This window comes from Gambusia affinis, linkage group LG24 (genome assembly GCF_019740435.1).
Source record: "Gambusia affinis linkage group LG24, SWU_Gaff_1.0, whole genome shotgun sequence".
NCBI lineage: Eukaryota > Metazoa > Chordata > Actinopteri > Cyprinodontiformes > Poeciliidae > Gambusia > Gambusia affinis.
Window position 1 is genome coordinate 6,271,085 of NC_057891.1, and position 144,179 is coordinate 6,415,263.

At 37.7% G+C, this 144,179-nt stretch overlaps 1 protein-coding gene and 1 long non-coding RNA gene across 3 annotated transcripts; one reads left to right on the top strand and one right to left on the bottom strand.

Annotated features, from left to right (window-relative positions):
* The first annotated feature begins 1,661 nt into the window (after nucleotides 1–1,661).
* On the top strand, nucleotides 1,662–119,928 carry LOC122827025. 2 transcript variants are annotated; one of them, XR_006369920.1, is made up of 4 exons: nucleotides 1,662–1,819; nucleotides 3,018–3,126; nucleotides 3,238–3,342; nucleotides 119,645–119,928. It is a non-coding gene; the product is annotated as an uncharacterized LOC122827025 (long non-coding RNA). The 2 variants fall into 2 exon arrangements; XR_006369921.1 differs by lacking the exon at nucleotides 119,645–119,928 and adding an exon at nucleotides 79,350–79,414.
* On the bottom strand, nucleotides 56,483–70,151 carry slitrk6 (SLIT and NTRK-like family, member 6). Its single transcript, XM_044109503.1, has 2 exons — nucleotides 69,678–70,151; nucleotides 56,483–60,373 (listed from the first exon to the last, which is right to left on the bottom strand). Exons 1-2 carry the CDS (start codon nucleotides 69,762–69,764, stop codon nucleotides 57,896–57,898), a joined length of 2,565 nt encoding a protein of 854 aa, XP_043965438.1. The 5' UTR covers nucleotides 69,765–70,151; the 3' UTR covers nucleotides 56,483–57,895.
* Nucleotides 119,929–144,179: the final 24,251 nt, after the last annotated feature.

Genomic DNA, 144,179 nt, shown 5'->3' on the forward strand with positions numbered 1-144,179 from the left:
ATGTGTGGCAAAGTGCCGTAGTATTCAGGCGGGAGCACGTAATGGTGCCAGACTATGCGGAGAAGAGAAACGTAATCAGGAATTATTCTGCATCTGTCTGAATCTGGCTCCTTCAGTTCTTTGAAGCTGTGTGCCAAGACAACCCCTCGTGGCAGCTGGAGTTGTTGGGCTGCAGCTGAGAGCGGCCCACACAGGAAGACGACTTGGCCGGGATAGATTAAGATCAGGGGGACAAATGAGCCGCGGCAAGGGGAGCTTATTTTGTGCCGGTGTCCAGATTATCTCGTTAAAAATGATGGAAATATGTGCTCAGTGCTGACCGTAACAAAGAGCTTTGGAGTCTTCAGGGGGCGGAATGAAGATATCACGCAGCTATGAGACACAGAAATGATTAGCTAACTGACTAAATTTTGTTTACTTATTTGCCTGAATGCGGAAAACAGTGCAGCTGATGCGCATTGTCACATTACTGTGTGATGTTCTCAGAAACCATCTGGCACTTTCTTAAAGGCTGTGGCGACAGACTTTTCTTCCCCTTCGGGCTTGTTGGCATGATGGAGCAGAATTAGGGACAACAGGCAGCTTGAGTTTATATAATTAGTACTTCCTGTAGTAGCGCTCCTTCTGATGAGCTTTTAAGAGCAAACAACAAATTGGGGAAATACACTAAAGTGGCATATGTTCTGATACATATTCTGCAGAATAAGGACATTGTGTAGAAACAAACACTGAAATTTTAATCCCTTGAAAGAGGTAGAAATATCTGGTTGTTGCCCATAAAATTGAAGGTTCTCTTTTCTCTTGACTGAAAATTTCCTGCAGATGATATTCTATATATTTTTTGAATTTACTCCTAAGTATTTTTTATTTTTTTTTACATATAATTTGCATCACTTTTTACTTCCGAATTTGTAATTTCCCTCCGTAGTTCCTCTTTTTCTCATAAATCGGAGGATTAGCCTGTAGCTGGATTCAGAATCGGCTCCAACGGTCAAGTTTGTGGGCACAAGCTGGGAATTTGACTTTGGTTTCACATGCTCACTTTGTGCAAACATTAGATTTAAATGGATACATTTCAAAGAAAAAAAACAACAACACATGCACATGTATTCCACGTTTTTCTATTTTTTCTAAGCAGATCATAATAGTGCAAATTTGCACAGCCATTACTTCTTTGGGGCAAATATGATATAAACAGGGGTCAAAATGCAGAGGAAAATTTGAAAACAAAATGAAATTAATTTCTGTTTACAAAGCAAAAACATTAAGTTTACCAATAAAAAACTATCTTAAGTCCATAATATTCAATTTTTAATATGTGTAACTTTAAGGAATTTGTATGTTCTTGAGTTCTATAAAAACTGGAAAATATTTTTACAGCATTTTCCAGTTTGCTATATTCACATTATATATCTATTTTTTTCACATTGAAATCATAGCATCTACCTTCCACCTACAGAGGGCTCCACCCTTGTGATTTACTAACAACTGTACCCTAACCAGACAGAGCAAGATGATGTGGAGCATAACTTTTTGCTCATATTTTCATAAGAAAATATTTTTTAATTGATTTACAGCTGGTGGAAACTTAAAAAAAATCAAAAGTTGTGGCCATTCAAACGGAGGGAATCAGTTGGAAAGTATTGTTGCGTGTGTTTCCCTGCTGCCACACACCTGGCTTAATTAAGCACGTAATCAAGACGCAGGTAACGCGGTCATTTGAGCCAGGTGTGTTATTGTAGAGACGCGTCTAAAACATGAAAAACTGCTGTGAGAGAGAAAACGACGCGTTAATTTTCAAAAGCAGGGATTTTGCGAGGTGAGGTTAGACTTTAAGAGTAAAAATGAATGAAAATAGCTTTTCTTTTTACATAAAATTGTCACCGTAAACGTTTTAAGACATGCAAGCTGTCCACTGCGGAGCAGAAAGTGGTCAGCCGTGTGCTGTTTGTGATATGACGCTTTAAACCGGAGCTGCTTGGTGTGCTATCAGCGAATGTTTTAAATGGAACAAAATGCGAATATTGGACTTTTTTTTTTATTAGTTTTAATTTGTAAAGAGATGACTACATGCGTTGCTGTTTTTTTAATCTCTCCCTGTTGGGTTTTAGTGCTTTTGTGCTAACAGCAGCAGAAAAGTCCCTGTTCTGTTTACCGACTTCATTTTAAGTCCACAATTATAGAAAGTATCACAAACACATTCAATAGTAGACATCCTACGCAGATATTCAGACCATTCATATGCGTTGAATATTACTGTGGCATATTACCACCTTAGTTCTGTAGTTAAATCAGCAAATTAAAAATACAATCAACTTTTAAATAAGTTTAGTATGAATATAGATTCTTCTTCTTTTATAATATTTCCATAATTTCTCTACTTTGAAATATAAGGTGGTGACACCATCCTAGCAAATGCCTATTAAATATGCTACTGTTAGTGGTTATGATGACGGTACTTGTGCATATGTTTGACAGCTGATTACTTACATTCTACTTGTCCAAAAATGTTGAGGCTCTTTATATGCCTGACAAACATTTTCAGAAATATGTTGTCGAATGAAGTTAAGAAATAATTCTGGAAGTGAGCACAAGAAACTCGTCTGACTGGCTTTTATTTCATGTGTTTATTGGTCAACTTAACATGGTGGAACAAACAGTGTAAACATTTATAAACATGTTTAAAAGTTTTTAAGTATGTTTACAGTTACATACAAACATTAGGGATACAAGTCTTACACTTTGAAAATGCTTTCTAATGTAAAAATAAAAGCTTAAAAATGTTGTTATAAACTCAAATATATACTTTAAATACAATTTTTAAAAATAGATTAAAAATGCCTTTCAGAAATCTTGTCATTGACCCATTTGGGTTGCAGAAAAGGTTTTTTTCTTTTAAAGGTAAAGCGAGGAATAGCTAACTTGTCTGTTAGCAACATAGTTCATTGCAGATTTTTCCAGTGGATGAAGAAATTCTCAACATTTAATACTAGTTCTTTTTTTTTTTTTTTTTCCAGTGCTGAAGATAATGCCCAGATGCTGTCACATCGTCCTGCCAACCTTATCCTGATGGCCTTTACAAACTTCTGATGAGAAAATGACGTTTCCCCACAGAAGTTCAAACAGGTTCTGTATCTGTCAAGATAAGTTTCTTTTGAAGAAACAACCTCAGATAATCTTCTTCATTCTTTCTGCATTATGTTTGATGTTTTGCTTGTTTTTTTTTACTTTTTGCAGGGAAACATTTGCCGACACACCACCTGGATCCCTGACTGGCAGGTACATACACGCTGTTCTATCTGAAAAATTCGACAAATGGCTGTCCATCTCCAGTGGTGAAAGGTATTTGTCAGCAGATTAGATATTTATCAAAAAATATTTAAGATTTTTATTTAATTGAAGGATGTTTTTAAACTTTAACATAAAGATCTGACATATAAAGTTTTGAAAGTGAAACATTTTTACCAATAGTTTCTGCTGCTTTACATCAATATAAAAGAACAACACTTAAAACCTTTCTAAAAAATGAAATCCCATAGCATATGGAAGGAATTATGAATTTGGAGTGAAAAATTTGCTATGAACAGAACAGACTATAGAACTTATTATAGGGTTAGAATCGATAATAATTTTCCACTTTTTCACAAACTTAAATCTGCTCCTCTTATTTCTATATTCCAGATTACTTTCAGTCGTATATTAATTCACTTTTATTTAATAAGAAAGGGCTGAATATTGTACCAGGGACTTAAACATCCCCTCAAAAGTGAACCACACCAACTCTAAAGCTGCGGTTGCTACGGTCAATTTGCTGAATTTACCACAGGTGGGCTTCATTTAACATGTATTACCTGGTGAGTTTTGAGCTTCTTGGTAAATGCTGTGAATACTTATTTAAAATGTATTTTCTTGTTTTCTCCAATTTTGATCAATTTTCAGAAAAAACTCATTTCCATGCCGTAATAGATTATTTGTGTGTCAAATTTTGTGGAACGATATTGATTTAATACAATTTTGGAATAAGGTTGTAACACAAAATGTGGAAAAAATGAAGTGCTAGAACTGTAATGTGCTTCAAACATTTCCAGTTTTGCTTTGTATTGGTGGATATTTTGATAGAAACTTTGCTTTCTTGACTGGCTGCTTAAATCTAGAAAATATGCAAGTTTCCAAATGTTTCTGTGACTAAAAAGAAAATCTCCATCTTAGACTCTGAAAGTACACTTTTCATAGTTAGATTTTGTGGCCCTGGGTTGAAACGCGGTGTTCGGTGGGAGCACAATGAGCAATGAGAGCGATGATGTCCTAACCATGAATAATGCATATTCATGGCCTGGATACAAAAAAGTATGAGTGGAAGCCCAATATGTTTTAATGAGCCTGGTTCCCAGGGTGAGCAACTAAATTTCTCATTTGAGTTCCAGACGTAGAAGGTTAAAGGAGCCGTGGTGTGCCAAACACGGATAGAAAGAGAGGAGAAAGGAAAATGTGGTTTCAGCTGAGAAAAATGCATTTTTATTTTATTTGGAGCTCATGTGTAGATCATGCTTCTTACACTATAAGCATCCAATATGCTTGCGTATACACTTTTTTGTTGTCATTGTTGCATAATTCATAAAGTATTCCTCCGTGTGTGGAAAATGAATTTTGCTGCATTCTTTTAATCTATCCAGGTTATTTGCTAAGTTAATTGATCAATGGGAAACTCTCAGAGGGCGATGAGTTCCATCTAGTCCCATCTTATTATTTCTAACCCCAAAGTCTGCGTTAATTACCCTAGCAACTCGGTTTTCAGTCCAACATATCAATTTAAAACAGATATTTCATCCTTTAAAGAAAAATGACAATTTTGTAGTTATGATTAAAACTGTTTAGTGTTTAAAATCCATTAGTTGTAAAAAATCAACTCCATTTCTCTCGTTTTTAGTGTGGGATAAAGCAAACTTCTTCCTGATGCGGACTTGTTTGTGGCGTATCCAAGCAATATCAGATCTGTTCGAGTAAGATTCATTTTGTGCATAGCATAACAGCCCATCTACATACAAACTGAATTTTGTGCATGCTGTTGTGCTCTTTTGTCTTTTTATTGGGTTTCTTATACAGATGTTTCCAGATTCCCCCCACTTCTTATTTTTTTAAGCTCTTCTCTTTGTACGCATCTGTCACTTCTTACAGTCATCTGTTTCCATGTTGTTCACTGAAAGTCTGTATGCTTTATTAGGCCATATGGGCGTATGCATTTCTTTGCAGTGAGGTTGTTGCTTTTCATAGAATCCTCTTGACTTGCATGAATCTGCATTCCCAACAATTAGAGGACTTGTCATAGAACCGAGTCCCCATTCAGTGTTTTAACAAAGTATTTTGTTGAATGAACTCATGTCTGTATGTATTATAGATCTGGTCAGAAGTTTACATACACCTGACAGAGATGTTCAAGTTCTCCATGTTTAGATCTGGGGATGCAGAGTAGACTAGAACTGGTCTGGAAGGTTGGCATGACAACAGATCTTTCATGTATTTTGGTGCTAAGCCGTTCAGAAGTATTTCAGAGCCTTAAAGTATTTTAAAATTTAAAGTCACTCTGACTCAAAGCTGAGAAAGTATTTACACCTTTACAGTTTTTTGCTTGTTGCACCTGAATGTTTCAGATAGAAAAACAAGTGTAGAGGTCAGAGATGACCCAATTAAACATAAAAGACGATTTTCAAATTGATTTCCTTTATCAAGGAAAAGCTCTATTCAGCCCAATTTGCCCCAATGTGTAATCACGGACTTATCAAATCATGAATTGATTATGATTTTACTTCATTTTCTTTATTAAAACCAATGCCTGATTACTGCCACATTTCTACAATCAAGAAATTACTTAAATAGAACATCTTTGGCAAGATTTCTTTTTAAAACACCAATCAAAAATTAAGAAAAACACACACAGATTGAAGTAATTGACATGTGTCAGTTTGAAAATGGTGATAAATTGCCATAAATTTCTATGGCCCAAAAAACAGATGATCAAACTGAATGCAAAGCTATCATGTTTTTGTTATATGTCAAGGTTCTTTTTGACCGTATTCCGACAAACTCCTTGAAAGGTTTTCCATTTGGAGTAAAAACCTATACTAGGAAAAGGATGTTGTATTTAAATTCAAACGCGGTAGTGGGAGTGCAATGGTCTGAGGCTACTTTTCTCTTAGAATTTATATGAAATGAAACTCCAGCGGTAACTCTCGAGAGCTACAATCCTGCAAACTCTGGATCCACACCTCCTGCAGCCCACATGAATCAAATGGCTGAATTCCCTCATCAGCTCTGCAAAGGTCTGGCAACAAATTATTCATTTTATTGAGGCGTGTTGGAGAAGGGCTGTATCTAAAAGTTGACGGATGGTAGCTCTCGAGGACTGAACGTGGGAATCCAGATTTAATACACTTCAGTTTGACCAATAAGAAAACGATAAGGATGCAAGCCAAGGTCTTGAAGATTTAAACTGCCCCGCCTCATATGAAAGGTGAAAAAAAAAAAGGTTCAGGAACATGGAGGATAGAATAACGAAAGACCTGGATTATCTCCAAAATCCTTCACTTGCCATTAAATCAGCAGCTACATGGTGAATTAGGTGTTCCAACAGGATAAAACCATGACGTGATAAATCAGCCTGTATGTAGATAACAATGTTACATAACATTGCATTTATCATTATTTCACTCTAGGAAAAAAAAAAACAACCCAAAAAACATGGGTCTAATAATAATTAATAGTCCAAAGAATATTATGCAGATGCAACATCTGATCATAGCTATATCATGCTGTATATGGAGATGGCAAACTCTTTCTAAATTATATGCAGCATATTCCACAGAAGTGATAAGTTTGGAAGACAGACTGCTGAGCTGGGCTTGCAATTCCATTCTGATTATGTATGTTTTTTCTCTACTTCAAAGCAAAAGAAAGTGGCAGGAAGCGTTGGCATTTGGAACTGTGATGTTGTTGTTTTTTTTTTTTTTTCCCCCTCCCCTTTCCGTTTTTGGGTGCCTAATAAAACAGCGGCTGCAGACGCAAGCCACCTCTTGAAAAGCACCAACACATTTTGTGCTTATGAATGAATTATTGAAAGCTCCTTCTCACTGGTGCTGGAGAATTGTGTGATCAAGGAGTGCCAGAAAAACTTAAGTTTGAAAACTTGCAGCGTACAGCAAGACCCTTTTTTTTTTCCATTTTCCCCCCACCCTCCACAACTCCTTTGTGCTTCCGACTTCCAAAGATGTTGCAGTGCATCTCAAAAGCAGATGCATTAAATAATAACCCTTCTCTGAGCTGTGCATCAGAAAGCATCGGCTGCATCTGGCTGACTGCTCAGTTATTCTCACAAAAGGGTCTTTTTCTGCCATACAATGGGGCTTATCTGAAAAAAAAAAAAAAAAAAAAATTATAAAAAAAATAAGGCCACTCACGCTCTGAAGTCCTGAATAGCGACACAGGAGTGGGATTTGATAAGAAAAGCGACCAAAAGTTAAAAATCCAGATTTACACTTGTGGCAGTTGTTTTAATCATGCAACAACAGTCCACACATTACATTCCTTTGAGACGGTGCACTTCCTCTAATATATTTATTCTGCTTTTGCTGCTAATCACTCTTGTGTGCTTTAGATCATCAAAGTACATTCAAAAAGCAGTTTTTAAATCTTACTAAAAAGGAACAAAAAAATCTATCTAAGCCAATCTGGCCTGGTGCAAAAAAATAAATTTTAAAGCTCAGGCAATAATCAGCCCTGGGTTGTGGCTTTTGTTCATAATTTTTATTTTACATTTTTTACAGAGAAGGGTTAACATTACCTTACACTACATGAACTTTTAACCTTAAAAAATGAAATCATGAGGATACCTTTTGTTAAAATTTTTATCCGCCAAGATTATATCTGCTCAGTATTAACATATGCCCCTTCTGAAGCTTGTAAGTGCGACAAACACAAGAAAGAAGAAATCTTTAAAGGTGCAAATAGTTTTTCACAGCCCTCTGTCTGCCCACGCTGATCTGGATCACACGTTAAAAAGTTAAAGGAAAAAGGGGAAGTGGACTAAAACTGCTAAAAAGGACCATTTTTTTCTTGTATCGAGCTCATCAGGAAATCATAAAACATTTTCCTCTAGCTCTGGATATTTCAGTATTTTTCATAATCGCTTCTCTTTTTTTCTCGCTTGCGTCAAATAATTGGGTGTTTGCTTGAGTCTGACTGAAATGTCAGGTGGGGACGGTTTGCAGGTGGTTCCATTGATTACTGTCCTCTTCCCACGCAGACACCGGACGCAAGGCGATCGATACGCAAGGCGCTCTTGACGCATTTCTCAAACTGCTTTCAGTCTGGGATCGAGAAACATTCAGACGTTCTGTCATGCATATGCTTGAAGCTCCCACCGATTGACTGCACATCTAACCTTTAAAACTGTAGCCAACGCTCTTTTTTTTTTAGTTCTCATTATACAACTGTAATGTGTGGTGGAGAGCAGGCGCTTGGAGAGGTCAGGCGCTGAGGCAGCTGAGCCTGATGGCTCTGCATGTTGAATTCAGGCAGAGGTATATGTTATTTGAAGGGCACTTGTCCTGACTGAGCACCAGCGGTTGACTGTGTCATATTAGAGAAAGTAATACAAGAAGGCCCCTCCCTTGTGAGATCGTCCCACTCTACAACTTTCTCTCAATTTGCTGGCAAAGAACAGAGTTGGTGAAACACTAATTTAGCTTCTACATCTGTTCAATTCAGCTCCGGTTAGAGAATGAAAGTTTAATAATTTCATTATCGCAGAGACGCAGCAGATGTTTGTGATTTATTATCTAACCCTGAGTATTGGTGTGCAAGACAAATCATCTAAAATTGCAGATTATCACAAATATTATAAAAAACATTTATTGAATTTACTGCATTGAATTGAAAATGTCTTTCTTTATAATGTCATTTATGTGTAAATGAAACTATCCACAATGGCTAGTTAGAGCTTGGCCTCAAAGATCTGCCTATTTTCAGAAGGATCTACTTTCCAGGAGCTTTTGATACTTTTTCATGTTGCAACTACAAACCTCGATGTATTTTTTAAAAATTCATTATATATGACAAATAGGACAAAACTGGAGTAGATGGAAAATGAAGACAAAATTGTGCTTTTTGGACTAGTCTGACTATATCATCCTTTATGGGGATGCCTTTATTCAGCAGGGACAGAGTTGAGGGTCAGAGGCTGGAAACACATATAAAGAAGACTCAGTCTGATGTTCATAGAAGTTCAATATTCAATCTGATTTCTATGTTTTCATTTTTTTTTTTACACAACTAAAATCATTTTTATACTTTGTTGACCTGTGACAAAATTCAGCTAACTTGCATTAGACTTTCTTCCTGTAAGGTGACAAAATGTGGAAAAACAAATGAACAAAACAAATTTAACACAACAGTGTGTTAAAATTAAGCTTTGACCTAGATTTTACTAATGACTAGTTTGGGAGAGCAGCTCTTTTTGGAAATCAGTTAAGATTACATCTGATTATTTATACAAATACATTCTTAATAATATAGATGTATGGGAAATTTTGAATTTTGCAAAGGTGGAATCACACACACACACACACACACACACACACCTTTCTGATTGGGTGACGACTCTTCCACTGATCCACAGCTATCCTCTGGTTTTAAAATCGGTTGCTGTCAAGAGACTTCACATAATGTTTTATATTTCAACAATGAATGTAGATTTAGAGACCTTATCTTCTGCTTTGATTTATTTATTAATTAGCCCAAAGCTGTTACAGTCAAACCACATTTAACACAAGTAAATAGAAAGCACTCTGGAGACACACTTGATCATAACTTAGCTGTAGATCTTCCTCTTTGGCTTGTTTGAGTAAGGCAGAAGTGTCACAGCCTCAAACGTAATTTCTTTTACAAGTGCATGGGAGGTCAAAGTCATGATTTTTCCGAGGAAGCGCTTGTAGTAAAAGTTGCCTTAGACTGTAAAGCTGTCCAAATGGGCATGGATTTCTGTAGCTTCTATTTTTTTCCCAAACTACACACATACATTACATTTTAAGGTGACATAAATGCCTCATGTAGCGATTTCCTGCTCTGGCATCTTTCTCCTTGGGCAGGGCGCTCATAACGGAGATGCCCGAGAGATGCATCAGTCTGGAGATGGAGTGACGCGGACAGATGCGCCTGACATTGATATTCATGGCAATCTCGTGGGTCATTTGGGTCCATAGTGGAGGGAATTATGCAGAAGGTGTGGAATGAGGCAGATTTTCAGACGAGGGACCACAATATGACCTTGAATTTTTTTATATTATAATTTTTTTTTTAAATACTCTGAATAGTGAGAAAGTAGTGAATCTCTGCATTCCGGCACCTCTACCAATTTGTCATCATCTCAATATGCCTTTATGCTGATGGAGGTCTTTTAGATCAAAATATCAGTAACTCTTCATGAATATGTAAACAGCGAGATGAGGAGTACCGCTTAAAAAGTTTGAAGAAAGTGCCCTTGTGGGAATATCTTTGCACTCCAATCATAAAGTGCTCCCCATCTGACGATACACACTCCCGCACACACTTGCGAAGAAGTCTTGCAAAAATATCTAGCTGCATCTCTCCTCTACTTCCTAAACTTTTCCTCCCAGCTGAAGTGCATCCTTTAAATCTGATGCAAAATGTCAGATGTTCTTCCTAATAAAAAATACAGAAATTTGCATATTGTGTTTGACAGAGTGGTCCCATCTCTCGGCAGAAATGTATGAGCTGCGCTGCAGTGTAGAGCAAATGGGAAGCAATTCCATTCACCACCGCCTGCTCATGTCACTCTCTATCTAGGTCACAAAAACCGGGAGGCTCCAATTCCTAACCGCCGTCATTACTCTACTAAGTGCTCGCCTGCTTTTCGCTTCTTTTCCGTCCCAATCGACTATTTATTATTTTTTCTGATTATTTTCTTTTTAAGGATGACATTTCTCTGAGTTCTAAAATAAAACCGACAGACGAAGTCTGGGGGTTGTGTGCCAATCTCAAAGCTCGTGGTGCTGAGGGGGAGCAAGAAGGGTTTGCCATCATTATCAGAGGATCAAACATGGAGTTCTTTGATCTGGGCTGATTTGGGGGAACTCTCAAGTGAGGTCATTGAGACTACAGAGGACGTCTGGTATCAAAGTGATTGGGAGATGAATAGGAGGCACAGTGGGCAGGAAATGCCAAACCGGAGAAGCTTTCTGTCTTTGAGTGATTTACAAAATATCTGGTGATGCCAAAATACAACTGATGTCACTGTGCTATGTTGGACTATTAGTCATCAAAATACATTGCTAATGCACTATGTCATTAGTAGTGACTGAGAGGAGACAAAAGAGCATTATTAGCTTCAGGTTAGTCACTGCAACTTATCTACAATTAGAGGTTGTCTTCTAAAAAAAAATAAATATAAAATGCAATAATTAGCAAAACTTGAATTTTAATCTCCTCAGACATCACATCATCTTTATTTCTAGCCAATTAAATGGTTGTCATCATATATAGTGCCTTGAAGAAGTAGACATAAACTATTTTTGTACTGATATTACCAGCAAAAACCTGTATCTTACAAGTACATTGATTAACCATGAGTGTTTGTGTTGCTTTAGTTCTTAAACCTGTTTTTATTGCTCCTGTTTTCTAAGAAGCCATTGATGAAGCAAACATGGATGTGATTGAATAATTTATTCTATTGGATATTGGAGCTTATTAATATGGAGCAGTGTTAGTGACAAAATATCAAAACTATTGCATATGCAGATACAATTTGGATTCCAAGCTACTGATCTAAAGATGCCAGCGGTTCTGAAAAATTAGGTGGAATCACCTGAAATCTGAAGCTAACTTCAGCTTCATATTACAGAACACCTACCCAAGGCTAATGCTTGCATATCTGTGCTAATGTACAGTAGAGGAAGTTAGCAATGTACTGGGTGACAAGCTGGGGCATGCTCGTTTTTAGTCAAAGCTAAAGCTAGCCTAGTTGTTCTAATGTGGGTGCACATAAGTCTTAATTTTGGCACTAATACAGTGCCACATATAAATTAACCTTGTGAATAATTGGTCAGTGTTACTTGTACCATAGTTAAAGAACCAGAGGTCTAAAATTCTAAAACGATGCGTTGGATTTTGTGGTTGTTTTTCTAGTAAAATACAAAAAGCTTCAATTGCTGCTGTTTGCATTAGTCTAGTCAAAGAAGTAGAGCTGAACAGAAGCTGAACTTCCCCTTTAAATTCACAGCTATGGCTATTCTGTGCTCTAAGCATCTCTATGTCATTTAGCTCTGTGACTCGCCAGCCCCCATCTGGTTAGTGTCGACCCCTCAAGCAGTCCTGAAAAACTTCACATGTTTACAGTGTGGGGTTGTGTTCTTTGTTTGGCCATATGGACGTTTTTCGGGTCTGCTTTCAGTCAGACTCTCTCAAGTTGTATCTGCTTTCACTTTTCCCCTGGAAGGTGACGGATGATCTCTCCTTTGGCAGCAGTTGGAGATCAAGGAAGTTCAGTGGTATCACGAGGGAAGAGAGTTAAACAACCTCCCACATGGTGTCCATTTACTCGCAGTACTTTGCGGCTGCATGGAGAATGAGACTCAGGTGGCGTAGGTGGTGTCTAACAGCTACTGACTTGCATTTCAATTGCTGCAAAAATATGACAGTGTAAACTCGTTTAACAAAGTTTTTGTTTAGCCCAACTCAAATTTCAACATTTCCGATTAGTGATTGTTAATATATTAAGAAAAATGAATTACGAAAAAGGTGAAATGCCTGATGAAAGGGTAATGAGCTACAAAACAAATGGGCTATTTATCAAGGACTGTATACAGGAGCATTAATCAAGTGATTTGCACTTCGCTGGCTTATTTCCATCAGCAGACCTAAACACAGATTAAAGATAAAGATGTTTCTAGTATAAATACACCATAAGGTCACAAAATGAATGGTTAGCTTTATACTAAACCGCTCTGTTAAAACATACAGATGTCTTTAAAATAACTACAGAGTTTAACCATTAATTCTGTTGAAGAAATGAAAACATCAAGTGTCAAACGTATGACACTCACCTAAGAGCAAAGGCAGCAAATATTGATCATGTTGGTCTGAGTAAAATGGGTCGTTTCAGAAATTGTTCAGAAAAACGCTGAGCTTTTATTGAAAAATTGATTGGAGAGGGAAAACGCCACAAGAAGTGCTCAAAATAATCACTGCATAGTTGAAAGAAAATCCAAAATGACAGATCAAATGCAGTCTACACTTGCCTGTGAGTAATGTTTTTAACAGTTTGAAAACCTCTATTTCAACTCGAGCTATTGACAATAAGCTTGCTTTAGCTTTATTTTTGGATCTAAGGGTCACAGTAAGTTGGTCAATACCCAGACATTTTATATAACACACACTGGAGAATGGTGACTAAAGCTTTATGACTCCAAGCCATCAAACCAATGAGATTGATGGACAGTTAAATTTTCCCTTTTTTCCCTCTACTGTATTGCTAAAGAGAGCAAGTATTTATTTTTTTTATTAGGAATATCTTGCATTCATAATATTCCAAATTTTTATCTTATTATAAAGATAATGAGGCTTCATTTTATTTCAATCACAAGTAGAAAAATAGATTATACAGTTAGTCAGACTAATTTAAATACTCAATTTGTAATGTAACTGTACATCCATTTCGAAATGCATAACAGAAAATGTAATCTATTTTTATCTAATATTTGCCAATGTTGCCTGCTACTAACCAATTTATTTGGCTTCAAGAGAGAAAGCTTTCCCGAGTTTTCTAACTATTTAGAACCATGTTCCACTCCTTGAAGGACTCAAGGATCTCATCTGTTCTACACACAGGTTGCTGAATGCTTTCAATGCTGGATAGTGAAAACATGCACGACAGATGAATTTACAATTATGCTGTTAACATTTTATTTTATATTTAAGAGGATTATTATGAAGAAAGTTTTGACTTCTGATCAAATCCTAACAAGACTTGAGTATAAAGTGATCTAATATAGTAGTCGTGACTTGAGACACTATAATTAAGTTTAGGGACACAAACTGTTACCTGTGAGTGCACTATATGTTTGAAAGATGCTTTATTTTACAACAAATTAATTTCTTGAACCGTTTTAGATTGTTGACTTGAAACACAAACATCTGGTTAAATCAGTGCACTGTATTTTCTTGTAAATACATGTTGAAATGTTTTTATTAGTAGCACATCTGCAACGTGATTGACATTCCCGTCTATATATGTCAGTGTGTCATTTGCAGAAACTGCAATTCTAACATTCTCACACCTGTAGGAGGTCTTTACAACCTGAATAGCAGTGGGACGAATATTTGTCCTTGTGGCACTCTGATGAGGATATGTGAGGAACTTTGAGACAAATGAGTGAGTCTAAAACATTTGCAGAAATATCTAAAACCCACCTGGGACTTTGAGTTAGGAAACTTGTTGTACACAGCAGTATATCACGTCTAAACATATTTAGACATATTGGTTTCTATACTGTCTTTGGTAACCCAAATATTCTTAGCCCAACACATCTTCCCAAAGGAGGCAGCCCCTCCTCACCTCAGGGTGTCTTTTAGCTGTTGTTGTAGTTTTACTTTTTGCAGCATTTAAGCAGTGATGAGGAAGGACAGGGACACTTTCTAGCTTTGCGTCACCGGAGACCCTCTTGTCACTTCTGAGACACTGAACAAGATGAACAACGGTTAAAATGTTGCTCATTTGAACTGGCAACATGGCTCATCTACACTCTTAATGTATTAATATGAGTAATCTAGTCACCTCTGTCAGCATATATTCCTCTGCTACAACCAAGTACTCCAATTATTAAACGCTTGATGTATTAACTTCCCTCTATATAAAGCATCAGAAAGCTAGAAACTAAAGAGTACTATGAGAAAATTTTCATATCCTGTGAAAATATAAATTTGTATTTCTTCATTTGGAGTGTTGATATGTTTATTCATCACAGAGCTGGATATGCACAGAAATGAAAAGCAACCCAGACGATCTTGGAATAATCACCTCATTTCCCTCTGTTTATTAATGTTTATTCATGTCAGCCTACACTAGACTGGAAGGCAGCGACAGGAATATTAGAGCAGCCAAAGGAAAAGTGACCATGAAGTAAATAGCTGCATGAAAGCCCACCAGTGTGCAGCAGTCACAGGATATTTAAAGTGGATTGAAATACCTCTAAAACAATTATTTCTTTCATTATTATCTTTGTAGCAATGAGCTAAGAAGACATACAATTTTACATAATCGTGTCCGTTATTTTAATATATATACTTCTTTAATTACAGTAAATCATAAATTGGAATATTATTGAAAAGTCTTTTGCTGATTTTGATTATTTTGGCTTACAGTTAATGAAAAGCAATTTTTCAGTTTGCTTTTTAAGTAAAGCAATTTTGTGATTTTTAAGTAAAATCACCAAAAAAATAAGTTTCTAGGAAGATAATTTACCTGCATGTTGAAAGTTCTACAATCCAGAATTTAAATGGAAAGTTGACTGGAAGGAAGAACTGTAGGAAAAAGTAGATAACTCCAAAAAAGAAAAAAAAGATAATAGCAGTCTTTCAAGATATAGCAATTCTCATGAAATTTCACTCTGAAACATATTTCCATTGTGGTTGTATTTTTAAATAAGATGATTATGCTTAGGATATCCCTTTTTGTGTTGTATAAACCAAATAATGAGTTTTTATTAACTATAAGGTATACTGTCAACTGGTAATCCAATTGATAATTTATCTCTGGGGAGAAAAATTAAAATGCATTGCTGTTATTCAAAACTGTATATTATTCATGTCCTCCGAATGGTTAAATGCTGTTTGTAATGTATTTATCTTTCTGTTCCACATGTTTTGAATGTGAGATGCTTCTTTTGATTTTTGTCTAAATCACATATTTTTTGCATAGCTTCAATTTATTTACTGGCGGTTCAAACTTTAAGTTTCCTGCTCTTGAGGGGAAAGTAAACCCATTTGGCTGAGTATAAACTCACATAGCCACAGTAAATGACATCATTTCCCAGTTAAGTAAAACAGTCTAGAGATTAAACGGAGACAAAGTAAAGCATCTTTTCCTCTGTTTTTGACTTCTTCTACAAACTAATGCATCATTTTGGGCATGGGTCAGTTACTGCAATTTTTTTTGTACAGTTTTGTGGTAAAGGCTTGTTTTTTGTGTTTCCACTGAGTGGTAAAGGAAGGTCGGTGAGGTTTGGTGCACTATTTTAGGGTGCATTCACACCAGCTTGTTTAATAGAACTCCAGTTAATTTGCTCAGAAAGTCCGCTTTGTTTGGAAAGCTGTGAATATGTAATTAAAGGTTGGTTTTGATGAGGTTAAATTGAACAACTACCCATCAAAATGACATAAAATATTTTTTTATAATTTTTCCCAGTCACTTTGTTATTGTTGCATGACACTTTAAAGGTTTTATGTTCTGTCATGAGCTGCTAGATAACTTGTCAATGTACTTTTGGAATAAATTTGGCAGTTTGGTTTTCCACACCATTTTCTTCACTGAGGACAATGGCTGTCACTTGCAAAGACTCATGTTTTGGTGGATTTCATAAGATTAGATTGCAGCAAAAATGTGTTGCTTGTATGGGTCAGTTAGTCTACTCTCACTATTTGTTGTATTTATTTATTTCTTGTTGCACTTAAGTCTATTATGTTTTGCGATTTTGTTATTGACAAGAGTTTTGTCCATCAATGAATGTTTCTTTCTCATACAGTTGTCAATCTATGTTTTCCTTACTTGTGTAGCTTTGAGTAGTCAAACTCCACTGTATAAATATTCCTTGGTTTAGTGTTTCCATCATCACATCAGGCAACTTGGTTTACCTTGGCATATTTTCTTTTAAAATCCATCAATTTAATTCATTATTTAGATAGCCATTTTCCCTTTATAAGATGATTTATTGATAAAATGATCATGTTTTTACTCAGGCTATTGCTCCATTTAGAGGTTTTCAATACTTTAAAAAACTGTGATACTGTGAAGTTGTATAATTAGGTAATCATATTAAAAGAAATTTAAATATTTTCAACAAATATCGCTTTCAAAATGTTGTGTTGCACGTTTTGCGTTCATTACTACAAAGCGTAGCAATGTAGTGAACTGAAGAACATCTCGTAAATCACATACCATGTCATCGCTGCATTATTCATTAAAACTGCAGAGGCATTAAAATCTAACGGCACCAACCAGTTTCCTGGCATCCAAACTCTGTCAGCATTCAAATTTGTTAACCGGAACAGGGTTAAGCCTGATTTTTGCTTCGCTCACCCACCAGGCGAGTCATTTTTATGCAGAGTTGGCTGTATTGGATTCTCATGGCGAAAAAAAAGAAGGAAAATGGTCTGCATTTACAGTGAATGATGGAAATTTATTCTTCAAAGCGGACAGTGATAAAACCATCCAAAGGAATTCAAGGAGGGTTTTTGTGAACAGACTAAAAGTGGGTCATAGGATTATAGCACAGAATTTGACAAACAATTGTCTCCTTAATGCCTCCAATCTTGACTGCCTTGGAGGATTTCATAATGCAAGGAAGCACATTTTACAGGCGCATTCGAAGTCGGTGTGGAAAGTGAAGGGGAGTAGAGCCAAACGGTTGAGTCGGTGACACTTTTAAAGGACACCCAGCTCCAAACTCTGTTTAGTTAAATGCTTAGTGACACATCATCCCTTCCTTCTTTTTTGAACAGCATTCAAAGCTGTTGGTGAGACACTTTACCTTTCCACACCCCCCATTCCATTGAACTTCCAAGGCCAAAGGTCATTAGCTCATATGTCACACCTTGACAGCCTCACTCTCCCGTTTCAGCAATGAGACACCTGGGCCATGTCCCTGTGGTCATCCTTGAATATGTGCTCTCATCAGCCCCCGCGGTCTCCAGTCAAAGACAATCAGCTCGCCAAGAGACGAGACATGGAGTTCATCGCTATGGCAGCTCGCCAACGACAAAACCTTCAGCGTGACCAACTGCGTTCGATCAAATGTAAAGGGTGCCACTTCAGGATCAGTAATGCTTGTTTAAATATTCATAGGAAAAGAGCAACAGGAATACAGTATGTGGGTGTTATTCACTGCTGCAATATACTGGCATCACTTCAATTTTCGCTAAAGAGGTTGTGTGCTTACAACAGTTTTTCTCTAAGTGATACAAAAAGATATAAAATATCTGACTTGATATTTCAACAAATATTAACATGGCTTAATTTGTACATGGTTTCAGTCTTTGATTCGGGTTTTAATCTAGGAATTTGGACATTGAATACTGGCATGAGTGAATGTTTCAGTCTTGAATTATGATTATTAGAAATCAGAAGTGACTACATATTTGTGTCAAAGAAAACCACCATACTTGAACATTAGGACTGTTAAGTGATAAGATAATCACAAGGTGTTCATGAATCATTTTGGTCTTGAAGCCTGTTGTGCTGCTGTGGATTAGGTTTATGTTAGAAGCAGTTATAATGTCTGTGGTTAAACCCAATCAGCTCTTTTAAACCGTTCCAGAAAATCCTCCAGGATTTCCCTTTTCCTCTAAGTCACCGCTTTACTTTTGCTAGTGCTTACAGGTGTTGCCAAGGAAAGACCTGTTCCTGACCTTGAAAAACTTGCACTTAACCAGACCTTAGTACCGATACTTGGCAAATTAGATGTGAATATATAAAACCTAACTAATTCTGTGATCCCTAAACATAACAAAATAGGTCTTTAAAGTTGTAGTCTACCATAGCAGGTTTTGATTGCGTGCACTAAAGTTTCTTTAATGCCTAAATGTAATCAAACAATAAGTCAAAGTAATTATCAAATCTCTGCAGGCATTGTCAAACTGTGATCAAGTAAAACATTAACTTGGAGGTTAAAACTGACCCACTCCTGTTGAACTCTGTGCTGCCTTACAAACAACTCTGCACATCTAGTAGTGAGATTAACTTTACTTAAGCACATATTGTTGTTACTGCTAGCCAAGGCTTTTTAAAGGGAAACTATTTTCAGGCGTTTTCCCACTAATGATGTTTCATACTTTGGTTGGGGTGGTTCTATTTTACTATAAGGAACCAAGTTAGAACTCCTTCAATTTAAACGCCTCATTCAGTCAATGTTTGATCGCTCTCCTGTTTTATTTTGGTGTTTTTGTTAAGAATTAGATGCATGGAGGCAATTACATCCCATGAGCATTTATCCAACATCTCTGCAAATAGATGCCCTAACATGTTAGTTTACTAACACTGTTTAAGACAACCAACTGTGCTTGTTAACACTTTACAGGACTCTCCCATTGAGCTAATGATTTCTCCACACCAGCAGCTGGAAAACAGCCGTTACGTAACATTTAGAGCAAGGTTTGTTAACGCCACCAAGAGCTGTTGAAATACGACCGCGTCAACAAAGTTGGAGGTGGCGTTTTACGGATTCAGTAGAAAATAATCAGCTATGAGCACAGCTGGAAGCAGCATGTTGACCTACATAATATCTGTGACAGGTGATTTCATAATAATCTGCAGGAACACAATAGTCAGCTTGTTATTCTGACTGCAACTGAACATTTGATTCTAAGCGAAATGTTGTGCTTTTGCTACTTTGTTTTTTGAAATGGGAGAGTTTAAATCATGGCTCTTACAATGTTCTGAGTAATTGTTGCTCCCAGAGATACTGCCTTTAGTTCCTGATGAAATAGGATGCTGATGTTCGGCATAGGACCTAACTAGTGGTTAGGTTTTATAGGTGGTAAAGGGTCAGTCATTAGGACATCTATGTTTGAGTAGGTTTATTTAAATCAGGGGTCTCAAACTTCAGTCCTCAAGGGACGCTGTCCTGCAGTTTTTAAATGTGCCACAGGTACAAAACACTGGAATGAAATGGCTTAATGACCTCCTCCTTGTGTAGATCAGTTCTCCAGAGCTTTGCTAGTGACCTAATTATTCTATTCAGCTGTGGTGCAGCAGAGGCACATCTAAAAGTTGCAGGACTGCTGCCCTCAAGGACTGGAGTTTGAGACCCCTGATGTAAATTGAAAATTTGTTCAGGTTTAGGTAATAAATGGATATTGTTTAATGTACGCATGGAAGACATGTTTGGGTTGTATATTAAAAATTGCACAATTTAGACAGCAAAATGTTAGTTTACAGACACATAAAAACAGTAGTTTCCTTAGCTAAGTCCTGTTTTTTTAAGGTATTAAAACATATTTGAGTAGATTTATTGATATTGCTGATATGTTTGGGTAAATCAAGCCATTGGAAACGTGTTTGGTAACCTTCTGTTATCCATGTCCTAGCCCATCTGTAAAAAAGAACTTAAAAAAACAAATAAAAAAGCAAGGTGTAGTCAAAGGAAAAATTTCAGCAGTGTTTTGGTCAAATAAAAACATGAGTTTGACATGTAGTTCGAATAACTTTTCTCTCATCTCTATAAATATTCAGACAGAATAAGCCTAGATGTCCAGCAGACAAAAAGACTTTTATTTTCCTTTGCTTTCCAGGTTCTAATAAGACTAATCTTTTTTGTACCCTTCCTGATCAACAATCCCATATTAGTGTCCTTGCAAGAACATTTGGGACAAGAAGACCCACTGAGGCAATCTGCATGTGCGGAGTACTTCACTCAAGTTGCTTTAGAAGGTCAGCAGTCTCACCTGAAACTGCCGATGACAGGGACAAGTAGTTCAAGGACTCTCAGAGGCGTCTGAGAATAAATGAAAAGCCTCGTCCCATATTTAGAAAGCCATCAGGGACAGACGAGGTCAATAATATTGAGTGGGTGTGCAGTTGGACACCATGAGACCTTTATGTTTTACTGAAAAAAAGACGTGTCATTGACTTATGCCAATGTCTTTGACGTTTGTCGAGGTTGTGTTATGACTACGTTTGTCTTTTTGCTGGGCTTTGATGGTTTTTCCAGCTTAATGTGATGCACTGTAAGTGAACCATGAACATGAATGGAAAGGAGGAACACATGGGGTAGCTATATTCATAAATTCAAAATAAACTGCCCTATAGATAGGCAAAAGCTTCCAGTTAGTGATGGAAACTAATGTTTTGTACCTGTTAACAGCCTAAGATTGAGGGTTATAATTAGATTGGACATAAAATTTGAAGCTTACATCACCTAAGTGACTCCTTAAACAAGAGTAATTCGCATTTAACAGTGGAATAATTGGCTCACTCCGACTTCGAGAGTCTAATTCCACCCAATACTTCAGGGGATGAATTGCTGCTGTATCCACATGCAGCCACCCACCGTCACTCCTCCTTAAATCAACCTCCTGTGCACCACTGTTTATCCTCTGGACAAAAACAGTTCCCTCGCACCGACTTTTTCCTCTGCGGCCATATTTAGATTGCCGTGACAGGCTACCTGAGCTATCTGGGGCATGGTAAACTTTCATGGGCCTCGTTTACTCCTCTGGCTTCAATAATCATCACAAGATGCTGTAAACTCCTGCTAGGGAGAAATTATTTATCCTGCTCTGAGCTGCGGCGCAAACGGGACATACTCGCTTAGAGGCTCACTCTGTCTGAGGCGTTACAAATAAAGCCCATTTGGATATGCACAGCCACAGCCATGCTTGTTTTCATCTTATTATACTGTTTTGGTGCATGACAGCAAAATAATTTTTGGTTTAACAAAATTATGATATGCATTTGGAATAGGATTTCCTGGTAAATGAGTCTCCTGAGGCTAAGACTGAATTCTGTTTAGGTGTAATTTTTTACAGATTGGACACATTTTTTTTTATTGTTCTTGTTTTAGAGTACCATATTGACTCATATAAAAACAGCCATTGCTGAATGCCACGATGGAGAGATTGGGCGTAAAGAATAATATATTTAACAGAGAATAGCTTTTTACAAATTGAATTTCTGCAGTTTGTCATTAATTAGGAAAGTCAGAGGTTTCTCGAAGCACTTTGTTTTGCAAAATTCTACTTTATACTATCTTTTAAAAATCCATATTTCTCATTAATGTTCACAGACAAAATAGCTTGGATTTTCTTCTTTTATTGACATTAGCAATATTAGAAAAGCCACAAAATTAACAAATGCAAAATACAGATTTGTTTTGTAAATAAAAAGCTTCAATGTCATAGAGGGAGATTTTCAAACGGTGGACACTTTTGTGTCCATGTATTTGAATTCTGTCTCACATTTAAGGGTTAAATATAAGATAAACACTAATCATACCCTCCTCACCTTTAGATGGGAGGATTGTTTTAGTTAGTTTTACAAAATAAAAATAAGAAATAACATTACAGGAAGTGAGTGGAAGAGTTATTAACTTTCGACATGAGGAACCTCGGAGTGACTTATATCTATAAAAGTATTTTGTAACTATTCTAGATATTGATATAGTGACTTAAGCTGGAATTTATATAAAAATGTAAAAACTTGAAAACTTTTTTAGTTTTCAATGGCTGAATACACAGGTTGTTTTTTGTGTTGTGCACTTTGCATATTCACCTATTTAGCACAGCATCTCCAAATTAGCTTGCTAGCTGGGCTATCTGTTCTGTTAATCAGAATTCAGTCAGCTCATTTCATATATTGTGTTTATAGTTAACCGATTCCATGACTAGAATCATATCACATCAGTAACAAGGAAGTTTGGGGTTCTTTCAGTAGCCACACAGTGAATGACAGTTAATTTTTTAACAAGAATGATTTCCAAACTGTTACGTTCACAGACAGTGCAGTCTTGTTCTATGCAGCCATTCTTTTGGCTTCTTTGCCAGTTTTATCAGTTTTATCACTAAGCATGTTATTAGATATAATCAGAAATGAATAGTCACTACTGTTATAAAGAAGTACTTGGACTTGTCAGTCTTGCAAAAGTAAAGTCTGATGAAGACTTTTTGTAAGTTCAGTTAAAACCAAAACCAGACTTAAGAGAACTAAACTAAGAAAAAAAAAATATGTATATATATATATATATATATATATATTTATTTAAAAAAAATACCCTGAAAAGGGTTGTAGATAACTACGGTGTTTCAACTAGCCACAGCCAATAGATACTTTCCTTACTGAGGCATTCATAGCTGTCTCTCTCTCTCATCTCATTAAATTAACTTTAAATTGAAAGAGAAAAATCTTTTCGCTTCAGAAAAAAAGTGTTTGAAAAACTAACAAGATGCTGGTTTACTGTTTTATCTGCGCGTGTTTGCATTCAGCTCCGCCTTCGACTTTGAAGTCGAGAATCGGCGGTCTCTTATTTGTTTGTCTCCCGTTCTCTTTGTACATTTAATAAGCAACAACAAACTCATACAGAAAAGGAATATGTCTGCTTTCGGATGAAGCTCATATGTGCCTCATTTTGTGCTGACCCAGCAAAGTGAGCTCCCAGTCGGTACTGCATTCTGCTGCTGCACAAAACCCTTTCAAAACTTGATCTCTGAAGATGTTGGCAGGGATTTGTAAACATTGTCAGAATCCACAATGAAACCAATTTTTACACCTGGATACACGAAGAAAGGGAGTTTTGTTGTTGTGGAAAGAAAATGGGGACCTATGACTTTTTAGTGAAATAGAACTGCAGACTCAGGGACTTTGTCCGGTAGATAATTTCTGAGCTCACTCCATCACAAATGTTCCCCATCCTCCCATTTCACAGATTGTCACTTGCAAATTATATATAATTTAGAGTTTTATGTTCTTTTTTCCCTGCTTATGGATGTCACAACAGGGGTGTCAAAGTAATTTAAGAAATTAGCGACTACCTCATCGCGCACATCCTCGACTTAGTCCCGCTTGCCTTATCTCCCGTTACACGTATAAACAGACGGTGACACTTTTAAAAAGAAAAATTTAAAATCCGCTGCGTGTCAGGCAAAATAATTTGCATGATGGTCTCTTGTATAACTTTGCAATACGTACGTTCGTCGATTTGAATAGCAAATTCGCTCTGCTGCTGCTGGCGCTCAGGGAGGACGTGACGTTTTGTCAAAGAGTCCAAGAGAGTGACAAGTGAAAGCAGCGCAGTACGAAGGTGACAACTGTTTGAGGAGGAGGGGGGACAAGAAACTGAGTTAGCCACCAGCTGGGTATGAAGAAAAAATAGGTGAAATTTTAGGTGAAGGGGTGGAAGAAGAGGCAGGCGGTTAAAAAAAAAATGGATGTGCTCAGGGGTTGGAGCTGTACAGGAAGGAATTGCTAAAAAAGTATGCATGCAGGAGGCAATGGAAAACAGCAAAGTAAAAAGTAAAGTTATATACAGACATTGAGATGGAGGAAGAGGAAGAAAAAGCCTTAAGACGGAGAACAAAGATGAAGAGACAACTGGAGACCAAAGAAAAAAAAAAAAACAACAGGCTGAAGCCGCCTTGCTGTGTTTATAGGTCCCAGATGTCCGGAGGTAATTGTGCAGTGGGATTGCTCTGCAGACATCTGGCTGCCGAGGGCTCCGGTATTCTTTGGCGCAGACACACAAACTCACAAATCCATCTGAAGAGCCCCACATAATCCTGTTGGATTCATTACTTAAAGCATGTAACTTGGGTTCATTTAAAACATTCAGGTTTCTCCCTCTGACTGAATCCAAAGGTGATTCTTCTGAGGTTAAATTGACTTTAAATCCTCCAGGGTCTTGGAAGGTTCTTTTATAGGTTTAACTTTGATACGAACTGAATTCAGAGAGGATAACTATTACACCGGGTCATAATGTAGCAGTAGATAGGTATGGAAAAACCACATCTGACAGCTTAATTGTGATTTGCGTTTGGTTTGTGATTGGACGTCCGCTCCGGTCAACGTCAGCTATGGAAATTTAAAAAAAGCTGGAGAATCAAGTTAGGTCATTTTACACTGTTTTGATGCTTTTGCAATGTTGTCCTTCACCAATGAGCATGGAAAAATCACACATAGGCAAGGCATTGTCATGCTTTGCACAGACGGGCTCTTTTAGAAGGTCTGTTACCTGTCATTAAAATTTTAATCAAAGCCGGTAGAGTTAGCACGGAGCTGGGGTCACACTGAGATCAGATGAAAAAGCCGTGGCATCTGTGATTACATCCTTCTCAGAGAAAATTGTGGGTGGTGTATCTGTTTGTTGATCAGGGTAGATTGCATTTCATCATCCAACCCACCAACATCAGTTCTTGTATCAACCTCAGGCCTTTCCATAATAAACATAATGTTTTAGAAAATAATACTGCCATTATTTTCTAGCCCTCACACAATATTACTCATTTTGCACAATGTTTTCAAATAAGCTGCTTTTGAAATCTTGAAGCATAGATGTATTCTTTCTCAGTCTGGTATTAGGATTAGCATTTAAACATCCTGAGAACATGAATAATTTGCAGTTTTGCATCTGACCTTTCCTTTGGTTTAAACTCCTTTTTTATCGGAGAATATGCCAGTGTCTGAAATGTTTTCTGTGATAAGAAAGCAAACTGTAACACACAAAAACTATGCATGTTACTAAGTCTAATATTTTGCCCAATGGGCACCTAAAAACCATTAGCAAATTTACTGGGTCGCTACTCTCTGTTTTTGCAGTTTATGTTTTGTATAAGTACTATCATACAGATAAACTTCTGTATTTTTACTCAATCTAATAGTTTGCACGTATAACTGTAAAGCACCAGTCACTAATAGTTTCAACATGTAGAACCAACTTGTTTGTCAACATGTGAGCAGTAACTTCAGCACCCCAATGCCATTGAATGCTTTGCTAGAGCCAAGTCGAAATAGCTGCTAAGTGATGTCAAGTGCCTGATGGGAAGTACAGCCAGGGGCAAGACTGTCCATCAGCTGGTTTAAACTCACCTCCCAGGAGATCAGACAAGCCTTATAGCCTTTCAAGTCTCTTTCACCAGACAGAGACAAAACTACAGTGGCCACTGCAGATTGAGTTAGCTAGTACTTATGGACTTACTTTGATGAGTGGTCAGTGCCATAGTGGTACCATTTACTGTGACCTGTGGCTTCCATTATTATTGCTGTCATTGGAATTTATATATATATATAAAGGCCCAGTTAAGATTTCTGCTGTTTTCTAAACTTCTTTAAGCATCAACAGGAAAAAAGATTGATTTCTGAAATGGAAACTTACACCATTTTGTAAAATGTAACAGTGAGAAAGAGAAGAAAGTTGCTACAATAACTTGGTTGTAATCCCCTCTTTGGCTTTTTAGGAGACACCTGTCATTTTTACAAAAAAATGGCTGGTGCTTAGTCTTCACAGAAACTTCGACTTTACCTAAATTAATATAACATCAGAGCACAAAGCTGCTGCCAGCATATTTCGCATTAGATTTGATGTACATTTGGTGATTTGCGGAGGTGTTTTAAAAATAATAACAAAATGTTAAAAAGGTAATACTTTACTAAACAAAAGTAAAATACTTAAATTTTAGTAATTTCATACCTGTGCTTAATTTCAAGAAACAAAACACGTATTGATACATTTATTTTAGCAGTATCAGTAATAATTGCATTTCTTTTAGCATAAAAGCAATCCTGTCAAATTATATTTAATCATTTATCTTACCGTGATAATTTTCTACACATGGTCTCATACTGCATTTTACATAAAATAATGGCTCTATGAACAGGCAGCCAGAGCACAGTGGGATTTAAGGTTTTGTACTTCCTATTGCTTTGTTGTTCCATCAATGCCTGAATAAGGTCAAGAGTAAGAGAAGTGAAAAATGGTGTACACTAGCTGGAAGTAGCTGCTTTGGCACTCAGAGCAGGGTGGCTTGTTGCTGAGGAAAAAAAAAAAAGTGTAACCTGCAAACTCATCCTGTGCATATAAACCAAAACCAGAGTCAAAGTTTGAAAAGATTAAAATGTCTTTGTCTTTAGTGTTTTCTTCCCCACATTAAGATGTCAGGATAGCATCATGCAGCTTCCTAGTAATGCAGAGTTTTTAAAGCTTGTTTTTCAGATTAGACTCATCTGGAAATATTCAAAGCACTACAACTCAAGAGGGAATGAAACAATTTGAAAAACAACACATCCAAGTTGTTTGCTTTCATTTCAGACATTAATAATTCAGACAACATATTCTTGTTAGACACTTGGGACCCATGTGGGTATACTGTTATATCGGTGCCACTAACACACCATCTCAAACCTGAGGTAAGCAGGCAAAAGAAAGAGTTTCGCATGATATAGATTGTATAAACCATTTTACAACTTATCCGTTTGTAGCTGTGGTTAGGAGTTGTTTCTCACAGTAGTGGAACTCAGTTGACGCAGGATTTTCTTGTTTCTTGCATTTTTCTGAAATGCTGTTTTACATTTAAGACTTACAGAAAATCTTTCTTTATTTCTTGTGGATTATGAAAGCATTTCTTTTGGCAAATCTGTGACTCGCCTTTTGTGTTTTTTGATTAGCCATTCTTTTGGTTTTGGTTTTCTGTGAAACATGCCATTTTTCGCCAATATCTTCCCCATTATTGATTCGGGAACATTGGCTTTACTGAAGCAATTGAGGTCTGCAGTACTTTAGGTCATCTGCTTTCTTTTGTTACCTCTTATTCTAACAGTTATTGTTGTACACTGGATTTACAAAGACTTATAAATTAGTTGCCCTTTGCAGACTGGTAGGTTTCTTTGCTTTTCATCTGTTGTTAGTTAAATTTTGAGGCTTTTTGGTTTTCTTTATATTGTCAGTCAAGCTTTGTTAAACTGATTTCTTGATTTTTCAGACATTCTGCACTCCTCAATCAAGGTTTGGGAAGTTTACTTTAACTTTCCCCATAATTTGTTTGATTACAGTGGATGCATAAGTTATCAACCTGGACAATAATTTAGACATTTGCACTCAAATTATACCTAATTTGGTTTGAAACATACAAACATCTGAAGTTGGGCAAATAATGTACTTTAAGATTACACTGTAAAAGCCAAATGTTGAGTTGTGTGAAAAGACAAGTGTCAAAGTAAAAAAAAAAGAAAAAAAAAAAAAAAAGACCGAAGTAGATTTTTTTTGGAACTCCTTAACTTCCTGTTCAGCTGAAAGGTATGCAGGCGGAATAGGTTTTGAAATGGATGTAGCACCTTGGACCTTGCAGCAGTTAAAACCTCAATTAAAGAAAAAAAAAAATATTTTCTTTGATGTGAGGCATGTTGGGGGCAAAATATAATTTTTCACCACAAATGTAAATTTAAATTGCAGCAGGTTGCAGCTCGCATTTATGATCAAGCAACCACATCAAAGGAAATATAGATTTATTTTTTTTTTTGCTTCTCATGACCCAGACCTTTAAAACTTGATGCTAATATTAAATGCTGGACTTTAAAAAGCATATTTTATCTTTCAAACATAATGATGTCTTTAGTTTTTCGGTAAATTTGTACTCCACTCCTTTACATTCCTCTTGATCACTGGAGCGGGAAATAGATCCCACAGAAGCATTGATGTAATAGAGTTATCTAAGAGTCAATTGAAAACGGTCCAATTTACATCAGGCACTACTTGATGTAAACGACCTTCATGTATGGAACGAACAACATCATAAAACATCCTGCTGGCGAGTGTTACACCATCGCAAATGGCTTTCCACTTTGCAGTGTCACATCGATAGGAGATGGCATATCTGAGAAGATGACCATCTCACACAAACACTCGCACACTTTGAAAAAGACAAACAGATCACCCAGATAGGGGGTTGTGACAAGGTGTTGAAGCGGCACTGTTAGGCCAGTGGCCCTCCGGACCTTGGGGCATGACCGTGGAAAAACACCACCAACCCTGTGTGTGTGCAAGTGTGTCCTAAATTTGTGTCACGTTTCGGCAACAACGAGAGGAAACAATGGCTTGAGGGCCATTACCGATATAACCCTTGACAGCCATGTAACAACACAAGGTCATTATATCCAAAATGCTAGCCTAATGATAGCTGGATGTACAGTAGACGGAGTGAAGATAACCACATAGTAATGAGGTCTTTTAGGCTGTTATTTCTGCACAAGAGCTTTTCTTTTTCGACGGCAAGAAATCCTGAGTCATTAGCGCCTTACCCTCCGACAATTCAATGCAGCAAAGGCAGATAATTCTGATTCAGATGAAAGCGGTGAGTGGACAGAGGCCTCCAATTTCCCCAAGCCTTGTGTGTGCTCAAAGAGAAAGCAAAATAAATGACTTTCAGGTACCTCCAATGTCCCATTTATTTTTTCACTTGACAAATTAAACAAGACCTTTTGTTTAAAAAGAAAAAAAAAAGCGGAAAGTAAGACAGTGTAACAGGTTTCCATGTAAATACTTGCTTGCTTTTGCCAAGAGAAGTAGTTTGGAGAAGCAGTTTGGATTTGGAGACATTTGAAAAAGGAGGATATATTTAAGAAAAACTTGAAAGTAAATAGCTAACATTAGCAGCAACTTGAAAACTTTTTTTTTTTTTTTTCAAAAGATAAAAATTAAAAAAATAAAAATAAAAACAATTTTTACACAGACTAATCTCCGAAAGTGTGTAAAATATGTACCCTGTACACATTAGGACATCAGTTGTTAGCCCAAGGCAATAGAGATAAAAACGGTCGTGCCAACATATGTATGTCAAAGTTGAAACAGACACACATCAGATCAAGCGATATTTTTCCAACCTGTTATAGATGTTGACCCTAGCTAAAAGGAGCGGCAACTCATGTGAACCTCAACTGCTGCAGCCCATCTGCTTCACAGTTGGACATGTTTTGTGTTTGAGTTGACGTCCTTTAAACCTTTCTGCTATTTGAGCTCCATTTGCCTTCCTATCATCTCCAATCAGTCTGCCCTCTGACTTCTGACATACACTCCACACAACTGCCCATCACTGGATATTTCTCAGTAAATCCAATAGATTGCTGTGTGGGGGGAAATTCCAATAGTTCCTGCCTTGTTGGTGAATTGTGCCACACAAAATATATTTTGTTCAGCGGTTCCAGAAATAAAGCCTGTCTGGTACAAACTAGCACATTCAAAATCAATTAACTAGTCTATTTTTCACATTCAGATGGTATAAAATGCATAAACAGAGTAGAGGACCTCTGTGTCACTAGATCTTAATGAGTACTTTCAAATGTTTGCTAGTTAACACTGCACAGTCTCTCTGCAGCCATACAGAATACAAGTAAACATCATAAAGGAACAAATGATGATAATAAAACGGAGAAAAACATAATAAGTTGCTATACTTGGCTTTCCTCCATTATGCCAATTTATGCCTCCTTAGTGTGGCATGGAAAAGGCTAAAGTTTGTTGGAAAGTTATCTTTTCAGTTGAGTTATGAATTTGAAAAACTGAAGAGTGAACAGTTAACTCGTAATAAAAGAATATTATTTGGTTTTTGTCGTCATGATAATACTTCTTGGTAATAAAAATATTTTTTTTCCTCTTTAGTAATGCCACATTTGTAAAGGAAGTACATTTTCTGGGTTTAGCAGTTTAATTAGTTGTATGGGACTTGGGGAGCTGTAATATTCCACTGTTTAAGGTACATCAGGCAGGCTTCTTGTTGGCACTAAAACAGCAATGAAATAAATAAAAGCAATCCGTTGTACCAGTGTCAAGTCAATTATCCCACAATTGACTCTTGTCTGCTTCCATTTGTAAGATGTTATGTTTCAAGAAAACAGACATATTTGTAATTTTAGTTTATTCAATGCACAAGTGGATCATAGAATGGCTTTTCTATCCTCTCTGTTAGCAAATTCTGGATGTAGTGTGATAAACACTGCTCTGCGGGGCGAGTATTAACAACCTGGTGGACAAAATTTGGTTCCCAAAATTGGAGATATGGGATTGCCTCTGGTTGCACAATCCTATCTCAGCATCTCTCTGCCTTGAGATCTCCAATGATGACAAGCCTTGTTTATTTTTTTGCTCTTTTTTTCCCAGAAAGGGAGTTGCTGCCCCACACAGTCACACTGCCTCCAGAAAAGCTGTTTGGCGTTGACAGGAATGAACTTTTTCATTGAAGAAACTCACATGAGTATTAATAGTTTGCTTGATTTTTATAGGAAGCAATTTTAGAAGTAAAATGGTAATCAAGTGACAAGCTAGTAATAAGTTATGACGTTCGTGGTACTAATCACATTTCTCCATCATCTGTTTTTAATCTGTCGCATTAAAAATCTTTTTTACTCAATAGCCGCTTTGTTAGACCAGAATGAAAAAAAAAAAAAAAAACACTCCAAGATCATTGGAGTGGCATTAATGTGTTTTTGCTGCAGAATAGAATTAACTTTTAAACTGTGAGCACGCCAAACGCTGGAAAGCCGCATTTCAACAACTGCGTGGCTGCCCTGCTCGCCCACATGCCTTTCCCTTCCTCTTCCCCCTGAGGGTGTATTACTCTCTGCTCCTCACTGAGCAGCAGATTGTGTGAATAACTTGCTAGCGGTCTGCGGCCTGGGTCTGCACAATTCACACTTTATTTCTCTCAGTGATGATAAGCATGTTTAAAACTCTCTGAAGAGAAGTGGCACGGGACTCCTTTGCCTCTGCGTGGAGGTAAAAAACGACTCTGCTTGACACATTTCAGTCCTGCGCCTGTCAATACTGAGGTCACATGTAGCTTTTTTAAAATTTAATTACAAAATTTCTGTTGTAATGTAAAAATCTCAACTTATTTGTATCGGTTTGCTGGAAAATTTACATAAGTGAAGAATTCCTTGCTGCAAGCACAATATGCATTAAAATACAGCCTGTTGCCATGGAAAGCAAAAGACTCCTCCATTGGCTGGGTGCAAAGATGCATGTTGTCACCTACATTGTGTCAATCTGAATGTGTTAGTTTGGTTGCTAGGGTGGCAAGTTTTTCCCAAGCTTGTGGGGAAAATTCTCTAAAACTGTCAGGATTTATTTTCAGATAAGATGAAAAATGTATCTGTTTTCTAGCCTACTTAAACGTTGATTTGTTAATCCAATAAAAAAAATATTTTTCCTAGAATCTAATGAGAATCCAATGATGTCAATCTTAATTTTAGGTTACAAAATTATTCAATTTACCATTATAAAATAAATTTTGTATAAACACACTTAAGAAGACAAGTCTAGTTTATATCATATGGAATTTTATAGACTCCATTTTGAATGCAATCTACCTTTACAACCCAATTTACTAATATTTATATTTCAAGTTCACTTGAAAACTTAATGTCATTGGCTCACAGCATTGTGGTAAGCAGTAGTTCTGTTATGGCACACAGTTTAAAGAAACGATGAACAAGGACTGCTTTCTATGGGCAGAAAACATATGGAGCTCCCAAATAAACTAAGTAGAATTACACTCAACCTGGCTGTCAAAAATGGAGCTGGGTGAGATTTTTAGGGCTTGTCGGATTTCTCTTGCATCTTCAGGAAAAACCATGAGACATTTCTCCTGTTATTGATAGACACGCATGTTTGTTTTAGTTCTCTTTACCCAGAATGCCCTATGCTGTAATCTACTTTCTGTTTTTGGATCAGTCTCTTGTGCTATTGGCATTCACTTATGCATTTGAAGTGGACCAGAGTTCAACTAAGATTTGTAGATGGACCGCACTTTGCTTTTTCAGTCGACATTAGAGTTTGATTGATAACCTTCACCTACCTGAATTAAATGGACTTTCTAAGGAAACAAAATGGAGTTTGATTAAAGCAGAAAAAGAAAAACTGGTGGGATTGCACCCTGAAATTCTAAAAATAAAATTATAACTCTATCAGGATACGTTGCATAAATGACTCATCCCCTCCACCCCCATTCCCAAGATGATGTTCAAGAGCCTGACAGTATAGATGGTGTTTAAAAGTGAAAAGGTGACTGTGCCAAAAACAAACGCGTAACCCTTTCAAATTTAATAAATGTCACATAATGTTTTCATTGGAAATAAAACACTAATTAGACTTGATTTTCTTCTCCAATTGTCAATGTTCTCTTTAATGAACAGACTTTATTTTTCACCGACTCTTGTGTCTGACAATCTGTTTTTTACTGGCAAGGGAAGTGAAGCAATTACTCTAGATTAGAACTCACAAAGTACTGTTGTCTGCAAACACTCATCAATACCAACACTTTCAGCTGTTTTTTTTTGTTGTTGTTGGTTTTTTTTGTGGACCCTTAGACTTTAAACCTTAGCATCTTATTCTGTTCTTTTGACCAAACTGAAAGATGCAGATGTTTCGTTTTTTACTTCATCTAGTCAATTCAATTATACAAGCAATTGAAAACCGGAGAGTGATTTTTAGAAACAAGCAAGATAACACATAAGCACACAATATTATACCGCTTGACTTGGCAAATTACATCAACGTAAAAAAGAAAATGAAGGATTCGTTCTGCAATATCACAAATGAGAGCCATGTGAACAAAATACTTCTGATTAAGAGAAATGACGAAGAGCGGATATTAAAAGTAAATTACTCAAATTCAAATCACAGGCAGACAGAAAAGCTTTTATAAGAACCTGCCTGCACGGAAAGGGGTGTCTAAAAGGGATCTGATCAGAGCGTGACGAGATGACATGCAGATGGTGCGTAAAGTCAGTCCATTAACAGATAAATTGGTACAAATTGTCAAACATTGCGTATTGATGTGCGGAAATTAAAAAGAAAAGGTTTGAAATATCCAGCAGAACTTTCTAAGAACCATTAAAATTACAGATTTGCAATACTTGTGTAACAACCACAAACTCCAATATTCTTTATTTAGATTTGATCTGCTTTGTCTTCTGAAGTAATGTATGAATACAGCTGTTCTGTGAATGGTTTGGGTTTAGTTTGAAAAGAACTCCGTGAATGCCAAAGAACACAAGATAAAGTTTAAACCAGAGTTGGGTCATGAAACATTATCTGATACTTATTAAGGCATGGACAAACAACTAAACAGATAGTTGTGGCAAGAAGACCAATAATCAAAGAAGTAGGCAAACGAATGACAATAACTCCACATTGGGTTTAGGGTTAGAATGGACTAAAGGTTCTGTCTCTAGACATGCAAAGGTGGTACAGACACACAATATGAAAAAACCTAGACTATACAAACCCCTTCAATAAATTAGAATATTGCTGGAAAGTTGAATTATTAATTGAATTATTAATATTAATTGCACAGTTGGATGTTTGAATGCCTTCATTTCTGTTAATTGTAATTTTCCACTTGCAGGTAATGAAAACAAGGCAGTTAAAATTACAATATTGCATAACACTATTAAAAACTATATATTCATGCAGAAATGTGGGCTTAATGAAAAGTATGTTCAATACCTACTTAGAAGTTGTTAAAAGGTACTTTTAATCTGACAAACGAGCCTCATCTGAAAGCATATTCGAATTTACTGAATGACTATAAATAAGTTGCAGCACATTTTTTCATTATATGTGTATATGTATTAGTAACTATTAATCATTTGCCTTTCTCTTTACCATTATGCAATTCCCTTCAAATTTCTGCAAAACATTATTTTGTGGTTTTATAATGACAGATTGCAAAAGTTCGTGTAGATTGAGAACTTCTGGAAGTTTTTGTAAAAAGCAAAACTTTTACTTTGCATTGGATTGACTTTTTCTGCAGTGGAGACCTGCTGTGCCTGTTTAAAAAGTTTGTGGTACTGGCTTTGCTCTTAGTTTCTTTGCTAGTTTGAACTTTGAAAATGTTACATTATCAAAGTTCATGTTGCAAATAGAAACCAGAAACACAATTTATGTATACAGCAAAGTTTTAAGACATGCTGGGAGACAAATTGGACAAACTGATAGGTTTTACAACCGATGGCTGGCTGGGAAAAATGGTGGACATTTGAATCAGATACAAGACAGTGACTGAAATTAACTCTGAACGCAAACTGATATTTTTGTATTGTATCTTTGTAGATGTTGTGAGAATTAATGCTGAAAACTTTGCCAAGCTCTAACTAAAGAATCAGTTTCATCAGGGCAAAATCACAGTTTGTTTCAGTGAACATAGTGGCAGAAAACTGTGAGTCGGCTCAACCTGGACAAGGTTCTTGAGAGTCTGGGACTTAAAACCAGTGATTGAGGAGTTTTAATTTATTTATTTTAGAAAGAAAACAGTATCTCAGAGCTTCCAGCTGCACACTTGATGGCAGTTCTCACCTTTGTTGTTACTGACTTTATTATGAAAAAAGTGAATTCATGTTCTCACTGGCCACAAAGACGACTGAGGTAAACCAAATAAATACAGGGTGTCTGAGGGGAGTTATTTCTTTAGGGGGGGGTCATTGTTTGATTAAATTTCTTTTATAAATGTGAAACTGCAATAATTGTGTACCACTTCTCTTGACTGATTAAACATTGATATTTTGAAGTGCTTTTGTATATACTAGCTTGTAGAATGGAACTTGTAGGCAAAGGTATCAATCAAATTTCTCATGCAGTTCATTTTTAAATTTGGATTGCCCACCGCTGACCTACGTTGAGGCTAGTTCTGCTGGATGCTTTGTGAACAAATACCACATGCTTTCTGTACATGAGTAACAGTGTCAAAATCAACAGCTCACACTTGGTTGGATAACCGTAGGGTGTATTCACACCTCAAATTTGCTCTGCTTTAAACGGACCAAAATTTGTTTCCCAAGTTGGTGCACGAATGCAGACCAGCCTCGATTGGATCCAACTACTGGAAATGTACATCTTTTTGGACTTGAATTGTGGGCATTGTGATGAAAATTACACCCCTAGTGTTGCTAACATTACTGTTGCATGTAGTGCTAGAAATTCAGTTTGCTGTTTTCTGCTTAGCAATGCTGCTGCCAGCAACATGTGGGACAAAACATGCAGATCATCTCGCTTCATTCAAATTGCAGAACGCTTTTGCTGGCGTTGTTCCAAAATGAGAAATATCACATCGCAAAACTGGATTACAGTTATAATAGCAGCACAATTGCGCACAACAGAAATGCAGCTAGAAGGAGTTTCAATGTTTGTTTTTTCTGGGTCTGTGCTCTGTCACATCCTCTACCTTTTCTGGCCAATGGGAGCAGTGATCGTCAGTGATCATCGCCTCACCTGTGAGACTTTGTTTTCAAATCATAGTATGCTATTGAAAATGACCGATGTGGAAGCAAACCTGACCAAACACAAAAAGTAAAGTCTACTTTTGGTATCAACTAAAAAAGCGAACCAAAGCACTTCGCTGGTGTAAAAACGCTCTTTACCAGATAGTCTTAAGTGTGGACCTGACTTTGAATACAGCTTTAGTTTAGAATTGTTTCTTTGGAGACACTGGACTTGATAAGGATGCAGTGGACTGATTGACTGAACTGCATTTTATATGACTGGCTGTGATTTGGACATGTTTGCCTTGTAAAATGCCCTTGAGATTAGTTTGACAACATGATTACAATGAGAACAGTTATCTCTTGGATGATTACGATAGGCTTGTGTTATTCTGGTTTGGCCTCTGCCACGAAACTCTCGGACTTCTCAGAAATCTGTGTGGTGATAGGGCGAGGAAGCAGTGGGGCCAATTATGTGCTCGAAAAACCCTTGCTGAATTCTTCAGAGCTTGACAAGACAAATCGGTAGAACAAGTCTAATCCTGTTTTAAGGCAGAAGGAAGAGTAAACGATGTCCGCAAACAGCAATTGTCAAACTCTTGATTTGACGAGTGATATTCTGGCTACAAAATCTCTTGTCACCTCGGTTTATCCTACAGAGGGCCAAACTTTGACGGTGTTATTGATGTCTAAACGGTCCCTTTAAATCTGTTGGCCTTTACATTTATAAACCGTTGGTTTTGTTTGACGAAATCATTCAACCGTGCTACGAGGCTTCTCTGACGTATTAACTGGTGTGGAATTACAAAAAAAAGAAAATCAATCAAGGCTTAAAGGCTTGTTCTCCAAGTACAGATGCAATTTTTTTTTTTCCTTTCCTCGTTCTGAATAAGCCATTTATCGCAGCTCAACTTTGTACTTGAAACAACTTGAAAACTGCCAAAGCTCCTGCGAGGTAATCCATCACGGTAAAGACGGAGGCCTTAATTTGCGTTTTGTCAGAGTTTGTTTAATCGCAATTTTGTTGTGCCACAGTTGAGCGTTTCCATATCAACACTGTTTTACATTATACCCCGCTCACCATCACCCACCTGTCACCTTCAGCATTGAATAAATGGAAGCCTTTTGCATAGAATAATCCCTCAAAAAAAGACAACAGATTTTATATTCAGGGTTGCTTTAGAAGTTTAGTTTTTGTAAAAATTCCCCACCTTTTTTTTTCTTTTTCAAAAATCTTGTTTATTTTGCTGTAAATTGCAAAAAAAATTTAAAACAAGTCACCTTAAAAGTGTGCACTCCCGCTGTGATAATGGTACTGCATCAGGTTTTCGACTGGCGGTTTGTTAAAAGAAAAGGAAAAAGGAAGTTTCTTAGTATTCAGTTTTCAAACATCTTAACAAACAGCAAGTATATTTCAGAAAAGATGCATAAAAACAAAGAGCAATGTTGAATTTTCGTTCATCATGTGTTAAGGATAGATTACATCAGCTAACAATATATAATATATAACTGAGTAATTGAATTAATATTTTATTAATTGTGAAGCTGTGTGAATTAGAGAAAATCCACCATAACCTTGCACATCTAATTTAAAATAGATTCAAATTTGCTTTACATTCGTTAAGGGGGAAATATCACAGTTCAGATCTATCATTATATTGTAATTCATAGCATCCTGATGTATTTGGGACCCATTACTATCAATTTAAGCTATTCTCTCACATTTAAGATGTTGGAAGAGAATCATGAGGTATGCAGTTTGCTGCAAATGGAGAAGGCACCCACTAAGTCACATTGATTAAGCTGATGTGATGCCATTTCAGTCTTTTATTCTCAAATATTAAAGAAGAGAAATATCCAGAAAATTCTTTCAATCACAGAGCAGTGAAACAATAAAATCTTACAGCCGCTGCACACAGGAGCATGACTCAATCACATTAAATCTTTCATTTCATATTTTGGCACAGGAGACAGACTTTCCTAATTGTATATTACTTTACAATTGCCATGCCTTCCTCCTTATCTTGCTGCCTAACTGTGTGTTTAGCATGTCCGCCATCGCTAATACTTCATAAATTTGACCGTAATTGACAGCTGACATTTTCATGCACAAACTCCAAATTTTGTTGAAAGATAAATCAGAGTCACCTCAAGGCAGCAACATATGGAAACCCAAGCTTTCTGTGCAGAGCTCCAATAATGTGAAAATGCTTGCGGTATTGAAGTAATCCCACGCATAACCTTCCAGCGCCTCATTATCATGACACAAAAGGGAATGGGGCTTGTCATTGTATTCCATATTTTATCCATGATTTAGCACAAAGCTACCCTCAAGTCACGGTGACTGCTTCTTACCTGTAGCTCAAATTATGTGTAATAAACTTAAAATTTATGTAATCCCTCCCAAGCCATTGTGCTGAGCTGAAAAGTCCTTGAGGGACAAGAAACGGGGAAATAAGTTTTTAAGTTTTGTGTTTTTAACTCTGAATTTCTAAGATTTCTTTTATTGAAAGGTTTTCATGGAAATGTTACCTTTGTCACCAAAAGCCAGTAAGTAAAATTAAATAGTTCCTCATTAGGTTTAAAATGTGGAGAACAAAACATGTCCAAAAGTCTCTAAGCTAATGTAGGTTAAGCCAAGCTATTTCAGATAACATTGTAGAGGCAAAGCTTAGAAAAAATAATAGTGGGCTAAAGAATTGAAAAATAACTTGAAGATAAACAATTAGAAGGCTTTCAGTAAACTTATGAAAACAAATACATTTTACAACTTGTGGTGGAGTTCTACATAGTTTCTTTTTGGCTGGAGGAGTACAACTTTCCGCTGTCAGAGGACGGATGGATGGACAAACTGATGAACTTAAGGAGCTGTCAAATAGATCGGTAACCTCATTAGTGGATGAAAGCATTGGCATAAATGGAATCATTGAGGGATGGAACAAACACATTGGTGGTTGGATGAATGTACAGGCTGGTGATTTGACATCGTCGTCACTGGTTGGCAGATGGAGTGATGAAAGAATGAATAGTTGAATAGATTCAAGTCAACTAACCTTGAACAGAAGCCTCTGGTAATGGAGCGAGGAAATGCAGGCTCCGATATAAAGGAAGGAGTGATTAGAGAGTGGAAATAGTTCCCAAATTAAGAATAGAGGACATGTGTGACTAAGGAAGCTTCTAACCTGAGGACATCTAGAGGCAAAGACTGTAGCAAGACCTGAATAACAAAGACTTCAATGGAAAATAAAAGTTTCTTTCTTGTTTTGGAGGCAGAAACATAAATATCGTGTATAAAAATAGAAGTTTAAAGGAGTGTTTTTCCTGTTGACTCTTGCTACAATCCACATGTCAACAATCTAGATATTTAGTCTTGTCGATGTGGCATTAAGACATGACATCAAGCAGTGACGGCACAATTTCTGAGGTGCAGAGGCAAAAATGAGGCGCATAGAAAGGAGAGAAAGAAACTACTGGTACGTAGGTGAATGCCAACAGTATAAGTCAATTACTGTCTTGCAGACTGGATCATGTGGATGATCTGTAATTAACTCGACAAAGTGTCAGCAATTATTTGTGCAGTGTAAAAAGTCTTATTCAGAGTGACAATGCCTAAACCATAAACAGTGATTTTCTCTGCCAAAGTCACACTATTATATCATATTCAATTTAATGCTGTCAATAAATTCATAATTTCCTCGTTCTCCTCTGCAGCAGGATTTTCTGTGGTTGATTGAACTATAAGTGAGAGGAAGGAATGCAATTAGTCCTTTGCATAGTAATTTATGGAAGAGGTAAGGACAGGGTATGTGGCTTTTCCAGGTGCTCTAATGTCCGTCAAGCGTCATAAAGTCAAGTAAGGATTTTATTTAGATGGATTTTGCTGTATAACTTTTATTAGGGTGTCTATTGTAGCAATGTAACCTGTGCCAGTTTACAGCAGCAGCTGAGTTGCATTGATCTATAATAATAAACATTAGTCTCTAATGTCAGTCATAATCAAAACTTAATATATCAAATTTTTAATCAGAATTTTTCCTTCTTATTGGATAAAATTGAACACAAATTAAACATAATACAATTACACAAGTGTAAAGTCTACATTACTAACTTACTCTTTGACTACAAGAAAACAAAAGGAGAAGGTTTCTTGAGGAGGAGGGCCTTTTCTTTCTAACAGGTTCAGATTCCAGACATTGTTCTTAGCAAAATTGATAGAAGAGTGCATTATATTTGGCCTGTGAATTGTCACTTATGTCTTAGTTGTTCTGATTTGGCCCAGCTTCTCGTATGTCTCGTGTTTTTTTGCCGTTCCTCAGAAAGTCACAATTCCGCAAAAGCTGGATTCCATTCTCTACCTCAGGTGTGAAATCAAAACAAGACTTCCTGGAGCTGTAAATGAAGATGCTAATCAACAAAACTTATTTTCACAGCTGATTCTTATTCAAGATAATGGCTTGTCCTTATTCTGATTCTCAATCCTCCTGGACTCGCCCAAAATGGGATGTCATCAAATGCCAACCATGGAGTTTGGGAAACATGTCCAGGTGACATATTAAACAAAAGAGCTGGAGAAAAAAAAAAAAAAACAGACTGTATTTGGGTGCTGACTGTACAAGTATTTAAAGGAAGAAAGCTCCTAAACAAAAGAAGATCTGCCTGCAGCCTGTGTTTTCAAGGTCTACTGACATGCAATCCTTATGAAGCGTACAGGAATTCAGTTCAAAGCAAGCAAAAAGGGAAGAACATTAATGTCATAGGAAAAACGTTGTTTGACATTATTAGAAGAATTAGTCGCATCAAGCCAATATGGCACTTGCTAAGGCAAACTTCACTTTGAGAAAATGTATCACTCCATTTTGGATAATGTACAGATTCAATTATCCCCTACTTCTACATCATTTTTTTTTTACTTTTTTACCCTCTGTTCTGCTTTAGAACATCTCTCCGTGCATCCTGTTTGATTTTCTTGAGGATAGCTGCTGGCATTGCCATTTCAGCCACACCCAACACCTGCAACGTTCTTCCTTAAGCGGTCATCAAACACGTTTCAGCTACAAATAAAACCCCTTGCGTGTTTTTATGTTTCTTGTGTTTGATCAACTATTGAATAACTGTTATCAGATATCTTTTTGTTTACTTTTGTTTGGGTTTTCGTGCAGTCTGGTGTGATAACACGTCAGTGGAGTCCTTCATGGTTGACCGCCGGTGAAATCTGTCTGTGCAAATGAAAACAAGCGTCTTTCATTGTTTAAATACTTTGCTGGTATTTTAAAATACCAGCAAGAGGAACATGAGTCAATCTGAAAATGTGTAACACTGAAGAACTTCAGTGACTTTAAATAAAAGATTGTTTACTTACTTACCCAGTGCTTTCTGTTGAAACTGTTGCTAGGGAGCATGGATAGAAAAAAAAAAAAAAGAAGTGATTGACAGTAAATGGCATAGAGCATATAGTTTGAATGCTTGAGTAATTTGCTACACCTTAAAGCAAATGCCAAAACAAGCTTTAGTCGAACTCCCCGACTTTCAGGCAAGAACTACAGCCGCATCTGTTTTACCTTTTTGGATTTGGGGACCTGCTCGGCTACATAAGCTCCCCGTATCAAAGAGATTTGATCTTTAGAGATTTACTCTCCCTGTCCAACTTCTCCGCAAGTGGTGCATGCCGCATAATGAGATTTCTGTTAAGTTGGAGGGAGGCTCTGGCTCATTGGTGTGGGTGCAGCAAGGCAGCTAAAAATAACCCAGGGGGTGATGGAGCAAAAGAGGGATGCATGTGCTCGTAATGCAGACCGATAGCAGCATGTTGATGCTTTTTTTTTGTCAGGATGGAAGGCAAGGGATTGTAGGGGAGTGGGAAGAAGAGATATAGGTAGAGAGGCGAGGTGAAAAGAGAGGGAGAGAGAAGTGAGGAGAATCAGGAGAGAATCCGGCAGAATGGAGAGGGAGGAAGAGGCCAAACTCCGAGCTCTGAGACTCTCTTTCTCCAAACTGACAGCCGGCTCGAGCTCCTGCAGTGTAGTGCTGTGTAGATCCAGTTACACAAATCCCCGTGTGCACCTTTTGGAAGTGTGAGCGTGCAGAGGGGAGCTGATGAGATGGTGGGGGGGCTTCCTGCTGAAGCGTGTGACCTAGCTTATAGCAGATAGTGTCAGAGTGGATAGCACTGCAGAGTCCGTCCCCTTCACGTTTTCTTACTTGGAAAAAAAAACATGCTGAAAGGGATTTTGTGTGATTTATCATGTTTGTTAAACCTTTATAAAGCATAGTTTTCGTGCTGCTTTCATAGTCCTGCATGCTATATCCAAGTGCAGTGCATTGGTAGGTGGCCGTGATGTTGGTGTATTCCAGGTAGAGAAGAAAATTCTCCAAACTAATCTAGCTTCACGTGAAAATATAGTGAAACTTCCTCCGCACTAGCTGCTTTTTCATTACAAATGTGCATAAAACTTCATTACTCCACTAATGTTGAGAAAACATAATTTCACAATTGCAGTGCTATTTCTTGCTATAATTCAGTTCAATGTTTATGACTCAACATTGAGGAACTAGAGAAAAATAGCAACCACTGCAGAGATCCAACACTGCAGAGATCCACAACTGACCAAAATGAATTCTTAGATTGTTGTCTTATTTCTAGTTAAGTTATTAGTACTATAAAGGACTTTTAAGATTTTGTGTTTCTGCAGGGAGTTAATAATCTTTGCAGTTTGTTTGTGACATTAAGGTTTCACAGTAGGACAATGATCCAACACCTACCCAGGAAGTCCAACTCTGAATGTTTCAGAAAGTTATGGTCTTGAATAGGTCTAGTAAAACTTTAAACTTAAATATTAAAGGAGGTGCAATTTCCTGACTTTAAACAGGCTGTTCATGGTTGACAAATCCTCCATTGTGGCTGAATTACAGCAATTTTTGCAAAGAATTGTGGCCCACAATACCTTTGTAATGATGTAAATTACTCCGTTGTGATACAAGAGGTGGCAGAGCCAGGCGATAGTTTTCAGGAGTAGTTACTTTTATATATAAAGAAATTTTCTTTTTAATAAATCATTTGAAAATCATCATGTTTCTACTGAATTATCAATGTCAGATGGTGCGACAAAGAAGAAAACCAAAATGGACTTTCCACAGTGCATTAACAATACAAAGAATGCTCGCCACACTTTTAATCTTTTTTTTTGTTTTGTTAGTTTTTCAAATTAGTAATGTTTTATTAGACAAGCAGAAGTTCTGAATTCAGTCTGATCTGTACCAGTTTAGTTAGCTACATTTTTGGTGACACACCTGACTCACAGCCCCACTAATGTCTCTTTTCTTTCCAGCGTGGCGTGGGCACGTGAGAGTGTGTGATAGTGTCATGGGGACCAAATTAGCACAGGTTGTGAGATTTTTTTCCAACTGGGTGGCATCGTAAAGCACATGCTAGCTTTCGAAACTGAGAACTGCGAGAGGGCTTTGTGTATATGACACACTCAGTCCTGCACACCCAGCCGTGTTCACCGGGTCATGAAGCAGCAAGTCGTCACCATCATTCCAGAGCAAGCTGGGGCTCGCCCGTCTGCGTTTATTGTGTGGTGTGTGCGTCGGTCGGAGTTTCAGCTGAATCGCGAATGCTGACCTCCCTCAGGCTCCAGACGTTTGTTTTGCAGTCCGTGTCAATGGCGTAAACGCCATTCTCCTGGAAACGCTGGCGTTTACTGCAACAATCACGGAGCTATTTATGACAAATCGTACATAATTACAATCTGTATGTGTATTCAAAGCATCAGGAGAGAACAATTTGATGCATATTGCCACTTCAAGCTGCTGCTGAATAGAATTATTTTACAGCCACATACTGAAGAAATAATGAATAAATTTGAGATATTGGACAGAAAATTGATGTCGAAAACAGTCATAAAGTGGAATTTTAATGACTAATTTCTTTATGATATATTTCTTACGTGGAATCCATGCTAACAATAAAGTAAAGGTTATCTAGATGACATTACCACTTTGAGTTCTGAAAGTTTGGGCCCTCAGGCCCATGAGTTTAAATAGTGTTTTCTAAAAATGCTGGTTATTCAGAGTGCTGTATCCAAGCATATCCATAGAAAGTTGAGTGGAAGGAAAAAGTGTGGTAGGAGAAGGTGCAACTGGGATAACGACATCCTTTAGAGTATTGCCAAGCAAAATAAATGAATAAAAAAATCAATTTGGGAACGTTTCGCCTCACATCAGTCACCAAAATTTGGATAATCAAAACCGACATAACCGTAATCCAAACCTTATTGAAAAATAATGGATTAGGGTTTAACAGTGGCTCCATATCACAAAACGTTTCAAGAGCCAAATGAACTTGTCATATATGCCTGTGTTCTAGTATGTAAACGCCTGACTGAAACTGTAGCCCATGTGGTTTCCTGTAGACTGAGGCCTATGGGCGAAGAGTGACTTAATTGCTTTGACTTCTATCGTCAAGAATACAACATCAGGAACATGTTAGGCCCGGAGCAAATGGCGCGTGTTTTCCTTCATGGATTTAAACCTCGCAGAAGTGAAAAAGGAGAAAAGAAAGGAGGTCAAACTCTGCAGTGCGGGTTAAAAATGCATGCTTGATTTGGCAGTTGTTGAAGGATGAAAGTTGTCGAAGTTCAAAGCTGGTTGGTGGAAATTGAGGCGCTTTTTAACAGAATATTGCTGAAATATTATAGAGCTATAAGCTTGGGAGTGTTTTTTTCTTTTTTTTTTAAACATTACGTCAATTACTTTTTGCAAATTAAGGAATATTTTTGATCTTAAGTACAACATTTTCCTTTCTTCCAGAGCAATCCTCTTCTGCTAAATCCAGGAGATTAAGGACTTGTTATAATTCCAAATAAGAAGCTTTGAAAATCCACATAAGAGACTTGAGGGACTTAGCGATTTCACAAGGAGGGACGTTCCCTAAGCCCCCAGCAGACAGTGGAACCATGTCACGAAGTTCTGAGGATCCTCCAGGCCGCTGGAAGGGGTAGAGGGGAACATGACCTGCGAGTCATGTGTCTGTGGAATTTGGAGATGGGTTTAATGATCTGTGGCAGAAAACTGGAAAAACAGCATGGAGCAACTTAAGAAGCAGGAATGTTTAAAGAGGAAGATTAAAAAGCAACACATCTGCTTATTGGCAGATTTAAGAGATAACCGTGACACGGAGCAGCTTTGTTTATTCATCAGATAAGCATCTTTTATGTTTCATGTGGTGCATTTCTGTGATTTGCACCATCTACAGTGCTTTTTATGCCACTTTTAAAAGTAAAGCAATGAGTTTCATCTGGAATTGTAGCAATCACAAGTCTTTTTATGTATAAAATTGCCACAAAGAATCAATAGTCCCCTCATTAGTCTTGCAGTCAAACCAGCAATGCAATTTATTGGAATCAGGGTAAAAATGGATTAACTGCCATGAATTTTTCTGCAGAAATCATAAAATATGTGTAAAAGATGAACGTAGCCGGTAGGTCGGGTTGACGTTCCAGTTTGTAAGATTTAATAGGATCATTTTGCAAAGAGTGCATGCAACATTGATAACCACTTTCCTCCTCAACAATATGGTTGTTATGGTGCTCTAAAGTAATTGTTTTCCAATCGATAGCCATGTTGAACTGGAATGTTTTTGAGATGATGAAGAGGACCGTTCGGGTTCTCAGTCTTTGGTGGTCTGCTTATGATTTTTCAATTGGACGAGGAAAGCAATGCTAGGATATTATATTGAAATGTCCTTTGAAATGTTTATTTTCTCCACCTAAAGTGCTGCCTTGCAACTACTTAACCAGAATAAGATCAAGTTGATTTATAAATGTGTACAGTGGACTGCCGCTTAATTGCAGTTTAGTATTTTCAGATTCAGTTTTTTTTTTCTCTTTTTCTGTGAAATAACTCCAAATCATTTGTGGAAAATTTTGCTTATTTGCAGATTATTCTGAAGAGGATGTCTGAAATATTGGATAGAAATTGCAGCTAGGGAGGATGGGATACAGGAGTGTCATTCACTTACTTTGGCACTGATTGGCTACAGCAGAACAGGGATAACGTAGATATTTATTCCTGTGGTAGTGTTATGAATCTATGTGCTTTTGTGTCCGAAGTCTTTTTACAGCTGTTCACAGGCAGCAGTGGTCCTGGTACAACCAGTTTTGGGATATCATGTCCATTAGGTAAAACTTCAACATATGTCCATTATTATACTGTGCATTTAAAAGAAAACAAAGAAAAAAAGGTTTGATTCTACATTGTTGCTCCACTAGGACTGAGTGAACTTATTCAAATCTGTTTCGTGTCAACTCTGTCTATAAAAAAACATACTTTTAATGGTTTCTTGACTTATTAAACCACCTTTACTTGCTAGGTTTACTGTGGGCTTCATTTTCAACATGTTGTATATTCTGTGAAAAGTCAACTCCAAGCTGCTGTAAAAATATGTTGCATTAATTTGCGGTTTTGAGCTTGTAAGATCTTGTAAATGGGAGGCGCTGTACTTCATTCCAAGATGGAATATTATTGAACATCATAAAGTGCCAAGAAGCAATTCATGGTAATTTTCAACATATGGGCCAGAATTTATATTCACAAACACTACAGGGTAGAAACGTCAACAACTCAGGCTGCATGTTGTAGCAGGAACACACATAACCCAACACCTATTCTTTTAATTCAGTTTTTATACTTATTTTTGTTTTTTTATGTTAATTACAGCACACATTTTACCCATTGTCCCCAGGTTAGTTGCTGAATTTTCCGGCCATCTTTGGTTAATGTTCTATAGTTACTGTGTTTTCTTGAAGCTAGGTATCATCTACATTTTTGAAATACATAAATAAAGACAAAAAAAAGCTCTTTACACTCAAGATTGAGCTATGCAGTAAAATAAATAAAAACAACCTTTTAAACTTAAGGATATACAACATTTCTAGTCATGAATTAGCCAGGATGAAAATCAGATGCCCTTCTGAACAGACAGGTATATGATTGACAAAAACATACAAGTCAATGGCTAGTTAGTGAGTCAGGTCAGTAGGTTAAAATCCAGCCAGTGATCTCTGCTAGATTAGATTTATGTTTGCTGGACATCTAGGATAGCAGCTGTTAAAGACCTAACAAGCATATAAAACATCAGTGTTGTTCCTTTGCTGGCTGTAAACTCTTTCAGCTGAGTCAGACATCGAGCCACTGGTGGAAATGCATCCCCATTTAGAGTATTACTTCAGCTTAAGTGTTCAGTTTTATGCGGACCCTGACAAAAGTTCAGATTTTATGGGTCTCAGAAGGTGGGAAGTAAGAAAGTTGAATGAAATTAAACCTGCTGGATAAAACTGCTCTTCTCTCTGCAAAGAATTATGAAATTTAGTGATTCCCTATACAGGATTTGGTTACAGTTGCTCTGTGTACTACATACATACCATGCGACTTCCTAATTAAACCCAAATTCAACCCATAATAAACCGTCAGAGGCTAAAAACTCTTGATTAAATGTATTTCTAGACTCATAATCCACCAAATATTTGGTCTATAGGTGCAAGTTAATTTATTTCAGTTATTAAATTCAAGTGAAATTTTATTTCTGAAAACTACTGTCTTCCAGCTAACGGAAATTTAAAATTCAGTTTCTGAAAAAAATAACGAGACCATTACAAATAGAGTTAATATGCCATATTATAATCATTTTATGGTGATAGGAGAGACTAATTTAATAGTTGGAAAAAGGTTTTTCTAAAGAAGGTGTTCAGATTGTGCACAATCCAGAAATAGCTGCAGTCTTGACATAATTGTGTAGCAAGGACAGGTAGAGAGTTGTAGAGAGAATCAAAGAAGTATAAAATGTTACATCAGTGCATAAAGCACCAGGAAACAAGATGCTGCTGTTTTTAAAATTATTTTGAGCCAATTCTGAACCACATTCAATGTAGATTCCACCTTGAATAAAGAGAAAAAAATACCTGCTGCTGTTTTTTTCAGGTGAAAGTCAATTGAAAAGTTTATGCCAGAGTGTGAAGGAAGAGTAAATGTCATAACTGAATTAATTTGTTTGTAGGCTTCCGCAAGTGAAGTTAATCATTAAAATGGTGAAAAAGGTTTTGAGTGTAATTAGAAGAAACCCTGAAGTGAAGGTAAAACCTGAGGGTTTTTTTCAATATTGACGGACAATACCTGCAAAACAAAACAAAAAGTTTCCTGTAGAGACATAAATGTGCGTGGAAGTGGAATAAGTGGGGATTTCTCTCCTGGATGCAAGACTCTCCAATGGGCTCAGGAATAAGACGCAGGCTAACCTCTTTGCTTGAAATGCTCTTTCAATTAAGCAGCTTTTGACTCAAATCTCTGGCCGTATTGCACACTCAATACTTCCACAGTTTCAAGAACTTGCCTAAAGCAGCACTTCAAAATAATTGCCACCCTTCTAAGTGTGTTACTACTTATGGATTTGGACTAACTGCAGAAGGTTAAAAGTTTACATCTCTTATATTGAGATTCAAATGCACTACTCCAGTGAAGAGAGATGGGGGCAGGAGGAAAAGAGTCCAAAGGAAAAGTTGGACCAAGTTAAAAATGAGGCAAGCAGAAGAAAATGGAATTTAAAAAGGGGGAGGAAAAATACTTCTACTTCTGTTTCATCTCTTTGTGCTTCGCATGACAGCTCTTTGTGGATGAAGAACACGATAGCTGGGAGCGGCACTAACGTTGGCACCCTATGAAACATTTAATTGCACCATCATTCAGGGGAGGAAGGGAACCGATGGGTTGTGCTGCTGCGTTGGCACGTCTTCTCCAAGCGGCGAAAGCCCATCAGTGCTCCCGCTCGGCGTGCCAAGTGGGCCGGGCAAGCCACTTTATGAAATGGGTCATTAGCTTGTAATATTATTAGAAACACTTAGGGCGACCATCTCATTTATCTGCAAGTGTGATCACATGAGGAAATTTGTTGCAATGTCGGCAGCACAAGTGGGACTTGTGACTCTTGTCCTGGAGGTTGTTGATCTGTTCCTCATTATTGCAGACTTTGAGGACACGCTCCACAAGCTTACGCTGCTGTCGGCGAGACAATCATGTGTTTGCAGATGATGCATATTTCACTGTTGCATGAATGGGCTTTTTTTTCTAGCCAGTAATGTCCAACTCACTGAATCTATTGGGAGGCGCTTCAAAAATTAGGCTTGAATTATGGCTACATTCACAGGTGTGCCATATGGAAGAATGGAAGAAAGCATGGTACACTACACATGTTGCGTTTGTCAGCTGTTGCTTACCGACCGTCGTCAATTTGTTTTTTGTCTGCACTGAAAAGTGCGCAATGTAAGGGAATGTGGCACAATTTGCCACCAATCCAGAGCAGCAAAGTGAAAAAATAAAAAGATTAGATAATATTGATTATATCTGAAACCTGTTGGTAACTTGAACTTTTAAATTTGTCTTCTCACTAGATAGAAGTTTCTCATTATTAGTGACCAGATTCAGTGCCTTTGGAAATATAAGCCAATAATGATGATGTAATAATAATGAACTCATACAATACACCAGTAAGCAAGAAGGGATCATGGTTGTTTTGTTTGTTGTGGTCACTAAAGTTTAAAGCTGTTATAAACGCTACGATGTGTCACTACTGTCCAATCAGTGTAGTTTAAACATTTCCCCCAAAGAGAATATATTGTGAGTCCTTTTGCTGTATTTTTGGAATATTTTGAAGCATTGATCTTTTGTTGTGAGGTAATTTCAATTATCTGTCCTTTAAAATCAACATCATGCTTCACTGACTCTACTTTATGTGACCTTTCTGCCAGTACTGGCTGGATTAAGCTGCATATTCTAGCCATGTGAAAATAACAAGTGCTTTAGGATGTTTTCACACTTTCTAGTCCAGTAGACTCTGTTTGATTTGGAGACCAACATTAAACATTTTATGTTTTCACTTGGTGTGGTCCACTTTCACACTACTGTGTCAAACAGACGAAACCTTGTGAAACACCTGTTAACCTCCTCACCTGTGCTGGCCCTGCACCAAGAACCACTGAAGAAAACAATATGAAAATCTCTGAAGCACAACTTTCTTCTTTACAAAATGTAAACTAAAATGGAGTGGTGTGAGATTTTAGTGGTTTTAAGATTTCTCTTTTGTCTTTGGCTAAAGACCACAAGCTATTTTCAGGCTAGAACTAGCTAGAGTTAGACTCATGCATAGTTTTTCTTGTATTGACCCAGAATGCATTGCAGTTCAGTATACTTCCTGGTTTAGGATCCCTCTCCGGTCTGCTTGTCATTTAAATATTTATTCAATCCATGCCACAGTTCACTTCAACTAAACCAAAACCTAGAATTTTAGGTTTTGAAGAAGTTAGGCTTTCTTTGTAAAAACACTGGAGTTGATCAACATGGACTAAACAGGACTGGTGTGTACTGTAGGCATCCTTACTTGGTCAATTACAACCTATTTCTTCTTGAGAATATGAGATTCTTAAAATGTCTTTGAATTTGATGGTGATCTTTTTGAAAATCACCGTGGATTTGAACTGCAACTTTTTGCCTGATATAGTGTGGCTTAGTTTGCACATACAGTAATTAGTCTTTAGCTTGGCACTGCTTTAGTCCTGTTCTGGACGTTGTTCTTTTGAAGGTTACAGTCATTAACGCTGATGTGACTTCTCTCTCGCTGGAGCATGTTTAAGAAGCAGAAGCAAAATCTTCATAACCATGCCAGCTCAATAAAAAAAAAAAAAATGAAGTGTTCGCAAAATGACTGGATCTTTTTTAACAAATTAATCAGAAAAACATGAAAGATTTTAATAGAGCACATTGTCCTTGATTCGGTCTTCTTGACTTTCCCCATGAATAATTATTTAAACAATCAATTAAAAGACAACGGCTTTACACTACGTGCATTGTAATTCATGAGAGTTGCTTCTGATACGATGGGAAAAAGGTCATTTTGTGAGAAAAGGACAAATCGATGCCATTCATAATGCGCGTTCTGTTCTTGAATCAGATTTATCTACCATTTAATCCATCAATTGGTTATGATCTCATTCCACATCCATTTATATGTTACGCAGTATATGCGATACCTGATAAAATGCTGCGCACAAACTATTAGGAGGAGTAATTCCCTATTGCTGATTCCCATCATCAATCTGGGATGTGCGGTGCACGCCAGGAGCTATTCGGTGATAAAGTGCCGTGGTTGACTTTTCGGGTCACCCCTCACTTTCTCTTATTTCTTCTTTTTTGTATTTAGCAGAGTTATATTATAAATCTACTGGAATTTCACATAAAAAGCTTAAACATGCAAGGAAACGTTAAAGCAAACACTACCTCGCAAGAATAAAACTCTTGAAACTAATTGCATTTCATGTCCAGGATACGGGTGGAACAACAACTGTTTCTGAAAAACGAGAGATCACGAGAAAAAGAATGGCTCATGGGAAATTCTGAAAGCACCTCAATGTAATGTTTCATTGTCTGGAGCAAAAGCAAAATTGAGGGGAAAAAGAAAATCGTGAATGGAATTAGTTTTTGGTTTTAGGGATTTTTCTTTAATGCTGTTTTGATCCCCCATACCTGAGCGGCGGCTCGCACAACAAAAGGATTCGACACAATCCGTCCCGCGACTTAATACTTCTGATGCTGGGATGCTAAAAACTGGGTCACCGGCTTTGCGTTTGAACTGTTTGCCGAGCAAACAACAGGATCGGGGCTCAGTGTCCGTGGCATCGGCGCAATCTGCTCAGCCTGGCAGACAGCATCATAAGATTGCCCCCAGGGTAGAGCTCAGCAACAGACTACAGTTCAGTCAGGAAGTGGGGGTGCGCTGAAAGACAAAGGCGGCGATTGTGATGGTGCTTCATTCATCAGCGTTGCTAAGTACACCATGCAACGTGTGGACACTTGAGGTGGAATCTTAATAAGAGCCCTTAGATTCTCCTTTCACTTTTTTGTTAACAGCAAAATGAAATTTAACTCAGCAAAAGTATTGTCTTATTTATCCATATTGTCTGACAGCTAACTGAATGAACAACTTCTATAAGCTTGACTGTGGCCCATTTCTAATTTAAATGTTAGCTGCACAAGTAAACACTAAACGCAGTTTTTAAATAAGTGTTTACTGTTAAGGAAGAAAAGAAATCCAAAGCTACATGGCCATGTATGAAAAACCTAATAACTACTTGGGCCACCATTAGCAGCAACAACTGCAATCAAGCATTTGCGATAACTTGCAATGAGTCTTGTACGGCGCTGTGGAGGAATTTTGGCCCACATCAAACACTAGTTCACACTACTGTGCACAAAAAGGAATACATTAAACATACAAATGATATGATTTAAGCCTGTAATATTGCATGCAGGTCAACTTAGTATACCTTTGTTTTAATGTTAGTGACAAAAAAGTCTTAATGGTCACATTAGAGGTTGGAGAATAGAATAGTATGCTGATAAATCAAAGTCATAATTATCTAAAAACTGAATCTTATAAATCCTGGAATTATCCCAGAAGCAAACAATTCTGACATAATTTCATATGGATATTGGGTCAACCAAAACAAAGAATAGAATATCAGCTGCTGTCATTTTTAAAAATCAATCAGTCTCTAGTCCAGATATATCCAACTCTTCAGCTTAAGCCAGCAATAAAGACCAGAGAAGAAGACATACGGGTCAGGTTACAAAGTAAGGAGGGCTGGTTCTCTTTCGGGTTAGAATTGACTGTTGTTTCATACATGGTTAAATTGGATTGCTTAGTATAGCTTGGGTCGACTGTAGCCTTCTTTTGGCCTTGTTGAGCGAAAACATTAAGAAAGCCTTAGACTGGACAGATCAATGGAGTTTAATTCCAACTCACGTCCCATCAATTAAAGACAAAATGGATGGATTAACACTGAGAGACTTTTGCAACACAAGTCGGCTTGCTCAGCCAAAGCAAATATGTTAACACTTCACTTCTTTCAATGCATCTCTGGATAAATTTAACTTTTGGTCTCGTATCCTTCCACTCCGAAGATCCTAAACCCCCTTTGCTGCTCCAACAATCACATCCAGCGGGGGCCGTTATTCTGCCTTTTGTCGCTCACTGTTCATTAAATGTCAGGCTGGAACGCAAAAAGGCGAGAAAGCATTGCGGCCTGGGCGATTTCATGTGAGACATTAATTGACTAGTGCTTACTTCAAAGCACCCCGGTGAATCTCTGGGATACAAATAAGAAAAAGAGAAAAGCAGTGATCAATATTGTTGCCCAGAAGAGATCTCCTGTTGTTGTGCTGTCGGATATGAATATTTATGACCTGCGGCTTCGGGGATGCTGCATCAGACAGACCATTTTTATAAATAACTGGGTGAAATATTATGGATTTCTTTTCAGACTTCTGTTTGAAAACATTTTTGCTAATAAAGTCAATCTATCATCTGTGGTATATATGAGATGGTGGCCACTTTATTGCTGTAATACACATTGTTATTCCGTGTATTGAAGGCATTATTTGGGCATTTTCTTGCAATGTTTCAGGGGGATCTATGTAGAAAAAACACATTTCCAAATCAGTAATTACATTTGAGGATACAGGATATTTTTTTTCCTCTTGCTGCTATTCAAATCAAACATAGACATGGTTTAAAAAGAATTGTAAACAGTCACAGCTGGTGTATGGTGCACTGTTTGAATTAAGGTCTTAGTTTGTTTAGCTGTGTGAGTCGAGCTTTGAGTGTGTGCATAAGAGTGTAAACAGGGCACTTTATGTCCAACTTTCATCCGTGCCTTCCATTTCATTTCATTTCCAGTGAACTCGCTGCGCATTGTGCACCGGGCAGCATTGTTCGCATTTCCACATAATTGCGTTACACATGATTACAGTTGGTGTACAACGGCATTACGTTGAGGGGCTACAATCAAAACCCGGACATCCACGGTTATCACAGCGGGCCCTGCTCATATGGAACAAGAGGCACTTAGTCCTGATGTACCACCGGTTCTGTCATTGTTGTGCAAATTTATGCAGCAAAATGTCACCGTATCAGACACTCTGGTTGCGATGCTAATGCAAATTACTTTAAGTAATGTCCTCGAATTCAGAAGAAACCCTCGCAGCAAGACACTGTATGATAAACAAGACCTACACAAACATTACGTGACATCGATTCATGCTTTGGAAATGATGTATAACCTGGGTAATTACTTGGAGAGCATGAAAGCTGGGTCCCATCCTGCGGACACATTTACTTCTTTTGAACTTTTTTCAGATTTTGTAGCATTACAATCATAGATTAGACTATTTTGACAATCTGCCACTGCAGAAATATAGTGGGATTGTCAATAAGGCAAATTCTTTGCATTGTGTTTTTATGACCTCACTCAGCCACATCATATTTCCTATTTTTTCATTCAGCTTCATAAATTAGCTTCCATGTATAAGGTATGACTTTCTTATGTTTGGCCATTGCAACTGTGGAAGTAAAGTTTTGGTGAATGTTATTTGATGGTGCACTGAACATGTTGTCAGACACATAGCTGAGGATGAACCGTGTTTCACAAAGCTATCATTCTGCTTCCCTTCATGTAGAAGGAATCTGAGCACTCATCCTGCAGCTATACGGTGCTTAACAGTTAATTCTAAACACTTAGCAGGATGTTTGCACTTATCTAATTGGTCTTTTTTGTGTTTCAAGTCTAAAATATGCTAATGCATTTCTTAAATGTAAATTGTGCTTGATGGAATTTAATTTAGACAAATGACTTAAAATCTTTACAAGATCCACTTTGTCAAAGTGCTCTGTAATATATTTTCTTTGATTTCCAGGTACTGTTGTAGCTAAGCTGCCATAATGGTTGACCTGTTCCGTACCAGAGGCATAAAGCATGGAGAATTCTGTTTGTTTTTCTGGGATGAATGATTCAAGCTTGTTTTCAACCTATACATCTTGTTTATTAGTTGTTTGTAGCGTCAACATATGATGAAATTACGTTTTGCATAGATTGTTGATTTGCTCCTTTCCAACAGATGGAAACGCAACTAATTCAGGTTGTTTTTTATGCAACATTTTGTAAGTTCCCACAAATTTTCCATGGTAAAGGATAGAAGCATAGTTGCATCAGAAGAAACCTTAGGAGATGTACTGCTGCCAGCTAGCCTTAGCAAACACAGAATTTAAAAGAAGATGCTCTATTCAGTTGAGATTAATGCAGCAACAATGATTTATTTAGCTACTGATTAATCAATTATTCTGAATAAGAATAATAAAAAAAATGGTACATTCTACTGACTTTATTTAACTGCTCATGCTTTTTTAAACAGCATTAGAAATACATTAAGATTTAAATAAACAAATCAATTTCTTTTTTTAAATAAAATAAACATTTTGACAAAAATGCAATAACATTTTAGTTAAATAATAAATTTGTTGATTATTTGAATGATCAATTAATCATGATTAATTGTTTCAGCTCAAGTTCAGATGCAGAAAAATAACCTTCTAAACATGGAAGCTGGATGGCATCCAACAAGGCAATTAGAGCAAACCGTTTGAGACTGAGCTACAAGCTTACATTTTCAGCAGCATCTCTGTATATATAGTAATCAAACCATACTCATTCTGTAGCAAGGTTTGAATACACAGCTCACAGACACCGTGGAATCCAACATTGTGTGAGCTACTTTGTAAATGGGCAAAAAAATTTCTATTTGTGCAGATCTGGCTGGAATAACCCAAAGTTTCCATTAAGGGTTGTGCTGAAAGGTTTAGTGACAAGATGTTGATTAATATTGTCAGAAGGAACTGTGTATTGCATCGGAGGTTTGAAATTTGACTTGAGTGACAGCTGATGTAGGATGTTTGAAGGGCATCTGGGTGGCACCAGTCAAATAATAACATTTCAACCTGTCTGGTACACTAGCTAATCTAAAAATATTTAATCTCTGAATGATTTTCACATTCTTATTTAGTTTACTTACTTTGCTAAACTTTGCTCACACCTTGAGGTAAGGCTCCTGCTGCTTATGAGTAGAAGCTGCTTGTTTGCTGAAACAATGTGTGCATGTAAATATATAGCTATTTTCCTCATGCAGACGGGGGATTCTGTTTTTAGATGCCTGCGCTGCATGCCAGATTGTGTGCTTGCGCATTTCAAGCTTCAGAGCCTATATGTATTTTTGCAGCAGAACTTTAGATCTGCGGGTTATTATAGAAAAATGAGAGGATCTGCAGACGAAATGGAGAAAAGGAAAGAACTCTGAAGGCACTGCAGTGTGATTAAAGACTACGCTTGCTCCAATCGGTGGGGGGTGGAATTATTCCACAGCAGGAAAAAGAAGGAAATGCAGCTTAAACATGTACATCCACCTAAATATCCATAAGCACTGCAGACGGCAGATAAAACATGTTGAGAAAAAGTAGTAGTATTGCAGTCCAGGTTACCCGGTGTGTTAATTAGTGTGGAGGCGGAGCACTGCTGAGAAGCAATTTGCAGATTCACATCATATAGCAATTCTTTATTTTTCCTCTTTCAGATACAACTTCTGTTTATATTCTGTACAGCACTGAAGGCACACAAAACCCAAAGATAAAATGGAACAGAAGTATATACAAAATATACAGAATAAATAAGTCAATCTAGTTAAAGTAGAAAAGCTACAGAGAGTGTGCTTACATGAGCTGTTTCTGAAAACAGGGAACGTAAATCCGGTCCACTCTGCAAATGTCTCTGTCCTCAACTGTTCCTGGCTGTTGTTGTCTTTTTTTTTTTTTTTTATGAAATTCAACAGAAAAATAATGCCGTCGGTCTGCCACATGAAATAAGCACATGGTGAGCGGCTCGTTTCTGGCAGAAATGAAAACTAAACCGTTTCAGCAGGACTCTTGATTGTCATGCACCATCTTATGGCATTTTAAATAGTGCAATACATTTTGTACAAGTCGTGTAGATACTGTACTCCACTTTCTGACTGATCTGCCTCAGTCTGTATAAAAATAAAGTTCCTCTGACTGCAGCTCTGCAGCGAGTTGGATCAATCATCTGTCAGGAGGAGAACCTCGCTCCTATCGCTGTGTTTTTTAAAAACATTTTTTCCCAATGTACTTGGCTGTACGAACCGCTGACTACGGCACATCGAGAACTCCGGATCCAGCGTTAAAGCTGCTCTTGTGGGGGGTTGGCAGGAGGGGGGTGGTGTAATCAGGTCACGGCCAGAATCGGGATAGACTGATTAAGCGGAATTCTGGGTCAAGCACTGATTGAAATTCACTCAATTCTTTCCAAACATCTGCTTTATCCTGGGAGGAGGCCGAGTCGGGGTGGGGAGAGTTGTGCTGCGTGGATCAATTCACTCGGCTGCTGTAGGAGCATGAAAATTTAATCACATGTAAAAAGCTGATAGAGTGGATTTCAGTGTGGGTTTTAACCCAGGCCTGCTCTCCAGACGGCCACAGCTTCTTCCAGGTTTGATTTGGCTGAAAACACTTAATAGGGATGCACCGACCAGTTGGCAAGAGCTAAAATCTGGATGATTTTCCCTCCATCAGCAGGTTCAAATACAGGTAAGGTAAAAAAAAAAATAAATAAATAATTGAATTGTTTTTTTTATTTATGACATACATCAGAATTCCTCGTAAAGAAGTGTAAAATAAAATTTGGCACAGAGTAAAACAGAAATTGGTCTCAGCCAGAAAAAGCCTGATTGGTGCATCTCTAGAATATTCCACCTCTAACAGATGAGCAGAAACCGAAAGATACATTCTGTGCTACAATAAACACATGTGCCTGTGTGTGTGTGTATATATATATATATAGATATCTATCATATTTCTATGTTTTTACATTTCACACCGTGGAAAATAGAGGAGGGCAAACAGGCCAAGGCACTTGGTTCAGACATGATATATTCGTCTGGTTAGTTAAACGCAGTCTGATGTTCCAGAACCTCCAAGTAGTCCGGCTCCGTATGCAGGTTCGCTTTGAGCTCAAAGTACTCGTTCTTGGTTTGTTCCAGCATGACCTTGCGTGGTCTAGTGTACATTATCGTCTCCATTAGCTTTAGCTCCTCCTGGTGCCCTGGGACCTGCATGTCCATGGCAGGCTGCAGCTGCGGCAGGTTTTTCCTGAAGTACTCGGTTATTCCAAGCTGCTGCTGCAGCTCCTTCTCTCTCTCCAGGATGTTCCTGTACAGAGAGCTGGGAGTCCCCAAGGTCACGAAGTCCCCCGGCCGCTCCTCAGCTATGGCCCTGAACTTGGGGTTTCCTGTCAGCGGGGAGGTGTTCTCTTTCTCCATGATGCTCCGGCAGACGTGGTGCTTTGGATCATCCAGACTGTAATCCAGGTCTGAGTCGTGGCCCTTGTGCTGGGAGCAGTAGGTGGGGTTCCGGCAGATCTGGACGATGGGGCTGTGAGATCTGTCCTCATATAAGGAACCGGGTCCTGTCCTCTGGGTCACGGTGTGGTGGGTGGTCTTCTGCCCATACATGCTGTAGTGTAAATGGATTGGGGAAGTGCTGCTGGTGTTTTCCCGTGCTGGTTCCTCCGCTGCCTTTTTCTTTGCCTTCCGCCGCCTACGGTGCACCACAAAGACCACCAATCCAGCCGAGCAGAAGATGATCATGAGGATAAAGATGAGGAGGCTGAGGATGAGCACTGAGAGTGGTATGGAGTCAGTTAAGGAGATCAGGAGACCCTTGTTTGCAGGGGGTGCCTGCGTGACCGTGGACGTCTCCAACCCAGGACAGAGCATCTCGTGGCGAAGACTCCTCAGCTCCATCTGCTTCACCTTCTTGGGGGTTTCACACAGAACAGAGCCCACCACGGTGTCTGTCTTAAGCTTCTCCACCCACTGCTTGAGACTGAGCAGGTCGCAGCTGCAGTCCCAGGGGTTGTCCTCTAAATAGATCTGCTCCAGCACATTGAGCTGATCCAGCACGTTGCTAACCGGCAGGTGCATGAGCAGGTTCTTCCTCAGGTTTAATTTGACCAGGGGAACGTTGCGGAAGATCTGAGCTGGAAGGGAGCTCAGTTGGTTGTTGTTCAGTGACAGCAGCTTCAGTTTGGGTAAGGGATTGAATGTGCCTGGCGCAATCTCCTTGATGAGGTTGTATTCCAGGTAAAGAGACTCCAGGTTGTGGAGGCCCACGAACATGGTGGAAACCAGCTTCTCGATCCTGTTCCCGTTCAGCTGAAGCTTTTTCAAGCTGCTCAGGCTGAGAAATGTTTCGTTATCGATGTAGTCAATGCGGTTGTTGGCCAGGTTGAGCAATTCCAACCTGTCGTATGTGACAAAGTCATACTTAAAGAGTTTTTGGATCATGTTTCCTGTCATAACCAGCTTAGTGGGGCTCTCCTGAAGTATTCCGATATCAGACACCTTGTGAATCCCTCTGTCCTGACAGTGCATCAATAACCCAGCCTCCGGGTGATTGTGGCATGAACAGTGCTCCACGCAGGGACTGTCGGGAACATGGGAAGGTGTCTGTTTAGGAATCTGAGCCACCTTGGACGACGGCGTTACAACCATATCCATTGATGGCGGTCCCTCCAGCGGGAGGTCTTTGTGGAACGGACACAGAACATCCCGTTTGACTTTAGCCAGAATGGTTCCCTTCAGGTGCTGCGGTGAGCTGCACACCACGTCACTGATGACCGACTGCGCCCTCATGTTCTCCATCCAGGTTTTTAAATGGAGGACATCACAGTCACAGATCCACTCATTGTCCTCCAGGAGGAGCTCCATGATGCGCCCGATGTGCTCCAGAAATCCCACATACGGCAGCGTCTGGAGCTTGTTGCCTCGTAGGTCTAGGTGAGTGAGCGGCACAAAGCGGAAGATGTTGCTGGGTAAAAACTCTATGGAATTGTCATTGAGGATGAGGACTTTGAGGCGGATCAGCTTGTTGAATGCCCCTGGCTCGATGATCCGGATGAAATTTGTGTCGGCTTGAAGGAACTCTAGATTTATCAGACCCTGGAAAGTGTCCTCTTTCAGGGTGACAAGAAAATTGCTATTTATGTGGAGCTTTTTCAGGGAACCGAGAGTGTTAAAGACCCCTGGCTCCAGCTCTTGTATGCTATTACCCCCGATGTGTAGAGAAAGGGCGCCCCTAAGCCCTTCCATTTCCTCCACTCGGAGCTCCACTAAGTCATTTTTGTAAAGGTTCAGATGGAAGGAGACACCTGACGGGATTTGGATTTGGGAGATTTTACTGATGTTCCTCTGCTCGCAGTTGAGATGAAGGACGCCGTCCTTTGCCTCGCAAGAGCACAGAGACTCACACGACTCGCTGATGGAAGATGACGCCTTTGAGGGATAGATATCTTGGGTGTGAGCTGCCGACAAAAACAAGCCGATAAAAATTATCCAGGGCTGCATTGTGGACCTGGATATCTGTGGAGACAGAAAGGAGAGAGGAAAAAACGTGGTTTGAGTACATTGGCTTCAGAAACAAATAAAAACACTTTGTTTAAAACATGATTGTTTTGATTACCATGCTCCAAAACATAGTTTCTATTGAGTGTACAGATCGAGTTCAAACATGCCTTTATGAGGTAATTATATGCATGTAGGGAAGACAAGTGGTTCTGTATTGGATTAAGGCACAATTCAGGAAAGCCTTAAAATAAACAAATTCACCTACTCATTTAAATGCATATCTGTAATGCTGGATAGGTTTGTCTGCTGCAAAAGACCTTGTGCAATGTTGGAGAAACTACAGGGAAATATACAATACCTTCCACATCCTTTTATTTAAAATATACAATAAAATAAGTATGTTTGGTCTAGTTTCTAGTGCAAATATTCTGGTATACTTGGAATAAGATAAAACTAGCTATAAGTGAAATAATCTGTATAATAAGACATTTTGGTTTATGGTATGTGGAAAAATATCTTGTTCCTCTGACAGATTGTCACCTGATTTTTTTTAATGAATATTGACAAATTATTGATTTAAAGCAAGCACCTCTAACATACTGAAAATGTATTTATTTAGTTTAGTCTTATTTAAAGTACACTAATATATTTGAACTGGAAACTAGACCACAAATAGTAGGTACAATTTTGTTTTTGCAATGTGATAATAAAGCAAGTGGTCAATATTTAGCAGGTTATTTTCTCCTAGGATTTTCCTGTATTTTACCCAAACCATCTTGTAACGCTGATTAACTTCCCATTGAAATTAATTTAATTACATAGAACCAATAAACCATGTTTATTTATATCGGTCAGGACATGTAGCACCGCCAAATGCTGTCACTACCATTACTGTCTTGGCTGACGGTGTTCTTAAGGTTGATTTTCTTCTAGCAAGCGTTTTGCTTGCAGGAGGGAAAGGGTAGTTTATGATCTGCTCTGACTGGAAATCCTTCTTTGACATGTCTGGTCATAACCTGTGCTCTGTTTGATGTCCAAAAATGTTTTAATGCTGTTTTCTGACACAACGTTGCTAGGAACCTCTTTATCCCTGACGAGTCTGATGCTTTTCTTTGGTGTCCATGATGCTGTCGGTTCTTACATTTACTATTAAGATGACTTTAGAAAGCAACAGGATGTGTTTAGAGTAAAAAGAATGGAAGACATCCAAACCACCTGAGATGTTACTTGCTAAAAATGACTAGCATCACAATTGGTATTCAGACAGTGGGAATTAATACAAATTTCTGCAGTATTGGGTTTTATTTCCAAAAGCCAAGATGCATTTGAATTAACCTTCTGAATACACAAGAAAAGAGACTACGATGCGCCCTTTCCAATGACTCAGTGTGGGATACTGCTACTTTAAAAAAAAAAGACTCTCATTCCACTGAATTCTCTGCCCTTTATACATGCTGACTCATCTGACTTAAGACTTTCTCAGCGTAAGTCATGCAATGTAAAAGTCGCTTCTGTCCATGTCAAAGCCACATTCATGGCAGCTGCTCAGTCTGACTGATGAAGGGCTTTGTGTTTCTGGTTTAAACACATCAGTCTGAATAATTTAAGGTTATCTGATGGTTCTATCTCTATAGCTGGCAATGCTGTTCGCTAAATTTTCAACCGAGCTCTTATGAAAAGGATTCCAGCCATATTTCCTTTGAGTGACAAAGGGAATAGTAAAAATGAACTTTTCCAAAAAGCAGAATCAGCATTTGATCGAAATCTGTTACACAAAGTTGACTAACACCGCACGGATCAAAAGCTAATTCAGTCCCAGGGGGACCGGTGGGGAAGTGTAGACATCTTTCTCAGATCAAGGAAGAGCCAGACATGCCGTGTTAGCTAACAGAGTTCTTCAAAGAGGTAGGATACAGAATATGACAGCTCATCTTGGTAATGAATCTGATTATCTTCTGAAAAAAGCAAGAATGGGGCGAGCCCGGCTCAGCTGGGCTTGTTGGAGAATGAATCCTCTGACTCATGATTCAGCCGCAATAGTCAGCCTTTCTTTTGAATTAAGTTCAGGAGAATACTTCCACCCAGTTGAGAGTCGATGAGGCGTGGGCACACTCTGACGGGGCGTTTGGCCTACAGCAGATTGTGTGTGTGTGTGTGTGTGTGTGTGTATGTTGACACTGGGGAATGTGGACTCAAGTAAAAATATAAATCCTACCTCTGTTACGTAACACCACACATATTCTTTCAGTCTCTCACTACAAACAGAAGACCTCAGAGACAAGTTTGGCTTTCTCTAACATCTCCTCTCTACTATACCTTTGCTCACTTTCTTTGATAAATTATTGTGCGGTCGAGTGGAAATTATTGATTAAAGGCAAGTCGTTGCTGTTAGGTATTCAGACAAACTGCAAGGTCACTGTCGGCATTCCAGGCACATATCTAGACTCGCGCTCATTTCCAAGGACAAATCGGAGGTTTGCCTGTTGCAAATGACTGTAAAAAGCTGTTTCTTTCCAAAATAAGGAAATCGATCGCTATAAATGTGATTGATCATTCGCGTGCAGTGTATCTTAAAGTGAATGTACTAGTAATCCCTCCTTCTCCAGTAATTAGTTGTGTGTTGTTGCCTCCAGGGATATCTTGTGCTCCAAATAGCCATGAAATATCTATAAGTCAGGCATTAGCACAGTGGAAAATCTTCCCAAGACAAACTCATTATAGAGTTGCTACAAAACCAGGATTTGAACACATAAAATAGGAGAGTAGTTTATTGCAGTCTGAAAACCCAGTGTTAAACATGCAGGAAGTTACTCCTATTGTAATGCAAAAAATCTCATACTGTTGCAGACTTAGGAATCTTCAAAAACCCAAGGAAGGAAGGAATGACTAGATAAGAAATGACAGACAAGTTAATAGACACAATGACAAATGAACAGATGAAGGGGAAAGATGCACAAACATGAGCAAATTAATTGTCAAACTTGACAATTGAGTAAACCTGGATCAAACGATTGGTCGGACGGAAGACAGAACAGACACAAAAATGCTCAGCGGGACAGAGTGGGACAAAATTGAACTGGACTGAACTCAAATGAACGAAAAGTTGGATAAATGAAATGGACAGACAGGCTAGAACAATAGAACCCACAGGTGAATGAAATGACAAATGGACGTAAAGCAACCAAATGGAGAGACAAAAAAAAAGAAAAACAAAGGGACACAAGCTCTTTTTTTGGCTTCATGTTTATTCTGACCTGGGGAATTTTTTAATCAACTTCCATAATTTCTTTTGGCTTTCTCAGCATTCCCCCAAATGTACCAACCCCATGAGTGTGATTTTCTGCGAGCTCCAGCTGCTAATGTTTATGAACGGTAAAAGTAAAATCTAATTTGTTAATCTCATTAATTATGAATTGTTTATTCAATAAAAAAACACCGGGAATATAGGCTGGGACGGAGAAATCTTCCTTTGATTGGTTATCAGCAAGAGCCTGTTTGAGTCCCTGTGTGAAGCAGCCACCACTGTGCCCTGCTGGCTTCCAGGACAATACAAGATGAAAAAAGGGACTATTATCTGCATGATAGCACTGCTGATGGGGAGGTATTGGAGGCAGGAGCCTGCTGCTCTCTGTCTTCTGTATTTCAAACAGACTTCTTTAACAGATCCATTTTTCAGGCAATCAATGTTCCATGCGACTCCTCTGTGACGGCTGGAGGAGATGAAAATTTTTCCGGTCTTGAATTGCGCTCACATGTATGGATTTGAATGTGCTTCTTTCGCTGTTCAGACAATTCAATTAGGAATCTTGTGATGGCCCTGAGAGATCTTTGCGCTCTTCGCCGTCTGACATCAAAAGCGGTGCGGACCTTAGGTGGGTTGGATCGCTGAGATGGAGTCGAGAGGAGAAAGCAAAGTCAGTGATGGAATATTTATCAAACATGGAACCCCTCCAGCTGCTGTAAAGCAGACAACAGGGTCTGCCCATTTATAAACCCATAAATAGCCTCTTCACACTTCATTTGAGCCAGCTGTAAAGCGTTGCAGCGCACTCAGATGCTCCATTATATCATGAAACCTCATCATATCAAGTCCTGTATGACCAGGACTGCATCTTTAAATAGGTACTATTTGAAAACTGAATTTGTACACGCTTAAGAAAAAAACGATTTGTATAGCATAGTTTGGTATTCTCACATCTAATTTGATGCTGTAGGCCTTGTCGTCGCATATGTCTTATCTGAATGTTTGTCATAGTTTGGCACTGAAGTAACACACAGAGCAGAGCAGAACATGGACCTTGAGTTGAACTGTACAGCATAGAGTGCACTCTATCCAGGAGACAGCTTAGTGCATTAATTTGAGAGGAAATGAACACAGCTGTAGTCGTGTTCAGTGCTTGTCACTGTCAGAGTAAGTAATGCACGCTGGAGCCGTGAACAGCCCACGAGGCAGGAGCCTGATCCATTTTTCTGTAGGGGAAGGCAAGTATGAAAGGCTTGTTATCCACAGTGGCGTCCCACAGATCTGCTGGCTCGTCCAACTCGGATAAAAGTCGTATGGATGTCACTACGCTGCTGAAAATTGAGTCAAAGATTCTCCATCAGCTGAGAAATGGATGACACTGTACAGCCTGAAAGCAATCAAAACTTCTGTAAACTTCCTCAATCTGCAGTATGTTAGCATTAACCAGAACCAGAAGAGATCCACTGTAAATCTCTACTTGCGGACCTTAACTTCCTGAAACAAACATATGCTGATAGATCTAAGAATAGAAGCACCAGGTCTGCATAGGAGGAGAAAAGGGAAGGCGGCTCACCTCTCCATGGCAAGGGTGATTTGCCAGGCTTGCATTTCAAATGGTCTGTTTAACTTATGCGCAGTAATTAGTTCTCCAGAAATGAACAGCAATGTTATAAGAGCAGCATTGAGGTGCGTTTTGCAAGAAGACCCATCTGCGGCCGGCAGATGTACGTTTGTCGCCGACAACGCTGTCGCTTTAAAAAGCAACGCTTTCTGCTCTGCAGTGAGTCACCGGCAGGGCAAGGATTTGAAAATGGATCTGTTCAGAGCAGGCAATAAAAAAGGCAGCTGTATGAGAAAAGCAGAAAAATGACATGCAGCAGACACCATCTAGTCTTGAGTGGTGCCCAGCATAGTTCACAACAAGTGGTTAGCCTGAGTCAGAGTCGATAAACTGATCAGATGGAAGGTTGTTCTTTTCTTTTTTAGAGATACTGGCCAAAACATTTCAACTTTAAATATTTAACCAAACCTCTGTTTCTGTGACAGCAACATAAATTTGAAAACTATGGGAAGCATTTCCACCTTTGATGCTTTAAAATAAAATCGAATGCCAGAAAATGTGCTTCAGACACCTAATTATAAGATAGGCATTCTGTGTGTAAATACAGCTGTGTATTGAAGTTAATAGATGTTTGGTAGCAGTATCATGCTGTGGGGATCTTTTTTATTCACAGCAGGGAAGCTGGTCGGTCTTTTCAGGAGCTAAATATTAATATTGATGGAAGAAACGCCTGAAAGACTTACAGCTGATGCTACGGCAAAAATCATAGACTTGCAAAAGCAACAAATGTTATTTGGAAAGAATTTGAAAAAGAAAAACTGTTATGTAGAAACACTGGATATTATTTCACAGAAGCAAAACTGAATAAAAGAGAGATAATTTCCTCATTTACGCATCAGATCGTTTGGTCTGATTTTCTTTTTTATTAACCTGCCAGTCACTTATATCATTGTTGATCTATTAAAAAACGTTTGAGTAAAATATGTAAAATTCTCTGTTTTAAAGGTATTAAATGAGGAAACAGTTGAAGCGGTATGAATACCTTTCCAGAATTGTCAGACAGCACACTTAATCTACATCTAAAATATGTGGAAATGACAAATCTGCTCACTGAGCCGGAACCAAACAAGTTTCAGTGCAAAATATTTTCTTTTACAAACTCCTTAAGCAGAAAACATGAACAAAAACATTCAGAAAATTTTTTAAAAGTTTTTGATTGGTAGCTCAGTTGTTACCAATCAGAAACTCCACCTGCTGTTAATATAAACAGACACGGTATTATCACCTCTCCCCCGCTACCTCCAAAAAATAAAATCTTATTGTGAAACCTGTATAAAACAGTCAGTAGGTGCTAATTGTATCGAACAGTAAGCTCCCAGCTCTTCAGCAAAATCCTGCTGGGTTAATTAATTGGACAAACTTGTATAAAGTCGACCTACCAGTGACTGGAATAATAAGAAACTAATTAATGACAATTAGGGAAGAAGCTCTCTAAAAAGACATTGTGGATGCCAGAAGCAAGCATCTGCTTCTGGGTGACTATTGTTCATGTTGGCACATTGTAGAGGGATGTTAAGCTCATGCATGCTTATGAGGCATATCATCAAAACAACAGGGGCCCCAGCTTTAAGCCCTGAGGGTAGAACCTTTCAGCTACTCAAGCAAAAACACTGCTGCTATCTGTATATCCTGTTATGGAAAAATAGAAAAAGAGGTCAAAAGCTAAGCCTGAATCTATTGCTTCCCATTCTTCCTTCGCATTTCCCTCTGACTGTACATTCACCAGATGCTGGTATAATTCGCTCCTGTGTCACAAAGAGATCGGCGCAGGTTCGCTTTGTGATGCGCAGCTGGCAGAACTGAAAAACTCCACCTGCGTGAAACTCTGAGCCGACCGATTTCTGGTCCGAGGAAATCCAGTCTGCTGCCGGCGGAAACAGAATAAGAGAGGCTGATGGAAACCATGAGCAGACAGAGGCAGATGAGTGGAAAATCCTTTCATGGAAGACAGAATAACAACTTTCTGAATTTAAAAAGATGTCTCGCTGAGTTTCAGCGAGACTAAAAATCAGTTTCAATCTGTAGAGTTTTCCAAATCACTAGATTTGGGAATCTTTAGAAATCTTTCTGTCTGTATGGCCTCTTTTCTGCAACTGTGGCAGACTTAATTGAGTGCCTGACGACTTAACAACTGGCCAGACTTGTCCGCCTGGACAAAACCAATTACGGTAACTAGGAATGCCACCGAGGGCAGTTAGAGCGGTTCCAGTTAAAACCCAGGGCAGAAGCTTGGAAGTATACTTTTTGTTTTTTAATAAAAGCCCATCTCTAAAATACCCAGAAGTCCTTATTTGTTACTGAAACAGATTTGGTTGGATATTGTTGGTGTTAAGATTAGCAGCATTTACTGACAATACAGGAAGAGACATGTGACGTGGGTGCCACAGATGGGAGTGTTTGACTTCAAACAAAGGCAGTTGGGTGTTTGCTGTCCCAAATAACCTGCTCGCTAAGCATTTCAGCAGAATCACAAAGCCATCCTACTCCTGAGAAGCCTTTTTGTCATTTAAATACTATCAATCATGCACCTTTTTTTCAGACTAAGGAGCAGCAGTGCCCCAAGTGGAACAGATATAATGAGGAGCCCTGTGAGGACTCTATTGACTCACCAGTCCTCCAATAAAAGATGGCTGGCCTGCAGCTCTTCTATTCCTCTTGAAAGAGAGCTTTATAGCAAGTAGCACTTTCAGTGAAAGTGGCTATTTCCTTGCAGGTGTCTCGGATAAGACACTTGCGGATAACAGTAAAACAGCATAATAACTAGGCGTTGTGTCCGACAACCTTTGCCGGACGAAAAGTCCAACCTAATCATTTACTTTAATACACGCTACTGTATTGGGTGGAAAACCACAACAACCTGCAACAACAACCTGTCTCACTCTGTGATGCTCCAGCAGCATCACAGACGGTGAGGGTTGTTTCATTTCGTTTCAACGTGACATGGGATAGCCTCCCCTACTTGTCACCATTTTCCCCACCTCCTCTGAATTGGAAGCGATGCGTCTCACCCTAAAAAGTCAACATGGCCACTATATACACCCACGGAGTTGCTGGGATCCTGCCAGTGCCAGCGGCCTCTCCGCTGCAGTCCAGGAGAAATGATAATTATGACATCCGCCCCCTCAAGTGGCAAGAGACAGTTCAACTCGCTGAGCCAAGAGAGCAGACCCTGTTTTATTTTTCACTGCATATTTGTGATTGATTCAACATTTTCTGGGCTGCTCCTCTTCACCTGAACACAGTCTGATAGCAGCTTAAAGTTGCAACTCTAAATCTGCATCAGTCAGGCCAATATTATTTAGCTGCTCTACTCAGTAAAACACCTGGTCAAACACATAATTGGTTACCTTCATTGCCAAGGTACTTATCACCACTAAACCACAGGATATCTACAACAACATATTTGGTTTTGCCCTAATTCCCTGTAGCTGGCTGATTATTTCATATGAATCTATTGCAACAAGTCAGGATCTTACACCTTTTACACTTTCACTGTCAAAATGTCAGACTTTTCCAGGAGGATGTTTTTAGGTAGGTTTAGTATGTCTAAAAAATAATTATTCCACAATTATCTTTCTTTTCTAATTACACTTGAATCCAAACTTTTCCAGTCTGAATAGAAATCTGAAGCATGCCGCATCATTTCTCCCTAAATCACCCAGGAAAAACATTCACGCCACTCCAGTGACATATAGCTAAGCTGTTTGGCTATTAACCATTGATTCATCCAAGCAAGAAATTGGAGCCCAGACTCAATTATGGAATTCACAACCTAATTAGAACACTGCCTTCCTCATTAACTTCCATTTAAAAAAGAACTATAGCCTCATGTATTAGACAACGATGCTGCAGGACCGACAACTGAACGAATTAGCTGTTATGGAAAGCGTTCTGATTGGCTCTGACGCAGCGCGCACGAAACACACCTGTGACAAATAAGTCTTAATTAAAATATTAACGCGCAACATGTTCCTCTGTAATAAATGCTGCATATTTGCATAGAGCAAACAGGTCGGTGATGCGTTATTATAATATGAGTAACAGTCAACGTTAACTTTAATAACGGGTAGTCCAGGTTGCCATAATGCTGCGCGCCACTGTGGGAATACTGTAACTGTGTGTGGCAGACGGCCAGGTGTGCTGGAGTTAGGTAATGAAGCACCCTACATCTCCCGAGTCATTTTCTGTCGAACATGCCCTCTGTTAAGTTAATTCTGTCCCATATATATATATATATATATATATATATATATATATATATATATATATATATATATATATATATATATATATATATATATATATATATATATATATGGCTGTAAATTGCGCTACAAGCTGGTTTGAACATGTCCGTAATTGGACCTGAATTTCCATAGTAAACCGGTCCGCAGCTGTAATTAAAAGTAATTAAACATCTTATACACGCATGCATTCTCAGCTTCGTGACTTACCGAATAAAACCGAAGTGGAGAAAAGGAGGAAGGTAGTCCGAATGTCAGCATACTCGTACCATTTTTAAATGTGGCCAGCCGACGCATGAAAAGGGAACGAACGGCCGTCTCTCTTGTCCAATATGAGCTCCGTTCAAGACAAAAAAAAGGTGAAATAAACTTCAAAGCCGTCCCGTCTTGCTCCCGTGTACCCTTTCTTCTGCTTGTCTCTCGGGCTCCAGTTATTCCAATGCACGTAGGGGAAAAGCTTGAGCACTCAAGTCCCGGGATGATGGGTGTACACCATGCGCAGAGTTAATTAAGATTAAAGTTGAAGATTCTAGGTAACTAATTTAAAATAGAATACGGTTGCACCCCTCCAGAAATTCGTGCAAGTCTTGTTATATCAGCAGCTGTCAAACACGCACTCTGCTCTGATCTGCTCTGGCGCTGCATGTGCGGCGCGCTCTGTTTAGTTAACCAATCTGAGTTGTATTGGTCTCGCACAGTCATTTGCATGCTGTAGAGGTGGACAAGTCATAGAACCGTTGTCAGGGTAGCTGCAGTATGGAAAAGTGCTTCCGTTTTGGACTTTAAAAATAAAATCTGCAACGTGAAGCTTTTGGTTTTTTTTTTATAAAATTACAAACCCGATTGCGCTTTTTTTTCACTTTCTGAATGTATTTCAATCATCTCTTAAATAAAACACAAATAGGATTTGTTTTAAGCCCTGGTAACAGTCAGTTATTTTACATTCAAATTCTAAAATCTAATTTTAGATGATGTAAAATCACCAAGCTTCCGTCATTTCTTTGGTAAAACCTGTGAAATGATGGGTCTCTTCGTTGCCAGACAGCCGGTGTGCGACTTGATTCCAAGATGTGACTAGCGCTGATGGAGGTGAATCCTTAAATTAGCGACGGCCAGTAGTGATTTTACGCACAGTTTAGTCATCTGTGGAAGCCTTACTATGTCACTAATTTTACTGTAAGATTTTAAGCATTTCTGTGAAAAATCACTTTTTGTATTTTGAAACAATCTGAGATTAAGCGTGTTGTATTTTTATTCTTAATTGTCCCACTTTTCTACACCATGCATCTAAAAATTGGATGTGGCTCAACATCTTACCCTAAAACAGTTTCATTTGATTTCAGTTGAGTAAAATGTTTAGTATTTATATTATTTGAGTCATTCTCCATGACGTTTTAGTTGACTTTAGTTCATTATTAACTGGGGAAGAATGTCATAGATAATAATTAAGTGTATGTTTACTTGTCTCTTCATTGTGCATAGTGTGTGTTGCGAAGAACTTTTTGTTAGTGTTGAAACCAGATCAGACATAATTTTGTATAATTTTGACTGGTCTTCAGTTTTATACAAATATATTGTTAGTCATCCAGTACATAGTAGTTAAGTACATGGCTTCTTCTGTTGTTTCTTGAAATGTTTTCCCCTCTCATCTAAAATGCTTCTTTAGTCCTGAACATGGTTGGACGTTTCATTCATTGTAGTCAGTTGTGCTCTAAAGCTACACGTGGCTAAACTTCTCCTGAAGACAGCGACTGACCCTCATTGACAAGAAAATCAAATGGTTTGGGAATATTTGTAGATGAAATTGGACAATGACGTTAACATTGCATACTCAACGATTTTTATATCACCTCATCATAGATACATTTAACAATGTTGTAAATATGATGTTTATGTAATTGTGATTTATCCCACAGCATTTGTGATCTGAAACTTTTCAGTGAAAAAAGCAAGAAGAGGGGAAAGTAGTTTTTATCAGCCCTGTAGACATCATTGTCTGAATAATTAGGATGTCATAAATGATTCCCTAATTATTAAGAATATCGTATTTATTCTTGCAATGTAACATTTCATAAGTTGACTGCCTGGTCTGCACAAATTTCAACTCTGTCTCCTCCCACCCGTGGTCTAATTTACTTTGCTGGTGTCTAAATGGGGCATAGCCGGTAACTCAGACAGAAAGGCTCAGCCGCTGTTAGACAGAGTGCCTCCTCTATGAGGTTCCTATCTAATTGTGAGGAAAAAATAAAATAATAATAATCTTACATTGATAAGCTTTAATTAACCTGCTGCTTTCAGCCCCAAGGACAAAAACAATGCTGTATACAGCTGGCACAAACAGATAATGTGTCCAAAATAGACTTGTCTAAAATAAAAAGGAAACAGTAGTTTACCATTGAGGTGCATCATTTATAACACTTGTAATAGTGTAAAATGGCTTCTTGATAAATAAAACTAGAGTCTTGCTGTGTAGTGAATGTTAAATCCATCACACAGCCAACAGAAATCAAGCCACTTTGCGTCCTTGAAAACGACTCCAGCGCTACCAGCGCCAGCTGAGTTGTTGCTCAGCCTGACCTCTACCCTCCCTGTGGCGCGGACACTCATAAACCATCAACATCATCCGGACTCACGCCGCCACACGACAACTTTCAAAGCGCCAAATAGTTTATCTGATTAATTTAGGGGAAGTAAGGGATTAATCTGAGTCTAACCCGTCCCCTCTGAGCTGTTGTTTTCCACAGGCTGATCACTTTCAGATGGGTCAAGAATGTCCCCCTCACCTTGTATTTTAGTGTACTGGCTGCTTAAAACCAGGCCGGTTTGTCACGGATTAGTGTAAATTTGCTCCCATCTGGAACATCAGAGAGGTGCTTGACCTCACTGATCACACAACCTAGATATTCTCTCAGAGGAGGCCGTCTGAGAAATGAGAGGCCTGACTTTAATAAACCGGAAAGGTTGTAACCTTGAAATTACACAAGAAACTCAATTATCCTAAATGTTGACGGTATCTGCAGTGTTGCTTCTCAATGCATATGAATTTAGTCAGCTGCTCGACTAAATTCTGTTTAGTGACATGAATTTACTAAACAGTAAATTCTAGCGTGACATGGATGTCATTCGTTCACACCCGAAATGACCTGGGTTCAAATTCCAGATATCAGCTTAAACAAACTATGCGTGCAAATATCCCCTCTTCTAGATAACTGTTTAAAATACCCTATTGTCCTTTTCTTGTTCTTGAAATATAAATAAATCCTTTATTTCAATTGCAAAGCAGGCTCGGTTTTAAAATAGACAAAAGACGAGACGTGTATCTGTTTAATTTGCATGGGATGCTTTGTGGCTTGAGGTGCTGAAAGGCCCCGCTGTTGATGTAGTTATCATCTCACTGACGGCACACTATGTTTAATTATTTACTTCTTTTTCCATCAGCGTGTTGTTTGATCAAACAATGAGGCGCTTTTTGCTCATAACCAAAGATAATGTGCCGTAGTCATGGGCAGATGGTTTCATCAATAGGGACTGAGTTTCATAATAAACTGGACCTGATTAACAAATGAGTTTCGTGCTGCTTCCACCTGCAGTAAATTCCACTGAAACGAGGCTGAGCTGAAGAAGAAAGGACGGACACACGGTTATGAAAAACAATGTTTACATGAATAATTTTAGTCAAATTCATATTCCATCCCCAATTCAGACCCAGTCACCCCTAGTTTAGCAACACATCTCACACTGCAACCCAGAGAGGAAACTCTCATCCTTTTATGTGTGTTTCAGTCGGATGGTAGGATTTGACACATTCTGCGAACAGCAAAGCCACAAAAATATTATCTTTGGCCTCTTATTGGCCTCTGTTTGTTTGGTTTAGTCGAGACAGTCTGGGGTTTCTCAAACTTTTTGATTTGTCCCTTTACTAACTTTAGTTTGCTCCAGCAACAAAACACTGAACACAGACATGTTGACACTGATGCTCAAGGTCTGTTGAAAAGGTTTGCTTCATTTGACCGAATACAGTGCAAAAGTGAAGCGAAAATGTAACAGATGTTTCAACACTCTTGGTCTTTTTCATAGTGTCTTGCTTTAAAACTCAACAACGGGTGGCCAATCTTGCTATTTTTTTTCTTTTTTCAGTCAATTATAAATCATCAACACTAAACTCTGATAAGTGAGGCTTTCAGCTGTTTATCTGCTGCTGGAACTATTCTGTTGATTTCCTTCTGCTACAACTTGTAAGACGTACAACCGTTTAATATTTTCCCCATTCACGAATAGCGGCTCTCTCAACTGTTTCCACAGCCTTAGAAATTGATTTTTAACCCTTTTACTTGTCAGTATGTCAACCAATTTATTCATATTGATTTATTTATTTCTTTTTTTAAAGAAAGTTTTAGAAGTTGATGTGATGGTTTATGGGTCGACGCGCTAGAATCCATTAAGGTGACATAGGTGTTAGTATATCACCAAGACATATGTTCAGGAAAATGGCTTTTGAATTGCGGTTAGTGATCGCTGTGCATGAAAGGCCTACATTGAGTGATGACGGCAACAAAACAGCGATGGAGAATGTGACAGGAACAGCTCGCCAAAAGCTGTTTCAACACATCTCTCATTTTTTATTTGTTATCGCAATCATGGTGCACTTAACGGTTTAAATCCTTCCCCTGAGTCCACAGCATGATCTGTGCCTTCGCTTTCTTCCAGCGCTCCTTCAGTAATGAGTGCAATGTTACCTCTGCATATCGAAGGGGACAGAGCAGACATTGTAGCGCACAATTACACGCTCCCCCTCATTCGCCTGATAAGCAGCAGACAGAAACATGTGCGCTGAAAGGAAGAGAGCCTGGAGATATTTAAGGGCAGCACACCATTAACTAACAGCAACAGCAAAAGTTCATCTGTCCTCATGTTAGACGTGGGCTGCAAACATGTGGGTGAATACTCAAAAACATTTTTTTTTTCTTTTTTTTTCAGAAAACTCTTACGTTTATTAGAAAACAACGTAGATTTGGTAATTTTGCAAGTATCTGGATTTGCTGGGGTAAATGTTGAGGCTCTTCTGACGCATATTTTAACAGCTCTCAAGTTATATCTCTGTGAGATAACTTCCAAAGAGTGTACTTAATGGGGAATTTTTACATAAGATTTTACAGAATTATTCTCCAACATGTACAAAAATGACCCATGTAATCCTCTATCAAGGGCACATTTTCTGCTGCGTCGTAGAGGACAAATAGTACAGTAGCTGCATTCTTGGATTTGTTTAGACCTGAAGGCACGTCGATTTTGCAGCTCCAGCCCTCGCTGCCTCTACTTTTAGTCCTTCTGATGTCACTTGCAGTTACCCTCACGGAAGTAACACGGCCCCCGCCGCAAGAGGCCCAGAGGAAAATCCTCCCCAAAGACGTCGTCCCGGAGACAGGGGACAACTTTGCCTGTTGTGCGTGAGGAGAATCTCCCTCCAAATAGCGGAGATCCTCTCGCATCCATGCGTGTTTTTCAGTCTTGGCCTAAGGAGTCGATCCGCCTACAGTCCAGCACCGCGCCGCTCATGTGCCGCAGCCTGTCTCACACACTCTGCATCAGAATTTTTATGGGAGGAAGGAAAAAAAAAGTAGTCTTTCCAGGGCTCAGGCTGTTCTCCTGTCAATAGGAGACTGTGCAGAAACGGGCCTTCAAACCTTAAACTTCAGAATCCCATCGAATGCCTGCACACCGCTCACCTCGAGCTGTCAATCCTGCAAAGCTGGTCTGGTAAGCAAAAGTCTACAGGCTGGAACTGTGTGGGATTGAAGTCGATGAGCACTGCACGTTGTTGAGCCTCAGAATATCCATAGGAGACATTTGGAAAGTGAACTGGATGTAAATTATGTGCAAGTCTCTTGCTGTATTTTAAAACAAGCATCTTTTTTTTCTCCCCAGAAAGCAAGAAAAGAGTTTATTTCATTCTCAAATGATACAATATATTCATCTATATCATTGCAAACTAGCTTTTTAAACATTTATTTTTACACAGAGTGAACATAGTCAAACTCCATAAGTGTTGAAGTATGTAACCATTTCCAGATCTGTAAAGTAAAAAGTTGTTCCTGTTCTCCTCTTTTGCACCAATAGTGGTGTTTTCCTTTCAATCAGTGTACTTGTGTTAAAACAAAAATCAAGCTGAGATTCTGTAAAACATACATAACTAAAAATACGGCTATATCCTGAGTTCTGACAGAATGCAGCTGTTATAACATCCTGCACAAGAAGAAAATGCATTTAGCAAGCTAGATTGAACTGGTTCCCTGTATCTTCTTGTAACCACAACAATCCACTTCAGTCAAAAACAGAGTGTACTGATACGGTAATCCTTCATACCATTCTTCAAATGGTTATAAGTTGTGGTTAAGCTCATGCAGGCATGGGAGGCAGTTTAGTTGGAGAGCTCTCATTCATCACACATTTGTTTCTCCCTTCACTGACGCAACCAAGAGCCCCAAGTCCCCCTCAGGTCAAAATAGCTGCTCTGTTAGTGCTCCTTTTGGAGGAGTTTACACAGTATCATCCGGCTTCTTTCCTCATCTGGCCTATTTAGTGACATCTAAGTGACTTCTTAATTGTAAATCAAATATTTGGAACCAGCATGTTTTATTAAAGGTTCAAACTGTGCTGTCCTAACGGACTTTGTTTTCATTCAGCTATTGTTGGTGTGAAGATCCAGACCATGGAGGGAGACTCAAGAGACACGCGTATAACTATCTCCTCTCAATCCTTATCTCTTGTCTTTTGAAATCATGTCTCAGGAGGCATCGTTTTGTGGTTTTTCTAAGCATGGACGGTCCTGAGATTTTTCACTATAGGTGTGAATACCATGCAGTTGTTGTGAGTTGTGTGAGTAGAGAAAAAGAGAAGACGTAGCGTCCCTTAAGGGTTAGATTGAGCCTTCAGTTTGGACTGCAATAGCTGTCAATCAATAAAGGATAGAAATGCTGAGGCAACCTCATGTGCAACTTGGCTGATATTTACAGAGTCTAACACCTAAACATTAAGATGACAGCCTCTGTCACAATGTCATCTAGCAGAGGGGACAGAGTCACTTGCTGTCAGAGAAATGACTTTGCTGTGTTCTGCTTTGTTCTAAACTTTCCCTTTAGCCATCATCTGTACTGGTAGGAAGCACCTGATTTGTTCTCTTTCACACAGATCCAGACTTGTATGTTATTTAGTCAATGTTTTGCAGTCTAACCTGTTTTCGTGGAGTTGCATAATAACAGCATTGTTGTCCAACTGAAAAATGTACAGCATGTGCGGCACAAACATCATGTAACATTTCACATAGTTTCTTTTAGCCAAAATGTAATTTATGATCATATGGAAATTGTTATTAATAGCACTCCAACCTTTCTTCTACAGGTTTAATAGCTATTCAACTTGTTAGTAATGGATTAACGTAATCAGATATATTGTTAATTAAAATCTGTCAGAATACCTAGAGCTAGCTCTTGACTTTCAAATTAGCATAGCACTGAACCAACATTGACCCTCTTTTTTTTTTTTTTTTCTTAAATGTTTAAGTTCTCAGGGAGTCAAATTCTCCAGTCTTCTAACGACTATCTAAAGACTAGTAGAACATGTAAACTGTCTTAGCAAAAATGTACTGAGCTACTGGAGTCATGATTTGCTTCTCAACTTGAATTCCATTTCAAATTGTTTTGTTAATTTTTCTTGGTGGTCCTTCATTGCTGTTGTCTGTATATCCTCCCCTTTCGTTTTGGGACAAACCTACTTTTTAAGGTTAAAAAAATATGTATTTTTTTTTCCAGAAAATTCACCTTACTGGAACAATAATTCCTGAGCTGATTCTCTCAATGTGTTTTTGCAACAAGACTGCTTTTTATTAATTTCATATTACTTTCTCCGCCCCCTACACCATGCTCCGAGATAGTTCAGTTATTAATCACGACCAGCCGTTCCTCCACTAGGTGTGTGTTTCTTTGTTTTCGGTTGTGTCACTGACAGAAGGGCAAAGGTGAACCACGATGCAAAGCTATGGCTGTATGGGGAACATGGCAGGTGTCTGATTTGATCCTTCTCCCACCTGAGGGCAACACGCTTCAAATGTATGACAAGTGTGTGAAAACAGGTGCCACTGGCTAGCCGGCTGAGTACAAAAATGTGACGGGAAAGGCAGGAAAACTAGATGTTTGGCATTATTTCCACTCTGAGATTGAAGTGCAGCATTGTTGTGCAAAATAAAAGTAGCCCTGAAGCAAAACTTGATTGAAAGATGTGTTTCCTTACATCTGAACATGCAAATTTGGTTGAAAAGTTGTAAGGAGGTATCAAATGGCCTTACCAAATTTAGAAGAGTTGTGTAATTCCAGTGTTTGCAAGGAAAGACCTTGAAGGCACCACCCAAGAAAGGGTTAATGACCTCTTTCGGCCATAATAATGATCAAATAATACTGTCTAAGGAACTTTTATCAATAACTAATAGTTGACAAAAGGGAATCCAACATCCTGATTGATTATAATTGTAAAACAAAGTGTGAAAGAAAACCTTGTGTCCTCTCCTGAAATGTACATTACTCATGCTATCTGAACTTTGATTAATTATTGAACCAAAATCTTCTTAGAAATCCAACCCCATTTATCAATTTTTGCCCTTCCGTTCAGAATCAGGGCCCCTTTACCTGTCTATCGTGAGTCATGAATGCGGTATGAAAAATGGTGATACCTTCTTGTAATTTTCCACCCCACGAACACCTGTTCGCTCTCCAGCCGTTCACTTGAAACCGCTCCAGTCGTCTTTGCATGAGATCCCACACCCCACCACCACCGTCGCCACCTCCACAAACTGCTACAAAAGATGACGAAGCGGGCAATATCCTGCTTCATTGTTCACCTGGGGCAACTTTTAATTAAAGCCCAGCACTGCCTTTTGTGTTTGTGCGACAAAAGAGCCAGTGCCATTGTAATCAGGTCGGCGGGGCCTGCTCTTGCTTTTGTGTCCAGAACTCTTGAGTCTTGTGTTATTGACCAGTGATCTATGAGGCCGCTTTAAGGTGACGTGGCAAATGATGAACCCACCGTGAACTGAGAGCAGAGCCGAGGTGAAATCTGGTGTAGGAAGACAGCTTGTTTTGCAGACGAAGTAGCTTGGAGATATTGGGAAGGACCTCAGGGTGCTTGCCTTCTGCCACACGGATCCTCCCCCCATGGGTCTCAAATGTCTTGGGGTCGTGTGTGTTTTGTTTTCTGGTATGTCCCTGCATGTCTGCTCTTTCTTTTCTGTGACTTTTTCCTCCCCAGCCCGAAGTTGTCAGTTATATTCTCTCAGTAGAATCGTGCAGATGAGATAAGCCGCTGTGCTACTTGGGTCAACTATTAGTCGTAATTAGTCGTAGCAGTTGTGATACCTGACATGCATTACTATCTCGATGTTGTCATTTTATGTATTTTCATACATTATTTAATTCCTGAAATTACCAAAAGAAAAATAATGTTTTTTGGTAGTCATTTTCCGTCAGCCTCAAATTCAGCTGCATGAAGAAAAGTGAAATGTAGGATTAAATTGTTTGCATTTAGCGCCATCTGGTGGTGTTTTGACAGAACATACAACTCAAATTCAAATAGGTGCAGGAAAATGAACTGTATTCTAAATATAGAATAAATTTGATTAAAATATTCTGATAACTGTGCTAAATTATTCCCTACTGTTCTGTACATTCCAGACATATATTCTGACCTGCAGTAAACAAAAACCTGGACCGTACACATTTCTATTCAAATACTCAGCAGAATGGGGGAAACAGTGCATTTCTGTTTGGAAAATCTAATAGCTTTATAGATTATAGGTAGCAACTAATTGTTTTTTTTTTTTTTTCCACCTCAAAGCCTCCATCGATCAAACCTACAAACCATGAGTCAGCCTCAACTTGAAAAATGACCCTTACAGGCAGGTAGTTTGAATTGATATGTCGTACATTGTCAGTGTTTGCCGTCTTGTTTTTGGTGTGTTTGTTCATGTATTGCAATTTAGAGAACAATTTCCTTTTGTAGTTATGTATTTCCCATGACTCAGCTTGTTTCTTCTCTAAAACCCGACCAACCTGCATGAAGCAACCTTTGAGCTTTAAAGACGAGGATAGACGTAAGCAACTTGACCTGTCCACACCCACTGTATGTACTGCTTCATGACAGTCTGCTGACTTGAGGTCAGTGTTGACATTTACCCACCATTTACCATCAGAGTATTATAGCAAGATGAAGAAATGGCCTTATCTCACAGTGGTCTGAGCATGTGACTAATACCTTAAGGCAAGTCTTTATGCAATGAGTGTGCACAGATTTACATTCTGCGCACATTGTAGAGTGCAGTGAAAAAATATTTCCCCTTACTGATTTGATCTTTTGTTGAACTTAGCTGTTTGTCATGACTAAAGAAGCTTTGATATCAAAGACAACCTAAATTTGAACCAGTATGTTTATTTATTTATGTTTTAATGTTCTCATTTAAGGGGATACAAGCTATCCACACTGAACTGGTTTATCAAATCCTAATGATGTAATAAACTCCACAGTGAATGAAGGTAAACACCCCACAGCAACTCAATTTGATCTACGTCTGAACTTTGACTAGGTCACTACTGCAAATTCCACAACTGAAAGTAACAAACTGATGGGTCATTTTCCATGAAGATGTCTTAATAGAGAACAGAAAACAATTTCCCATCAACAATCAGTGTCTCATTCAGCCTCAGATCATCACACTGCCATCATTATACTTAGCTGTAGTTATGCCGTTTCATTTTTTAAATGCTATTAGCTTGAGGCAACTTTTGTCTAAACAAAATATTTTCTTTGAGGGTTTAAATGTTTGTGGCAAATGTGATTTTATAATGAAAACTAATTAGATAATTCATTATTTTTCATGCTGTTTCAAAGCTTAGAGTTCTGTTTGGTCAGCAGTGGTTTTGGCCTTGGTTTTTCATAGCTGTAACTTCTGCCTATTTTTCTATTAAAAAATCACATCTTTCCAGGTCTTTGCCTTAGGTGAAGATGATGTAAAAATAGCTACACTAAAACTAATTAAAAGCCTGTAGCTGTGCAACGCTTGCTTCAGGTCAAACGAAGAAATATTGAGGCAGCTGGCTTTGATAAGTAGCACATAGAGTATCTAGGGAAACAACATTAGTAAATATTGCACAATGTGAACAATGAAATATCGATATGGTGATGATAACATATATTTTAAATAAATCACAAACCGGTTTCCAAAAAAACATAAGGTACTCCTAAATGTTAATTCTCCCAAACAAAATTGATGCTATTTCAGATATGAAGTTTAAAATCTGTAATTGTTAAAGTTGTGAAATAGTTCCACAATGTGTTAACCATACACATGAACTTCTTTCTATTATGTCAATATATGACAACAAACTACAATATATTTTATGGCAATCAATTCGGATATTGTTGTTCTGTATAAAGGCTGCTTTATACTTGAGTGCTTGAGTAATTTAGTCTAATTTAATTAGTGGATATTAAGTAATCACATATATAAAACATGTAAAGTATCTGCAAAGTCAAATACATTGCATAATACAAAACAAAGACTATGTAAATAAGTCGCATTTTACTGCAAAGTACCTAATTCATCATAATAAAATTCAAAATTCAACGCAGTAAGCTTTTTTAAATTCTTTGCTAAACAGGAAAGAAAAGAAGAAAAATAAAATTCGCAATGACATAATTTACCATATTTTTAAATGCAAAGTATCTTGCATTTAAACAAAGTACTTTCCAGGGATACAATTTGGATATTTGCAAAGGCTGTAACTATTGAATGGTTGACACCAAAGTATTGTATAAATCTGAATGGCCCATTTAAAGTCTAGACTCAATTCTCATTGAGAAACTGTCGCAATTATAAATGCTTGAAAAGTAATGTTCATAAATTCTGAATCCAGTTTTTCTGAGTTTCATCTCTTTTGAAATGAACTGGCCAAAATGTAAATCTCTATTTAAAAGAATAAATACTTTATTTGTTACTGTTGAATACTGCTTGGTGCATTTGGAAGAGAAAGTTTGAATTTGTGCTCTGTGAACTTGGAATGAGTCATGAAGTTAAAGTTATGGCTCAGATATTCACCTTGGAATATAAAATGGCTGCCCAGGAAGTAAAACTTGGCAGTAGCTTGCTATATGGCCATATTGTTTGCCTTTCTCTGCACTGTCTAACATCTACAAACGAAAACAAATTTAAAAAAATGTTTATGGTAGTCACAGTTTCATAGGATGATGCTTTCCTTAACATTTAGCAGATTTATACAGTTGTGTTTAAACAAAAGCTCCATGGCATTTAGGCTCACTGAACTGCAGCTGGAAAAACTGCAGCCCAAAATTTTAGACACATATACACACACACACACTGTAGCTTGGGCTCAGCTGCAGGTTACCCTCCACTGGCAATTACTTTCATCCACAGACTGTGACCAGGAACTGCTACCCTTGGGTCCAGGACACACACACACACACACACACACACACACACACCCATCTATGCATGCCGGCATTCACATAGCACACCTCTAACCTCCTGAATGCTAATTTTGGGCTTCCGCCTGTGCAGCTTTAGTTCCGACTCCAATGCTGATCCCTCCCTGCACACAGTTCCAATCCTCCTAAATGCACCCTGATGGCTCCATGGTCACTGGTCCCTGCCCAAATATACCGGTCAAATACACACACACTCACACAGCTTTTAGTTCCTAAGGAGGTACACACTACAAAGGCAAGAATACCTACATGCACAGACAGATCAATAAATTCACTCATAGACAAAAGGCACACGCAGTGAAACAAAATTGCACGAGGCTTAAAGAGCCTTGAGGACAATTAGAGGGAAAGCTAACAGTGAATGAGGAAGGACCTCGGAGAGTGGGGATTAGGCCGGCAGTGTTTGGCTCCAAGGATTAGTTCAGGGGTGCAGGGTGCTTTAAAAGCAGGAGATAAGCTCTTTGACAACTAAAGGTCACCCACCAAACAGATTGAGTGCTTAGCAAAGATGAGAGGAGACCTTAGAGGTTGCCAGGTAGAGCTCAGGAAACAGTGTGAGATGTTGTGTAACATGAAGCATTATATAATGCTACTTAAATACACTTTTAATCTCATCAGTCTCAAATTCTTCATCACAAATATATTTGTTTTAAACTATCTCTATTTATACATTTCACATCAAGCCTGCCCTTGACCACACTCATCCCGGTTTGCTACATACCCAACCAACCAATCACGTATTTATAATTCAACGTGACTACATTTTTCAAAAACGTCAGAATCAAAGTTGCTGACAGAACTTAAGTGTTTAAGGTTTAGCTATTTTTATGCCTTTCAGCTATTTGTGTACAATATGTACACCATCAAAAAATAATATCTTAAATATGGCTGAATATTAGAGAAAATATTCTGTGTCAGAATTGCTGTATGTAATTAGACCAAGAGTACCTAGTTCAAACCAAATTTGTAAATTTACCAGGTCACTGGGCCTCTTTGCACTATGGGATTGACCAAAATGTGACCCAAACTGCAAGACTAGATTTACTGTCAAACCCCTTAATCTTGCAGGTATCTGTTCAATTTTGATTAAAATCTCATCCAGTTAAACAAAAAATGTCAATGGCTTGCGTCTCCACTGAAATTTGTCATTATATACATGAATTCATGCAGTTCAATTAGATACAGTACAGCTGGTAGAACATGCTGAGATGCCCTTCTGCAATTCTCCAGCAGCAACTAGACACATCAAACCCACTGGGTTTGCAACAACCGGCCTTGTTTAGCATGTGGTACAAGGTCGTTTAAGTGATAATGAAATCGTCTCATTACTGTAATTAGACACATTTATAATGAAGGCGATTTGTCCTAAGCGGCATGCTGGTACACACCGAATGGTAGATCGGCGTAAAGCTTAGGTGTAACACGGACGCACAATGCTGTTGACATGCAGACATGGCACGCACACTTCAAACACAAACGTCCAGCAACTAATTATCAGGCAAGCAAAACATATTGTACAAGGTTTGTTTGCAGAGTGCGATCAAGTCACTATTTTTTTTCCCTCCCATAATGCCAAGGTCTAAATCAGAGACTCTTTATAGCTGCTGTGCCTCTTTGTATTAGCTAATCTGTTCACTTTCAGCCACCACCTCAGTGTTAATTATGCGGCTATAAAGACTGGTGCTGTCGACAGCAAGCTGGATGAGATTAAACAGAGTATTATTCTATGGAGTGGTGGAAACAGACATGGTGTAAATGGTAGGAATGTAGCAGCTGTAGCAATTTTCTGTTGTGTATATTGAAGGATTTCTAACAGAAGTAAAAAACATCTACTCATGCCACTTTTACCGGTCAGCATCAATTGAAATGGCTTGACTTGGAGGTGTGAAACAAAAAGTTAGATTGTATCCTCAGGAAAAAATGAAGACAACCTCACTCCATTGGCTAGTCTTGTAGCCAGTCCTACCTACGTTTGTGAGAAAAATCTCAGTGAAATTCTTCTTGTAGTCAGCTGCCAGTCTATCAGTTTCAGGACAATTCACCCCACTTTTCACTTCCAGATGTAAATATTTAAGAGTTCACTACTGTTTAAATTACCCCAGACCATCTCAATGACATGGAGATCTGGGCTTTGACTTTTTAAAATGATTACATATTTGTTTGTTCCTTCATTCCTATCCATTCAGTGGACATAAATCTTTACTTGCGTCCTTCTTTCATTGTCAATCCCACCTTCCTTTCTCTAGAATTGAAGATGGTGTTGAAAAGTCTGAAATTTTCACAAGAAATTTGTTGGAATCCTTAATCCAGGTCTTATCCATGATGAAGTCTAAATGAGAAGACACTCTTAACATGAAATTGTATTTGTAGTTGTAACAAAAGCTTTAAACTGTGAGAAAAAAAAAAAATATTGTTCTGAATGCTTGTGTTATTGTTTTAATAATTAATGATCTGCTTGTGCATTAAACCACAAATAATCTGAACCTGATGCATGGTTTGTTTACATAATACAAAGGCTCATTTCCCCTGGCCACTATTCAAAATAGGAAAGACAAGAAAACAAACAATCCAAACTATGAAAACCTGGAAAACTGAAAAATTTCAGACATTTTCGGTTTGAAGTATATATATATATATATATATTATAAAAAAAAAAAAAAAACAACATGCATGTTTACATTTCAAACATACGAGGTTGAACATAGAGATAAATTGATTAATCACAATGATAGTGTGTGAATGAAACTTTTATTTGATTGACAGCACTAATTACAGTATAACTTATACTACAGCCTATCGTGTGGAAAGATTCTCAACAAAAGTTTAATTTGTTACTTGTATGTAGTAAAGTTGGTTAAATTCTTTTAATGTAAGCTAGCTAGGTCCATTTCTATGTTTAGTCCTCTGGAAGAAAAACAGATAAAATGTGTATCTTTATAACTTTATAAGAAAAACCCAAATATCGGTCTACACGGAAACTGTAAACAAACGGAACCATGGCAAATAGGGATTGTTATTCACCTTCCAGGGCCAAAACTTACATTTATTTGAAGGCTTTTTACACATATCTAGTAGAGGTGCCAGTAAATCTGGAGGACCCTGTACCTCTATCAGTCTTGTAGATCTAGTGCTCCTCCCTACATGGAGACGAGGTAAACAAGGTTGATATGACAAATGAGAGACGGCTCAAACTTTAAGCCACATTGAAATAGCTGCAGGCTAGCACGCAAAGTGCAAGTTCAACCATGTCATCAGCATAAAACACACCAATCCCTGCCAGAAAGAGGTGTATATATATATATATATATATATATATATATATATATATATATATATATATATATGTATATATATATATATATACAGATGATACAAGATGTATCATACTTCAAACCACAAATATATATATATATATATATATATATAGGCATATATATCTTGTTGGAGCTATATATATATATATATATATATATATATATATCAAGTATATGCGTTTCTTTCAAAATTTCAGGCAGCTTTTGCTTGATATCACTCCAGATGTCCGCGTCAAAGAAATTATTTTCTTTAAGTAAGACGCTTGTTCCCCAAGAAACCAAGGTGGGGAGGAAATTAAAAAAAAACCTGCACGACCTTGCTGAAAACTGATAATTGATACCAGCTGTCAAAAAACCAAAAGTGCTCAAGATAAACGAGAGACTGAGCCCGATGTTCTGATGAGCTTGTGGAAGAGGACGACGGCATGAGGACAGAGGTCGATGGATCTGATTTGCGCTCTGAAAATTTACGAGCATGCTTTGCTGAGTCACCAGAAGAGCCCCCGCTCCATAATTTTGCTTTTAACCCAGCTTGAACCACCTCCACCACCTCTGGCATAAAAACCCTACTCTGTGCATTAATACCACAAAGTGGTGACGGATTTCCAGACTGAATCAAATGCATCAATGAAGCACTTATAGATTCATAGTTTCACAATTTACACTCTTAAGCAAGTGTGCATACAAACAACTTTACCGTTGTGGCTCTTCAAGGCGTTTTACTTAATTTTGGACACAAGATGGCACTGTTTACTCTCTGGAATGTCAACTGGAAAGCCAATTCAGTCATGCAGCATTGGCCCTAGAGCAAGTGGCCTACTCTCTAGTACTCCTATATAAATAGCCCTCCAAGGTGAGCATCCTGTAAATTGTCTGCTGGTGAATAAAAGGGATCACAATTAGGCTTGTCATTGAGACCAAAACAGATGGAGACCTCCATGTCACTCCATATGCACAGCATCCAGTGCTTGACCATGTATCTTTTGCCATCATCTGTCTGCTTTGTGTTTTGACCCAGCAAAAGAGGAGAGATGTAGGGGGCACCTAAACGACATCACTCACATCCTGTTTTAGAGACCACAAATGGCCACTCTGGCGCTCTTGACCCGGCCCTATTAGCTAGTGGAGTCCGACGAGAATTCACCATCCCCCCTCCTTCAAAGGATGGATGTATCGGGCGGTCAGGGCTGCCCGTTCCGTATCCATCAGCATTCGTGTTGTTCAACTTGACAGAGTTGTCTCATGTCGGGTCCTGTGATGAGAAGTCCCTTTGCAAAACACAAACATGCGTCTGCCATGCAACAGTGTGAATGATGCAAAGGACTTTGAGGTACAGCTACAGCCTCAGAGGTTTAATGACTGTGTGTTTTGTGATGCATCCCCTATTTGTACTTCCGAAGACATTTTGTGTGCATTTCCACTGTAAATGTGTGTGTACTCCCTACAGACTCTTGCTCATCTGTGGTTTATTCATCCCTGTGGATAGCAGGGCTGTACATCCTGAAAGGATACATCAATCATTGGACAGGGGGGTAAAAATAGATAGGCTTGGCTGAATACAAATGTGTCTCTTAGCTCCCCACACATTTACTGTACAAGGAGAAAATGATCCGTGCGAGTGAAAGGAAAGGAGAACAAGGAATTAATTGTATCCTCTCCTTTTTTTTTTTTTTTCCTTTTGGTCTGTGCTCAAAAGGCTCATCACAACCTGAAAACAAGTCAGGCTCTCTCCGCCCCACCACCTTCTAATCCCACACACAGAGAGGCTCCTGCTGTCCATATCAATTAGCAACATTTAGCTGGTCACACCACTGTGCTACAGATGACTACATTCCCCCACGTCTCGGTGAGGCAGATTGCCTCCCATTATTAATGGCACCGCTGGGGAGGAGATAGCTGCTGAGCACAAAACTGTGAACGCGCAGTTGAATCCTTGCCATCAGACTGCTGCAGGAATCTCCTCTGCTCTGCAAAAGAAAGGTCAACGATTGAGATACGACATTTGAGAGACGTCTGCGACACATTTTCATTGCACGTTTTATCAGTTGCTTAGCTTTGTCGGGTCTTTCTGCTTGTATGAAGTGCTATCAGCTGCCTAGTGAGATAAACGCTACAGAACATAAATATTCAGCATGTTGCCTACATCTATGCCAAAGAAATGGCTCCATGCCGTTAATAGGCAATGGAAGGCAGGAGATGACAGCCAAGGGTGACTGATCAATCTTGCCATGATTTTAATAGTTTCAGTGATGGAAGGCATTACTAGTACTATTTGTCTCAGTGTGAGCATGTTCATGCCTATACTTCCCAACTGCATTGATCTTGTGCCAAGGGCACGGGTTAATGCTGAGCCTTTTTAAGTGTTCAGGTCAGGTGGAAGCCAAAATCGCTGCATGAAGTGCCGCTGGCAGGAGGTGTACATGTTTAATCCCAAAATCAAGAGGAAGAGGTTAAACGTTGCATGTCACTTTCATAAATAGTTTTGTGGGGGCGAGGATGATGCATTGCCAATTTGACGGTGTACTTCACCCTTGATTTTGAAAGGCATTTTTAAGACGATAATTTATTTATTTTTTTACTTTAATAATTGTTCTTTCTAAAATGTATGATGGAGTAATCCAGAGGAGCCTGCTGATGAGTCAACCATATGTTCTTTAGTGATCTCAAAAACACAAGTTTGTGCTTTCCAGTGACAAGGTTAAAGATTATTTATGCATTTTATGCTTTTTTATTCATTAGAATGAAACAGGAATACATACGTGTATTGCAAGAGTTCATTGGTTATGCTTACAATTATGTCTACGTTAATTGGTCAGATTAGTCTTAAAGTTTTTTGTCCACTCTTAAGCGTTGCCAAAGAGGTTTTTCTATGATCAAAAATGATTAAAATAGTTACCCAGCACTACTCCAATGTGGATGTTGCCAAATGCTTTTTTGTTTTATTATTATTTTTAAACCACACACTTTGAATAGCTTAAGCCACACTTCTATGGGTTAATTGTGACTTTTCATAATTGTGGTAAAGTATAATCACTGTTTAAACTAAACAAAGATATATTACCTCTTCGTCTTAACCTGCTTCTTAACTATGACTTTTAGGTATTCACGCGTATCATTTGAAATATTCCTATTGGAAACTAGTCATCCCCTCAGCTCTTCCTTATTTTGTTTAAGTATAGAAACCAAACATCATTAGGCCAATGTATGTTATCTAAAATTAGCAAGCTAGCTACAAAGTACGTTTTTTTGTTTTTTTTTTGTTTTGTTGTTGTTGATAAAGAACTTCAGAAATGAAACAAATTGAATATATGTGTATGTTTTGCCCTTTTTAAAGTGCAAACAGTGGCTGTTGTATATTTTTACCGAATTGTAATATTTGCTTGTAATTATTAACTCTAAAAAGCTCAAATACAATTAAAAATAAGTAATTGTATCATCGATAGTCATAAATTATGCGGCTTTTCTGTGGATTTTTCTTAAACCACCAGGGAGGAAGTGAATCATTAGAAGTCAAAATTGGAAATCAAAGAAACACTGATTTTCATTTAGAACAAGTAGATGCTAGCAGCAGGCACTATGGAGAAATGTTTTCAAACTCATACCCCCTCGTCATGGAAACACAAAGAAGTTCATATGATGCAGCTTTTAAGTTGAAGGCCCCACAGATCGACAGCCGCTGCACTAAGCTCGGCGTGAACGAATCCCTGGTTTGGCGGTCGGAGACGCAGGGCTGCGTCCTTGTGGAAAACCAAGAACGGCAGAGATACCAACAGCTTATAGCCCGGTGTGGCTTATATATGTACGTTTCCAGTTTAAAAAAATATATATAAATATGTGGGTGCGGCTTATAGCGAGGTGCAGTCTATTGTCCGGAAAATACAGTAATCTCTTTTTAGTGATAGTTTATACTGATTAGATTATGCCAGACAGCAAATCTCCAACCTTAAACCTCAGGATTTTGCCATGCATGGCTTAAGTGATGATTTAAAATTTTATTGAGAGCTGCAAACCAAGCTTTATCAACTATATATTGTCTGTTTTTTGTTTGGAGGGATGGGGATTGAGGGTGTTGTTTAGGCTCTTAACAAACCGCTGATTCAACCAGCATGGCTGCTGGCAGCATAAAGCTCCACTTAGCTTAACGGCCCTCATAAAATTAACCGCGGCAATAAAGCACATAGCGCCAAAGTATGTTTCTAATGACACCTGGAGCCCCGCAGGTCATTTATGCAGGAAATTACACAGTAAAATACTATCGAAGCCAATATTTTCACAGCTCGGGTTGTCTCATTTTTTAAACAGAATGGCAAAGTTTGAGTTCTTTAGACATCAGAATTAATGCATTTCTTAGTGCAACGTGAGTTTGGCACAGTTCAAAAACCGCCCCCAGCCACCTCAGCACGACATGTGTCCATTTGGTTCCAGCTATGCCTGTTATAGTTGTTGAAACATGTGTATTCCACAGTGCTTTCTGAAGATAGCGGTGGCTGTAAATTGTAACTAGAAGCTACCTCGAAAGTCACAAAAAGCCATTACTCAGGGCAGGAGTCTCAATATGTTTCAGGAAACCCAGGAGGAACATGAAAATTGAAAAATCATCGGCACCGTGCTGCCGTGTGGAGTAAATGATCCTGTGCTTTGGTGAGAGAGGGAGGGTAAAAATCTTATCTGTTGCTCGTCGTCTTGGGTGAGTCATTAAATCCTTCAGCCTAAAGGAACACATGTTTGGGCAGAGGAAAGTTATTTTTAAACCGTTGGCCACAAACACCAAAGTACCATCCATCTCTAAATCTTCCCTTTTATGTCTCTTATACTTCTATAAGAGCTAAACATACACTGATATTTCTAGCAGATGGAAGAAAATTATCTGGGTCACAGGAATCATCAGTTAAACATCAAACCTGCCGTAATAAACATGTGCTTCTGATGTGTAAATTTATCACAAGGTGTTCACCGCATGATCCATTTTAAAAGCGCAGACAGGGACAAAATGTTCCTCAAATATTTGATTTTGGTTTTTTTCATTTTTCTTTCTTTTTTTATATTTTTTTCTAGGACAGAACACACAGCAGTGTGAGTCATTTGTGACAGGGCCTTGAGGATCCCAAAATGCCAGTTTTCTTCTTCTAATTTACTCCCAGATCCAAGCTGTCTGCAGGACTTAATATTTGATCCGACAACAAGCCATGTCTGAGACTGTTGCCCACGGTTACGTATCTCTGCTATGCTTTTATGCAGTCAGTTTGTTGGCTAAAAAGGATTTCATCCGAATAGAAAGGTTTGGAAGTATTAGCTTAGCAGTTAGTTGTCTAGATTAACATAACAGGCTTACAATGAATAAGCTGCTTTTCTATTTATTGTCTCCTCATGCAAAGAACTTGATGAAAATGTCATTGCACTTTGTTAGCTACAACTAAGTTCAAAATTATGTATTTGCTTAAAAGGAGGGAGAATAAAAATTTTGACATTTTGAAAGAATACAGACTTATCTTTATTGACTTAAAAAGCAAATATTGTATTTTAAAGTTTAATATCCAAAATCTTTGAAAATATGAAACAAACTCTAGTCCATGATTTGTTCCTAAGCATAACAAATGTCACTCATCTGACACCAAAAGAAAGACAAGATCATGTGAAGATAATATTTCATATGGAACTGCAGAGTTTGACTCCCTGTAGTTGTGGTTTGGATCAAACTAAACTTTTCTAATAGGAATATGTTGAATGGACGCGTGGCATGTTTAAAGTGGCATACAACCTGTGAACCTTCAGGGTGACTGTCAGTTTAGTTGTCAATACAAAATATTCTCAAAAATCCACAGATGAATATAATTTTTACAGTAATTTTTTTAACTCTAAGTGTAAAGAATGGAAAAAAGCTTCAATAAGTGCATTAACTGTCCTTAAAAACACATGTATACTTGAAGTCAACTAAATCGGATGTTGTTGTAGAAGTTCTAAGTGTAGATGGATTTATAGTTTGAGTAGTGTGACAAAAGTTATCAAAATATTTTAAATTCTAGATTAGTTCTGATTTAAACTCTCAGCAATAAATGTTGTCATGGATGAAAAATAACATTTTCAACAATGTATGGCTCACAAATACAGTACATTGTATTCTGTTTTCATTGTTCTTGACTCTTGCCAGAAATAGATCAGAACTTCCCTCGGGTGGCCAACTCCAGAACCCTGTGTGTTTTAAATGTTGTTTGATTTCCAAATTGTGACACAAGCAGTCTTTGCCCGATCTCCTTGTACTTTGATTAAGAACTTTTAAATACCTTGGTAGAATGCTGGCTTGTTAGATCTCCAAGTTAATTCTCTTCAAATTCCTTCAGCCTTTCTTCTCTACTTACTGAATAAATCACAATATAAATGTTCACGTTCTACCTGGGTAGCCTTTGTGCTAAGCAATGATTCCCAGCTTTGGAATTCAGTATGCCGTCAGCATTCTCATCGGCTGCCTTGTGCTCACTTTCTTCCTTTCACAATTTTTTATATATTTCTTGACTTCAGACATGGAAATGAATATAAATAGTGTGCTTCAAGTCCATTACCTAACCATCCATCCATTACCTTCCAGAAACTAAGAGCTACTTTTTCTATACACCTAGATGGGATTTTGTTTATAAACCCTTTGAGTGTATCCTGTGGTAAATTTATTTAAAGTATCTTACCTTTTACTCAAGCTCTAATTTGCTTCCCACCACCACTTTAGGGAAGATAAAAATGTATTCTGTGCTGTCTCCACCAGACAACTACTCTATACGTTTAGTTTTGCTGTATGGAGTTTGATTTTTGAGCTGATCTGAAGTCCTCTTTGCCTGAAAACAACTGCAACCGAATATGACAGTAATGAGTGTGCTGAGACCAAAGGTCTCAAAAGCCAAGTTTCACCTGGCAGCCACACAGTTAATGCCCGCAGGCAGTTATTTCCCAGAATACCTGCTTGTAGACAAGACAGCCATCCATGGCAACCCTGCTGAAGTGGACAGAGGCTCACCTACATGGAGAAATTCTGATCTTTAATACACTTCCAAGCTTATTTCTTTGAAAAAAATGTTTTCAAAATCTATTGCTCTTGTAAGGCTCTTTATGACCACCAATAAAATGAGTCATTCACTGCATTGATCTTTCTATTATGCAATTTTCGCAGGTGAAGCAAATATTCTCAGTGACGTTGACATTTGGCAAACACCCGAGCATTTCTGAAGACCCCGATGTAACTGCACTCTGTAACAGCAGGGAATCAGGGAACCTCACAAAAAAAAAAAAAAACTACAAAAGACTACATCAAAAGACAGGATAAAAACTCTGAGGCGTTTACCCAGTCTCTAACCTGACCACATAATAATCTGAGGGGATCTAAGAGCATCTGTTAGAAGCAGGACCAAACCAAGGAAATTCCCCCTTTTAACCCTGGCTTTTGAGATCAGATATTAACATGCTGATCTGAGACATCTTTACACCCTGACCAGAGATATTTTCCTGGAAGGATGGAAACCCAAGCATATGGTGGCAAATACATCATAACTGTGTAGTTTAATTTAAATTATTGTTACTCTCAGACTTTGTCATCGCTAGTATTGATAAACACATTATATAAAATATGGAAGATGGATAAGGAAATGTATTGACTAGATTTCTTTGCAGGATATGTTGTAAAATAAACTACATCTCAACAAGGATTACCCAGATTATGGTGAAATTTATATATATATATACATATATATATATATGCATAGGGCGGTTGAAAACTACAACAGAAAAACTTAAGTGCACCACTTTTTTGTGTTAAAATGGTGTCGTACTTAAGAGCTCAACATTTTGGAAATCAGTAGACTTGATCCTTAATGCGACTAGAATTGAATATTTGTCAATATTTAATGGCAGCATTCTCTTTCTTTTCTAACAAAAAAATTATGAAGTACTATCTTAATAATCTCTCTTTTATAGAGTGAATGAGTTGCATCGAATTACATTGACAGGACTGCACAGAAGCTTACAAAGAACTTCTTTAAAAAATATATTTAAAAGCTTCACCACAAAAGATAGACCTAGACTTTGAATTCTCCAGAACTATTGATTTTTGCTTTTAGTCATATTGTGACTTTTGTTTGAACATTTTAATATTACTCTTCTATTAAAGAATGGAAAAAAGCCTGTCCTTGTAAACAAAAGTAAGATACTTGTATGCTAGGAAAATGAAGGATGAAAAGCGTCATTTTTACAGTCTTTTATTAGGCAGCCTCCATTTTAAATTGCAGTTTATAAAGCGTCAGCAAGAGGGCATTAAAAGCTTAAGACACCAACAAAAGGAAATATGCCTCTCCAAGGACTGATTATGTCATTCTCCCTCTCTCACCCTCATGGTATCTGTGTACAGCCACAGGAAGCTGAATTTCATATATTTAGAGGTAAAAACAAAGGCCCGATATCTCCGGTGCTTATGCCGGTGTCCCATTTTCCAGCCACTCCACCAGTCCTCCCACTCACTGTGCCACATCACTTGTGCTGTTTTCATTGTAGTCGGTGTGTAAAAATCCCCTACTACTGTAAGCACAGGGTATAAATATTAACTTGGCAACGTATGATGCCAAGAATGAGTGAGCTGATGAGTGCTGATGGGTTTGGTTGAGAGGTGTGGGGGGACTAATTGGAGAACTTGGAGTGAGCCATTCACAGTTTCTGAAATGTTTGAGTCGATCATGTTCACAACAGTGTGGCCCTCAAATTCGAGTCAGCTCCGACTGGGCAGTGACTCAGGATGGGTGTTAGATTATAATGAGGAGGATGTGATGGATCTCGGCACACATGCATAGAAAAGCTTGAAACACCTTTCTTCTTCTGAGGATGGGGCCTTGCAAAAATATTCATGCACCATGAACATTCCTCCTTTTCATCATCTTACATCCACAAACAAATAGACCAGCAATGTTGCATAGTTGTGAAATTAATAGCTAAATAACATTGTTTACAATATTTTTTTTAAATATAAATAAGAAACTTAATGTCAGCCAACCTGTATGGAAGCTTTGTAGAATCTCCTTTTGTTGCAGACAGACATACTGTCTTTCAGAGTATGTCTAGACAGAGTAATTTTTATATAATGTTCAAACTCTACAAGTTACATATTTTTTTTCTGTTATTGCCTAACATTCTCTCTTGGATTTTTGTCCATGTTATTCTAGGACATGAACAGGATTGGTTCTCTGCCACGCAATGTTTTGTATGTTGGTCAATAAGATGCACTTTGGTGTCATCTGACCAGAGTACAATCCCGCCCCAAGTCCCATATGAGTTATTATAGAAAACAAATAGGATGTGTGATAGTTGTTTGACTACCATTGTTTGACTTTCAGAATATTGCCATGACTAATAGTTATTCTGTCAATGGATTCCCACTCTGCTGCGATTCTCTGTAGCTCTGCCAGAGTTAAAACAAGCCTTTTGGTTGCTTCTCTGCTTAACCTTGTCTTATATTGATTATCATGTCTTGTCTATGTCCTGATTATTGCTGTGAAGTGGTTGGTACACTTCTGCTAATGCTCTAAATGGCCACAACATTTCGTGGACCAAGTGCTTCATGGTCCACAAAGCTATTTTTACCAGATAAATTCTAACGCCTGGCTGTTTAGTAAACTTTCAGATGAATAGAGTTTCCCATCTGTGTTCAGGTTTTGGTCAATGATTAAGAATTATTCAAGTTGTTAGACTTTTATATTCATCCTCTTATTTTGAAATGGGTGAAGCATGTTTATGCTGCAGTTCTGTTACCTCATGTTCTTCATGCAATCTGGGAAATGACTGAGGGCAATGTAGCACATGTTGTATTAGCATTAGCTTCTGCTCAACACTTCATAATAACAGAGCTAACGTTTATGATTGTTGCTTTAGGGTTAGTGTAACTATCTCTCCAATTAGGAGTTCCCACCATTGGGTATGAATTTTGTTCCGTGTTAAAGTTTGAGGTGGTAATAACAGAAAATGTTTTGGGGGAAATGTCTTAGCCTTTTACAAATAAATAAACAAAAGAAATGTTTGTTCCAATTTCTTTACGTAGAACTTTAGGAATAGAAGTTGTCTAAGAGAATGAGGCTAGATATCTACTACTTTTTTTGAGTTCACAGCTCAAACCAACAGTAAATGTGACTTGAGGGGTAATGAAACTTTCAGAAAAATAACATTTAACTTTAATGAGACTGGCAGGATACCATACAAAGGAGCAAACAGAGTGTTACAATGAAAGCAGCGAAAGGCTTTAGGGAATGATCCATTTTGTTCTCTAAAAAATAGGACCCAAAAAAAGAAAAATTGGAGCAGCAACATCAGGGGGAAAGGATGCAGTATTGATCGGAGTGGGTAAAGTCAAGAAAGACATTTTATTGTTACTGTTGTTCACAATAAAGAGGACAAAACTGCAGAATCTCAATCTATTGATTGCATGCAATGTTGTTATACATCACTATAGACGCAGGGTTTTTCGTCTTCTTGATTAAGACCACCGGAGGTGAGGGTCTAAACAGTAAAACTGTGATTACACTCCTTTTGAAGAAGGGAGGGATTATTTATATCTTTCCCTCATATGACTTTAAAACCATTTTTTAGCATGCTTCAATGGGACCATGTATAGGAAATATACTTGGATTATGCACTGCAAGCAAACTTCTGATAGTTGCCTGTTGCATTGTACTTAGCTGGATATGAAGGTGTGTAATTCTATTGTTCAAAAAAATATTAGCAACTCTTCTGTCTGTTTCTTTAAAAGCACAAAGTATTTTTCATTTTAAGACTTAAAACCTGACATGAATTTGTGTGAAGCCCGATGACTCAGTTCAATGAAAAACCATTATTTCCTTCAAGTGGAGCTGCTTTTGGTTTACTGCAGACTATATTCTTCAGAACAAACATTTTCAAATATCACTGACTGAAATGGATTTATGTCTGAATTTTTACTGAGCCATTTTAATTAATTTACTTTAACCTCCGTTGACTTTATATTAAAGGACAGAAACTGTCCTTTAAGTTTCTCATCTAATCCTGAGTTAATTTGTCAAAAATTGGTGAGACTACGTATCCATTTATCCGTTGACTCATTTTTTGAGAAAACATGAAGGACTTTGACCCAAAAGGAAACATTTTCATTGTGGTTACATTGTGTGTATAAACCTTTCAAAACATTTTTGCAATTTCAGATCATTACTACTAGTTTGGCAGGAGTGCAGTTCTACTCAAAGCCTCTAGATGGCTTCCACTATGTTATAGTTGAGATCTTTTAAAGTGTGTTCCAACTAAATAGCAAAATATGCCATCCATTTTACACAGCGGACTTTGTTGGCAGAGTACTTGAGTGAATACTTTATTTTCAATGCAACGCTAGACTTACAGCGACGCCTCAATCCAAATCCACCATCTTGCCCCGAATATAACCTCAGTCAACCACCCACAAGTGACAGGACGCGATGGCCAGCCAAATGGCTATCAAGTAAAATCACATCATGCAATCTCTGGAGGTAGCCAGAGCTAGAGGGGCCACTCATGAGTTGGAAAAAAAATAAGAACTGAAGTCATCCAGCCATATTTCCTCTAAATGAGTCCTAAGTTTTCCAGCAACTAGAAGTACAAATGTGTGAAAAAAAGTGAGGCAAGAAATAAAGCCTTGCACTTATCATGATGTTCTTAGTGTGTAGTATAAACTTATGTTTCATTATAGCAACTGCATTGTCCAGTTTTCAATAGAACAGGTAGGCAAAAGAAGGAAATTGATGAATGTTTGGGCTATTGTTCACTCCCACCGTCCTTGAAAAAGAACCTGGCTCCATTAGTCAGTTTAGTCACATTAGATGAATATCTGCTGAAAGGCTAACAAGCTGATGAAATCGAATACAAATTGTGACAAAAGGGCTGCTCAGATGGACTGCACTGAGCATCTAAAAACGGCCTCAAATGACCTTGATCTGTGTTTTTTTTTTTTTTTTTCTCAAGCAAAACATGGCCTAGATAATGATCTCAAAAGAAGGCAGCAATACTAATAAAGGATAAAGCATAATCACAGAACATTGGTACATTTTAACTTTAGACCGCTGTTACCTGTACTAAATATTGTGTTTAAGGATGGCGCCAAGGACTCCTGTGCAGTCATCTGAGTCCCTGAAGAATACATGTCACTATGTAACCAAGAATCTATGCATAGGTAGCTTGTTTACTTGTAAGTAGCAACTAAACTTTTCCACGCAACACAATGTTCTCCCTCTATCATACACTTACATTAACAGATGCTGCATTAGCGTTGCACAGAATGAACTGTTTGTTTTGTTTAAAGATGCCAAGACATTTTGTAATCATTTTCTAACTTTACATCTTATCTGAGGGTTTAATTTATGCATGCAGGCTCAGATGTAAACATATGTAAACCTTAATATTAAACATTTTCAGTGATGTTCTATGTTTTCTAGATGTACTTGTGTTTTGACCAATGCAAGTCTGGAGATGAGCAACAAAAAAATTGAAAGTAAAACCTATTTAGTCACTTATTTAGAACGTTGGCGATCCAGATGTTGGACTGGATTGAATTTAGAATTGGGCTGTTTTGCCCGGAGGAAACCAAAGTGAATCAGGCCAGTGATCAGTGATGGAAAAAGATAACCTTGAAAATACAGTGGAGAAGTATTCCCAGTGGGGCTGCCAGCAGAAGATGTCTGTTTTGTGGGCAACTATGTTGCAGCAAAAACCCCACCACATGAGCTTGATGCCTCTTATGTTCTGAACATAATATAATTTATGAGCTGTGCAGATAATTACAAACAGAGTTCATCATAAGCCCAACAAAACAACCTTAAAATGCATTAAGGAGATAATAGTGAGGACTGTTGAGTAAAAGAGCAAGACCAAAAGAATAAATGAAACCACTGATACAGTACTGTTTAGTGCACAACTCACTGTTTTTGTGCTTAATTATATATATATATATATATACACATATATATACACATATATATGTATAACACAATTAATACAACTGTGGTGTATTTTAATGGAAAAAAAAGCAAACTGGCAACTTATAAAAATCAGAGCAAATATCAGAGAACAAAAACAAACTCCAAGGTTATACTCAGACCTATTTCATATTCAAATCATCCAACAAAAAGAAATCATTATTACTTTAATCTACTTGACAATAAATAAATGATAGCATCTTAACCTCTCTAGACCAGAGCAATTTAGCTAAAACCTATCCTTTGACCACAATCCTTTGATCTTAAGAGGTTAAAATAATCCTAACGAAAAACATTATTCTAATCTAATCCCTCACACTGTACCTGACATACTTTCTCCTCCGCTTTCATCTTTGTCGTGTTCCTCCTCATCCATCTCTTCCTCTTGAAAATAATAAAAAAAATAATAAATAAAAAATCTACATGGCCACAGCAGACATTAACCTTGTCTGCTACAATTGTCTAAGCAACAATAATGATGAATTTTGTAGCACTTCCACAAAGAATTTGTAGTCTTAGAACACAAGCACAATATAAAAATCAACTCTAAAAACTGCAAAACTTTATATGTTAAATGTGTTTACATAAATAACAAATTTTGATTGAAAAAACAAAAAAACAAAAACTTTTCAATGTCAAGAGCAGCCTCTTTTTTGTTTAAATTCTGATAAAGCATCAATGCCATTCATAGATGTATTCATTTCTAAGCTCATGGCAGAAGTCACAAACATTCAGGGAGTAAGATAAATGTCTCGAAGCACAATCATTGAATTTAACAACCTTAACAAACCAATTTGGAAAAAAAAAAGTCATTCCAGGTACATAATATTAATGTTGACACTGTGAATTATACACAGGCTATTTACTAATTGCACTGGATTTTAGTCATCAAATCAAACTGTATCAAAGTACATTTAGTGATGTAGATGCTAGATTTTGCAAGATGAGTGTTTCTGAACCGTTAAATCAATGTTTGAAAAATAGTAGCTGTAAATTAGGGTGCGACAATTTGAAATTATTTGGTTTTCTGAAATGTTTCTGGAGATTTGAGGAAAATAAATGTTCCACAGATATCACTGGCTGCAGATGCTCAATGTCACTATAGGACACTAACGATATAAGCAATAATTTTGTCCGAATTGTTACATACATAGTTGTTTGTTAAATTGCATGCTTATTGAAGGCGTCATTCTGATGTGCTGACAGAAATTTCAAATCCCCGTGTGTCGTTATCATGTCATAGTGAGCAATGTGTCACCAGAGTCCTCTGGAGGCAGATTCCTTAGGTGAACTTCCTTCCTTAGGGACTTGGCACGCCACTTCTATGACTCCTGCCGTTTCCATGAGCTGTCTCAGTCTGCCGTCACTCCCCTCGGTGTGTATCCATGCAAATGTACAAGACTGAGAAAAAAAATAATAAATGTCAATGTTTGTGTCACTGTGCCCAAAGCGGAGAGGAATACAGCCCACATTAGCTGTTGGAGGAGGGGAAGGCAGCCACAGTCACTCACCCAAGATCCTTCTGCAGAAAATGCAAAAACTCTGAAACGTTGGGGCTTGGAGTCCTGCTCAGATTTTTCCTTTTTCCTTATTCATTTTACCAACTTGATATATCGACCAACTGCAGGTCAACACAATCTTTACTTTAGTTTTAAAAGTTGAGAGTGGGATGTTTGAGGGGGGGTAAAAGCAAAAAGGGAAGAAGGACAAAAGGATTTAGGCAAGGAAGAAAGGGAAGAGAGAAAAAATGGGAAGAATAAAGTTTTGGAAGGAATTGTTTTTTTAATGCTCCATTTTCTTTTCCTGTTTTTATTTAGACCTAACTATAATTAAATCAGACCCCTTAATTTTCCTGACTGCTTAGGAATTCTGAACAAAAGTAAAAGAATAAAACACAGAGGTAAAAAAAAAATAAAGTCCATGATTCACCTAGTCATAATCGATGTCATTAGTCAAATCAAACAACCCCGCACCGCAGACATTACACCGTGTCACTGAGGGATAAACCAGCTCCTCAGAGCCGTGATGCTGCCACGCTAACACTTCAAACACATAGGCACTTTTGAAGTGGCATGAAGGGTTGCTAAGCCATTGCTAGCAATAACAAGTAACGGATTTGTCAGTTGAAATCCAGAAACGGAGCAGACATGAGAAGGAGGGTAACTTCTTGATCCAAAGATTGGCATTTACTCCCAGTGGTCCCTTGGCATCGGTAAAATATACCCTATTTTATTTTTTTTTATTTCTTTTTAAAAGAGAGGGAAATATAAAACCGGAGTTCAGTCGGGTCCTCAGAGGAGGATTGACATTCCATCTGGGAGATGTCAAGGGATGAAAACTGCTAGCTGCCCTGCTGGTGATGAATAGAAGACCAGATCAGTAGCGTAACATGATGCTGCCGTGAGCTTTGCAACGAAATAAGCTTTATATCATTTCTTTTTCAAGCCAGGTCTGGAACACTAAATGTGCCTGTTGGTTGCAAAATAACGCTGAATGATGCCACTGTTTTCAACAGTGCTATTCTTATTGTCAGTAAGAAATGTGCACAAAATTAATATTAAATGATAAAGATGTACAGATCTTCAAGGTAAAGATTTGGAGGATAGAGAAGTAATTTGCATCACAAAACATCACAAAATCATATTTTGTGATGTTTTATATTATAAGACCACAAAAATTAAGGCAAAATTTAGAAGTGGAACATTTGTTTTCAGTTTTACAAACAAAAAAATTGTTCTAAAATGGGAGGTTGGCATTGTATTGTATTAAGTCACGTGGAATTCCAAAATATTACATTGAGGTTTGAGTCCAAGTTCTTTAACTTAAGGGTATTTTTTCAGTTTTAATCAAACCTAGATTGATTGATTGGCTAGAAAGTCCAGTTCATTTGGGGAGGTGAGAAAGCACAATCGAACTCCAAAAAAGCAAATTCTGGTCCGACTGAAAACCTAAGTCTCGTTTGGTTGAGATAAACTCAAAGCAAATGTAATAGTCCAAAAAAAAATATCTAGTGCTATTGAGATAAACAGAAATCTGACAACTCCTAAGATTCGTTACCATGAAGAAAGAAATTTCACTCTGTATCGTTTTTAGAGGTTATGTCATTTCTTCCATTGGTTCTTAGTGCAGTGCCACCACAGGCGAGGATGGGATCAGGTTCTTTTGAAGGCTTTAGTTAATTTGACAGTATAGTGTGAAAGCAAACGGCATCAACTGAAAATGGAACAAAAATTGCAATTATGATCCCCAATAAAACCAAATTTACAGAACTACTAAGAGTGAAAGCATCTTAAAATGTGAATCATGATTGCTTTCCACAGGTATGTTAAGCTAAGTTGGTGATATGGAATAAATAATGTTTGGTAAACACCAATTTAATTGGCTAAAGGGGGGGGGGGACGCACTCAATAACAAGCAGTGCTTCTTGACTGCACAGTGCCATACGTTTGATGCTCAAACTTCTACTTTTTAAACTGCGGGGTTGTTAGAAGAAAATTTAGTGCAGCAACATGTGATTATAAAGAATATAAATCAGCTTTATCCCCTTGATGTGTCGCTGTCCAGCTTCTTTGAGCAAGCCGCTATAAATGAACATCTAGCGCCACATCATTAGCCGGTGGAGACAAGAGCCGAGCTCATAATTTGCACTGACAGATCTGAGGGGAGCTCTAAATTATCCAGAAACAACAACAGCGGCGTCGGCCAGGACAGTGCAGTATTTCTGGGAAACGGGGTACATTATTCCTCATTTAGGGGCTGACAGTTCGACTCGTTGGATAAAATTGTGACAAACAGATATTGTGTTCCCAGAAAACTCAGCATTTATTTGCAGACACAACATCTAATTTGGAGGATAATGGGAAACGGCAAAGTGTGAGCCAACTTTGGGTGTCATAATTGCATCTCAGGATTTTATATTTGTTTCTTTATTTTTTATTTTTTTATTTTTTTGAACAAGACTGAAAGATATAACTCGCATTGGACTTTAGGAAATGGTAATTACACTGCATATTGTTTATTTTTCATAGTTAAAAATTCAATATGTCCAAAATCGCCAGAGGGCATGTCCAATTGAAGCATTCTGAACATTAAAAATGTTTTTTGTTTTTTTTGTTTTTTTTCACTTGTGGTCATCATATTAATATTAAAATATTTAATCTGAGAAGTTTGTGTTTGGGAAATCAAGAAAAATTAGACAGACACCAAGATTCCTTGCAGGCAATGTACCAGCTAATTTTCTCGCAGCTTGCTCAGATAAACAACAGAATTTAATTTTTCATTTTATTTACATGCCACCAATTTACAGCAAAGTCATCTCAAGGCACTTAAAAAAAGTCAGTTGGGTCTAGTGATACAGACTCCAATATTACATTCCCAAGCTGACCCTTTAACAAGCCGTTCAGGTTTAGTGTAATATTGAAGTTAATTCAGTTTAGTCTTGGAATTGGTTTCACTCTGAGAAAATCAAATTCCATAAAATCAACAAGCAAAGAGCTCCATCGCTCCAGCAGAATTCTTAGTCTGGAAAAGTTTTGAATGCAGTATCTGTGGTTTTGAGATCTGACCAAGGATGGGAAAAAATAGGAGTAAGATTTTATCTCATTCACTCAGCTCCTTCCTTCCTAAACATGAGATAATCCTGAGCTATATGTAGGCGTCAAGCCCAACAGGAGCCACGCTTTCACTGCCACCGTCCAGTTCAACCTCTGCTGCAGTCGCATTCTGTCAAAAAGAGCTTTTGTTGTAAAATTTAAAATTGATCACAAGCAGCATATTTCCCCAAATGTTGCAAATTGATGTTCTGATGCTCTGCGAAATTAATGATTTAGTTCTGGTATTATTAAAAGCACCCAGCCGACCATTTCTTGAAATTACTCATCAAAGTGTAAAAATCAAATTGCCTTGTTTTCAACCCTTTGTTTCTTTGTCAGATTGGTTTTAATCAAACGGATATTATTTTATACAATTAAAATCCATTTAAAACAAATCTTTGTTTAGGATTATTAAATATTCAATCAGTGAACAAGATCACGCAATCTTCATTTTTGATAATTGTGTTGGTCTGTCTTTTTTTGAGTTGTTTGCTCTCTGACTGGGTTGCCTTGGTGACTATGCATTTTTTCGAAAAGCTGATAAATTGCAGCTTAGTACATAGTTTCTATCGGAGTAACAAAGGCCCCTCGGCTATTCTGAGTATAAATGGTTGTGATGCTTTTAATGTCAATCTCATAACTCCCATTCTTTAAGAGAAGTCATTTTAAAAATCGTCATGAATATGACACACCGGAGGTGCAGGTTTTATCTCGGTTATTGTTAGCACATAATCCAATGTGCCGGTTTTAGAAAGGTTATGCATTTGGGGTCAAATGTGAAGCCTTGAATTCCCCTGTGAAGATAGCTGCCCTATTTCTTGGTCTATCTATGCTAGGTTCAGAAGGACAAGATAGGAATACAGTGATGTGGAAAAAGTAGTTTTCCACTTAAAGGCGTTTTATGTTTCAGAGCAGAATTTGCAGGTCCAACAATTACAGCAAGTTGTCCATGTCTTGAAGTGAGGAAGCAATTTTTTTTTTTTTTTTTTTTTTAACAATGGTCTTGGCCTCTTTGTAACTCCTAGTTTTGCTCAGAAACAAACTGAGGCAATTGAGGACTGTGGCATTTAAAATGTTTTCTAGCTTCTTGAAGTACTTTAGATTGGGTGACTTCAGGAAAGGGTCACCGATGTTCCACGTTCTCCTTATTTTTGGGTAATGACTCTTTGCTAGGGAGCGAAGTCTCCAGCTAATCAGACTCTTCTGCTGCATGATGGTACTGTGGAGTGGATGACAGTCGATGTTGATGTTGGTGGCACAAAGAGGATTAGTAGCCCTTTGTCAGACTGACCATTTTGGATGATTTCTTATTTTTTGAGATTGTTTTTTTCTACTTCACTTGTTCTGTTCTATAGGCCTGGATGTAATTGGGTATCGGTGCACCTACGGAGACTTATATGGTTTCTTTTTCCAATTAAATGCAAGATTTAACAATGGGTTCATCAGTCTGTCACAAAGGAATTCATAAAAAAAAGAAAAGTATTTACACATTTATCCAGATGTGAACTAAGCTTAGCTATTGAACATTTATGACAAAAAAGCTACACATAATGAAATTTGTAGGAGGACACAATTCTTATTGTGCTGTATATTATTATAGATCCCCTGTAGATAATTGAAAGAAAATGAATCATTTCAACCAAAATGTATGTAACATGCAAATGATCAACCAGGATAGCTTCATATTTTATGTATTTTCTGCACCACTTCTCAAAACTCATTCATCTGTACTTTGTAATTCATGCATTTGGAAAACTATTTGACCAGTCATGTTCACACTGCATCCCCCCTCCCCACATTTTCTATAATTGCAGCATTATTTACTCCCATCTAGTATTCTGGAGAGACGCTCTGCAACTTTCATCAAGTAAACTTATGATTGTGATATTGTAGGAATTCTCAATGCAGTTAGCTCTACGTGTGCTGCACAAAAATCAATAAGGTCATTTTAGTATATCTGCCATCTCATTAATTGATCGACTATAGCTCTGGTTGCATTTCATCGTATCCTCTTTCCTTCCCGATATTTTTGAAAGCTGAAGTGTAAATACCCACAAGCCAGTCTGTGGGGGATTATGACTGTTCTAAAAAAATGTTTTATTTAAAATGCAAGTTTTAGTTCTTATTTATACCACAAATACTTTGTAATAGCTGTTTATAAAAACTCCAATCCTTTTCATATGATTTTCTTGCACAAGTTCCCGTTCACTCTGCCATCCAGGACTTTTTCCATTTGACACAGTGAGAGATTTGTCATGTGCCTAATTTAGATATTCTATATTCTGGGTTTCCGGACCCACAGGGAAGGACATAATTGAATAGGCCGTGTCAAAGCCTACCCCCCCCCACTTCACAAAAACCTCCCAGGGACATGCTAACGTTAATTATCTCCCATTGCAATATGGCCTAGTTTTATAATTACTGGTCCTGCCAAATTTACTACAACATCTAAACCTCTCACCAGACAGTTATTAATTTAGTGCTTGTGATCCGGAGTTGTGTTCTGTACAGTTTGCCTACTTACCTTATTTACAGACGGAATTACAATATTTGTGCTTGAGGGTTTGATTGGGCTGGATGTCGCAATCACAGACGGAAGGGGGGAAAAAAAAAGACAGGCTCTTCATTAGCTGTGCATATCTTATCGGCATTAGTGTTCTCATTTTGGCATCAAAGGGCTGCAGTTCGCATTGTGAACATAAAGATTAATTCACTTGTCATGAGCTTTATGAAACCAACTGTTTAATGCATTTTTGCTGAAACCTTTTGCATTCATAATGTTTGATATAAAAGAACCTTAAATATAAAGAAAAATATATTTATGAATCTTAAAAATAAAAAGTTGAAAAGTGTGGCGTGCACGTTACTTTGATGCCTGTAAATAAAATTGCTGCCAACATATTCTATGTTGAGAGAGAACTAAAACGGAAATTTGTGGTTTGTCAGAAAGCCAAAACTACAGATTATCTGAAACACACCATCTCCATGGTGAAGCAATGTGGCAGCATCATGCATTAGGTTCCGATTCCAGAGTTTAGTAATGGTTTGGTAACATAAAGTGTGTGAGTAAAGTCTCTGTTTGTTTTTGTATGTGCCACTGCTCGCCACCCAGGGCTACATCCCCACAGGGGGGGGACAAAAGTAATTGCAAATGAAAAGAAACATATCTATACTCATGCTTTCTCTCAAAAACGTTTCCTATTACTTTATTTCATCCATTTATTCTATAAGGCTCTTGCTTCTATGAACAGTTTTGCTCTGTAAAATATTTAAAACTGTACTTGGACATCTTCCTCCAAAATACAGTTAAAAGCTGCTTTTGAGTGTCTGTCAGTAGAGTTTGCCAAAAAAAACTATAGGCAATAACTTCGAGAGTCTCTCAAATTTGCATTGAAGAGAAAAATAAATACTGGAAATGTAGTTAACATTTTTAAAAAGAAACAAAAAAAGTGAGACAGATGAACACCAGTTAAAATGTGAACAACAACAAGGTATAGGAAAAAAATAAATAAAAGGAGTAAAGTTGAGAAATTGGACTAATTAAAAATGTAAACACAAGGAGGGCATGACTGGTGAAAATAAGTTAGCTTGATTAAAAATAGGAGACAGATGCTGAGTAAGGAGCTTGTAACCGGGGCAACTGGGGCTATCTAGAGACTAACAATTGGCAGAACCATATCAACCAAAAACTAACTAAAGCACAAGATCCAAGGACAAGCAAAAGGAAATAATGTAAAACTTTGACATGAATTCACAACCAACATTCAAGGCTTATGCTTAATTAATCAGCTGTTTAAGGGCATTTTGCTTTCAAGAATCTGCAGAAGCAGCACAAATCATTGCTGGAAAAGTAAAAACATGACTTGTGTTGCAACATGGCATCCAGGTAACTTTTAAGCCCTAACCACCAGCTGAGACTTTTTCTTGTCAAAGAAAGTTGGAGCAGAAGTGCTCACATGGTGCTCTTAAAAGCATATTTTTGTGCAATGGAATGTATTTGGTGTGGAGCATATGGAGTGAGACTTTTTAATTAAAAATTCAACAGCTGGATGAATTATTCTGTATCTCATCATCTTTTATGAGCCATGGGGAAAACTCAAAGATTGTGTAATGCTGACCAGAGATGCAGCTCTTGGGCTTGGAGTCCTGCTGCTGCAAAACATAACACCCCCATTCATATTCTTTCGATATGAAAAGGTAACAAAAAGGGCCCAAGTCAAAAAGAAAGTGTGATTTTTAATAAATATAAATTGATTAATTATTGTAGAGGCATCAGTAATTATTTTATTTATTACTAATAAATAATAAATCATTATTTATTCATTTTAATAATTGTTTTATTATTAGCACATCGAGGTCTGACGTGCTAAATCCAATTTTGGCCGATTCAGAGATTTGTTTATTGAGAATCAAGAGTTTTTTGATTCATGTATTAATTGTGCTGGAATTTTATTCACTAAAACAAGAAGCCTCAGAGCATAATCATTAAATGAAATGACATTAATGTTCATGTCCAACCAAATGCCTTCAGAAAAAAACCTTTAAAAAAATTTATTTAAAAAAGAAAAAGTTTTACAGATACATCAATAGCTTTCAAAATGGATGTCCCCAAATGCATTTAATACTTAAACACCTAACCAGCAATACTGTTTGAAAATAATTGTGAATTATTCAGTTTTCAGGAGTGAAATCAGAGACTTTATTAATTAAATTTTCACTTTATATGAGCTTATTCTAAAGTATTATGTGCATATGAGACAAACTACCTTCAGCTAATTCCTTCTACATTTTAGCAAGTGTTGTATTTTGAAAAGCTAATATTGTGAACAATGAAATGACCCCCTGATTACCAGTCAGTCAAGGCTAATTAGAATAATTTGCTGACTAAAATAGTGCGTCATTGACTATTGTGGTAAGATGTACTTCATTTAAATAAATTGTAAGAAAACGGTTTGAAACTGCATCGATTATAAAGATTCAAAAAGTTGTTGCTTTCTGGGTCTATTGTCAGGGGCTACTCTGCAAAACTCTTTAAATTGGCTTGTTTCTCAGTGTGAAGAAACCATAATGAAACAAATAATCACATGCATCATTATTCTGGGGTATGTTTACATGTTTAGCATAAGCGACACTTGTTGAGGCTTTAGCTGCAGATCTGAAACATTAATATTTACAGGCATTTATTTACATCTGCTTTGATGGGATCTCTCATTTATTTGCTTTCTCGACTTAATTTTGATAGCGCCAACGCTTTTTATTTTGATAACTTTTTTTCTGAAAAGAGAAGCGCAACATTTCAACTTCCACTGCTAAACCGTTGCCCTCCAGTTGCTGAGCATGTGCTTCGCTTTTACCACAGGCCGGAGCCACCTGGGGCCATTTTTATAGCTTCTATTACTGAGTGCTATTCTAAAATTAAGGCTAGCAATTAAGAGACAAACCACTTACCCAGATTATATCATTGACTAAAGGTTAACAGCAAGCACACCCAAATATAGTTCAACAGAAGGAAAGTTCAGAAAAGAAGAGCTTGGTAGGTTTCTCTGTCATTTTTATTATTTATTTTTTTCCCTGCAGAATACTCCCCAGGCATCTGGCCTACATGGTAAGGGCAGCACATATCCAGTTAACCCTCTGATCAAATTTTAGAGTTCTGATCCCTCCAAGCTATAATCTGTATCATGCAGAGGATCCTCACCATTATTAGCATAAACACTTGCTAAATTAAAGCAGTATGGACTTTTTTCCGATGGCCTACTTTTGGCAAATCAACGTGTGTGTAAAGGTAAGGGTTGTAGCTAAAAATAAAATATAAAAAGAAAAAAAAAATCTGTATTTTCTTTTGCTTTCTTGTTGGTTCTTTACCATGTTTTATTGATCAAAGAGTACAAACTGCTGCTTTCAACTTTTAACCTGTTGGTTTGTGATGCTCTTTTGGGAGGAATGTAGGTATAGATCAACACCAAGGGATTTGGGCTTTTTTTTTTCTCTCTCTCTTGGCTGCTGGAAAGTGTGAACAATTCCACATTTAACAAGAAACTGCATTAATAGAAGGCCCATCTCATACTTTCTTTCCTTTGACAACACATTTATTTATCCCTGTCATCTGTAGACATAACAAGTGTCAAACAAATGAAAATATCAAAACGTTACTTTGTCAGTTCAGTTTCAATTTGACAAGTGAAACGGATAGATAGATTCATATTACGCAGAGACGTCAGAGGCTTATCTCTTGTACATTCCTAATATCAGGCTCGCAGGTAAATTGAATGTTGCAGAAAACCAAATTAATTCGGAAATGTTAAATTATCGTCGACAGTCATACAGAAGACTGCTTGCACAAGAGACACTGAGGGTAAAATGAGAAAAAGGTGATCGCAAAACATTTGGGTTCTTCACAGACTGCTCTATGCAAAAACACCTATGGAAAGTTTAGTGGAAGAAAAAGTTGTTGTAAAAAGGTTATAGAAACAATAGTGCTGAGCGGCTGCATCCCATTTCTTGTGATTTCCTGCAGCAGTTTTATTGAGTGGCTGAAGACATTCCCTGAAAATAAGGTCGTGTTTACAAGGATTTATTTAAATATTTTAAATCAACAGATTTTGGTAAAACTACAAACATTTGTGTTGTCTGCCTTCAAGATTTCTTGCAAAATCGTGAAGGAAGTTGTTTTGCACTTTACAAAATGATTTGGATCTTATGCTTAAAATATTTCATTAAAGAGTAATCCCTACTTTAACAAGCATATTTTGTGTTCATACCCTTTTCATTTTCATAGCTCATATTCTTTTAATTTTTCCAAAGTGCATGGAAATGTTTGTGAAGAATTCACATATATACTCATAATTCAGTGTGAAGAGCTTCTTGTGTAAACCAGTTCATAGTTGTGGGGGGTTTTCATGCTCCTCCCACCCGCCGCCCCCTCTGGTTTCACATACGTAAATATTTCATAGATGTTTCAATGAAGAAAAAGAATTTGATAGTTTCAAATCTTTAAATTTTCATAGGAAGGCGCTTCAGAGAGATGTTTTAGACTACACAGGCGTTCCATGTCTGGTGACATGTCTCTCGTGAACCCGCTTCTCTGTAAAACTCAGACAGCTTGATTTCGAGAGGCAGAGGAGATGAGAGATGATGAAGGTTTGCTCGCATTATTGTTTTTTTCTGTTGTCCAAAAGTCTTGAGTCGCCACCTCTTCTTTTCAATCGAACCCACAACCTGGTGAAGTCAGGGTCAAGACACAGAGCTGAACCCAAAGTTTACTTATCAAGCTGCTAATCCTCTCTGAGGGAAGGCTCTGGTTTGACTTTTCTCTTCTTTTTCACGGGTAGCTGCTTCCACGCATTAGGGCATTACTTGCTTGGCTGACAGATGAATTAGAATAATAAAGTCATCTCCGAGTGAATTATTCAAACATTTCTGTGGATCTATGAGGCAGTTTGTGTGTAATGATGAGACCCAAATAAATCTGGGAATTAAAATAGAGTACCTGACCCCTCCTTGGTTTTAACGCGAATGTCAGAGTTGGGCATCGCTTTCCATCAAACAGCAAAGTATTTCCTCAGATTTACGGCCTGTGAGCGGACGGTAAATCTAAAGCTGCTGTTGCAAGTCAAGCGCGATCTCGAGTCATGTCACCTCTTATTTGGATCATTTGTCAACCCTGAGTGCTTTTCAGTTTGGGTATCGCCACACTGACAGGTATCCTAACGACAATTATTTTTTACTCCCTTACTAAGATTTTACCTTTGACTTTGTTGGTGGGCAGAATGTCTTTGGTACTTTTTGGTAAGCTTTTCTAACCACACATGCCGCCCCGGAATATTCTTTCTTGAGAAATTATTTCAGTTTTGTTGCGTGAACAGTGTCAAGAAAGATGATTTCTAAGCTTTTCCCATCATTGTTGTCATTTATTCTGTACAGTTTAATATCGGAGCACAAACAATGTGGATGCAGAAGTTTGCAGACTCTAAAACTAGTACTTTATTTTAAATGTAGTCAGTTTTACCATTTATTCATCTCTGGCTTTATGTGATTTAACTGAGACACATTCCAAATGCTCTTTCATCAATATCTAACAGTATTATCACCGGTTTTCTCTGGGGTATAAACAATAACTCCTGTCATCGCTCTGCATATGGAGGCTTTTTAGCTTCTTCCCAGCAGGTGTTGGGCTTCCTCTGAGTTCGTAAAGAAACATGAAGTGTGCTGTAGACAGGACTATAAGTGTATATCCGTGTAAACCATGTGACTGACAGCTCTCCTGATGCTGTTTTTCCTGCTGCCTGCCAAGAGCCAAATGCGTGTTGAGTGAGGCTCCCAACCATGAGCCCAAACAGCCAAGTAAACCTGGCGTCGCCGTGGGTGTTGGGTTGTGGATAACGCAGTGCCAGTGCTGAGGTTTTAGTGTATTCTCTTGCATGGGCAGACGTGTAAATGTCACTGAGGTGAGGCGACAGTTGAGGCAGCACCCCGCACCACCGAGGACAGCAAGTCCACCCACTCCAAAGTAAGCTGTCTATAGCAAGAAGTGTGGTTACAAAGAACTGCGAGGCAGCTCTCCTTGGTCCTCAGAGACGATGGCCATGCAGGAAGGTTTCTTCCTTTTGGAGTTGCATTATGAGAAGAATGACAGAGGAGCTTGGCTGTGACTTGAAAAATGAAGACCAACTAAGGATAGGAAAATTTCATAAAGAACATCTGAGGTTAAAAAAGGAAACCTTTGTAAATCTTTCGACCAAAGCAAGGACACTGTTGCAACTTCCTGCAACAAGTTAGAGCGTCGGAAAACATGAAATGTCTTAGTTAGATTTCAGTGCTAATACATTGCAGGTGTGGCTAATTAAATTAGAATATCCGTATCAAGCTAATCTAGTTCATTTACTCAAAAAAGCGAAACTTGTTCATGGTATGCATTCTTTACATGAGCAATGACACTTTAAAAGAGTTTGTTCTACAATGTCACAATAAAGATAGAAATAATCATGATCAAGATTTTTGAGTTGGATTCTCCAGAAGATATTGGTACCCTCCCCAAGCAGAGCAAACCCCAAAAGACCACTGCTAAAGAAGCTAGCTATTTATAGAGTACCTAGCCAGAGAATAGAAAATGCTGAACAAGCAGCAGAGACATCCTCAGCAAGTCATTTCTGTAGTTTCAAGAATATTCACAATGTGCATAGCATCAAAGCTACTGCACATGACTAGGGCCACAACTGCTGCATTCACTGAAATGACTCTTTAATCAAATGCAGGAAGAGTAGAGAGGCACATAGTCTAAATTGATTGAGATCCAGTATAAAGTTTGCAGTCAATAACGATTAGGGAGGCCATGTCATGTCATTCTCAGCAGATCCAGATGCTGAGTGCTCCCATGCCTTATTGATTGTCATCCATGCAAAAGAAGCACCAACTAAGCATTTGATGCTTAATCTATAAACTACCTGGGCTTTCAACTGGCCAGAATTGATAGTTAAGCTGATACTTCATTTTTTTAATGTAATCAAATAATGGGATGACTGAAAGGCAACTTTTAGTTAAGAACTATTTCTAAAATGATCTTTTACATAAAAGGACAGCTAGGATCACCTGAGCCTGGTCAACAATAAATGTTGAGCAAGGAAGCAAATATTTTGTCCAAGATTTGAGAAGAAAGCTGAAAAACAAAACAAAAAAAAGTTTTAATCAGTATTTTTGGAAGAATGATTGTTATTTTTATGTCACAAACATTTACTTGTACTTTTTGAGCTATTTTCACTTTGATAGATCAAATCCAACAACAGAAATGGGATATGTTTAATTTCCCTGCATAATACTTTTACACAAAAAGAGTTGTCTAATAGGACCAATACAGACCCTAAAGTTTATCAAGATTTTAGGATCACCTAAAAGCAATGCAGTTCTAAATAAATAAATAAATCAACAATACAAATCACATTTTGCAGACGCACAACATTTAAACTTGTCGCCTAAATTACAGTCTGAGAGGTTTTGAATGCTAATCAGTTAAAGAACCAGAACCTTTTAACCAGTGTGAAAACCTCTTACCTAAAAAAAGGTGCCACAGTTCACAAAAAGATCTCCCTCTACATTGATTTGTTATGCAACAGAATTGATAATGTGCCAGGCTTTTGTTGCAGCGAGCAAAACTTGGAGCTTTATCCCAGTATAACGAAGAATGGCTTTAATTATATAGGATCAAAATCTGAAGATAAATGAGTATTTGTACAAACAGAACAGGGTGAAGCTGGAGAAGTGTGGCAGTTACAAAATGAAGTTTTGAGTACACTTCAAAATCTACATTGGACACACTGTACCCATGGATGTTGAACATTTGCTCACATCCCCCACTTAAGTAAACATAACTGAAAATCATTAAAAGCAGCGCTTCACAGTGCATTGATGATCTCACACAAATAAATGCCCTATCAAAAACAGATGGTTGAAAAAATCTTATCTCAACAAATAGTTGATCTGAGATAGTTAGCCTTCCAATCAATGCATTTATAATCATAGAAAGGTTTGCATGCATGAGAAAGTGTGATTATTTTGGTTTCAAGCTATAGAATTTTAGTGTATCTTTTCTAAATGTTCAGTTTTTCTGTTTTTGATGCTTCTTCAAGAAAGTGGCAAGTGGAGGTTCTGCTGCCCTGAAAATATGATGTGCTAAAGATCAACATTTTATTCAAATCAGGTATGAACTAGAGTTTAGTTGTTCGTTGTTAACCTTAGGTTTTGGTCGTGTTTTGTTTGGTTAAGATCTTTGGTTTCCAACTCTGGTTGTTTTGTGGACATTGTTTTAGTCAGTGTTTTGTTTTTGGTTAAGGTTGTTTTATTTTGTTAAACCCAAACAATAAATCCCAAATTGATAAACCTTAACATCTAGGTTTCTTTAATGTTACTTCTCCTTCCCCCTGGCAGAGCTGGGTCGGAACATTGACCAATCGGTGCAGGCATGCTTTGATTCCTCAAAATGTATTGTTAACTGGTCACAGTAGTTGCTTTGCATGGTACTGTTTTTTGAGCCCTGGATTCTGCCCAGCAGTGCTGCCTTGTGTTTTGGACTATTTTGGATTATTTTTTTCATTAAATACATTTATTCTTCACGTCCTGGTTCTCCCACCTGCTGCCTCACCACCTCATCACACCGCATTTCATGACACTGAAGCCATAATTGAGTTTGTAAATGTCTGAAAAAGGGGGGGGAAAGTAACATTGAATGAAAGAGCAGGAAAAGCATTTATCTTATGTGACATATAGTTAGTTGTAAAGTGTAATATTCAACAAGCTTTTCACACCATATTTGCTGTGTCATTCATCCTCCTTGGCTTGATTTTCCTCACTAGCTGTTTCATTGTTCTCAGGGACTTGGAACATTGTCATTATGTCTCTGTGCTGTTCTCCTCAAGGCTACACAAAGCCACATCTTTTTTTTTTTCTTTTTTTACTTCGTCCAGCTTATTCGCTATTCCCTGTCCTTTGTTAATTAAAATGCTGAATGGCACACTTCAGGTTGGAAACACAAAATTTCGTTGTTTGACCTTTTCTTTTTACCAACATGTGGTGCTGCTGGAATATTGGCGCCTTGATGAATGGATGATGTACTAGCCGAGCTGACAGGCCTCTTTGGGAAAAATTAATGAGAACACAGCAAGCAGGAAAGAGGAAAAGAGGCAACTTCTTTTTTTTCTTTGTTTATGTCTTCTCTTTTTTTTCTTTTTCTTAAGCATAATGTTGGCTTAGCTTGTGATTGGGTAATGGTTGTAATGTAGCTATTTACCATGTGGACACTTAAAACATTGACTGGTAGACGGGACGGCAAAGTAAGAAAAACAGAAGACACAGTTGTTGCTTGGCAGAGACACACAATAATAGCCATCATGAATGTCATTTGTGGTTCCTTCGTTAGCGCAAATGTCTGCCGTGCAAAATGGCAAAATTAAATGTGTAAAATGTGACAGTAAATTAGTGTTTCTAGAATTAGTGGTTGTCAAAATGTCATTTATGGACCTCGTGTTTGAAAGGAAACAATCTCTTACAATTAGTTCCATGGAGCTGAATGCCAAAACCATGCAGCCACAGAACTGGCGTTTCAATTAATCCCCAACTGATTGTTGAATTAAGCAACTCCTTCTGTCTGTCTGTCTGGACTTCCTATCCTTCATTTTGTCAGAGCGCGCTTCCAAAATGAGAAGCTAAAATGGATAAAATCTATTATCTGGTGCAAATTAGTCAAGCCTTCTTGACTGTCTCATGAGTCATTACGGCGAAGGTGAAAATGATTCTCCAGTAGATTAACACATCTTCCTGAAACGTAATAAATGGTCCTTAACCTAAATGATGACCACATGCGTTGCAGATGAAGACTTTCTTTGAAGGCCCAATGGAAATGGCTGGTAAGTACCAGCTCGTGGCACTGATGTACAATATTGAACGAGGCACGGAGTATACTCTAATTAGACAGCTCTCTAATGCATGCTCCTAGAGACTACTTGATGTTTTATGGCTACAGTTTCCATCTGGCTAAATGGACCATTCTACCCTTGGGTTAAATCGGGATTTCTCCTGTGAAAAAGATGTGTGATTTCAGGGTTGCCATGGGTGCAAATACTTGTACGCATTAGCTACAATAATGCAGAAAACATCTACCGTGCAAACAAGAAGAACGATTTACACCGCAAACTGAATTGAAGATGAAGAATGAATTGAACTTTGTATACTTCTTTGACAGCCATCAGGGAATCGATGTTTAAAGTGTGCAACATATCGGTAGGAGGTACAAGTCAAAGTAGTTTATGTGGAAGTCCGGCAGACACCTTAAACTGCTTCTTTTCCTCATTAAACAATTCCTGAACCGTTTTTCCTCTTTCAGTGTATGGTGTTTCATTTATCAGGGAATCTATGTTTAAAGTGCATAAACGGTTTGCAACATGCTGGTAGATGGTACAAGTCAATGTAGCGTCTTTGTCACTGGTAGGACCATAGATGTAGGATAGTAGGAACACCCAAAAAGAGCAGCAACTTTTACAATTTCAGCTGTTTCCCTTTGTCATACATTCCTTAAAATAAAGACCCAACCTTTCTATTTATATCAGTCCTGATATCACTTATGAACAAGACAATTGAAAGCATTTTTTTCTAGACAGGTTGACTGTTCCACTATACCAGTAATGCTGCAAATTATTTGGTGTTGGTTTGCATTTATGTAGGCCTTTGGTATGTATAGGAAGAAGTGTTGTGGTCAGCAGTAAATTCAGGTCAAGTGTGTGTATGCATCTTTCCCCCAAGAGGAACAGTATGCAAACCCTTAGTCGCCACTGCAGATCTAAAAGGAAGCTAATCTTCATCTTTCATTCCTCCAGATAGTGACAGTTGTTTGCTGGAGAATGTTTATTCCTTTAAATTCATGTATTCAGTTTATTTTAATCAAAACTTACAATGAACAGTGCAAATCAGTGTTAATTTTGAAGAGTATTAATTTAATTCCTTTAAGCCCCATTGGTGGTTGTTCTAAAGACACCGTTTCCTGAAGAACATAATCAATCACTTGCAAACTAAACTAATCACTTCCCTCCATTTTTCTCCAATCAATGCACTAACTTTTCCAAAGAGAAGCAATTGATTTGTGCATGCTTTGTTCTCGGAAATAGATAATTGCCCGTTTTAGAAGTTCTGTAACTCCTGAAAGCATTGATATAAAAAGAAAAGAAAAACGTGACTATTTGTACAGCACCAATATGTCTTATTTTTGCTATGCCATTTCCTTAAGATAGATTTGGATGTGCCAATTGGTTTAACAAGTTGAAATATTGATTTAAAAATGTCCCTGTCATAGATAATCTCTTATTATTTGACAATGTTTTTGGCCACTTTTGCAGCTTTATAGAATATTTTTTTATTCAAGCAAAAAATAAAAAAGAGAGATCTCTGCAGTAAGATAAAGTGTGTTTCTCTTGTGTGGGCAGAGTTTGTGTGAGCTGTGAGTTTAAGGGGAAGTTCTTAGGTGTACGTGGAAGTTGTGGACGTGAAACATGAAAGCTTTCATACTACCAAATTTCTACAGACAACCCAGGGTGTAGAATGTGTTAAATCATGTGGGAAATGCGATACCTATCTGCAGGACTATAAACAATAAATCTTGTAAAACAATTTTTATTTTTTTGTTACATAAAATATTTTAAGCTTCAGACTTATCAACATGTTTAACATGCCGGAGGTCGCAGCTTTTGGGGGCGGAGGAGCAGTGCTGCTTCCAGAGGAAACAGATAAAGTACTGATTGTAACAAGTCTATTCTATATCATGCAACTTTCAACCTCAAACCGTTTTATTAGTTGATTTAACAAATCACGCCGTACAGAAACTCCTCCCACATCCAGGAACCTCCCTCTTAGCAACTCCAGAAATCCCCTTCTTTTATAAGTCGGTGTAAAACTAAAATGCCAAATTTTGTATTTAGAACAGGCCATAATGGAAAGATTTCTTCTCTTTCCTTACTGTAATTTCCGAACACCTTTGGCAATGTTTTGGAAACCAATAGATTCATTTGAAATCTCCATTACGTGGGAGGCACACTTTGCAGTTGTTGCAGTATCAATCATGTTTGCTACTGAGATTGTGCTTTTAAACACCATCGGCTTTCCTGTGGGGGAGGGGAGAAATGAAGCTGTTTTTGACTTCACCTCCTCAGAGGCTGTCCTCAGAATCTGAAATATTGCTTGTTTGTGCAAGGAAGACAAAGAGCAGGGAGGAGACAAAAAGCAGAGAGTACTGCTCGACTTGGTGGGAGTTGTGTGATATTGATTTGCCATTATGGTGCAGGTTGACCCTGACGCTGCACTTGGAGTGTATTTATGCTACCAAGAAAAAGGCACTTTAAAGCCAGTCAAATGTCAGAAGTATTTTTTAATTACTTTCCAGATTTGATGTCCTTCTTGTTTGTTGAAAATCGGAATATAATAACTGTTAAATTCTTTATTGCTTTCTTAAAAGTCAGGTCTACAGTATGAAGATGCTAAAATTAAATGTCCTGCTTTTAAATTTGTTTGATCTCATAGGATTATTTATTTGGTTGAAAACACCAAAACAAACAACACAAAATTACACGTTAATGCCACAGAGTAAGAAGATACTCGAATGAATAGTTTTTATGAAACAGTGCAGATTTTGAGTTCTAAGAGCAAGCAGTTGAGAGTAGAGACACATTTTGACCATATTAAGCACATCTCTGACTCTTATTTACAGGCATGGAGGTTTAAGTGCTGCCAGTGGCTGTATTGGCATTATTTATAGGGTGCCAGAGCTGCCATAAATGTGTGACCTTTGTGTTGGATGATGGTCTCAGCTCAATGTTTTTTTAAGACAGAGAGCAACAGTGTTGTCTTGAAATCATAATGGAATCATTTTGTATTAATAGAATATACCAAAGCAAAATATATGTTGTTATATTCCCTTCATGTCATGTCCAGGTTGGTCTAATCAGGTTCAATGGTGCCTCATGTTCCTTTTGAGAATACTATTTCTGTTTGGGGTTTAGGTCAGATGAGTTTCAAGATCAGACCAGCACAGTAACACCAGGACCATAGGACTAACATTTTCTATATTTGCCAGTATAGACAGGTTCCAGGTCAACAGAAGAAAGCATTTAGTGCTGTGAAGTGTCTTGGTTGATGGCTGTGTGTACCATGTTGATTGCAGACTTGAGAAAAATCAGTGGCACAAGTTGATGATGTGACAACCCAACCCCACAAAACAAAGTGTTTTTTTTAGTTTGGAAGACTCCAAAAACTGAGTCACAATCTCTTAAATTCACTCGTTTTTTTATTCAAACGGGCTTCTTGATGAATATTGGATAACCTTGCCAAGACACAAGAAGAACATTGTTATTCTTGTTGATTTGTCATATCTTTTGTGCATGGTGCTAGCTTAGCAGGGTTATAAGGAGAACTTTAGCATGTTTTGCTGCCGGGGCCGCCCCCTTAATTCCAACCTGCTAACAGACTCGCCTCTGTGACTGTCTCGGTTGGCTGTTTGATTATCTCAGTTCACCCTGAGGTGTTTCACAAATGATATTGATGTACAAAGAAAGCCTCCATTGAAAGTGTTGTTTCAAAGGGATTTGTGTCTTGTGTGGATAACCCCGTAATGCAGTATGCCTTATTCTATTACAGATGAAACATTCAGTTTTAGTATTTTTCTTTCAAGTAGAATCTATTTAAAATGATCATAATGGAATTGTAATCGGATTTGATGAACTATAATTTAATCTTTTGTCGAACTAAAACACCCTAGACTAAACAGAAGTGCACGGGTAAGCACTCGCTTGCGTGTTTATTGTAAGTACGCCCACTAATTGCCGATGTTCTGTAGCGTTGTATTTTTTTTAGAAGTCAACCCCATCTCGGTCATCTGCTCATGTGCGCAGAGTTTTGTCTCTCTGTGCCTTTTCGTGTTTTCACAATTTGTTTCCCCAGTTTGTGAACTGGTTCATAATGTCCAAAAGCTACAATGTCTCACCATCACACAGTTATGATGACTGAAGGCGCTAACAGAAAGAGAGAATAAGAAATCTGTGAGGGAGGGCAGCTGTGTATGCACATGCATATCACTCCTGAATCTGTATGCTGGCTCTGCCTGCTTCATCTTATGTCTTTTTATCCTTGTTGTTCTTTCCCCTGAGAGGCTGTTTGGGTTTTCATGTCGCACCCCCACCCTCCTCTCTTTTTTTATGTAGGACACTGCTGCCTGGTTGATACTTGAGCTAAGAAGGAGGGGGAGCTTCTTCTGTTTTTGGAGGAGCAGGGACAAGATTCAAAGGCCTGACAATCAGATGCTGTGGAGTAGAACAACAACAACTATTTTGGGTACAAGAGCGTCTCACCAAACAGCGATTTGACTGAAGACGGTACAGAGACTCTGCTTATAAACACGTTATAAGAGAGAGTCGGAGGAGATGAAAAGTGGCGGGTGAGCCTGCAGGCGTTCCAATCAAGACGAACAGAGGAGAAGCGATGTATTGTTAATATCAATAAACAGAAGCAGCATCATGAAAGGTGAATGAGTTGAGCATTGTGCCACGAGCGAGAAGAATGAGTTGTTGAAATGTCTTGTTCATCATGAACTCAGTTTGGTGGTGGTGTAAAGGGAAACAGAATCAAAACTGCTTCTTCAAAGTGCTAACACAAACAAGCTGGGGGTTGGCAAGATTTCCAACAATCACAAAGAGGCTGAGGAATACTTAAGAACTAAAAGTTAATGGGTCATAAATATATTTTTAAGGAAATGCAGTTTATATTTTATGACATAGCATTCTGTGACGGCCTTCTTTTCAGATTAGGTGTGTCAAATTCCAGATTGATTTAGACTGGTGCTCTAAAAACTTCAGCCCACCATGTTTCTCTGTCGGTGTGATGCAAGATGCAGCACAACTGGAACCCTACCAAAAAGATTTCAGCATGTATATATATATTAAAAATTCTTCAGGATCATCAAAACATTTTATTTGTTTTATCATTCAGTAAATGAACTCTTTCTTTCCTCACACTTAAGGCAAGCCTAAAGTCTATGTTAATAGCCTACTACTTTTTCACCAAACCATATTGCCTGACAAGAATTCATATCTCACGATCTGTGACTCACTTGTGATGGCATTGGAAGCAGAGTGTGAAATAAGGCTGCTCTAGGATGATGTGACCACCACGTTGGTGCAAATCATCACTGTTCTTGGTATTCATATGCTGTTCTTAGAACGTCCAGCGTGTTTCCCAGAAATAATCAGTCATTTCTTTTTTACGTAATACCGAGCTTCCACAAAGGTGGCTGACATGTGAAAATGTCAAAGGAAGAGAAAATGAAAAAGAATGTATTAGTGGCAGAATTTGAAAGTAAAGCCTGGATGATACCAACGGCAGGGCAATGATAAAGCAGAAGAGATGAGGGCGAATGAGAATAAGAGGATAAACTTGTATGAGGCTGGGATTTAGGATAAAGGCAGTTAATTTGCTATATGTCAAAAGAACCAGTCTGATTTACTTTGTTACAAGGTTGTTTAAAGTTCTGCATCTTATGGATTTAAGTCACCGATCAATACGTATTTAAATATATTTTTAAGTAAGAGGCTTACTTTGTTGTATCCCAGTATTTCTGGGATGTAAAGTTTAGTCATGGCCAGCTGGTAGATGCTAAACTACTTAGGGAATCAGCGGCCGCAACAATCGGTAAGAAACTGGATTAACTTTTAAGATTTTAAGCCGTGCTGTCCCCCTGCTGCGTTTCCTCTCGCACAAAAAAACATTGCCATCATCTCATGAAAAATTCAGCCGGCATTAATGATGCACTTTATTTTGGGACCAAAATAGATGAACTATGTAAAAAATATATATATATATATATATATATATATATATATATATATATATATATATATATATATATATATATATATATATATATATATAAATGAATTAAAAAAACAGCATCTCTCGCTGATGGAATCAAACATTGCTTTTAATGATTACTTAAGCCCATCTCTCCAGCTCACAAACTATAATTAATACATGTAGAGAGTAGACAGGGCAAGAAGTGTTTTGAAGGCCAGTGATAATATTATAATTAACGAGGAGCACTAATTTCTTATTCCCTTTCTTGTCCTCTAGCAGGTTTGTCCTTTTGTGTCCGCAGTACGGGTGCCAAGGAAAACAAAAACATCTCTTTGGTGTGGATCATCTATGTTCATTAGTGGCAGCACTAAAGTCTAGGTCATCATGGTTTAACGTCTCCAATTTCTGATTTGTAGACTCGGCTCCGTTATGTCATAGAGACCAAGTATGATATGGGAATGACTGTTTGTTCAACATTATCAAAGATAAATCTGGCAATTAAACGTACGGTCCAATAAGGATACCGTTTGTTAATGCACGCAGGAGGGGCTAAAGGTCATTTGCCTGATTTCATACAAAACATGACTTCTGATCAACAGTGCCAAATTATTTATTACAGGAAGACGTGAGGATTTTCTTATTTGTTGTAAAGTTTTCTTTTGAGTCAAGTCAGGTCTTGTTTGACACGTTGAGCTGTTGTCCAGAAAATAAAATCCACTGGATGTTAAATCTGATTTGGCTGGATAGCAAATGTTAGCAGAACGGCCTTCAATAATTGATGATTTAAAGTAATTTATCGAGTCAAATGTAAAGACTTATGTTTTTGGTATGCAGTCACAATTTTCTTATTTTAAAGCAGGCAACTTGACCAAAAGAGATTAAAACAAAATAAACAGATATAGAGTGTTTTACAGTCCAGATAATTTATATTAGCCATGAGATTTCAGCATGTTTTAATTATTTTGCCATTTATTTCCACAGTACATGAAAAGACGTAAGAGTACAAATTAAACCAGAGCACACTCTGAAAATGGTGAAACGATTGTGGGTGGGAGGAAATTGAGATATGGATCATCGAAGGTGTGAATTGATGCATAAGGTTGCGACAAATGGTGCAAGATGAAAGATCACAGTACCATCGCAGATCTACCACTGCAGTTCTAGGTTGGATCATTGACCATAATTTGATTAGACTAAAATGTATGCATGCTTTGATCTGATCTCCAGTTTCATAGAACTAATTTTTAAATTAACAGCATCAAACATTTTTAACAAAATCTCTAACCAGTTCTGTTTGGTGTTGGAATGTCCGATTTTTCTTTTAGCAGCTTTTTTTTTGCTGTATTTTTGGCATTGTACGTTGTTTTGTTTTTCTAAGCTATCTGACATTGTTCTGCTGCTCAGAGTATTTTTTCAGTCTTTATAGTGATGGTCAAAGTTGGAGACAGAGTGTATTGGCTGCTGCAGTTTTCTGATTGTTTTGTGAACTTCTTGCTGACAAAGCGCTCCCTAGAAAGCTGCTGAAACAGAAAATCTAAATTGAAAATATAAGTTGTGGGAACAATACATCCAGGTTATCAGTTTTAACAGCACATAATTAGTTAAAACTCTGTTACAAGCCAAATCATCATACGTTTTGTGACGCTAACCTTAGCCAGGCGTCTTAGCAAGTCTCTCCATATAAAAACATTTAATGAAGACTTAGGCAAGATGTATATTTAGAAATTGGAAGTTTTCCTGCTTTCCTGGGACAAAAAAAAAAGTTTCTTTCAAAACAAGCCTAACATCCCAATATGACTGCCGTCAAAGTGTGCTGATGTCATCAAATTACATTCGTTTTGAAGTGTCTTGCTTTTTTCCTCAGTAGCCCCTTTCTAGCAGTTCTTTGTACTCCTACTCTGCATTACTCTTGTTGGGGTGCTTATGAGGCTTAAGCATTTGAATTCATATCCACCTGAAGGAGAAACAAAAACCTAAAGTTATTCCCTGAAAATGTCTTTTTCACAGATCTCATAAAACACGGCTTACTTTTAATATCACTCAGCTATTTTAAAGATGCATCAGGTTGAAGCGGAGCTCCAGGGTAATGCCACTTCCTGATAAAGTGCGTCTGCAGGTACAGGATGTAGATATAATAACATACTGTTTCAAATTGAAGCTTGGACTAGGCTAGTCATACTATTATTACTTTTATTGTATCAAATAAAGTTAAATTTAAATCATTTTTTGTTCAAATTTGACTCTGTTTGCAGAGAATAACATCTACCACTCAAGGGATTGGCACTATGTTATGAATTATTCCCTTCAGAAATCAGGATTTGGGGATGATGTGATCGTGCGCTGGCGTGTGTAAGTGTGTCATGTTCTTTTAGGACAGGAGTAAAGCAAGAACATGCTTCACTACAAGCTTGACTTTCTCCATGTGGAGTGGTGGTAACATTGGTATTCGTTGATGGAAGAAAAAAAAAATATCTCCATTGATTGTAAATCTAGCACGGAGAAGAAAATGTGCTGAACATGAATTCATTGAGAAAGTCCAGAATAAGAAAATCAAGCATTGACCGTCTCCCTTGATTCCACCTGAAAAGTGTGTGTGTCTCTTCTGTTATTGTCATCGCTGTCTTACCAACTGTTGTTAAACCAAACTGACAATTTGGATTGTACCCTTCCACGATAGCTTACTTCTGCACAGGTTTTGATTAAATGTGTTTTTTTGTTCTTATGTTGCTTACATCAAAAATTTTACCTATTTTGGGGAGTCTGTATGAATTGTAGTTTTAGTTTCAAGAAGTGTGATTTCCCATTTGCTTCAGGTTTGAACATGCAGACATTGTGTAACTTTGTGGTTAGTGTTATTTTTTTAATAACTTGAGCTAGTCTGTCCATTCTTCTTTAATCCCAGATCCCCAAAGAAGAGAACTCTTGGTGAATATTCCCTCTTTCTGGACCAGCACTTGCACACCTGAAAGATCGCTCTGTACCAGCAGACAAGCAGCTTCAGAAAAATGCGACCAACCAATCTGGGACCCAACCTCCATGACACTTTCAGTGTGACTTAAATCGCCTTTCTTCCCCACTGTGAATCTCTGCATAAATGTTAGTAAGGCGTATTCAAAACATCTACATGCCTAAATTCCTTGAGTTGATATCTTGTGATTTGCTATTGAACTGCAAATGGGTATAGCTTTTTGGATTTTGTGTCTATACATTATTTCTGAGCTGAACATGTTAACTGGAATTGAAATTTTCAATTCTGCAACTACGATTTTCCAATACACACAGAGAAGCTAATGTCTGGGCATTCTGACGCTACCCAACAGAAGAGATTTAGCCTGTTTGTTTCAAGATGACTGTGAGAATAAAGAAAACCCGCTTAGCTGCTGTTAACTGGAGGTTGCGCAGAAATAAGTGAACTCTTCTAACAAGCAGGCACATTCAGCTTCTGGCTTTCTTACTCCATCCGCCTGCCGTCCACAGAATGACTTGACTCACGTTGCCATGGAAACAGGAATCACCAAAAGCTCAATAAGATCTGGATGAAGGGCAGGGAGAAATGGAATGAAACAAATGAATAGTGTTAATCAAGAACCTACCCATCGCAATGATTTGTATTGGATGGATGAAAGTTACCCCAACATGTACAAGTTTCTTATGGATCCTTCAGGCAAAGACCTATATGAATATTTTTCTGACAACATGATCAGTTGGGAAAACCTGCATGGTGGCATTGATGTTAGTCTTTCTGTGCGACGCTCCACCTACTTAAACACTTTTTGCACACTAATCACTAATCACTCTTTTCCCCGACTTGGAGACTTTCCCATTAGACTTATAGGTCAGAAAGCATTTTCTTCAGTGAGCTTCAGAGTTTACAAAAATCTGTCAATGGATATATTTCAGAGAGGCTTCAAATCTTTTTACAATATACAAGCATTTGCATATGTATTTTCTCTATAGCTGCTCTAAAAAAGTGTATACTATCATCCTTTTATAAGTTTAACAGCATGGATCCCAGTGTTTTTGACAAATTAGATGGATGACATTAAAAGTCATGTTAAAAGTCTGGCATACATAAAAGGAATTGGCAACATAAAAGAGTGAAATCTTTTTAAGATGAGCCCTGCTGACTTGAATTTGTGAACTAAGGGGAAACCTGAATTGGACTTTTGTCAATTAAGACTTGGAAATCTGCTCCGAAAATGCAGAATATGGAATATTATATCATCAAAATCATCAAGCAAATATGCGGCAAAGTCATTAGGAGTCAAACATGGGGATTTTGCCATGATGTAAAGGAATTCAGTGTTTTAGCAATCTTTTAAATAGTTCTACAACTGGAAACCAGAATAGACACAATAATTCGAAATGTCCCTACATTTCTTTTTCTATCCTACTCTGTATTCCCTTCCTTGTACACGTGAGATCTTCAGGCATCACTTTTATTCCCCCCCAATAATCAGCACTGGCAAATCTGTGTGAAGTTTCTGCTTTTGTCCCGTTCAGCACATCCAGCAAGTATGCTTACAAGTCAGATTCCCATGGCACGGCTCCATCTTTCTCCTCACCACTATCACAGACATTATAATATACCGAGCTACAATGTTGGAGAGAAGGCACATCCCCTTCCTCTGCTATGAATTAATCTGCCAGCAAGCAGGATCACTGCGTTCCCCTCCTTCTGCTTCTTATCGTCGCTCGGAGGCAACTTCTTAAGTGGGAATAGGAGATAAGATGGGTCGGAGAGAATGAGATATCGCGGGCTAAATTGAGATTTAATTTGCGATGGAATTTCTAAACATGCTGTGCGACGCTGAGCAGGTAACACTTTGGGGTGGGGTGGAGGGGCTGCCTCCATCTGGGCAAACAATTGCTCTCCGCCTGTGCAAACAATTCCTAATTACTTCTGTCTGATTAAGTGGAGATTTTGATCCGAGTCCCAGACACAAATGGGCCACAGGTGCTTGTAGAGCAGCCGCCACAGGATGCGAACGCAGAGACGCCGACACAAGCGCCTTTTGCAATTACGACACTCCATCTCAGCCGGTGCCAAAGGATATCACAAGGAGGTCATGTTTGTTTTCAAATTGCCTGCATTTTATTTTTCGGGTATTTTGAGTCTTAGTGTTGTCAGTGTGCACCGACATTTGAAGGAGGACCTGTACTTATCTACAGATTTTGAACTTTTCACACGTCTCCTTCAATAATCTGGAGGAAGCCACAGCATTAACATGTCGGATCCAAACAAGGAGGAAAAGCTTTTTAGTTTTATAGCAACAAATATCTGGAACAAACCTCCAGAAAACTGCAGATCTGCTGAAACACTGAGTACCTATAAATCAAGGCTAAAAACTCACTTGTTCAGAGCTGCAACTACTACTACTACTACTACTACTACCCTACATTGATCAATGTATTTGCTTAATGGTGGCATTTAACATTTTTTTTTTCCCTTCTGTTATGATGTAATGTACTTTGGTAAGGATGGACATTCAGAAAACCATCTTTTGGAATGTATAGTTGGTCTTATTTAATCATACATTCCATCTGATTTCTTTCTAAATATCATCGTGCAACACTGGGCCGTCCTGGGGTCGACCACAACACCCATTTCTGTCGAAAACATCAAACAGGATTAATTACCGATCCCACTTCTGCGTTTCCCTTTCCATTTCACTCGTCGCTTGAATATTCCAAAATTCCTTTCATCTAGAGCTTCTTGACATTCTTGCCAAAAAAACATGGAACGTGTTCGCCGGTTTTTAAAATCTAAGCCACACTGATCAAAAGGCGATAAAAATAGCCTGGAGATCAAGGTGACAGATTGCATTGTATTCTGTATTATGCATTACAAAAGAGCTGCAGCGCATCCTTTACCTTCTTTTGCATCCAGCAGGCATACCTTCGCAGTGGGCGGCAGAGAAAGACCCAACCTATGCATGTTCTTTATCTTTGATACACAGACACCAAACACATTTCTGATTCCCTTTGACATGAACATCACAAACAAAGAAAAGCTTAAGAGATTCCTCTCTGCACCACTGAGAAATGAGAAGCCTGCAATGAACAAAAAATTACCAGTATGGGGATTTCTTAAACTTTTTTTTTTTTTTACCCCCCTAGGAAAAACAAGCATGTGAACTAAACCTGTGTAAATGGGATTAAGTTCAGCCAGAAGTTGGTAGTTATGTAATCATTTGATTAATCACTACAGTAATGCTGAAGTCCTGCTGTTCTAACATCACAGGAAATACTTTGGTCCTCGTATGTCTGTTCACCGGCAACTTTACGGTGAATGTCATTTCTTGATTTTCGAGATGTTTCCCAACACCCCAAAACGGATTGACTGTAAACATAAAGTTTTAAAGGGATTTGAAAACCTCAAACTAGTTGTAGATTTTTTTGTGCTTCTACCTTAAGTAGAGCAGTGAAAAGGCAATGCCGGTAGGGGGCAGTATCAATTGACAAGGCGCAATAAAAGACCACCAAAATTTATCACATAAAAGTCTTCTTTAATTCTTTAACCAAATTTACAATTTTGTGAATTTGCAACAGAATCTGTTCAATTTCTCCATCTACATTTTCTCTTTTTCTTTTGGGTTTCCTCATATTTTCTCCTCCCAAACGCTGAATGATTATCCTCTCAATAAATCTCATGGTGTATCAGTACATGTGGCTGTGATCCAGATCTTAGACTGTGGCTCATGCCTTTACTTGACTGAACCAATTCCCTTTACTCTGCGGATGTTTTCACAGTAACTGTGAATCTGAAGTTTTTTTCTTTCTTTCTTTTTTGTTTTGTACAACATTGTATGTCATCACCAAGTTGTTCCAATTTGCTGTAGGGGGTTGGATGCACTTGCGACACGGGGCTTCTCTTTGATAGAACAAACTGATACTATTATTCAATGAGGCAGGGCACATGTGAACTGTGGCGTATCAGCAAAAAAAGAAATGTGCTGCATGTGCTACTTTATAGATTGCCTAGCAAATATTTCAGGGGGCCATTATACGGGCACAAATGTACAGTTGATACTGTCCAAAAAACAGAAACGGGACGTGATGGATTTCCTCACTCTAAAACTGCACCAGATATGAATTTCGGATGCAGCTGTGCGCGTACTGCTGAAGAGGTTACCTCGGCCTGATTTGCATTTTATTTGAAAGCGCTTCTGCATTTAGCGATGGATGTAACTCCGGCGTGTGAAACACCGTCGGACGACTATCTGAAATGTTCTGTGAAGAAATCCCATTTCAGGGTTCAATGGCTCTTCTGAAGCTGCCCATCCGGGAAGCCATGAAATATGTGCTCGTGTAAAGCTTGTCTATTTAATCAATTCACCCATTTTCAATTACTGATATTACTGCTCTGTACGCTACTGTTTTCCTGCATGAAATGTATCGAACAAGCGTCGGGTCGATCGAGCTTGAGGGCCGTAATGGCGGCGGATCATTAGCTTATGTGCTACGCTATTAAATACATGCAGAAGGTGCTCAAACTTTCTTTATTCTAATCACTGAGATGATGTAACAAAGTGAATAACATAAATGGGAATTTGATTTTCAACATTGGGATTAATGACCATTCTTGTTTTGTACCAGTTTGTTTCAGGTTTGAATGACTAAAACCTCCTCCTGAAAGAAACAAAAAAAAAAAAAAAGTTTCTGGAAACTTTGAGAGCCTCCTAAAATGTGCAATAATGTTTTTGTCCTCAGGAAAAGTTTCCAGAAACGATTGCTCTACACGCAGTGAAATTAACAAAGTGTAGTTGAACACGTTTGTCTTGGAAGTTCAGATGTTTCTTTTGGTGCGCTCTTGATCTGAATAGTTTTTGCATACGGGGATCAATAGCGTGGAATTTTGAGTTTTTTGGTGCGTCATTACTTTCTCGCAACTTTACTTGATTTTACACACATATTGAAAAGGTGTTTGGAAGTTTTGCTTACAAAATGACACAACTGTTATTGAACTAAATTTGTTTTAAAATATGCTGCAGTGTTTAGGTTTTTTTTTTTTTTTTTTGCCTTATTTCCACTTCTTTCAATAATTTGTTAAAAAAAGATTTACTTGCTTCTTATCATTGCTGATCAGTCTTACAGATGTTTCCACTGGTCTTGTGAGACTTTATCTTTGGTGAGGAAGCCCATTTCTTTCATCACCCTAATTTTTATCACAGATTTTCTATTAGATTCATGTCAGGATTCCAGCTGGGCCCACTCTAAATGACTTACAACCACTTTGCTGGTGAAATTAAAAGAAAAGCCAAAACCTGGCAGGATTCTAAACATGGAGCAGTAAAAAAAAAAAAAAGAAACAACCAAAAAACATGTACAACAAAAGCTGTGACTGGACAAACTGAACTTTGTCCTTTTGGAGGCACAGTAGGGTATTTATTTTTAAAATGTCAGAGAAAATTGACAAGAGTTCAGTCCAGACTGATAATAGATAGTTAGTGTGGACTCTCAAGATCCACCGGGTCTGTCTGGCGTGATGTACTTGCTCACAATTGCCTGCTAATCTTTCAGCAGAAGTTCTTAGAATGCCTTTTATGCTAAGGGAGTTCCTTGTTAGGTGTATTATATAACTTGATATGTAATTACATCTTATGGATTGATTTGTTGTACTCATGATTACTCATGACAGTTAGCTGTATTGAATCACAGCAAACAGGGACAAACTGTGGTAGACATTGTAATGTTTTTGTTTGCCGTCTAAACTTTCTGGTGCGTATTCATAAAGGGTTTCAAGTTCTGAAATTATGGTGCAAATTTTATGAAAGGATGCCCTATCATGAGGAAAGGAAGAGGCAAAGAAAGGCAGTAAATTTTACGTTTTGCATTCGAGATGACTACTTTTTAAATGTTTATGCCGTCACAAATGTATTCTGATTTAAAACATATGTTAATATTTTAAGGTTACATATTTATGTTGACTAGTTTCACTTAATAGAAGAGCTCTCCATCATGTTTGTTGGTTCAACTTGAATCCCGAGGAACTTTACGTGCATCTTGACGTCGCTACCACAAAATGTGGGCTTTTACGAGCAATTTGTGTTGATGAGCGCATTGGGAGGAAGAACAGGACAGTCGGTATGCCAAAGCAAATTATCTGAGACACAAAATCTCTGCCGGTTCTTTCCAGTTTACAAGCAAACCATACATAGGGAGCAAGTTGGGTTCTATTAGAAAATGTGGAATTTTTATTTCTCTTATTTTTATTTATTTATTTTTTTATTAGACTGCCTGGCAGAGCACATACAGCCAGTTAGATAAGTGATGAGGTTGGTCAGCCTGATGGATAATGAGAGGCTTTTTGATGCAGTGCGGATTGGCTTATCAGCGGTTATCCCAGCGGGCCGGATGGAGCGGATCCCCAAAGTGACCAGGTTGACTGGCTGTGCGAGGACGCCGCCGGCGGGCCATATGGTCGGCTGTCATTTTCTACGTGCATCCGGCTGGCTCACGCAGAGCGCCACCGACGCCGCGGCTGCTCTCAAAGCGGATCAGATAGCGGTTTTCTTCTAATGCTCGAGACCCGCTTCAGTCTACAAGTTAGATTTGACAGGCAAGAGGCACAGTAAGAATAGTTGTGGAAGAATATGTTGATAGAGAGACTCACTCAGCTTTTAAAAAATGTTGACTAATTTTGATTTAACAAAAGAAGAAACATTTTAAAAATTGCTGTCTGTGTTTACTCAGGTTGTATTTGTCGAATAAAACCTGTTAGATATGATATATTGAAGTATTAAAAAGAAGAGAAAATCTTTAATGATTTAGAGATGTTTTTACAAAGTAACATAATTGAATGCTATGTTCCTGCTCTGCATTAGTATAAGTAAAAAAGGACAGAAAGAAAAAAAAGCTATATATTGATGTATTTTTTATTAAAATAAAAAAAAAAACTTAGTTTTTTATAAAGTGTTTTGCTACTTACATCACTTTGTTTCTGGAAGAAATTACCAACAAATCTATTTGAGATACTCCAGTGTGTAATTTTTTGTCAAAGTACATGCTGTTATATAACAAATAATCAGGATTTCTTTTATTTTTCTTGTTTTTTTCTTTTTTTCTTTTTTGTTAGGACTTGTTGCCAAATGTTTCTTTCTCCGTTTACGACGTAGCAGCGAGCTGCATGCTTCTATAAAATTTAAGCATCCACATTTGCCTCCCATCCAGGCCCTCCTACTGTCGATAACAACAGAATTTACCGTGGCTCCCCCACCAAAATCAATTTCTACACTCTGCGCAGTCACTGCCAGGCCAGAGGAAGACATATGCACTGTCAGTATCAAATCTAATCAAGTCCGGGGCTCCGTACCTGTTACGGTTGCTCGCATTCAGAACGGTCCTAATGGCACTGTTGGTGCTGTTTGCGTGTCAGTATTCAGACTCCTAATGTGCGTGATATGCACAGTTGCACTTTCTCCGGGACACATTACATTTTTCACACAGTAGACGGTCAATACGTTTCCACGTAATGTCATTTTGTCTTGCCCGTTTTCTCTGCGATGGCTATCTGTTGCGTTCCATAAGGATTTTAGAGCAAAATTTAATCATCGGCGCTTCCACACCCCTCTTCTTGTCGATCTACCACTTTGTCTTTTTCCCTCTGTAGCTCCCTCCCTCTCCATTTCTCTTTCCGTCTCTAAATAATTAGTTAAATGAATCTATTACCGGCCTGGCCTCGGCATTAACTGAAATGCCAGCCACTGTGGGAAAGCGATGCATTCCACTGCAGGTGTAATGCTCGAGGGGGAGCAAACTGTAGAGTAGATCTTATCTAAGAGGACACAAATGTGCTGGGGCTCACAACATTTTTTGCTTAAGACAATTTTTTTTCTACTTGTATTAAGAGGAAAAAAAAGATTTTGCACATCAAACGAAAGTGTAAAGGCCTAAAATGAAACCCAGTGATCACTGTCAAAGTGATTGATTAGTTGCTCGGGTGTTGTAACAGCATCAAAGTTATTTTTTTCTATTAAGTGGTGAACCTTTGATCAAATGGATGTTAAGGCTGACGAGTGCTCAGCGCCTGCTTTGTTCACATTCCTGTGTAGCTTCTTGATCTCATTTTCAACCAGTCGCGATGCACACAGATTCCTGCTTTGTATCACTTACAAAATAGTCCATAGTCTGAACTGTAAAGAAAAAAAGAAAAAAGCAAGTCGTTCAAGTGAACAATAAGGCGTTGTTGGGTTTTCCTTTAATGTTGACAGAATTGGCGCGGCTCTTTTTTTTCTTAAGCATTTGGAGGATAGAACAAATTACTATGGTGGTATTTGCAATGTATGTAGTGGACAGTTTGTTGAAGATCATAATTGTTATGGGCCGGGTCTCTGGCAACTTGCATCACAGCCTTACCCAGTCAACTGTGTTGCTGTTTGGTGTCAACAATATTTCAAAGTTGCATCCAATTTTTTTCACTACCTTTGAAAATTATAATATATGTTGTCCAGAATAGAGCATATTTATCTGGGTTTTCAGTGTTTTTTCTCCTCATGTAATTAGGAGAAGTACCCATCCATCCATCCATCCATCCATCCATCCATCCATCCATCCATCCATCCATCCATCCATTTTCCTTACACCCTTCCTCCCTAAAGGGGTCCGGAGGGTTGCTGGTGCCTATCTCCAGCTGCGTCCCGGGCGAGAGGCGGGGTACACACCCTGGACAGGTCGCCAGTCGGTCGCAAGGAGAAGTACCACAAAAAGATATTTGCTGTTACTTTTTTATTGTTTTCGTTCAATTATTTTTCTCTCCACAGAAGCCGCACCCGACGGGACATTCAGTTTCAGCTGCGGTGCCGTACCGGAAGAGGACGTCGGTTGAGATAATGCTGTCATCAGCAAATCCTTCTTCATACTCTGCTCTGAATATTTTATGTACATCAAAAATAATTCAACATCAGTTCTGCTTTTTTTGTTTGTTTGTCTGTTGGGTTTTTTTAGCAGTCTGCTCAAACCCCCAGTCGGTCTTCGCCACTTGTATTGATCCGGGTTCTGCTGGAGGTTTCTTCCTATTTTCGACGTGTCGTTTTTTGCACATTTTCAACGACATAGTACAGTATGTGGTTTTTTGCACATTTTCGACGCCATAGTATAATATGTCGTTTTTTCGACGCCATAGTATAGTATGTGGTTTTTTGCACATTTTTGACGCCATAGTATAGTATGTAGCACATTTTAGATAGTATAGTATAGTATTTTTTGCATTCGGCATTTAAACATAGTATAGTATGTCGTTTTTTGCACATTTTGACATATAGTATAGTATGTGGTTTTTGCACATTTTTCGGCCATAGTATAGTATGTCGTTTTTGCACATTTTCGACGCCATAGTATAGTATGTGGTTTTTTGCACATTTTCGACGCCATAGTATAGTATGTCGTTTTTTGCACATTTTTGACGCCATAGTATAGTATGTCGTTTTTTGCACATTTTCGACGCCATAGTATAGTATGTCGTTTTTTGCACATTTTTGACGCCATAGTATAGTATGTGGTTTTTTGCACATTTTCATAGTATGGTATGTGTTTTTTGACATTTCGCGCCATAGTATAGTATGTAGTTTTTTGCACATTTTGAGCCATAGTATAGTATGTAGTTTTTGCACATTTTCGGCCATAGTATAGTATGTGCGTTTTTTGCACATTTTACGCCATAGTATAGTATGTGGTTTTTTACATTTGACATATAGTAGTATGTAGTTTTTTGCACATTTTAAACATATAGTATAGTATGTGGTTTTTTGCACATTTTGACGCCATAGTATAGTATGTGGTTTTTTGCACATTTTCGACGCCATAGTATAGTATGTGGTTTTTTGCACATTTTCAACATGCCATAGTATAGTATATGGTTTTTTTTACATTTTACGCTCATAGTATAGTATGTAGTTTTGCACATTTTCGACGCCATAGTATAGTATTTTTTTGCATTCGGCGCCATAGTATAGTATGTGGTTTTTGCACATTTTGAGCCATATAGTATGGTATGTTTTTTTGCACATTTTCGACGCCATAGTATAGTATGTCGTTTTTTGCACATTTTACACGCCCTAGTATAGTATTTGGTTTTTTGCACATTTTCAGCCATAGTATAGTATGTAGTTTTTGCACAATTTCGACGCCATAGTATAGTATGTCGTTTTTTGCACATTTCGACGCCATAGTATAGTATGTCGTTTTTTGCACATTTGACATAGCCATAGTATAGTATGTGGTTTTGCATTTTCGAAGTCATAGTATAGTATGTCGTTTTTTGCACATTTTCGACGCCATAGTATAGTATGTCGTTTTTTGCTCATTTTCGACGCCATAGTATAGTATGTCGTTTTTTGCACATTTTCGACGCCATAGTATAGTATGTAGTTTTTTGCACATTTTCGACGCCATAGTATAGTATGTAGTTTTTTGCACATTTTCGACGCCATAGTATACTATGTCGTTTTTTGCACATTTTTGACGCCATAGTATAGTATGTCGTTTTTTAGACACCATAGTATAGTATGTCGTTTTTTGCACATTTTCGACGCCATAGTATAGTATGTCTATTTTTTGCATATTTTCGACGCCATAGTATAGTATGTAGTTTTTTGCGCAATTTCGACGCCATAGTATACTATGTCGTTTTTTGACATTTGCCATAGTATAGTATGTCGTTTTTGCACATTTTCGGCATATAGTATAGTATGTAGTTTTTTGCACATTTTGACATAGTATAGTATAGTTTTTGCACATTCGGCCATAGTAGTATGGTATGTGGTTTTTTGCACATTTCGGCCATAGTATAGTATATGGTTTTTTGCACATTTTCGGCCATAGTATAGTATGTAGTTTTTTGCACATTTTAAGCCATAGTATAGTATGTATAGTTTTTTGCACATTTTGACGCCATAGTATAGTATGTGGTTTTTTGCACATTTTCGGCCATAGTATAGTATGTGGTTTTTTTTGCACATTTTCGCCATAGTATAGTATGTAGTTTTTGCACATTTCGGCCGCCATAGTATAGTATGTGGTTTTTGCACATTTTGACGCCATAGTATAGTATGTGGTTTTTTTGCATTTTGACATACATAGTATAGTATGTGGTTTTTGCACATTTTGACGCCATAGTATAGCATGTCATTTTTTTGCACATTTTACGCCATAGTATAGTATGTCGTTTTTTAGGATATTTTTGACGCCATAGTATAGTATGTAGTTTTTGCACATTTTCGCCATAGTATAGTATGGTATGTCGTTTTTTGCACATTTTGCCATAGTATAGTATGTCGTTTTTTGCACATTTTCGACGCCATAGTATAGTATGTGGTTTTTTGCACATTTTTGACGCCATAGTATAGTATGTGGTTTTTTGCACATTTTTGACGCCATAGTATAGTATGTGGTTTTTTCGACGCCATAGTATAGTATGTCGTTTTTTGCATTTTGCCATAGTATAATTATGTCGTTTTAGTACAGTATGTCGTTTTTTGCAAATTTTTTACGCCATAGAATAGTATGTCGTTTTTCGCACATTTTCGACGCCATAGTATAGTATGTCGTTTTTTCGACATTTTTGGCGCTATAGTATACTATGTCGTTTTTTTTGCACATTTTCGTCGCCATAGTACAGTATGTCGTTTTTTTAAACATTTTAAACTGACATAGTATAGTATGTCGCTTTTGCTTATTTTAAATATAGTATAGTATGTCGCTTTTTGCTTATTTTCGACGCCATAGTATAGTATGTAGTTTTTTTACATTCGACGTATAGATAGTATGTCGTTTTTTTGCACATTTTCGACGCCATAGTATAGTATGTCGTTTTTTCGACATTGTCGACGCCATAGTATAGTATGTCGTTTTTTGCACATTGTCGACGCCATAGTACAGTATGTCGTTTTTTGCACATTTTCGACGCCATAGTATAGTATGTAGTTTATTCGACAATTTCGACCACAAATGAAAATAAGTAGTTTTTTTTCACATTTTCGACGACATAGTATAGTATGTCGTTTTTTCGACATTGTCGACGCCATAGTATAGTATGTCGTTTTTTGCACATTGTCGACGCCATAGTATAGTATGTCGTTTTTTGCACATTTTCGACGACATAGTATAGTATGTCGTTTTTTATTAATTTGACGCCATATAGTATAGTATGTCGTTTCTTCGACATTTTCGACGCCATAGTATAGTATGTCGTTTATTTGCACATTTTCGACGCCATAGTATAGTATGTCGTTTCTTCGACATTGTCGACGCCATTGTATAGTATGTCGTTTTTTGCACATTGTCGACGCCATAGTATCGTATGTCGTTTTTTGCACATTTTCGACGACATAGTATAGTATGTCGTTTTTTCGACAATTTCGACGCCATAGTACAGTATGTCGTTTTTTTTCGACATTTTCGACGCCATAGTATAGTATGTGGTTTTTTGCACATTTTTGACGCCATAGTATAGTATGTCGTTTTTTCGACATTTTCGACGCCATAGTATACTATGTCGTTTTTTGCATTTTCGACGCCATAGTATAGTATGTCGTTTTTTGAAGTCATAGTATAGTATGTCGTTTTTTGCACATTTTCGACGCCATAGTATAGTATGTCGTTTTTTTGACATTTTCGAAGCCATATTATAGTATGTCGTTTTTTGCACATTTTCGACGCCATAGTATAGTATGTCGTTTTACGACATTTTCGACGCCATAGTATAGTATGTCGTTTTTTGCACATTTTCGACGCCATAGTATAGTATGTCGTTTTTTTGACATTGTCGACGCCATAGTATAGTATGTCGTTTGTTGCACATTGTCGACGCCATAGTATAGTATGTCGTTTTTTGCACATTTTCAACGACATAGTACAGTATGTCGTTTTTTCGACATTTTCGACGGCATAGTATAGTATGTCGTTTTTTCGACATTTTCGGCGCCATAGTATACTATGTCGTTTTTTCGACATTTTCGACGCCATAGTATAGTATGTCGTTTTTTCGACATTTTCGACGCCATAGTATAGTATGTCGTTTTTTGCACATTTTCGACGCCATAGTATAGTATGTCGTTTTTTTCACATTTTCGACGTCATAGTATAGTATGTCGTTTTTTCGACATCATAGTATAGTATGTCGTTTTTTGCACATTTTCGACGACATAGTATAGTATGTCGTTTTTTGCACATTTTCGACGCCATAGTATAGTATGTCGTTTTTTGGACATTTTCGATGTCATAGTATAGTATGTCGTTTTTTTGCAAATTTTCGACGTCATAGTATAGTATGTCGTTTTTTCGACATTTGTCGCCATAGTATAGTAGTATGTCGTTTTTTGCACATTGTCGACGCCATAGTATAGTATGTCGTTTTTTGCACATTTTCAACGACATAGTAGCAGTATGTCGCTTTTTCGACATTTTAAATGACATAGTATAGTTATGTCGTTTTTTCGACATTTTGGACGCCATAGTATAGTATATCGCTTTTTTCGACATTTTGACGCCATAGTATAGTATGTCGTTTTTTGCACATTTTAAACGCCTATAGTATAGTATGTGGTTTTTCGACATTTTGGCGCCCATAGTATAGTATGTGGTTTTTGCACATTTTCGGACGCCATAGTATAGTATGTCGTTTTTCATCATTTTCGCCATATAGTACAGTATGTGGTTTTGCAAATTTTTACGCCATAGAATAGTATGTCGTTTTTGCACATTTAAATGTCGCACAAATTTAAAAAATGTTTTTCGACATTTTGGCCTATAGTATACTATGTCGCTTTTGCACATTTTGCCTAGTATAGTATGTAGTATCGCTTTTTCGACATTGACGGCATAGTACAGTATGTCGTTTTTGCTTATTTTCGACGCCATAGTATATAGTATGTAGTTTTTGCACATTTCGACGCCATAGTATAGTATGTCGCTTTTTTTTGCACATTTTGACGCCATAGTATAGTATGTCGTTTTTCGACATTGTCGACGCCATAGTATAGTATCGCTTTTTGCACATTGTCGTTAGTAGTAATGTATGTCGCACATTTGACGACATAGTACAGTATGTCGTTTTTTCGACATTTTGGACGCCATAGTATAGTATGTCGCTTTTACTCATTTTCGACGCCATAGTATAGTATGGATTTTTTCACATTTTCGACGCCATAGTATAGTATGTCGTTTTTTCGACGCCATAGTATAGTATGTCGTTTTTTTGTACATTTCGACGCCATAGAATAGTATGTGGTTTTGATAGTATGTAGTTTTTTGCACATTTTAATACATAGTATAGTATGTAGTTTTTGCACATTTTGACGCCATAGTATAGTATGTAGTTTTTTCATTTGACGCCATAGTATAGTATATGTGTTTTTTCATTTTGACGCCATAGTATAGTATGTAGTTTTTTGCATTCGGCCATAGTATAGTATGTAGTTTTTTATTTGACGCCATAGTATAGTATGTAGTTTTTTGCACATTTTCGGCCATAGTATAGTATGTGGTTTTTTACATTTTGACGCCATAGTATAGTATGTGTTTTTTTTTCACATTTTCGCCATAGTATAGTATGTAGTTTTTTGCACAACGGATATATAGTATAGTATGTAGTTTTTGCACATTTTGACGCCATAGTATAGTATGTAGTTTTTTGCACATTTGACGCCATAGTATAGTATGTAGTTTTTTATTCGACGCCATAGTATAGTATAGTATGTCGTTTTTGCACATTTTCATATAGTATAGTATGTCGTTTTTTGCACATTTAACCATTAGTATAGTATGTAGTTTTTGCACATTTTGACGCCATAGTATAGTATGTAGTTTTTTTTGACATCATAGTATAGTATGTAGTTTTTTGCACATTTTCGGCGCCATAGTATAGTATGTGGTTTTTTGCATTTTGACATCATAGTATAGTATGTAGTTTTTTGCATTTTCGGCACGCCATAGTATAGTATATGCGTTTTTTTGCAGATTTTCGACATCATAGTATAGTATGTCGTTTTTTGCACATTTTCGACCATAGTATAGTATGTCGTTTTTTTATTTTGAGCCATAGTATAGTATATAGTTTTTTGCATTTACGCCATAGTATAGTATGGCGTTTTTTTGCACATTTTTGATGTCATAGTATAGTATGTCGTTTTTTTCAAATTTTAAACGCCATAATATAGTATGTAGTTTTTTTACATTTTGCATCATGTATAGTATAGTATGCGTTTTTGCACATTTTACGCCATAGTATAGTATGTAGTTTTTTGCACATTTTGCCATAGTATAGTATGTAGTTTTTGCACATTTTTTCATAGTATAGTATGTAGTTTTTTGCACATTTTGACGCCATAGTATAGTATATGGATTTTTTGCACATTTTAGCCATAGTATAGTATGTGGTTTTTTACGGCCATAGTATAGTATGTAGTTTTTGCACATTTTCATCATAGTATAGTATGTAGTTTTTTGCACATTTAAGCCATATAGTATAGTATGTAGTTTTTGCACATTTTCGGCCATAGTATAGTATGTGGTTTTTTTACATTTACCATAGTATAGTATGTAGTTTTTTGCACATTTGACATCATAGTATAGTATGTGGTTTTTTGCACATTTGGCATAGTATAGTATGTCGTTTTTTTTTTCGGCCATAGTATAGTATGTGTTTTTGCACATTTGACAGCCATAGTATAGTATGTAGTTTTTTGCACATTTAAAGCCATAGTATAGTATGTAGTTTTTTGCACATTTTACGCCATAGTATAGTATGTAGTTTTTTACATTTCGGCCATATAGTATAGTATGTGTTTTTGCACATTTTCGGCCATAGTATAGTATGTCGTTTTTGCACATTTTCGGCATCATAGTATAGTATGTAGTTTTTTGCACATTTCGCCATAGTATATAGTATGTTTTTACATTTTGACGCCATAGTATAGTATGTGGTTTTTGCACATTTGACGCCATAGTATAGTATGTAGTTTTTCACATTTCGGCATATATAGTATAGTATGTTTTTTTGCACATTTCGGCCATAGTATAGTATGTCGTTTTTTGCATTTTCGGCGCCATAGTATAGTATCGTTTTTTAAATTTGCGCCATAGTATAGTATGTCGTTTTTTCACATTTGACGCCATATAGTATAGTATGCGTTTTTTGCACATTTGACGCCATAGTATAGTATGTAGTTTTTGACACATAGTATAGTATGTTTTTGCCATAGTATAGTATGTGGTTTTTTGCACATTTTCGGCATATAGTATAGTATGTAGTTTTGCACATTTTGACATCATAGTATAGTATGTAGTTTTTGCACATTTTCGGCCATAGTATAGTATGTAGTTTTTGCACATTTAAGCCATAGTATAGTATGTGTTTTTTTACATTTTGACGCCATAGTATAGTATGTAGTTTTTGCACATTTTGAGCCATAGTATAGTATGTGGTTTTTTGCACATTTTCACGCCATAGTATAGTATGTCGTTTTTGCACATTTTCGGCCATAGTATAGTATGTTTTTTTGCATTTCGGCGCCATAGTATAGTATGTAGATTTTTGCACATTTGACGCCATAGTAGTATAGTATAGTTTTTGCACATTTTCGGCAGCCATAGTATAGTATGTGGTTTTTTTACAGCCATAGTATAGTATGTAAGTTTTTTACATTTCATAGTATAGTATGTAGTTTTTTGCACATTTGTCATAGTATAGTATGTCGTTTTGCACATTTTACGCCATAGTATAGTATGTCGTTTTTGCACATTTTACATAGTATAGTATGTGTTTTTTGCACATTTTAAAGCCATAGTATAGTATGTGGTTTTTTGCACATTTCGCCATAGTATAGTATGTGGTTTTTGCACATTTCAGCCATAGTATAGTATGTAGTTTTTGCACATTTTGACGCCATAGTATAGTTTTTGATAGTATAGTATGTTTTTGCACATTTTAGTATAGTATGTATAGTATAGTTATATATAGTATACTATGTCGTTTTTTCGACATTTTCGCCGCCATAGTATAGTATGTCGTTTTTCGCACATTTTCGACGCTATAGTATAGTATGTGGTTTTTTCGACATTTTCGACGCCATAGTATAGTATGTCGTTTTTTCATCATTTTCGACGCCATAGTACAGTATGTCGTTTTTTGCAAATTTTTTACGCCATAGAATAGTATGTCGTTTTTCGCACATTTTCGACGCCATAGTATAGTATGTCGTTTTTTCGACATTTTTGGCGCTATAGTATACTATGTCGTTTTTTTTGCACATTTTCGTCGCCATAGTACAGTATGTCGTTTTTTCGACATTTTCGACGGCATAGTATAGTATGTCGTTTTTTGCTTATTTTCGACGCCATAGTATAGTATGTCGTTTTTTGCTTATTTTCGACGCCATAGTATAGTATGTCGCTTTTGTTACATTACGCCATAGTATAGTATGTCGTTTTTTGCACATTTTCGACGCCATAGTATAGTATGTCGTTTTTTGCACATTTTCGACGCCATAGTATAGTATGTCGTTTTTTTCGACATTTTCGACGCCATAGTATAGTATGTCGCTTTTTCGACATTTTCCACGCCATAGAATAGTATGTCGTTTTTTTCGACATTTTCGACGTCATAGTATAGTATGTCGTTTTTTTTCGACATTTTCCACGCTATAGTATAGTAAGTCGCTTTTTGACATTTTCGACGCCATAGTATAGTATGTCGCTTTTTCATCATTTTATAGTATAGTATGTCGCTTTTTTGCAAATTTTTACGCCATAGTATAGTATGTCGTTTTTTCGACATTTTAGACGCCATAGTATAGTATGTCGTTTTTTCGACATTTTAGACGCCATAGTATAGTATGTCGTTTTTTCGACATTTTCGACGCCATAGTACAGTATGTCGTTTTTTCGACATTTTCGACGCCATAGTACAGTATGTCGTTTTTTCGACATTTTCGACGCCATAGTATAGTATGTCGTTTTTTGCTTATTTTCGACGCCATAGTATAGTATGTAGTTTTTTGCACATTTCCGACGCCATAGATAGTATGTCGTTTTTTTGCACATTTTCGACGCCATAGTATAGTATGTCGTTTTTTCGACATTGTCGACGCCATAGTATAGTATGTCGTTTTTTGCACATTGTCGACGCCATAGTATAGTATGTCGTTTTTTGCACATTTTCGACGCCATAGTATAGTATGTCGTTTTTTCGACATTTTCGACGCCATAGTATAGTATGTCGTTTTTTGCACATTTTCGACGCCATAGTATAGTATGTCGTTTTTTCGACATTTTCGACGCCATAGTATAGTATGTCGTTTTTTGCACATTTTCGACGACATAGTATAGTATGTCGTTTTTTGCACATTTTCGACGCCATAGTATAGTATGTCGTTTTTTCGACATTTTCGACGCCATAGTATAGTATGTCGTTTTTTCGACATTTTCGACGCCATAGTATAGTATGTCGTTTTTTTGCACATTTTCGACGCCATAGTATAGTATGTCGTTTTTTCGACATTTTCGACGCCATAGTATAGTATGTCGTTTTTTGCACATTGTCGACGCCATAGTATCGTATGTCGTTTTTTGCACATTTTCGACGACATAGTATAGTATGTCGTTTTTTCGACAATTTCGACGCCATAGTATAGTATGTCGTTTTTTGCACATTTTCGACGCCATAGTATAGTATGTGGTTTTTTGCACATTTTCGACGCCATAGTATAGTATGTCGTTTTTTCGACATTTTCGACGCCATAGTATAGTATGTCGTTTTTTTGACATTTTCGACGCCATAGTATAGTATGTCGTTTTTTGCACATTTTCGACGCCATAGTATAGTATGTCGTTTTTTGCACATTTTCGACGCCATAGTATAGTATGTCGTTTTTTCGACATTTTCGACGCCATAGTATAGTATGTCGTTTTTTGCACATTTTCGACGCCATAGTATAGTATGTCGTTTTTTTCACATTTTCGACGCCATAGTATAGTATGTCGTTTTTTGCACATTTTCGACGCCATAGTATAGTATGTCGTTTTTTCGACGCCATAGTATAGTATGTCGTTTTTTGCACATTTTCGACGCCATAGTATAGTATGTCGTTTTTTGCACATTTTCGAAGTCATAGTATAGTATGTCGTTTTTTGCACATTTTCGACGCCATAGTATAGTATGTCGTTTTTTCGACATTTTCGACGCCATAGTATAGTATGTCGTTTTTTCGACATTTTCGACGCCATAGTATAGTATGTCGTTTTTTCGACATTTTCGACGCCATAGTATAGTATGTCGTTTTTTGCACATTTTCGACGCCATAGTATAGTATGTCGTTTTTTGCACATTTTCGACGCCATAGTATAGTATGTCGTTTTTTGCACATTTTCGACGCCATAGTATAGTATGTCGTTTTTTCGACATTTTCGACGCCATAGTATAGTATGTCGTTTTTTGCACATTTTCGACGCCATAGTATAGTATGTCGTTTTTTCGACATTTTCGACGCCATAGTATAGTATGTCGTTTTTTGCACATTTTCGACGCCATAGTATAGTATATAGTATAGTATGTCGTTTGTTGCACATTGTCGACGCCATAGTATAGTATGTCGTTTTTTGCACATTTTCAACGACATAGTACAGTATGTCGTTTTTTCGACATTTTCGACGCCATAGTATAGTATGTCGTTTTTTCGACATTTTCGACGCCATAGTATAGTATGTCGTTTTTTGCGACATTTTCGACGCCATAGTATAGTATGTCGTTTTACGACATTTTCGACGCCATAGTATAGTATGTCGTTTTACGACATTTTCGACGCCATAGTATAGTATGTCGTTTTTTCCACATTTTCGACGCCATAGTATAGTATGTCGTTTTTTCATCATTTTCGACGCCATAGTACAGTATGT

Bases quoted from the DNA above. Each gene is read 5' to 3' on its own strand.
- slitrk6 (XM_044109503.1), bottom strand. From the start codon at position 69,764: ATGCGTCGGCTGGCCACATTTAAAAATGGTACGAGTATGCTGACATTC. The intron at 60,374-69,677 runs GTAAGTCACGAA...CTGTCTCCACAG, and splicing joins CTCCACTTCGGTTTTATTCG to ATATCCAGGTCCACAATGCA.